General features: G+C 39.6%; 1 protein-coding gene across 1 annotated transcript; it reads left to right on the forward strand.

Annotated features, from left to right (window-relative positions):
* The first annotated feature begins 29,232 nt into the window (after nt 1-29,232).
* Nucleotides 29,233-103,215, forward strand: LOC140463222 (cadherin-like protein 26). The gene is made up of 16 exons (XM_072557011.1): nt 29,233-29,296; nt 44,152-44,280; nt 45,803-45,961; nt 48,056-48,203; nt 50,138-50,304; nt 53,568-53,699; nt 59,047-59,232; nt 62,172-62,443; nt 70,475-70,617; nt 80,174-80,407; nt 80,578-80,799; nt 83,918-84,033; nt 84,490-84,585; nt 85,635-85,745; nt 100,794-100,850; nt 102,301-103,215. Exons 1-16 carry the CDS (start codon nt 29,261-29,263, stop codon nt 102,499-102,501), a joined length of 2,409 nt encoding a protein of 802 aa, XP_072413112.1. The 5' UTR covers nt 29,233-29,260; the 3' UTR covers nt 102,502-103,215.
* Nucleotides 103,216-121,896: the final 18,681 nt, after the last annotated feature.

The raw sequence follows: 121,896 nt of genomic DNA on the forward strand, positions 1-121,896 counted from the left end.
CGAGGGGTCTGTTTCTATGCTGTACATCTCTATGACTCTAATTAAGGTACAGAGCCCAGACATCCTTTGTGTTACAGAATGTTTTACAATGCAAACTGTGAATGAGCAGCTCCTGTACCTTATACAGATATTAGGTATTTCGCAGGTGTTTGTAACTTTCACAATGTGAGTGAATCTTTCCAGGCAGCAATATATTGCTTGTGCTTCACAACCAGGATTGCTTCCTGATACTGCACTATGTAGTCAAGAGTGTCTAGGCCAGAATTTGTACTCCCCGCGGTAGGTGAATGCCTAAGGTTTAAATAAGCTCAGAGGTAATGGTCAGAGGTGTCTCTCACCAGTATTATGTGAGTGTCTGTTTAATGCTATTGGCCAATGAAGGGCCTCCCATCACTTGAAAGCAGCCTCCTCTCTCACAGAAGGAAACACTTACCCTGATTTCTCCACATGTATGGCAGCCATTTCCATTCCAATTGAGCATTTGCTTAATGCAGTGAGTCTCAGGCTCAGCCTCTTACCCTTGGTGAATCCCCAAATCTATACATTCCCTTTTTTGTAGCCATCCACATTCACCCTTTGACTTTGAACTTTCCTATATTCCCAACCAATCCATCGATCTAATGCTCATCTCTGTACTTTTCCCCCTGAGCCCTAGGCACATCAAGTCAATGTGCCATATATAATTGTGTACTGTCTCCCCATTGAAGTCAGGGTAGCTTGTTGACCATCAGTGATCCCCACTCCTTTCTAAGTTACTCCTTTCCCTCCCATGCTGTACTGTCTCCCCTCTATAAATGTTGAGCTACTACCTCTGCTTCTCAGAGGCTTCCTCCAATCATCACAATTCAGTTCCCCGGTTTCCTTTCCACACTTCTCTTGATGACTAGTCCCTTTAAAATTTGAGGCATGATCACTTGTTTGAAGCACATTGTGTGTTTGCTGCATAAACTGTTGACACATACAGCAGGTGTGACATGCATGTAGCACATTGCTGTACAGTAACATGTCTATACCCTTGAGCAATCTCTGCTGACAACCAAGTCAAGCTGCTTGGCTTTGTGTCTATGTGTTAAACAGCTTAGCAAAAGAGAAGTACTATGAACATTTAAGTTCTGGCAGAGGGAGCAAAGTGCAAAAAACAAGGGAAGGCATGGCTGCTGTGAATATCAAAGCAGGTACACATTGAAAGAGTGCTAAGAGAGCAATCAACAATTTGCGTGTCTGTTCTTGTGTACGAAGCACCCTGGTAGCAATGTTGTAATGAAAGGTACCAGTGCACTCCAATGTGTGGCATAAAAGTTCAGAACCATCTTGGAAGTGGGTTGGGAATATGTTACAAGGGTGTGGTGAGGTTTGTACACACTAAATGCCAACATCTATGGATGTGGCGTGCAGGCAGTCACTGCCCTTTGAGAAAATCCTGGGATTCGGTAACTAGTATCTGTGATGATGGTCCAGAAAAGCAAGTGGTAAACTGGATCATCTAGTAACTGCTCAGACTTCCATTCAGAATTGTCACCATTTCATCTCTATCCAGTGTATGGGAGAATTGAAAACTGCATTTAAATAAGGCACAATTGGGTGATAATGAGATTGTCATGTAGTAAACGGGCCTATAGCCGCTCACAGGAAAAATTCATCTCTTGTTCAAAGCTTGGTTGGGAGGTAGAACGTTTTGCTTGATGTTGAAAAAATTCTTGCTAGCCATCTCACATAATCTTCCTAGCCTACACACCAGTGCCCAGATTGTTCAGTCCCTGGGAAGATTTGACACATTGTGTTTAGTTCTTGGCACAACAGCTTAGAAATACAATGAAAATGGCTGATTTCATCATGAATTTCCAAAGCAAACTGGATAATTACCAGAAGAGAGGAAAAATGCCAGACAACAGGTTAAACAAACAGCAGTCAGTCTGGATAAGTTGTGTTTGCTGTGAGCTAGAATGAAGAACCTGGTGGACTGAATGGCCTCCAGCACTGTAACCATTCTTTGATTCTAATGGAGGGATACCCTAAATTTCAGCAATGTCTTCAGTAGCAAATCTATGAGAATTGCAAAGATGTACCCAATAGAGAAGCAGGATATCCATAAAACTAACTTCCAGATTGTGGGCTTTTGCCCGAAACGTCGACTTCGCTGCTCGTTGGATGCTGCCTGAACTGCTGTGCTCTTCCAGCACCACTAATCCACTATTTGGTTTTCAGCATCTGCAGTCATTGTTTTTACCTTCCAGAATGTTATGTTTAGTTCTGCATGTGCAAATGTCAAAGGTCTAGCCTGAATTACCCTGTTATAAATATTATATACACTGGGGAGCTCATTATTCTTCTTATCACAAAATCAGCATCATGATGTTTTATGAAAGGTTGGTATAAAACACAAACTCAGGATGATTGCAATATCCTTTGGTATGCCAACAGTTAAAAGGTCAAACAGCAATATTGCTGTTGGACCTTCAGTTACACAATAATGTTACTCTTGGAGTTCGATACTTTGCAAGTAGATAAAGGAAGTAAAATATCACCTGACCTTAAACCAGTATAAGTGATTTTCTGGTGTCTGAGTAAATTATATGCTGATCAAGTTGCTTTGCCAACCTTATTGCGTTAAAACCTAAGTAGGACTTGAGTAAAGTGCAATTGGTGATACAGTCATCGAAGAAAATGCTTAATCATCAGAAACATGATTCCCTACCTGCAAGTCACTGAAACCAGAAAGTCACCTAAATAAATCAATGTTTAAAATATTTAAATGAGGATGCGTGTGTAATGAAGTAGATTAGATTACCTACAGTGTGGAAACAGGCCCTTCAGCCCAACAAGTCCACACCGACCCTGCAAAGAGAAACCCATCCCCTATATTTATCCCTGACTAATCCACCTAACAATCAAGGCAATTTAGCATGGCTAATTCACTTAACCTGCACATCTTTGGACTGTGGGAAGAAACTGGAGCACTCGTAGTTGATGGACAGCTGAAGGTGCTGGAGATCAGAGTCGAGAATGTGGTGCTGGAAAAGCACAGCAGGTCAGGCAACATTTGAGGAACAGAGGAATCAATATTTTGGGCATAAGCCCTCCATCAGTCCTGATGGAGGGCTTAGCCTGAAATGATGATTCTCCTGCTCCTCAAATGCTGCCTGACCTGCTGTGCTTTTCCAGCACCACATTCTCGACTCTGATCTCCAGCACCTTCAGCTGTCCATCAACTACATACACAAACACAGGTAATAGGTTTAAGAAAGACAGAAGGAAAGATGGGGCAAAATTTGGCCACACAGTTTATAAGTTCATAGAATCTTTGATATCACCATTGTTTAATTGTTGCCTTATAGATAGAATACAGCATAATCTACAAATATCTTTGAGTTTCATTAAGTAGTTGTTTTCCCAAACATTTTTTTCCAGTGCTGTTTTTCAAGACAAGGGGGAACAGAGACAGAGAGAGACCACATTCCGCTGTTATAAATCTATAGGCTGAATTTTATCAAAAATTGGTAAATGTCTATTTCGAGGAATTTTATGAAAGTTTTCTCTCCATGATATCTACTATGTAATTTCATGCAATTCTCTACTGCTCACCCATTATCAATGCAACATACCTTTCAGGTGCTGCTCTGAGCTTTCGCGAACTCCTCAAGTATTGGAAGTACTCTACGCTGCTGGAACTTTTGGGATTTTCATGGCAGATGCCATAATTAAAGCCAGGCTGTGAACCAGGTTATTCACTGTCATCTATGAATAGCCATTCATAGTATATGTAGTCAGAGAAAACCAGAAAAACACAGTTTCTGAGGGAACTTGTGTGGCACAAGTGACACTACATTGGAAATAGAAGCTCATATTTGTGAGTGTATTGTTACTTTACGTTATCATCTGTCTGATTGGCTGTCGTTATAACTGCCGCTATAAGAATGAAGCTGGATTGGGTACCCATTCACGGCAACATATGAGTGTAGAATCCTGTCTAAGAGAGGTCTACTCTTTTCCTAATGCTGAGTGTATCATGACATCTTATCTTTGGTCAATGTTGAAAACAGATTCAAATGTTAACTGTTTTTGAACAACAGGAAAAAAGTGAAGGGAAAGGATCCACAAAAAGCTTTGTTTGTTTCTGAGATCAAACAGGAGCTGCTTGCCTTTTGGTAATAACAAATTTACAGTCAATAAATGATCACACAGCTCCCATCTGCAAATATTACAAACGCACTATATGTGCATCAAACAAATGACTGTGTTTCAACATCTCGGGAGTAGTCCTCAGTCAATTCATAGGAAGCACCCTTCAATTGCAGGGGGGTCCTGCCACAATAACTCAAGGGCATCATCACTGGTCAGTCCAGGGCTTGGACACCATCAACAGGTGGCTGAAAGTGGTCAAGGTCGGGGAATACGTACCACGACACTCTGGAGAATGGTCCACGGTCAGTCCTGCAGGTCCAGTTCAACCCATTTATTGCAAATTAAGCTATTAGGAAATCAGTTCTGTATCCTTGTGCAGCTTTTGGGATCTTGCATTATCTTTGTGGTTTGTGGCCCAGAGGTACCACTTTTAAGGTCACCTTAATCCAGTCTGCCTTATATCAATCTACAAAGACCAGTGATTTGAGGCTGAGTGTAAATACAATGCAGCTCTTCCTTCCATTAGAGCCTTCAAGGAGTAACTGCCACTTGGTTCCAGTAGATGTCAGCTGGGTGCAGTGATCACTCACAGTTGTATGTTTATTGGTGCTCGAAAAGTAAGCAGACCCTATCTGTTCCCAGAAGCAATGTAGATTTTGTCTGCTTTAGCTGTTGCTGAATACCCAGGTAATATTTTGAACATAAGTCAGTATAAAGAGTGAGATCAAGACCCATGGTGACACAGGACTTTAACGATTAGGCTTAAGAAGAAAAGGCACTCAATATAGCAGCATGTCTAGTAGAACATAAAAAGTGCAATGATGCACTAAAGGAAATTAGGAAAGCAAAGGGAGTGTAAAAGAAAACATTAGTGGGTAGAAAAAAGGAAAACCCAAAACAAGAAAATGACTCAGGAAAGAGTAGGAAACATGAAAGATCTTAGAATTAATCTGCATGTTGACCTGGAAGGCATGTGGACAATACTCAATGAATAAGCTACAATGGTCTTCACAATAGAAAAGGACAATTCAGGTACAGACATCATGTGGAGGATTGTAAAATACTTTTAAAAAATAACGGAGAGAGTGAGCTAGAGGAGAAACTAGAAGACCTTCTCTTCTTTCACATTGGCAATCTAATTTTACTGATTGTGTCATACTTTCTCAACTGGCTAGCCATTGCCTATGTAATTCAAGGGCTGGGAAAATTCTGTCCCATGTTCTTCTCTTTGCTCTATTTTTCAAAGTTCAGAAATTGAAATATAATTCAATGTGTATTCTGGTGTCTATCTCCACTTCCTTTGAAGCTGGCTAGCTGTCAAATGAGTCTCTCATCTCCAAATAATATGAGTTATTATACACATGTATGGAAAAGGAGATTCAAATTGCTTGACACACTCAATTATCTGGTTTCATTGAATTTGATACAAATCATAATTTCAACGCAGACAGCATTATTTATTCCATATGGGTGACCTGGAGATTGCCTCAATTTGTGTTCTGGTGACCTTGGCAGCTAGTTTAAATGGTCCACATTTCTTCCTCTTCTTAATGGAAACTTCTTAGTGTTTGAAAATTCTGAGATATGACAATCAGATGATGGAAGTTGAAATTTGATTGGCCACATTTATCACTGTTGTATAATGGATAAATGTAAAAATTGTGGGAAATATTTTAGAAAATATTTGGCTCAAAAAAAATCCAGTACCTGACACAAAAAGACAAAGGTTCCACTTTCGAAGTTCAGTAACAATAGACAACAAATGAGGTTAGAGAAGGTGTCAGCTAAAAGGCAAGTCTTACATCAAGGCACAGAAAGTTTGATATCTTGGAAGAGAGATACAAAGAACAAAATAATAAAAATAAAATAATTAGATGTAAACAGGAATATGGAGGATAAAACTTAATACGTCATTCACAGAATATAGGCATCACTGACTAGGCCCGCATTTATTGCCCATACCTAATTTTACAGAGAGTAATTAATAGTCACCCACATTGCTGTGAGCCTACAGTCACATGTAGGCCAGAGGAGGTAAAGATGTTAGATTTTCTTCTACAATGGACATTAGTGAACCAGTTTGCATTTTTCAAAAATGGTTTGATGTTCACCATTAAACCATTTATTGAATTCAAATACAACCATTTGCCATGGTGAGATTTGAATCCAGGTTTGAGTAAGAGTACAGTACTATTACCACTAGGAAACTGTGTCTCCTAAGGATAGCAAAGTCAACAACGTCAATTGTTAATACTTTGAGAATAGCAGTAAAGTGGATACTGACAAAATGGTAATGACTAATAAGAAAGAGCAGTTTTTAAAACAAATACTTACATTATAAAAAAATAGGCAAATTGGTAGCATTACAAAGTAGTAGCACTACAAATGAACTTGAAGTAAGTCATGGAGAGAAACTTAGCAAATTTAATGCAATATTTTAAATTACTAATGAAAAATATTCAGGACATCATGATTGTCATATTAGGATATTAAGGGCATGAGAAATTGAACATTATTAATCAAATTTTTGGAATTGAGAAACTGGAAATACAACTATATTATTTTTAAAAGAGTGAAAATACTGAATCACTCTGCCTGATTAACACCAAATGTAGGAAAGACACTGGAATCCATCAGCATAGGATAAACATAAACTGATCAAAGACAGCTACCTCTTATTTATTAAACATCGGTCTTTGATTAATGTCTTTGATTAAAATATAATGCAAGGGGTCATGTGTTCTGAATTCTGTCTGACAGCAAGCCCAGCTTGATTTTTAGAGATTAAATCGGGGCCCAGATTATTTTATTAGGAGGAAGGTGCAATATATTTGCCTGTGTGGTAGAAAAGTGTTGAGAATGTGTTTCAGGTTGCAAATAATGCTGCTTTAAGCTGCATCCCGGATACTTACTGAGCATTTAAATCTAAATCCAAGGTTTATATGATGCATGTTCCCACAGAGAATTGGCTTTGAGAGGGGATATGTCTAGGATAGAGTCATGCAGTACGAAAACAGAGCCTTCGGTCCAACCAGTCCATGCTGAGCATAATTCCAAACTAAACTAGTCTCACATGCCTGGTCCTGGCCCATATCCTTCCATGCCTTCCTTATTCATATAATGATATAAGTGTCTTTTAAATGGTGTGATTATGTCCGCATCCACCACTTCCTCAGGAAATTTATTCCACATGTGAATCACCCTCTGTGTAAAATATGTGCCCTTCATGTCTTTTTTAAACCCTCTCTCCTCCTACCTTAAACGTATGCCTCCTTGTCTTGAATTTCCCCTTCCTAAGGAAAAAAGACACCTCCTATTAACCCTACCTGTACCCCTCATGATTTTATAAATTTCTACAAGGTTACTTGTCACCCTCCTATACTGCAGTGAGAAAGGTCCCAGCCTATTCATCCTGTCTTTCCAACTCAAACCTTCCATACTTGGCAATATCCTGGTGAATCTCTACTGAACCCTCTCTAGCCTAATTATATCTCAAAACCTCACAAATGAGGGCTATCTTTCAGGATCCAGGAAAGGGACAGTGGTTACAGGTAGTAAGATATCATCCTTTGTCATTGGTTCGTGGATGGGAGCACACAATTGGATTGAAAAGACCGAATTTGTGAACCTTTATAACAAAGCTGAAACATTCATTTAACTTAGTCTGGAGCGAGAATTACCAGGAAAAATCTGCACCATGAAAGACAACTTTTAGTTCCACGCAGCGAAAGAAAAAGAACAGAAGTATCATTGGTAGCTAAAAATAATTTGGATTTGGTTCCAAGAAAAATGAATGTCTGCTTTTAGGACAGTATAGCATTTGTTTATGAAGTTTCTTTTTCCATTGTGATACAGGGGAATGTTCTGTTTGTAATCTAAAGTATAGGTTTCGTATAAATAATAAAAATAATTTTATATACTGTAATAATAGTCATTGGCAATTTTCATCTCTTGCAATCATAGTCTTCAAAAGTGGAATTTTGTTGGGTCAAGCTTACCAACTGGAAATTCTGATTCTTTCTTTAAAGTTATCAGTCGCAATGGAGAATGTAATATTAATCTTGTTGAATCTTTTGAGGTGGTCACGTGCATAACTAATAGGAGATTACCCATGTTCAAATTTGATAATTAGTAAAGAATGAAAGTACATAGAATTGGAAATAACTTTGATATGTGGTTTGGTAATTGATTGACAGATGAATGAGGCAAATGGATAAAGGGAGTCATATTTGGGATATGTTAATTGACGTTCCTAGTGATCTGTACTGGACCTTCACCATGCAGGTTAATGATAAATTATTTACAGATAACACTAAGGTAGAAGATGCAGTTAATTGTGTGGATGTGAGTAGAGAATTACAAAGAGACAGACAGAGTAATTAGTAGGTGGACAATATTATTACACTGAGATCAATTCAGGAAAATGTAAGTTTATTCATATAAGATACATTGGAAAATCAAGAATGAGACATCAGGAGCTGCAGAGGAACAACAGAATTTAGGTGGTTAAAAAGCTAGCTGACAGATGAAATAGATAATCAGAAAGACTAATGGAGTATTGGCCTTTATCTCAAATGGTTTGTAGTTAGAAGTGAGGAATAATATTTCATTTCTAGACTTAAGGTTATATCCCATCTGCTTATTGATCAGGTGATCTAACTGGTGCAACAGGTTTGAGGAACTGAATTCACTTCTGTTTGTGTATTTGAATACTCTGAGGCGATTATTGTATATTCAGAAGTCTTCTTTATTGTACACGTGCTTGGAAACTTTTCTCAGGCTTTGGGCTAAATGTATTGGACCGTACTTAGAAAGCTGCAAAACAAAGTGCAGCGCCACAACCCCACAATCTTAAGATACATTCTGCCATCTGCTGGTGAGTCTTAAACATGTCAATTATAGTTTCATATTTACTTGAGAATATGTTGTCTTAGTTTTCAGTTCACAGTTTTTCAGACACTATAACAGCAATACTTTAGTCGCTTAGTTTTTGACCACAAAATTTGGGGGAATGCTATTTTGAGCATTGATTCTTGAATCCAGCATCCATAAGAGCAAGTTGCTCCAGAAATAGGGACATAGTAACATAAAAAATAGGAGCAGATAGAGCCTAATCGACCCCTTGAGGATGCTACACCATTCATTATGATCATGGCTGATCATGAAGCTCAAAAATCGAATCCTGTCCCCCCTGAATCCCTTTAGCCACAGGAGCTATATCTACCTCCTTCTTGAAAGCACCTTATGTTTTGGCCTCAACAACGTTCTGTGGTAGTGAATTCCACAGGTTCACTACTCTCTGGATCAAGAAATGTCTTCTCATCTCCATCCTAAAAGATTTAACCCTCATCCTTAAACAATGCCCAGTGGTTCTGGACCCACCCAAACATCAGGAACTTCCTTCATGCATCTAGTCTGCCTGGTCCTGATAGAGTTTTAGAGGTTTTTATAAGAAGTCCACCCTCATTCTTCTAAACTCTCATGAATACAATTCTAACTGACTCAATCTCTCCTCTTGTCAGTTCTGCCATCCCAGGAATCAGTTTGGTAAACCTTTGCTGCATTCTCTCTATCATAACAACATCCTTCCTCAGCTGAGGAGACCAAAACTGCACGCAGTATTCCAGGTGTAGCCTCATCAGGACCCTGTACAATTGCAGCGAGACATCCTTGTTCCTGTACTTAAATCCTCTTGCTGAGAGGCCACCAAATACTTTGCCTTCCTTACTGTCTGCTGATCCTGCATGCCTACATGCAGGGGCTGGTGTACAAGGGCGCCTAGATATCATCGAACATTCCCCTCTCTCAATTCACAACTGTTCGAAAATTAATCCGCCTTCCTATTCTTGCTATCAAAGTTGATAACCTCACATTTATCCATATTATACCGCATCTATCTGGTGTTTGCCCACTCCCTCAGCCAAATGTTGCAATATTACATTTAACTTGCTCACCTATACCATTAACACATATTGGAAGATGATCACCAATGCATCCATTATTTTTAGAGCCATTTCCTTTAATACTTTGGGATGTAGATTACATTTATGAGTCTTCAATCCCATCAATTTCACCAACGCTATTTCTCCACTAATACAGATTTGCTTCAGTTCCCCCCACTTACGAAACCTTGTGTTATCATTTCTGGTAAGTTACTTATGTTGACCTTTCAGCAGGCAGAAGTGAAGTATAAATTTAGTTAGTCAGCTATTTCTTTGTTCTCCAATTTCTGACTGAAAGTGGCTTACATTAGTTTTCACCAATCATTTTTTCTTTAAACACCTGGAGAGATTTTTACAGTCAATTCTTACATTTTCTGCAAGCTTACTCTCCTTCTCTATTTTCCTCTCCAGAATCAATCCCTTGGTCCTTATTTGCTGATTCTAAACTATTCTCAATCCTCAGGTCTATTGCTGTTACTTGCTAATTTGAATGTCTTTTTTGCAATCCATATGATCTCTAACTTCGTTCATAAATCATGGTTTGGCCACTGTTCTCTTTGCATTCTTGCACCAGACATTCACTCTTTTAATGTTTGTCATTGCCTATTCAATTGTTCCTTTCAGTAACATTTCCTAATCCATCAGAACCAATTAATGCCTCATACTATTGTAGTTTCCCTCAAGACCCTGGTCTCAGACACTCTCGCTCTCCAGCATGATGAAGAATTCTATCATACTATAGTCACTCAAACCCCAAGAGGTCTCTCACAACTACGATAGCAATTATTCCTTTCTCACTGCATCATACCCAGTCGATGATGACCTGGTTCCTCAATGCATTGGTCCAGAAAACCGTTCTGTATACACTCTAGGAATTCTTCTTCTATGGTGTTGTGACTAACTTGATTCACCCAATCTATATGCAGAATGAGGTCACCCATAATTACACATATTTCTTTACGGCACGCATCTCTGATTTCCTGTTTAATACCATTCCCAACATCACCACAACAGTTTGGTGGTCTGTATAGCAGCAGATATAGGCCATTACATCCCCATGAGTGATTTTTGCCCTTTGATATTTCTCAATTCTACTTACACAGATTCTACATTTCCTGAGCTGATATCTTTCCTTGATATTCTGTTTATCGCCTTTTTAACCAGTAATGTAACTCCACCACCTTTTCCTTCTTTCTCTGCCCTTCATAAATACCGAATATACCTGGCTGTTCAGCACCCATCCCTGATCACTCTGCAGCTATGTCTTTGTAATCTCAGCCTATAGCATGCCTAATTATATCGATTTGCATGATTAATTCACCAACTTTATTTTGAATGCTCTATGCATTCAGGCACAAAGCCTTTAGGTTTGTCTTTATAATGTTCCTCGTCCTATTCCCACTATTTCTTAGAGTCATATAGTCATAGAGATGTACAACATGGAAACAGACCCTTTGGTCCAACCTGTCCATGCCGACCAGACATCTTAACCCAATCTAGTCCCACATGTCAGCACCCGGCCCATATCCCTCCAAACCTTTCCTATTCATATACCCATCCAAATGCCTCTTAAACATTGCAATTGTACCAGCCTCCACCACATCCTCTGGCAGCTCATTCCATACACGTAGCACCCTCAGTGTGAAAAAGTTGCCCCTTAGGTCTCTTTTATATTTTTCCCCTCTCACCCTAAACCTATGTCCTCTAGTTCTGGACTCCCCAAGCCCAGGGATAGAATTTGTTTATTTATCCTATCCATGCCCCTCATGCCCCTATAAGGTCACCCCTCAGCCTCCGACGCTCCAGGGAAAACAGCCCCAGACTGTTCGGCTCAAATCCTTCAACCCTGGCAACATCCTTGTAAATCTTTTCTGAACCCTTTCAAGTTTCACAACATCTTTCCAATAGGAAGGAGACCAGAATTGCATGCAATATTCCAACAGTGGCCTAACCAATGTCCTGTACAGCCACAACATGACCTCCCAACTCCTGTACCCAATACTCTGACCAATAAAGGAAAGCATACCAAACACCTTCTTCACTATCCTATCTACCTACGACTCCAGTTTCAAGGAGCTAGAAATCTGCACTCCAAGGTCTCTTTGTTCAGCAACACTCCCTAGGACCTTACCATTAAGTGTATAAGTTCTGCTAAGATTTGCTTTCCCAAAATGCAGCACCTTGCACTTATCTGAATTAAACTCCATCTGCCACTTCTCAGCCCATTGGCCCATCTGGTCCAGATCCTGTTGTAAGCTGAGGTAACCCTCTTCGCTGTCCACTACACCTCCAATTTTGGTGTCATCTGCAAACTTACTAACTGCACCTCTTATGCTCGCATCCAAATCATTTGTGTAAATGACAAAAAGTAAAGGACTCAGTGCCAATCTTTGTGGCACTCCACTGGTTACAGGCCTCCAGTCTGAAAAACAACCCTCCACCACCGCCCTCTGTCTTCTACCTTTGAGCCAGTTCTATATCCAAATGGCTAGTTCTCCCTTTATTCCATGAGATCTAACCTTGCTAATCAGTCTCCCATGGGGAACCTTGTCGAACGCCTTACTGAAGTCCATATAGATCATATCTACTGCTCTGCCCTCATCAATCTTCTTTGTTACTTCTTCAAAAAACTCAATCAAGTTTGTGAGACATGATTTCCCACGCACGAAGCCATGTTGACTATCCAGAATCAGTCCTTGCCTTTCCAAATACATGTACATCCTGTCCCTCAGGATTCCCTCCAACAACGTGCCCACCACCGAGGTCAGGCTCACCAGTCTATAGTTCCCTGGCTTGTCTTTACCGCCCTTCTTAAACAGTGGCACCACGTTTGCCAACCTCCAGTCTTCCAGCACCTCACCTGTGACTATCGATGATACAAATATCTCAGCAAGAGGCCCAGCAATCACTTTTCTAGCTTCCCACAGAGTTCTCGGGTACACCTGATCAGGTCCTGGGGATTTATCCACTTTTAACCATTTCAAGACATCCAGCACTTCCTCCTCTGTAATCTGGACATTTTGTAAGATGTCACCAACTATTTTCATACAGTCTATATCTTCCCTATCCTTTTCCACAGTAAATGCTGTTGCAAAGTATTAATTTAGTACCTCCCCCATTTTATGTGGCTCCACACAAAGGCCACTTTGAGGGGCCCTATTCTCTCCCTAGTTACCCTTTTGTCCTTAATATATTTGTAAAAATCCTTTGGATTCTCCTTAATTCTATTTGCCAATGCTATCTCATGTCCCCGTTTTTCCCTCCTGATTTCCCTCTTAAGTATACTCCTACTTTCTTTATACTCTTCTAAGGATTCACTCAATCTAACCTGACGTATGCTTCCTTCTTTTTCTTAACCAAACCCTCAAGTTCCTTAGTCTTACTGTGGGTCTGAATGATTCTAGCACTTGCTTCCTCTGATCACTTCTGTTATTACCTTTAATTTGTTCTTTCCCTTGATTCCTCTTCCTCTGACTCCTTGTATAGATCCCATTCTCTGTCAAGTTAGTTTAAACATTCACCTACCTCTCAACCTCTTAGGGCATCAGTCCAAGTCCTGCCCAGGTATAACCTGCCCAGTTTGTGCTCATCCTCCCTCTTCCAGAACCGGTCTCAATGCCCAGGAATCTGAAACTCTCCCCCTTACACCCTCTCTTTAGTCACATGTTCATTTGATATATCCCGCTTTTTCGACCCTGATGAGTATGTAGCACTGGTAGTAATCCTGAGTTCACTTTGTTTGCCGACCTACTTTTCAGTTTGTTTCCTACCTCCTTTTATTCTACTTTCAGTACCTTGTTCCTTTTTTCACCTACGTTGTTCATATCAATGTACACATGATCACAGGCTGTTCACCCTCTCCCTCCAGAATGTCCTGTAGCTGCACTGAGACATCTTTGACACTAGCATGAGCAAAGGCAACATATCATCCTGGTCTCCACCGGAAAAATAGAAATGCATATCTATTGCCCTACAATTGAAACTCCAATGACTATTGCATTTCCACACTTTTTTCTCCTCCCCTGTGCAGCAGAGCCAACTATAATGCCACTATTCCTGACTGTTGCCGTTTTCCCTGAGAGGCCATTCCCCTCAACAGCAGCCAAGGCAGGATATCTGTTTTTCATGGGAATGGTCCCATGGAGTTCCTGCGCTGCCTGCCTAGTCATCTTACTCTGCCTGAACTGGGTCAGAATGGCTGATATTCCCAATTTTTTGCTTCTTTAATTTTGATTAGATTAGATTAGATTACTTACAAAATGGAAACAGACTCTTCAGCCTAAAAAGTCCACACCGACCCTCAGAAGAGTAACCCACCCAGAACCATTCCTCTACATTTATCCCTTCACCTAGCACTACAGGCAATTTAGCGTGGCCACTTCACCTAACCTGCACATTTTTGGACTGTGGGAGGAAACCGGAGCACCCGGATGAAACCCAGGCAGACACGGGGAGAATGTACAAACTCCACACAGACAGTTGCCTGAGGCGGGAACTAAACCTGGGTGTCTGGCGCTGAGAGGCAGCAGTGCTAACCACTGTGCCACCTTAGAGAGTAGAATAAAAGGAGTTAGGAAGCAAGCTGAAAAGTAGGTCGGCAAACAAAGTGAACTCAGGATTACTACAGTGCTCATGCTCATCAGGGTCGAAAAAGCAGGATATATCAAATGAACACGTGACTAAAGAGAGGGTGTAAGAGGGAGAGTTTCAGATTCCTGGGCATTGAGACCGGTTCTGGAAGAGGGAGGATGAGTACAAACTGGGCAGGTTATACCTTCAAAGTTTGGGAGAAGATTTGTAGCTCGGGTGCTCGTTGTTGTGGTTCTGTTCGCCGAGCTGGGAATTTGTCTTGCAAACGTTTCGTCCCCTGTCTAGGTGACATCCTCAGTGCTTGGGAGCCTCCTGTGAAGCGCTCTGTGCTGTTTTCTCCGGCATTTATAGTGGCTTGTCTCTGCCGCTTCCGGTTGTCAGTTCGAGCTGTCCGCTGTAGTGGCCAGTATATTGGGTCCAGGTCGATGTGTTTGTTGATAGAGTCTGTGGATGAGTGCCATTATGGCCACTATCAACAAACACATCGACCTGGACCCAATATACCGGCCACTACAGCAGACAGCTCGAACTGACAACCGGAAGCGGCAGAGACAGGCCACTATAAATGCCGGAGGAAACAGCACAGAAGCGCTTCACAGGAGGCTCCCAAGCACTGAGGATGTCACCTAGACAGGGGACGAAACGTTTGCAAGACAAATTCCCAGCTCGACGAACAGAACCACAACAGGTTATACCTGGGCAGGACTTGGACTGATGCCCTAAGAGGTTGAGAGGTAGGTGAATGTTTATTCCCATAATCTATAATGCTGGACTATTTATTTCTTTATTTTAAAATTTTTTTTCTTTGTTTCCTAAGTATTTGATTATAAGTAACTGTACCTGGCTAACTCTGTACCTAAGATGTAATGCAGCGACTGTGGATTTTTCATTGTCCTCATTTGAGTACATGTGACAATAAAGCTAATTCAATTCATTGGTGGTTGCCCATTCCTTTATTTGCCTGTGGTGTCTTAAACTGCAGTGTGATCACCTCTCTGTATGTGCTATCCACACTGCTCTCAGCTTTGTAGATGGTCTACTGTGCCCCTAGGCATTGCGCCGTCTCTGAAACTGGGGCTTCCAGGAGCTCCAGTTGGACATATTTTCTGGACAAATGCTGCCCCTGAGCACCAGAAATATGTCCAGCCTCTGACATAAAGCAAGAGGAGTGTGAGATCGTAGCTTTGAGCTTTCCTGCCATAACTTGCCCCTTTCAGGTGATGCTTAATATCAAATAATATCAATTTCTTGAGGAGCCTTCATTCCTATTCCTTGATACTATAGAATAATGCCCTTAGAGACTATTAACCATAAAAAACTTTTACATTATTAGCAATAAAGGTTATAAATATTAATCTTTTGTTATCTAGTACTTACCAATCAACACTCTCCCTTAGAACATCTACTACTGAACTAAGGTTAAACCACTCCAATTTTCCTGTGAGACCACTCTCTGTACACACTTCCCAGAATGCTTCACTGTGACACCAACTGTGAGGACACTCTTCCCAGAGTGCTTCACTGTGATGCTGATTGCAAAAACACTTTTTCCAGAGAATGTAGATGGAGGCTGGTACAATTACAACATTACATCTGGATGCGTTCATGAATAGGAAGGGCTTAGAGGGATATGGGCCAAGAGCTGGCAAATGGGACTGGATTAATTTTAGGATATCTGGTTGGCATGGACGAGTTGGACTGAAGGGTCGGTTTCTGTGCTGTGCTTTTCTATGACTCTATAACTCTTTAAGAAATTTAGCATTGGAGTATAGCAACAATATTTTGGACTTAGTTTGGGGACTAACATGCAGAAAGATTTGCATTTTGTAAGAAATATTAATAATGTAAATCTCTTTATGGTATATATGAATCAGCGTGGTCATGATCCTTCTCTTTTTATTCTGTCACTTCCTCCTTTTTGAACAATCAACAGGTTCAGAAGTTCAATCAATGGGCAGCGAAGTTCAAGAAAGTGTTGTTTTGATACCAAGTTAAATGTTGAAGTTTTCTAGAGGTATTGGACAGAATGGCTCAGGTACTCACAAGGTGGTCATTGATGATAGAGTTAGCATGAAACCAGAGAGAAAAATCAGTCAAAGAAAAACAGCAATATTTGAAAATGAATGCGTTAGTCATACTGGAGCATTGTCCTGAGCTTTACAGAACAAGTCAGACAAGTATGAGTCATTCATAAATTTTACTGGATTTTCCTGCTGGGAGAATAATTTTGACAGGGTTGAAATAAGTCATTGTTTTGATTTTGATTTTCCTACTACGCATGGTCTCAGAGTCATAGAGATGTACAGCATGGAAACAGACCCCACGTTACAACTTGTCCATACCCCTCATGAGTTTATAAAACTTTGTAAGGTAACCCCTCAGCCTCACACTCTCAAGGGAAAATATTCCCAGCCTATTAAGCCTCTCCCTCTAGCTCAAACCCTCCAACCCTGGTTTGAGAAAATCTTTTCTGAATGCTTTCGAGTTTCACAGCATCAAACTTCGGAAATAGCCCAACCTTGCTTGTCTGAAATCAGAATGAACAATGTAGCCCTTATAGTTTGTGGGCTGCGCCCATTGCAGTTATATTAGCTTTGCAGCTATTGGAACATTTGAGTCCTCCAGTGCTAACACTGTTTTTATTAGCAGTTCATACATGGCCTGGCAAGTACCCATCACTAAGAATACATTTGATGCTCCATATCAACAATACAATGAATGTCTGACTGGCATTAGGGGAGGGACTGAAACTCCATTGCATCTCCATGAGGTACAATACATTCCATCCTCCCTTAACTCTCCCAATTCATTGAGAATGATACATACTATTAAAAACAAAGAAACATTATTGCTCTCATGTAGAGTCCAAGCTGCTTCCCTCTCAAGCACTGCTTAAATAAAGGACACTTCTTTTTCTTTCAAAAATATACTTTATTCATAAAAGTATTTTGATATCTGTACAATTGGTGATGCCATTCATATGTGTACATTGCATTTCTTTACACACAGAGATCAGACTGAATCGTTTGTATATACAAGTCTGTATGTTAGCCATCCAGGTGTTTAGCTGACATGTCAGTGGATCCCAGTTACTGACTGGGCCCCCTATTCTTCTTTGGCAGGCAGACGTTACACGGTGGTCTTTCCCTACTGTGCCTTGGTGTCACAGCTTCAACGTGTCCCTCAGCACAGAGTCCTGGACCTTGGAATGTGCCAGTCCGCAACACTCAGTTGGGGTCAACTCCTTCAGCTGGAAGATGAACAGGTTTTGGGCAGACCAAAGAATGTCTTTCACCGAGTTGATGATCCTCCAGGCACAGTTGATATTTGTCTCTGTATGCGTCCTGGGGAACAGACCGTAGAGCACGGAGTCCCACGTCACGGAGCTGCTCGGGACGAACCTCGACAAACACCACTGCATTCCTCTCCAGACTTCCTTTACGTAGGCACATTCCAGAAGGAGGTGTGTGACAGTCTTGTCCCCCCTGCAGCCGCTTCAAGGGCAGCGTGCCTTGCGGCAGAGAGTCCGGGCGTGCATAAAGGATCTCACCAGCAAAGCCCTTCTCACCACCAGCCAAGCCATGTCTTGGTGCTTGTTGGAAAGTTCTGGTGATGAGGCATTCTGCCAAATGACTTTGACAGTCTGCCCAGGGAACTGCTCAATAGGATCTGCCCTCTCCTTTTCCCGAAGGGTCTCAAGGACACTACGTGCTGACCACTTCCTGATGGACTTGTGGTCAAAGTTGTTTTTCTTTATAAATTTTTCCACGAAGGACAAGTGATACGGAATGATCCAACTACTTGGAGTGTTCCACGGCAGCCAGGCCAGGCCCAAACTTCGCAGCACCGGGGACAGGTAGAACCTCAGTACGCAATGACACTTGGTGTTTGCGTACTGGGGATTCATGCACAACTTGATGCAGCCACGCACAAAAGTGGCCATCAGGGTGAGGGTGTGTTTTTTCCCCCGTTGCCCAGATCTTTATACATTGTGTCCCTATCGGACCCGGTCCAACTTTGATCTCCACATGAAGTGGAAGATGGCCCGGGTGACTGCAGCGGCACAGGTTCTGGGAATAGGCCAGGCCTGTGCCACATATAACAACACTGAGAGTTGATTTCAATTTCTCTGGAGGAGTAATCTTTAACTCTAAGGAGTTTATTTTTCTTTTGACTCAAATAAATCCATTCTCAAGCAATTCCATGGCTCTTGTGATAATGAAAAGAGTAACAGTGGTTCCTTCAGGCTCGTAATTACTCACTGCAGAAGGTATGCAATTTGAAATTATTTTCCACACAATGAGTAATACCTGACCACCAGAATGATCATTGTGCCCTTTTGCATGAGACTTTTTTTTATTCTTAAATGACCTTGGTGAAGTTGTTGAATCTCAAACTGAACTCTTGGTGTGACTTGTCTCACGTAGAAGACTAATGAGTCATCAGTAATGGTTTGAGCTGTTCAAAATCTTGGCGGACTATTGGATCCTGTGTGTCTAGTCTGGTCATCCTTCTAGACAATGTTTCTGGATTTGAAAATATTCTTTATCCTCTTTTTGGACTTGCCTTCTCTTGCAACTTCCTCTTAGTAGCTGATAAGTGTGAAGTGACTAAGCATGCGAGCATTTCAACTTTCTTGATGAAGTCTAAGTCCTCCTGCTCAGTTTCACTTGATGGTATTCCTGATAGTGTGTTTGTTGTTGTGTAGTACTTATGTTTTACCAGTTTGGTGGAGTTATAGCTTGTGAATCTTAACCTGAATGAGGTTAAGATTGAGTGATGATTTGTGATCAGTTTCAATTTTGAATCGTAATGTTCTCATGTAACCTAAAAAATGTTAATATTCTCACATTACTGCCAAAACCTGTTTCTTTATCATTGTCTGGTGTTGTTCTGTGCTTTTTTACTGGTATAGATATGTAATAGTCTGGTCTGCACTTACTGTTTCACTGCTTTTGAAATACTATTGCCCCTGCTTCTGTAGGTGATACATCTGCAGTCACTACAGTTGTTAAGTGTGAGTGCAATTTGCTAAGATTTGTGAAGAGATTAGGAATTGTTTCAGAGTAGTTTGCTCGACCAAGTTCCAACACTATTATTAAGCTTGTCTCAAAGGCTGTCTCACTGACTTGTTGACCTCTGTCAAATTCATTGAAACTTGCCAATATGATTGATTAGACCAATGGGGAATTATACTTTTACTGTGCATTTAAAAATATTTGAATTTATGTTAAAACTTGGCTTATTCTACTTTATCTTCATTTCATTTGGTAAGTAACCTTCCGTTTTATTGTTAAAATAAAATCTGCGACATTGCATACACATGTTTCAGTAAGGGAACATTTCATTTAAACTGAAACAAACACAACATGATCTATCAAGCCAGGTTTCTGAATGGAATTTAAGTAGTCCATTAATAACATCAGCTGGGATCATAACAGTGAGGCAGCAGAAAGAAAGTGATGCCACTTGTCTTTGTGGAGCCTAGAAGGTCATTAATCTCTGGACAACATTGTTGAGCACCTGTCCAGACCACAGATATTGCACTGATCTGGGTGGCTGTCTCCAACCAATCTGGCAGAGTTTGGAGAGATGTGCTCTTCTAGAGATCTGAGGGCTTCTTCTCCATTGGGACCTCCAGGTCCCTGTTGGTGAAGTAGGGTGTTAACTTCACTCCTTCTTGCATCACCTCCTTCTGAAATGTGATATTGCAAATGATTTCCAGTGGTAGGTCCTGGCTTGCAATGCTTGAACAGTTGACTTTGTGAGCACAGGTTTCATTGAAAAGGTCACCATGGAGGCTGGTTGAATGATTGATTAGATGAGCCATGTATGATTGTGTGAGAAGTGTCACCAGGCTCACAAAAGGCGATCCTCCATAAAACTTCCTGAAATTGTCATTTAGTCAAATATCAGAAGGTGGAGCCCTATATCACTTCCCTCTTTTTGCATGACATATGAAATATAAATTAAGCTTAAAAATACTGTGGATGTTGTAATAAAAATATTTCTAATAGCATCATGACATATCTGTGCCAGCTCCCAGGCAATGCATGACATATGAAATATAAATTAAGCTTAAAAATACTGTGAATGTTGTAATAGAAATATTTCTAATAGCATCATGACATATCTGTGCCAGCTCCCAGGCAAACACATCATGCTGAATAGATGCTGCTACTTTCTGAAACCCAAACTCCCATTTCATTAACACCATTGTTACTATGAAACCCATTTATACAACCCATGAACATAAAGATATGCTAGGAATTGAGGTTAACACAATCTATTTTTGTCTAATCGTGGAACCGAGTTCACCAGTTAACTACAGTGTTAAATATTAACCCGTGGCCAGTCGCTTCTACAATTTTGAGATATGTTAGTCAGTCATGACATGGCAACACATTTCAGGAAAACAGTACCTGACTGTTTCTGCAGTTCTACCATTTCAGAATTGAGATACTGCCATTCTGAATTATCAATAGTCTTTTGAAGGTTTTATTAATTGAGCTGAATGTAAAGACTTTTTCCCTTCTGGCATGTTAACTTAAACATACTTGACCCAATGATGGAAATATTATTGAAGATTTCAGGCTGGTCAAATAGTTTAGGAAGTAAAACCACGGTACAAGCTCCATATTCAAAATAAATTTCAAATAACTGGAACACTTGTTTACCTTTTTATTTCATTTTGTTTGCTTGATAATGTTTTTTAAAAAAAAATTGATGCTTTTTTTGGCAACATGGTTGCATAGATAACTGAATCACACTGATTCTCAATTGTAAGATGTAATAACCTATTTCCTTGAATTTCATATAACTCATGCTGTCAGATGCTTTCTTGTTCAGACAGTGGTTTGAAAACATTGTAATCCTTGGCTTGATGTCAAGTCTAAGATATAATCTAAGATACCATCAAGATATGGTTGCAGTTAGTATTGAGATGGGGGATGATGTTGTTGGGGAGGCAAAATAATGAACGAATGTGCCAGAATGGCTCTCTGATGTTTTTCTGTCAATGGTCAAACTTCTCAATCGCTACCCAGAATGGGAATGGAAGCCCAGTGGATGATATCCTGTTGAGAGTGTTAACAGACTCTTTAACAATGATTCTGAGCAGTTCTAGGCATTCGCTTGAAGATACATATCTCCCATAAGGCTTAATAGGTCACTAGCTATCATGGAGGACAGCACCATGATTATTCCCAGAGGCAAAAGAAGTGGAGACGTCACCATCCAAAGCAGTCCTTCTGATATCATGCTTTTCCATTATTTTCCCACCTTACCACCCACCCCACCTCCTCAGCCCCACTGACTTCAACCCAACTTTGACCCAATCAAGGATGATGTCATAAATAATATCTTAGAAGTCACATCAAGTCAAAGATTGTCATGGTACCAATCTCAAGGGAACATAGCCTCAGCAAGAAAAGACCTGTCAACACCACTGTTTCTCAATTGTAAAATGCAAATAAAGTGAGTCACTCATTCCATCCAATAAAGATCACAGCTATCATTGGATGGAAGGACAATTTAAAGAAATTACAGCTGTGGTAACCAGTAACTGGGAAGGTCTTTTATTCCAGAATCTCTGTAGCAAAGTCAGTCAAGGGTTAAAAGGTACAAAGAGAGGTCTGTACCCTACATTCAGCAGCTGCCTTTCCCAGTCAGGAAGAGAATGAAAGCAGAGCAATGTCAGCAGCTGTGTGGTGCGAAGCTATGCCACTACACATATAACATGCAGGGAATAATCATGGGGGTGGGGGTGGGGGAGTGAGCACTAAGACAGGTGAATGCTCAAAGAAGGCACAGGGTATATAGATAATGGACAAACTGGTGACCAAAGTCTTGTTTGTGTGAGCAGCGCAGTATATAGGATTCTGGTCCAACAGTGCAAGTCAGGTCAGAGGGTCATCAGCTTTGCCATCATGGATGGATTCCCTCAGGTTTGAGGCTTATTGGCTGTGGCCATCTCGTCTCTCTCAGCAGCCAGATGTTTATATCCCTCTCTCAGTGTTCAGCTCATATGTAATTGCTGCAAATGGATCCTCTAAGTGTGTGCTAGGTCTCCTGGAAACTATCATGATATTTTCATTCTGAGACAGTCCTAGGCACCAGGATGGTTTATCCCAGCCGAAAGCCATGATGGACGGATCCTAGCTGAGGTAGAGTAATGAGTTTAACACCAGAAGCATGCGTAATGTCAATGTAATAATCATGTCAAAGTCACACAAGTACATAGAAAGTCTGGAAGGGAGAAGAAACTCTAACTTGGTGCAAAGATATAGTGTTTGTGTAACGGGCCCTTGGGACACAGTGAATGAGCTGGAAGGCCTGAGTGCTCCAGAGGTGTGTCATATCCCAATTCTGAACAGGCTGAATAAACATCTATAATGTTTGCATTGATCAAGTGATCTTGTATTTAAGACCAAGGACTTAAGCAGCATATTTTTCAGAAACCAAACATACCTGATCTTGGCTACACAGCAAACCAGGCAATGAGGGTTATCCACGGTTGACGTGGCAGCACACATTATTGTGGAGCCTCATCTCTGAGACACTTTTCACGGAAGAGGACATGATCTTAAAAGTGAGAGTCATTGTGCACTGCATGCAATTGGTAGACTCCTCAGTTGTTGCATGTTTGGGAGCAAACTCTAACAAATGTCCATACATTTCCCATTGCTTACTCTATACTTCCTTGCCTTGCTGATAAACGTTTCCACAACCATTACCCAGCCCAACTTAGCATCTACATGGAATTGAGCAGTCCTGGGCCTATCCTCAGTCCTCCAATAATGACTGCCTCCAGCTTGCAATATCTCCATCACCCTCTCCTGCACCAGTGTATGGCCTTGACCAATTTTCAGGGGCCAAATTTTTCTCTTACCTCAATGCTAAATATGGACTTTGGTCATTACATTGAGCCAGGGAATATTAAGCAGTCACCATTTTCAGAAGACCACTTGGAAGACTACTCTACAGTTAAACTGTTAGTCAATATCTAATCCAACAGTTTTTGGCAAGAATTACAAAAACATGTGTCTGCATGCATTGCCTTTGACTTTACAATAACGTGATGGCGGTAACTTGCTGTGAAAGGCATTATTTCAATAGCAGGAAGTGCCAGGTGAATATAAGTCAAACCAATTTCTTTGCTCCTACATATTTAGGTTGTGGATTCTGTCCCAACCTAGGAAATGTTGAAGACACAATACAAAGCAGCAATACTTTGGATTCTTTCATTTCTTAGCATCATACATTCTGAACGTTTCCTTAAGCTAAAGAAAGAAACCTCTCCTGCCTTTTGAAACTGGAGATTATTTATCTTGTTTGATTATAAAACTCCAGCGATTTATAAGACCCACGTTCCTGTCTCACCTCCTCAAAATGTGTGTCAAATGCCTGAACAGGCTGAGTAAAAATATCTACAAAACCCCATTAGTTCCAAAGCTAAGCCTCAAAGATTGTTTTAAAAGAAATCACCATGGTTGCTAAAATACTTGCATGTTAATGATTAAATTAGCAGCACGGTGGCTCAGTGATTAGCACTGCTGCCTCATAGCACCAGGGTCCGAGGTTTGATTCCAGCCTCGGGCAGCTGTCAATGTGGAGTTTGCACATTCTCCCTGTGTCTGCGTGAGTGTGCTCCAGTTTCCGCCCATGGTCCAAAGATGTGCAGGTTAGGTGAATTGGTCATGCTAAATTGCCTGAAGTGTTAGGTATATTAGTCAGGGGTAAAGGTAGGGGAATGGGTCTGGGTGGGTTGCTCTTCGGAGGGTCGGTGTGGACTTGTCGGGCCGAAGAGCCTGTTTCCACACTGTAGGGAATCTAATCTAAATTTAGGCCCACAGAAAACCTACTGATTAGTAACATTCCAGAAACCCAAACTTACAACATTAATACGAGAACAAATGAATCCCAGAGTTTACATTTCAAATTTATTACAGATAGATTACAATTCTTTATTTGCACTGCTTGGAGCTTTTTATTTAGAAGGCTATTTGAAGATGAACTCTCGGTCTTTATTTTTTTTCAGTTGAAGACTGTTTTAATCAGAAATCCTTTCAATTCCATAGTCACTTTTCATTAGAGATTTAAATGAGCACCTTTCTTCTGCTGAGTACCATAATCCCACTCCCTCCTGCATTACAATAACCTGGCGGAAATTCAAAGTTTACTGTACAAGAAATCATGGACATTAAGAACATACATTGCTACAAGTATTAGTGTGATAATACAATTATTTCATTATTTCAAAGGAGAGAAATTTTGAGGAGAAAGAAGTAAATTACTAGACAGCATATGGGAAAAGGAATATAGTACTTTAAATATGTACTACATTATTCATTATTAACTTTTTAATAGTTGGGAGTAATTTCTAAAAAAAAAATCAAATTGTACCAGTGTTAAGACTGTAAAATCCAGAACGAGGAAACATTAAATTGATCTTATGAAGTGTATGAAGCAACAATAATATATAAGTATTACATAAATCACTCCAGATTTGAACTTTAATTTATTTCCATGTAATTGACTATTTCTACAAACTTCTGTTCCATGTTGTCTGGAGTTATACAAATATTTGCACATTTTATAGTTAGCTAAGATAGCAGCTGTGAATTGTTGACCATACCTTGAGCACATTAAAAAAATACAGTGATGAAATGGAAGTTGCCAACTGTTTGTATGTATTATATTATAATTTCTAAAGTTGCTTTTGTTGTTTTGTTTATGATGTCTGTATGTTTGAACAGATTGCAGAACAAACAAATCTTTGTTACATGTTCTAAACTCTATGATGACTTTTTTTAAAAAAGCTCAGCTCACAGGTTGTATTGTTTAAGATTTTAAATAACTCCCATTATGAACATATTTAGTAGAATTGTTTGTATAAGGATAGGGTGCTGAAAGAGGTGACAAATGTTTCTGAGCAAACACACCTACATACATTTGAAGATTTTAAAGATTTTAAAGGAAATTTGATGCAATACTTTTCTCAGGTCTTTTAAAGTTCATGAATGAATGGATTTTATATGATCTCTAGAAGGATTGTCTAGATAGTTGTTTTACACACTTTTGAAATGTTCTGTTATATGACATGTACACACTTGTGAATTCTGCTTATTGATGAGATGTGTTATCCAAAATGTATATTAGCAGGAAAGATAAAAGTAGAGAAGTTTTAATGTAGTCAATCATAATCATAGAAGAAAAAAGCCATCATAGTTAGTGCTTATTTTGGGAAACTGCAATAGACAAAAATGATTGAAAAATCCTAAGACCAGGAGTTGAATGGGCCTAAGAAAAGCATGATGGCCATCTTTGTTGATCCATCCTGAAAATGTCTGCAGATTCATCACCGTGGTAGCCAAGGTTTCTGAAATTATTCTATTATGTTATTCATTATTCCACTTGGAAGTTCCTGTCTTAATACAAAATTGCAGTCAGAATTGTATGTCGCAGAAACAACAAATGAGTTCATACAAACCAAAATGACTTTAATCTCCTCACTGTCCCTGTTGTCTCTACAGAGGGAAGTAACCAGTCACAGGACAGTCTTCCAGTTGGTCACTTTGGCTCTGATAGGTGCTGGGATGTACCCAGGCAAAAGTGAGGGCTGCAGATGCTGGAGATCAGAGTCAAGATTAGAGTGGTGCTGGAAAAGCACAGCAGGTCAGGCAGCATCCAAGGAGCAGGAAAATCAACGTTTCTGGCAGGAGCCCTTATTGTGATGTACCCATCCACCTATTAACTATGTCAGAGCTTTGCTGGAGCGGCCTGTAGTTTCATCTTGTAACACGGTGGTAATTAACACAGATGTAGATGTAGAAATTTGTGGCAAGCTGGTTGCTAAAGGTTGGATATTTTCATATTGTGCAATGTATTGTAGTATGTCAATCTATAATATGCAAACTTTAATAATTAGATACAGAATGTTCCAATGTCAATCATTGTGTGAGACAGCTCTTAATTTCAGATTTGAACTTGTCTTTGATCTGTTTAAACGTCTGTCCTCTTGCACTATTTTTATGTTAGGATGGATTCTGAGTTGAGAACCCAAAAGTGGCTGGAGCAGATGCTTTGCCATTGGTGGCTAATTAAGAAGTTGCCTTTGGGAGCACCAAGTGGCTAGGTTACCCACTGTGGGCAGATTCATAGGTATCTTCACAATAAGGACAAAACTGAGTGCCACCAAGGGTGTTAGCTACACCCTGATGGCACGTTGATTGCTAAGAAACTGCCGTTGAAACTCAATAATCAGACCTAAGTTTCCACAAACCAACACAGTCGATGCTGGGGAAACTCAGCAAGTTTGGTAGCATCTGTGGAGAGTGGAAAACAAAATTAATATTTCAAGTCCAGTATGACTCTTCGTCAGAACTGAACAGGGTTGGAAAATTTTTTTTAATGCTTTTCACAGAGGTGGAGGTGGGGTGAGGTGAACAGTTGGCTTGGAAGCCCAGTGCAAAAAGTAAAAGTGGTATTAATTATGGTGAAAGAGAAATAGAGTTGTAAAATTAAGATATGGAAGGGGGAAAATATGTTCTTTCTGTTAACAACAGCGTAAACAACATACAAATAAGGACTGTAAGAGAAATGGAGATCATGTGGTCAAGCTCTGAAATTGTGAAATTCAATGTTGAGACTTTGAGGCTGCAAAGTGTCCTAGTGGAAAATGAGGTGTTGTCCCATGAGCTTGTGTTGTGCTTTGTTGGAATACTGCACCCTGCCCAGGACAGAAATATCAGCATGACAGCAAGGGGATTTATTGAAATAGCAAGCAGCTGGAAGGTCGGGATTATTACTATGGACAGAGTGGAGATTTTCCGCAAAGTGTTCACCCAGTTTGCTTTTGGCCTTGCCAATATAAAGGAAACCACATTATGAACAATGATTACAGTAAGGCAGTACTAATAAAAGCTTGTTTTCACTGTAAGGTGTGATTAGGACTTTGGACAATAAGGAAGGAGGAGGTGAATGTGTTTATTTTATGATTGCATGGGAAAATGCCACAGGGGAGTGAGAAAATGTTAGGAGTGATGGAGGTGTGGTCTAGGGTGTCACAGATGGAATAGTTCTTATGAAATACTGGAGGGGAGGGGATGGCAGAATCCCTTATCATTGTTCTGGGAAGGATGGAAGGTAATAAGGGCAGAGAAGTGGGAGATGGGTTGGACAAGGCTCAGGACCCTATCAATCACAGTCAGGCAGAATCTGCTTTTGATGAAATAGGAGGTCATGTTGGAATCAGCTCGGTGGAGTTGACATCATCAAAACAGATGTGATAGTGACAGAGAACCTGACAGAATAGAATAGAATCCTTCAAAGAAGCGCCATGAGGAAGTGTACTTGAGCTAAATGTCAGAGTCATAGATATGCCTCTCCAGACAACCAGCCAGACCAAATTGCCATAGTTCAGGCTAAGATTCTGTCATTTGCAGCTGGACATTCTAGGTCCAGAGATATGCATGCTATTTTCCACATGCATGATCTAAAGCAAATAGCCTTTAACCAGCCACACTAAAGTGACTGAGAAAGGATCTTGTGGAATCATTAGGACTGGCAAAGGTAACATTTATTTCTGCCTGAATCATGGAATTAATTTATAAAATTTTTTTTTGGATTGTCTGTTATTTTTGTGATGAGGCATCTTCGTTGATGTCATGGCTACTGACAAAGAAAAAGCAAATAATTTAGGACTATTAGTGAATGAGGAGTTAGCATTGATACCATGTTTCATAAATTATTTATTCACACACAATTTAGAGACAATGCAGCTTTCCAGGTTGCAGCCTCCCTTCCCCTTGTTTCTTCTGGCATCTTGTTTGAGCTCGCCAGTGCTCCGCACATTTGAAGGAGCAGAGATTAGCTTTGATCCCACCACAGCCCTACCCCACTTCACTGATACCACAGAATGATGCTCCCCAGAAGGAATTACTTTTTGGAAGAACAATGCATTCCATCTGTTGCTATTTTCCCATAGCCCTTCAAATTCCTCCTGCCAATTTTTACCTAATTAATTTTAAATGCTATTGTTGAATGCACTTCCACTATTCAAGCAATACTTTCTTACAACCAGGTGATGAATACATTTTAAAGTTTCAGAAGGCAGCTCACCACCATCTTTTCAAGGAAAACTAAGGAAAGGCAAAAATACCCAATAAAAAATGAAAAGAACTGCAGATGCTGTAATCCAGAAACATAGACTGAAGTTGCTGGAAAGGCCCAGCATGTCTGGCAGCACCTGTGAAGAGAAATCAGAGTTAAGGTTTCGGGTCTGATGACACTTCCTTAGAACTGCTGGTAACTAGGAAAATATCAGCTTGTATAAACTGATGATTTATGGTTAGCTTTTCTTAGAATTTTATAAGAGCATAGGTAAAGACTATATCAGAACCTTTGACCGATTGTCATTGATAAGCTATCAATAAAACAGTTAAATATTTGCAATCATTGCTAAAGTATGGTTTCCACCCATTTCTCTGTTAAAACATATTGAGACTTGTTGAACTGCATTTGTTTTGCAAATGAAGTCAAAACATCCTCTATAAAAATGTCTTAAGCTGAACTGCTTTTCATAATCCTGTTTGCATTCTTGCAGTATGGACATAACAATCTTGCTGGTTTTCCTTCTAACAGTAAGTAAAACATCATGATTTTGTATTACAATCTTAACAATGTGTTAGGAACAAGTGTAGAAGTAAATAGGTTCAATGCAAATATAGCAGAAATATCTTTTGTCATACTATTAGAATCTCCACTGTAGCTGAACTCCTGCTTGCTAGATCACCATTTTATTCATTGGTTTATGCCATTGGTTCTCCCATGGTACTGCTCTTGATGTGTCTGCAATAATTGTAATGCTGAAATGAAGCAGGATCAGTGATTATAGAAGTCAGCAGATATAATTCAGTCCTTGTTTTAATGTTATGCACCTTTGTTATCCTACACCTGCATTTAGTGGAAGCTATCCATGTAAATTTAACAGGCCATAAGATAGGTTTTCTGTTAGTAGCTGTGATTAAGCCTTCCATTTGAAGAAACAATGTAATTATACTGTGATGAGTTCAGAGCATTAGTTACTGCAATAAATGTTGATATAGGAACACATATTAGAAAATATTTTTTTAAAAAATCCATTCATACCTAAGCTTTCTCATATTTTAAATAGATAACATCATACCTTTCATTGTTTCCTGCTCTACTAGTTCTGTAGTATTTGCCTGGATGCATTAAAAAAAAACAATTGTAATTTAGCTGTTGGAACTAGGCTCTTAAATAACTCAGGTAGAAAACCTCAACATTAAATGGAAAAGCTTTTGTTGTTTCTTATGCATTTGGTTTCCAGTTACGTTTTCATATTTATTTCAGCTGTCCATTCCTAGTAACAACTGAACTGCACATTGTTTACACTTTTCAATTTCAGCTCTTATGCTTCAGATGCTAAATTATAAGAAGTGAATATAGAATGCTTCCAATATCACAGTATATGCCAAGAGCAATTAAAATGCTGAGTGGTTCTCCACTTAAGCAAGTTGCAGACTGACTGACATGTTTTTGTTTTGTCTGGTGACTGGTTAACAATTCAAATGTTTGGATAGAGCCATCAGAATTATTTCTCTCTCTTTTCAGGTTTGGTAGCACATTTGGTTGAATTAAATAATGGATCTCAGATTCTGCAACTTTTACTGTGCTTTCAACCAATGCATGTATCTCTGCTAGTTCAGCAGCCTGGTAACACATTTCCCTTATTAGTAACTTTATGTCCATGGTCAATTTGCTGAATTCCCTCCCTATCTTGCTACTTCCTGGCTTTGTTTTCTCTGTTTTAAAACTTTTATTTCATTTGTATTGTTGTGTTCTATCCATAATAGTTAAATTGCATTTGAAACTCAGAAACTCAATCCTTTACTTTTTAATATTTACTCAGGGGTCATTGGGCATATGTAGCTGGCCAGCATTCATTACCTGTCCCTAATTGCCCGTGAGAGCTTAGTTGTGATCTGCTTTCATGAACAGCAATAATCCACATGCTGTAGATAAGCCAACAATACTATTAGGGAGGGAATTTCAGGATATTGAAGGAACAGCAATATATGTTAAAGTCATGAGGGAGAGTGGCTTGGAGGTGCTCCCATGTATCTGCTGTCCCTGTCTTTTCAGATGTTAATGTTATGGTATTGGAAAGAGCTGTCTAAAAATATTTTTTGAATTTCTGCAGCATGTCTTGTAGATCATAGAATCCCTACAGTGCAGATAGATGCCATTTGGACCAGTGCATCTATATAATCCTTTGAAGAACATCCCACTCTATCCCTGTAACTCTACATTTGCCATAGTTAACCCACCTAGCCTACACATCCCTGAACACAATGCGACAATAAGCACAGTCAATCTACCTAAACCGTTCATCTTTGGACTATCTCACTCACTTTCTTGGATGTGAACAGCGTGAGTCTTGCAGCTACTCCTGAGATTGCAGGCTTATTTACACATTGGTTATGGTTTTATTGCAGTTATTATACTTCACTAATGCAGGATTTTTATCATTTTGTTTCTTTGAAATTCAAAAACACAAGTAAACTAAACAGAAACGATCACTTTTTTTACAAACTGACTTTTTTTGTTACGGGCTTATCAGAAGCCTATGATGAACAGCTGAAGTCTTTTTTCTAAATGTAGAAACATAAAATGACATGTTATTTTAAGGAAAGTGTTTTTTTAACAGCGGAAGAGTTTTCCTTTAAAAATGGAATTGTGTTTTTGTTTTGGAGAACCTGACAAATAGTTGGCTCCAGAGAAGATCTTTATTTAATAGCTGAGGAATTTATCGAATCCACTAAGTGGTTGATTTTATTTAAGATTTATATATTTGATTTCTTTTTCTTTTGCATTTTCACATTATTTTCTGTGTAATGAAAGGTGGTTTATTTTATTGAAAGTTGCTTTATTTTTAGGCTTACTGTTATTGAAGGCATAAAAGAGGCAAAGAGTGAGATGGCTAGTAGATTTAGAAAAGTGATAATGCAGCAGGGTCAGTTAGATAGATGGGTGACCACCAGGAAAGGTAAGAAGTTAGTTCAAAAGTACCCTGTGGCAAATCCTCTATCAAATAGATATTCGGTTTTGGTTATTGTTGAGATGGATAGTTTCTGAGGAAAATTCTGAGGGTGGTCAGTTATTGGACACAAGGAATGATTTTTATGTTAGGCAGCATTTGACAACATTTAAAAGAATAATTGTTATAGTAAATACTCCTGTCAGGAGCACAGATCGGAGATTCTGTGGAAGTGAGTGTAAGTTTAGGGTAGTATGTTGCTTTCCTAGGGTCAGGATTATGGACATCTCTAAATAATTCAAGCATATTTGAAATAACTCCAAGAAGGCAGGTATCCCATCACCAAGTCACCCTTTATTTACATGTGCACAGAACTTAGGCTCTGAACAGCCAGCTCAGATCCAGTCCCTAGAATTCAGAGACTCTCAATGGCTAAAGAGGTAGTGTATTGCTCAGGGATTCTGGTTTTTGGATAATTGGAATCTCTTCTGGGACAGAAAAGACCTGTTCCAAAAGGATGGGTTTAACTTGAACTGGAAAGGGACCATTACCTTAGCAGGGAGATTTGCCAGTTCCATTAAGGGAGACTTTACACTGCTGGTGGTGGTGGTGAAAATAACAAGTCAATTAGAAAAGAAAGGCAAGAGAAAGTCAGAGAACAAGGTAACTCTGAAGAATTAAATTGCACTTATTTCAATGCAAGGGATCTTACAGGTAAAAACTGATAGAATGGATTAGTCAGAGGGAAATGGGTCTGGGTGGGTTACTCTTCGGAGGGTTGGTGTGGACTGGTTGGGCCAAAGGGCCTGTTTTTACACTGTAGGGAATCAAATCTAATCAACTGCGGATGCTGTAAATCAGAAACAAAAATAGAAATTTCTGGAAAAGCTCAGCAGGTCTGGTAATATCCGTGGAAAGAAATCAGAGTTAATATTTTGGAAGTGACCCTTCCTCAGAATTGTTCTGATTTCTCTTGTGATGATGTTACCCCTTTAACAAGGTTATTTTGCCCTTGGAGTTTTTTTGAGGGGTCGTAAAGGCAGAAGCTTTGATATATCTGGAAATAGCTACTTGAATCAACTTTTAGCTTTTTTAAAAAAACACTTGTACAATGAAAGGGGAGTGGCCAGCTGTCCCAGTTCAGGGATTTTTGTTTTGGTTTCAGTTTGGTTTGATTTTTAGCAAGCAGCCTGTCTGAAGGTGCTGGTCAAAGAAAGCTGCTGTGGGAGTTCCTGATTCATCAGGGATTTTCTGGCTGACTCTCTGTAATTTCTCTCCTGTAAGAATCAAACTTACTTTTTGTCAAGAGGTGTGTTGTGGGATGTTGCAGGAAATTGGAACAGCTCTTTGTTTAGTTAAGTTTTCGTGTTAGGTGGATTTTCAAATAGTTCTGTTATTCTAAATTTGATTTTCTTTTGCTTATGTGTCAATAAATTCTGTTTGACTTCAGACTGAGTGGTTTGGCCAGCTGCATCACTCCTGGGACATCCATTCCACATCTTCTTAAAACAACTAGAAAAGTTAGGTTTTGGGCTACCTTCCTGAAATGTTTTGAGGGGGTCTTACAGGTAGGGCTGTTGAACTCAGGGCATGTTTTGGAACTTGGGAGTGGGGCATCATAGCAATTATAGATACTTGGCTGAGGCATATACAGGACTAGCAGCTCAATGCTCTGGGTTTTAGATTGTAATAATGGGAGATTTTAATTTTCCAAACATTGACTGGTGTTAAAGGTTTGGATGGTAAATTGCTTGTCAAACGTGTTCAATAAAATTTTCTTTATCAATATGTGGATCTTCCTACTAGAAATGGAGCAAAACTTGACCTTCTTTTGGACAATAAGGCAGGGCAGATGATTGAAGCGTAAATAGAGGAACACTTTGGGTCAAGTGATCACAATTCTATAAGTTTTAAAATGGTTATTGAAAAGAATAAGTCTTCCATGAAAGTTAAAGTTTTTAATTGGAGTAAGACAAGTTTTAATGGTATGAGACAAGAACTTCCAGAAGTTGATTGGAGGTAAAAGGTAAAATGATGTCTGACAAGTGGGAAGCCTTCAAGGTTTTGATCATGTGAGTTCAGAAGCATTTTGTTCCTATTATAGTGAGCGGTACGGCTGGTAAGATTAAAGAACAATGGATGAATAAAGATATTGAGGTTCGAGTCAAGAATAAAAGAGAATCTTATATCAGATACAAACAACTGGGTTCAAATTAATCTCTTAATCAATATAAAGAGTGCAGGGACATTCTTAAGAAAAAAATTTAGAAAAGCAAAGAGGGAACATGAGATAGCATTGGCAGATAAGGGTAATCCAAAGAGATTCTACAAGTACATTAAGAGTAAATAACTAGAGAGAGGGTAGGGCCCTTAAATGATCAAAGAGGTCATCTTTGCATTGAACCCTTGGAGATGGGAGAGATATTAAATTAATATTTCACATCAGTTTTTACTCAAAGTTTGGGAGAAGATTTGTAGCTCGGGTGCTTGTTGTTGTAGTTCTGTTCGCCGAGCTGGGAATTTGTCTTGCAAACGTTTCGTCCCCTGTCTAGGTGACATCCTCAGTGCTTGGGAGCCTCCTGTGAAGCGCTTCTGTGCTGTTTTCTCCAGTATTTATAGTGGCCTGTCTCTGCCGCTTCCGGTTGTCAATTCGAGCTGTCCGCTGTAGTGGCCGGTATATTGGGTCCACTACAGCGGACAGCTCGAACTGACAACCGGAAGCGGCAGAGACAGGCTACTATAAATGCCAGAGGAAACAGCACAGAAGCGCTTCACAGGAGGGTCCCAATCACTGAGGATGTCACCTAGACAGGGGATGAAACGTTTGCAAGACAAATTCCCAGCTCGGCGAACAGAACCACAACATCAGTTTTTACTGTGAAGAAAGAAATGGAAGCGAGAAAGCTCAGGGAAATAACTATTATTTTTTAAAAACAGTTCTTAGAGAATATATAAATAGATAAATCTCCAGGACCTGATCTCACATATTCCAGAATGCTATGGGAAGTAAGGGAGGAAATTGGAAAAGAAGAGAAAGAGAAAGAGCGAGAGAGAGGGTGGAGAGATTTATGGATGAAATAGCCAGCAGTAATGGAGCAGTTCAAATTGAACACGTTCCCGGAACATTGTGGGAAGTAAAGGAGGAAATTGAGAGACCCCTTGCAGAAATATTTGCATGATCTATAATTCTGGGTGAGGTGCCTGATGACTGGAGGATGGCTAATGTTGTGCTTTAGTTTAAGAACGGTCATAAGGAAAATCTGGGGAACTATAGACCTGTGAGTCTGACTTCAATTGTGGGTAATTTGTTGAAGGTGATTTTAAAAGATGGAATTTATAAACATTTAGAGAGGCAAAAATTGATTAAAGATAGTCAGCATGGTTTTCTGTGTGGAAAATCATGTCTCACAAACTTGACTGATTTTTTTGAGCAAGTTACCAAAAAGATTGATCAGGGCAGAGCAGTAGATGTTCTTTCCTTAAACTTCAATAAAGTATTTGACAAGATTCTGCATGGTAGTCTAATTAGTAACATTAGATCACATGGGATTCAGGGTGAGCTTGCCAAATAGATGCATAATTGGCTGAACAGCAGGAGACAGAGAGTAGTGGTGGAGGGTTATTTTTCGGACTGGAAGCCTGATATCAGCAGTGTTCCACAGGGATCGGTGCTGGGTTTGTCCTTTATATAAATGATTTGAATGAGAATATAGAAGGCATGGTTAGTAAGTTTGTGGATGACTCCAAAACTGGTGGCATAGTAGACAGTGAAGAAGGTTTCCCAAGATGACAAAAGGGTCTTGATCAAATGGGTCAGTGGGCTGATGAATGACAGATGGAGTTCAATTTAGATAAATGCGAGGTATTGGATTTTGGTACAACAACCAGGGGCAGAACACATAGTTAATGGTAAGGCCTAGGGTAGTGTTGTAGAACAGAGAGGCCTAGGGTTCAGGCACATAATTCTTTGAAGTTTGCGTCACATATAGACAAGGTGGTTAATAAGGTCAGCGGTGTAGAGGTCAGTGCACCAAACTATCACTAACCACAACAAGGACAGAACCACCCTAGTCCTCACCCTCTATCCCACCAACCTCTGCATAAACCGCATCATCTGCCAACATTTCTGCCACCTACATACAGACCCCACCACCAGGCATATATTTCCCTCCCCATCCCTATCTACTCTCCGCAAAGATCATTCCCTCCATGACTACCTGGTCAGGTCCACGGCCCCCAATAACCCACCCTCCCCTCCTGGCACCTTCCCATGCTACCGCAGGAATTGCAAAACCTGTGCCACATCTCCCCCTCACCTCCATCCAAGGCCTCAAAGAAGCCTTCCACATCCATCAAAGTTTCACCTGCACATCCACCAATGTCATTTATTGTATCTGTTGCTCCCAATGCGGTCTCCTTTACATTGGGGAGACTAGACGCCTCCTAGCAGAGCGCTTTAGGGAACATCTCTGGGACACCCGCACCAATCAACCGCACCACCCTGAAGCTGAAGATTTCAACTCTCCTGCCTACTCTGCAGAGGACATGCAGGTCCTGGGCCTCCTCCATCGCCACTCCCTCATCGCCCGATGCCTGGAGGAAGAATGCCTCATCTTCTGTGTCGGAACACTTCAACCCCAGGGCATCAAAGTGGACTTCACCAATTTCCTCATTTCCCCTCCCCCCACCTTACTCCAGTTCCAAGCTGAAGAGATAGCGGAGGCATTATGGTGACCTTTCAGGAATGACTAGAATTAGGGAGGGTACCAGAGGACTGGAAAATTGTAACACCCCTGTTTAAAAAGGGAGTAAAGCAAAAAGGCAGAAAATTACAGACTGATTAGCTCAACCTTGGTCATGGGTAAGATCCTGGAATCCATTGTGAGGGATGAGATTTCTGAATACTTGCAAGTGTGTGGTAAAATTGGGCAAAGTCAACATGGTTTCATCAAGGGGAAGTCATGCCTGACAAATCTGCTAGAATTCTTTGAGGAAGTAATGAGCAAATTAGACCAAGGAGAGCCAATGGATGTTATCTCCCTGGACTTCAAGAAGACCTTTGACAAGGTGCCACACAGGAGGCTACTGAGTGAGATAAGAGGCCATGGTATTAGAGGCAAAGTACTAGCATGGATAGAAGTTTGGCTATCTGGCAGAAAGCAGAGAGTGGGGATATAAGGAACCTTCTCAAGATGGCAGCTGGTGACAAATGGAGTTCTGAAAGGCTCAGTGTTGGGACCACAACTTTTCACTTTATACATTAACAATGTAGCTGAAGGAACCAAGGACATTCTGGCTACATTTGTAGTCAATACAAAGATAGGTAGATGGACAGGTAGCATTGAGGAGGCAGGGAGGCTGCAGAAGGATTTGGACAGGGGATCAAGGGTTACAGGGAAAAAGTGGGAGAATGGCGTTGAGAAATATATCAGCCATGATTGAATGATGATGCAGACTTGATGGGCTGAATAGCCTAATTTCCACTCCTGTGTTTTATGGTCTTATGATGTGTGGCGATCACTGGACTGGTTGCACTGACCTGTACAGCTAACTGTGGGCTCGAGTGCAGGGACTGGATTTTGAGCTGGATTTTGATTGGACCAAATACCAGACTGACTGTAAGCATCACCCTGGTCTGGTATTGGATGAGCTCCTTGATTGAATGTAACTGTACCTCCTGACCGCACTAAGGACTGCTGGCCTTCAACTTTCAGATGTGACCATTTTGAGTCAAAGAATCATAGAGATATACAACACTGAAACAGATCCTTCAGTCCAATTTGTCCATGATGACCAGATATTTCAAATAAATCTAGTCTCATTTGCCAGCATTTGGCCCATATCCCTCTAAACTCTTCCTGTTCAAATCCCCATCCAAATGCTTTTTAAATGTTGCAATTGTACCAGCCTCCTCACTTCCTCTGGCAGCTCATTCCATACATGCACCACCCTCTGTGTGAAAAAGTTGCTCTTTAGATCCATTTTAAATTTTTCCCCTCTTATCCTAACCCACCCTGGAGGAAAGACCTTGCCTATTTACTCTATCCATGTCCCTCAGTATTTTATAAACCTCTAACATGTCACCTCTCAGCCTCCAATGCTCCAGGGACAGCAGCCCAAGCCTATATGGCCTCTCCCTATAACTCAAATCCTCCAACCCTGGCAATATCCTTGTAAATCTTTTCATAACGTTTCTGGTTTCACAACAGTTTCCAGTTTCACATTTTGCTTGACGTACATGCAGTGTAAGTTGCTTGCTGCAGATCTGCTTTTGACATTGTCCTGTACAGTGCGTTGTGGATAAATCACAAGTTACCTTTAATTCAGCTTTTTGTTAAGAAATTTCACTGACAATCAAGTACTGAAACAATTATTTAAACTTTACTGCATGTAGCCACCAAGATAAGACCTCTCAAGTAAGCAAGTTATGCTTCACCATTGTTTTGGAGCAGAGCAGATCCCCTAAAAATATATGAAGTGGATAGTCTACGCCCTAACTTATCTTATTTTAAAGGCAAGTGCCAGACATTTTGTTTTGAATGTAATTTGATTGGTCAAGCTACCAGATTTGAAGCAAAACACACTTTATTCATACACTGTATGTGAAATACAACAAAAGAACAAGGACATTCGAATAACTTAACTCTATTAGAAAGATTAACAGAATAATAGATTATTTTACTACGAAACAGAAATGGTTCCAATATAGGAACATGTCATAAAGACACTCCCTGGCAAAGGCAAAATCAATAAATTAGAATGTCTCACATGCAATTCTAGCAGCTCAGGAGGAAAAATGTCAAGAGAAAACTCAGAGTGTAGCAAGGAGAGGTGTACTGCAGCTTTTTTAACCCTGTTATGACCCCAGGGACAATTCCTACTGAAAATCTCAAAAAACCTGAACATCCTGGTTCTGTGGATGCTTGACCACACCAATTCAGGCTGTTTCTATTGTTCCAACTTTAAAAAAAGACAAGGCCTCACAAGCCGTTTATGAGTTTTTAATTTTTTCTTCTTTCTCCTTAAAAATAGGTGACCCCCTAGTTGTGCAATCCCCCACTCTAGAGAAGAGACACTTGCCATTTACCTTATTGATAACACTCATGATTTTATAAACCTCTATAAGTTCAGCCTTCAGACTCCTATGCTCCAGTGAAAAAAGTTCCCAGCCTATTTAGCTTCTGCCCATAAATCAAACACTCCATTCCTGGTAACATCCTGGTAAATCTCTTCTGAACCTTTTCCAGCTTAATAATATCCTTGCTATAAGAGGCTGACCAGAACTGGACACAGGGCTCCAGATGAGTCCTCACCAATCAACATGACTTCCCAACTCTTATACTCAAAGTCTGAGCAATGATGCCAAGCATGCTAAATGTTTTCTTAACCATCCTGTCAATCTGTGACACAAATTTCGAAGAACTATGTAACTGAACCCCTTGGTCTCTCTGTTCTTCAACTTTCCCCAAGGCTCTACTTATAATCGTATAAGTCCTGCCTTTGTTTGTTTTACCAAAGTACAATACCTGACATTTATCCAAATTAAACTCCACCTGGCACACCTCAGACCATTGACCCAACTGATCAAGATCTCTTTGTAACCTTAGATAAACTCATCCACTGTCCACTATTTACAAGGATGTTGCCAGGGTTGGAGGATCTGAGCTACAGGGAGAGGCTGAACAGGCTGGGGCTGTTTTCCCTGGAGCGTCGGAGGCTGAGGGGTGACCTTATAGAGGTTTACGAAATTATGAGGGGCATGGACACGATAAATAGGCAAAGTATTTTCCCTGGGGTTGGGGAGTCCAGAACTAGAGGGCATAGGTTTAGGGTGAGAGGGGAAAGATATAAAAGAGACCTAAGGGGCAACTTTTTCACGCAGAGGGTGGTATGTGTATGGAATGAGCTGCCAGAGGATGTGGTGGAAGCTGGTACAATTGCAACATTTAAGAGGCATTTGGATAGGTATATGAATAGGAAGGGTTTGAAGGGATATGGGCCGGGTGATGGCAGGTGGGACTAGATTAGGTTGGGATATCTGGTCAGCATGGATGGGTTGGACCGAAGGGTCTGTTTCCATGCTGTACATCTCTATGACTCTATGACTCTATACCGCCAAATTAACTTGTTGAACTCTTCTGCAGGGCAATCCTTGTCCTTTGCAGCAATAAAGCATTCAGTTTATCAAGCAGATGTCAAAGTAGTAATCTTGGCTCCCAAATATGGCTAATTGCTTTCAATTACTGTATTGTTTATTCTTGTCTTTAATAGTTTAATACAGACAGAGTTATTGCTGTTTCTTTCCACGTACAACAGTTTATCTTTTATTAATTCATTCAATCCATGAACAGTTATTAAGGTTCTGAAGTCTATCATATCACAAGTGACAAGTTCACCCCCTTGACATTTAATTGCTCGCTACCTGCCCTTCCCCGGCACTATAATTAAACAACGTAGGCTGGCAGCTTCCAAGTAAATGCAAAGTGCTAAGAAAGCAAGGTAAAAGACACAAGATGAATTCTGTATCAATATGTCTGTCCCTGCAGGAAAACAATATGGCAGAAGCTTGCATGTGTAGGTAACCCTGAGCTCCAACATCAAGAATGTAATTTGGTTTGAGAGCCATTATGATAGTATGGAGAGGCTGATGACTTGATAATGTCAACTTGGACAAAAGTTCAAGGAGCATGTTCACATTGGAGCATGAAGTACCAGGGTGCCTACATTGACTTTCATGTTTAGCATTTGCACCAGTTAGTTTGTCATGGAAGAAGAGAAATGGAAGTGGCATTAAAAAAAAGACAGGCCAGGCTAATATGTGCTTCAAATGTGTGGAAATAAGGTAGTTACTTTTTAATAGCAAGGTTCTTAACTTGCTATTTAAAATCTGAGGAGAAAATCACAAATCTTCACAAGACAATCCTAATGCTTACTCACTGTATATCTTCAACAATCTGACCATTACTGAAGCCACACCAGGAAGGGCCATCATCTGTTCACCATCTCTGACTCTTTGTAAGTAACTTACACTTGAAGCTGCCTGTGTTTTTGTGTGCGCCGGTTCAGTAATCTCTTCCACTTCCAGACGTCACTGCTGCACATGGAGTTTTCAGAGGTCCGTACAGAGTGTGAGGATACGTGAGACTTTTGGCAGACAACTTGTTCTAACATTGGATAATGCTCAGTTTGGTTTACTTCATTACAAAGGTGTTTTGTTTGTACTTTTCTGACTCGAATGCTTAACTGACAGAAGGAAAATTGTTAATGAATTTGAAAAGTAATTAAAATTAGTACAGGCCATACTGAAGAGAATGTGGTGCTGGAAAAGCACAGCAGGTTAAGCAGCACCTGAGGAGCAGGAGAATTGATGTTTCGGGCATAAGCCCTTCATCAGGAAGAGTTTCATGATGAAGGGCTTATGCCCGAAACATCGATTCTCCTGCTACTTGGATGCTGCCTGACCTTCTGTACTTTTTCAGCACCACACTTTTGACTCTGATCACCAGCATCTGCAGTCCTAGGCCTTACAGAAGGCCCAACAGCCAAATTCTCTTTTTTCACTTGTGAATCTATTTGTAAAAATATGAATCTTTCTTGTTAGAACATAGAACAAAGAACATAGCACATTACAGCCCTTTGGCCTTCGATATTGCATTGACCTGTGGAACCAATCTGAAGCCCATCCAACCTACACTATTCCATTCTCATCCGTATGCCTATCCAATGACCATTTAAATGTCCTTAAAGTTGGCAAGTCTACTACTGTTGCAGGCAGTAAAGGAACTACCTCTGAGTAAAGAAATTACCTCTGATTTCTGTCCTTTATCTATCACCCCTCAATTTAAAGCTATGTTCCCTTGTGTTATCCATCATCATCTGAGGAAGAAGACTCTCCCTGTCCACCCTATCCAACCCTCTGATTATCTTATATGTCTCAATTAAGTCTCCTCTCAACCTTCTTCTCTCAAGTCCCTCAGCCTTTCCTGTAAGACCTTCCCTCCATACCAGGCAACATCCTAGTAAATCTCCTCTGAACTGTTTCCAAAGCTTCCACATCCTTATAATGCGGCGACCAAACTGTATTCAATACTCCAAATGTGGCCGCACCAGAGTTTTGTACAATTGGAGCATGATCTCATGGTTCTGAAACTCAATCCCTTTGCCAATAAAAGCTTACCATTATGCCTTTTTAACAACCCTATCAACTTGGATGGCAACTTTCAAGGACATATGTACCTGTTCATCTCTCTGCTCATCTACGCTACCAAGAATCTTACCATTAGCGCAGTACTCTGCATTCCTGTTACTCCTTCCAAAGTGAATCACCTCACACTTTTCTGCATTAAACTCCATTTGCCACCTCTCAGCCCAGCTCTGCAGCTTATCTGTGTCTTTCTGTAACATACAACATTCTTCGTCACAATCTACAACTCTACCAACCGGAGTGTCACCCGCAAATTTACTAACCCACTCTTCAATGCCCTCATCCAGGTCATTTATATAAAGGACAAACAACTGAGGACCCAAAACAAATCCTTGCAGAACCCCACTAGTAACTGAACTCCGGGATGAATATTTTCCATCAACCACCACCTTCTGTCTTCTTTCAGCTCACCATTTTCTGATCCAAACTGCTAAATCACCCTCAATCCATGCCTCTGTATTTTGTGCATTAGTCGATCATGGGGAACTTTATCAAAAGCCTTAATGAAATCAATATACACCACATCAACCACTTTACCCTCATCCACCTGTTTGGTCACCTTCTCAAAGAACTCAGCAAGGTTTGTGAGTCACGACCTACTCTTCCAGAATTGCTAACACCTCCTCCTTGTGCACCTCAATCCCATCTAATCTAGGAGCCTGTATCTCAGTATTCTACTCAGCCCCATTGAGTTTTCCTACTGTGAATATTGACAAAAAGTATTCATTTAGCGCTTCCCCTATTTCCTCTGACTCCACGCACAACTTCCCACTAATGTGCTTGATTGGCCCTGATCTTACTCTAGTCATTCTTTTATTCCTGATATACCTGTAGAAAGCCTCAGGGCTTTCCTTGATCCTATCCGCCAATGACTTCACATGTCCCTTCCTGGCTCTTCTTAGATCTCTGTTTAGGTCCTTCCTGGCTAACTTGTAACTCTCAAGCTCTCTAACTGAGCCATCACATCTCATCCTAACCTAAGCCTTCTTCTTCCGCTTGAAGAGAGATTCAGCTTCTTTAGTACACCATGGTTCCTAAAATAACAAGGTGAATTCACAGAAAATTACTGTGCTCGACCACTTCTTCCCTGCCTGACCGGTACATACTTATCAAGGACTTGCAGTAGCTGGTCTTTGAGTAAGCTCCACATTTCAATTGTGCCCATCCCCTGCAGTTTTCTTCCCTATCCTATGCATCTTAAATCTTGCCTAATCACATCATAATTGCCTTTCCCCCAGCTACAACTCTTGCCCTGCAGTATATACCTATCCCTTGCTATCACTAAAGTAAACATAACCGAATTGTGGTCATTACCACCAAAGTGCTCACCTATCTCCAAATCTAACACCTGGCCAGGTTCATTACCCAATACCAAATGTAATGTTCTCCTTTTATTTCCTCAAGTTATTATCAAAGAGAATTTTCACCTCTCAGATCACTGTATTTGTCTGTCCATTACACACTGCAGCCATTCCGTGGTGTCCCACAAGCTTGCCAATGTATGCATACTGAATCCGACTGCATGACTATGTAGGTATAACAACATTTGATTCCTGGTCCATTAGTAAAGACTAACCACATAATTATTCCCTTCCAATAAAGTTACTGTGTGAGGATATATCTTTGAGACCACGGTGATTTGTGTTTTTATAGCCTAAGTAACTTCTCAAGAATTTCATTTTATCCATTATAATATCATTTGTTTTACTCTAAAGCTCCATGAATTAATTTTCTCTTGGATATATTTCTCTTTTCAGCAAAACAAAATGCCTTGCATTGGGTATTCTGTCTTTCAAAATCTCAGTTGCCTGAAAATGTGGTACAGCCAACAATGGACTTTAAAGTGTTTTAAAGTTTTAATGTAGAAAACAATTACAAGTTATTATCAAAATGTCTGTCATTTCTCTTCATAATCGGCAAATTAACATACAATTCCTTTTCCTGAACAAAGCAGGAACACCTAGAGTCAATTTTCCCTCATCTTAAATACCTTACTTGCACATTGACAGTTGGTCTTTTATTTCAAATGTTAAAGGAGCTATCTCATAACTTATCAAGAAAAATGCCATAGTAAAGATGCTATTTGATTACAAATTCCAAAGGATTGTGATTGCTCTCCTAGTTTGCATTCCTTTTATTTTGTTCTAAAATAACAAGGTGAATTCACAGAAAATTATAATAGCCAATATTAATTATGAATAACAGTTAAATAACAAGGTGATTTATTTCAGAATTTTGGTTCTCAAGAAGCTGAAGAAGTAGAGCCGATTGTATTGCACCGCCAGAAGAGAATGTGGGTTTTAGGTACTATCAATGTTGTGGAAGAAGATGAAGGACCTTTTCCTAAATTTGCTGTGCGAGTAAGTCACTGTTTTCCACAAATTTCTTTTTGGTTGATAGGTAGAGCTAAATGTAAAAGAATGCAGTCACCTTATGTAATGTAGCTATGTGTGAAGATAAATTATTGGTATGCTTAAATATTTTTTATAATATTTTTGTGGTGTTTTTAAAATATACTTCAACCTGTAACTATGCTATTTCTGTAACTAAAATGGTTGGTCAAATTCAATAATTGTGGAGACAGGTAACATATCTGTGGCTTGAAGAATTGATTGGCTTGTAGATAATGAATTGTATCTGCTCAAACTTTTGTTGACACCCAACACAGTTGAGACGGCATAGCATGAAATGGCGTTAAAAAGAAGGATCTGCTTACCATTTGAGATTATCTTCCTGATTGAACGATGTTGCAAAACATTTGGAAAGAGATGGGAAAAGAGAGAAGAGAATTTAACTAATTTACACAAAGTTAAATTGGACCAGGGGACGTAGAGCTGACTGTTAAAGCTGTTGAGAGTACCAATACCAGACATGTTGGTTCCAGTTGTTCTTGCACAGCTCCACATTCATCTTTCTGCCTCTCCAAACCTTCTCACTGGTACATCCAAACTACTCCTGGAGAATATTTTATGTAATGCAAAGACTCAATTTGAGAATTGAAAACCATGGTCAACCATGATCAGATAAGAGTCAGCATGAAATTAAAATAAAATTAAAAATAAAAGTATGTTTATTTTTAAACCTTGGCTGGATAGAATAACAACTCTGTCTCCTCCTAATGTTGTTCCTTCAATTCTCAATCATGAATATATGTTTCTTTTAATTCATTGCCTCAGTGTCTTCCTGTGTATATTTGACCAGCCTGTGGTTCAACTTTTGCAGCTCCACTCTTTCACCTTTCTCCTTTGTTTCCCTTACACTTTAATCGAGATGAAAACCAACTTAATTAATATGCAACAAGTTATTGAATTGTGTAAAGATTATGATCCCACCATCTAAATCCTCTTGATCATTGCCCTCATTCTGAGATTGAAGAGCCAAAGGCTGTGTATTGTGATCAAATGACCCTCTTATCTGTACCTCACATAATATGATCAAATAACATTTAGTTTACTGTTACTTCAGACAAAATCGATTCTGCCATCGCTGTCACCTAAAACTTACACTATCATGATATTGAGTCCTCTGAAACATTACAATTGTTTGCTTGCTCCAGGCTGCCTTGTTAAATGTGGGTCCATACTTTAAACTTCTTCTTTACACTACTCTTGGAATCAAACTTAATATCAAAGTCTAAATTGTTCATGTTTACTATGTATTTTATCATTAACTTATACATGTTATTGCTGTTTTTGATAATTGAATATTAATTACATAATTATACAAAATGATACAAAACACGAGTTAATATAAAATGACCTGAAATCTACTGCGTTTTAACCAGTTTCTACCCATTAGCTTTGAGACCAGACTGATCATTTGGTATTGTATGATAGCAAAACAATGAGTTTAATTTATAGCAGTTTTGTTTTGTTTTCACAGATCAATAATGACAAGACAGTTACGGATAATATTGTATTCAGACTGAGTGGCAGTGGAGTTGATATGCCACCGGAGATGGGCTTGTTTTATTTAAACAGAAGCTTGGGATCAATAATGATTACTCGCAAAGTTGACCGTGAGAAAACACCACTGTTTGCAGTACGGTTCAATATTTTTATAACTTTTCAGGATTCCCAAATCCACATCATAAAATTGTTGCCATAACCAAATATTTAAATGAATAATGTGGGTTAAGATTGTGGGTTAAGATTATGGGATGACTATGCCTGCAACATTTCACCTGAACAATGAAGTCTTCATGTAATGTTTTTATTATTGGATGGGTTTTCAATTCATCATGATTGGAAAATTCCTCTTTGATATTATTCAGACAGTGTTTATTACCATATTGTCTTAGCTTTCAGTGTATTATCACATTTTCTGATTTCTTAATTACAAATCTTCCTCAGTGTTTCTTGAACTCATCAAACGTTTGCACACTCAGTCTATTCTAAGACCAGATGCTAATTCTTCAATGAATGGTGCTCAGTGCATCTTCCATGGTTGCATGTTAAAAGGTTTATGTTTTAGAAAGACAGCAGTTGGAAATATTATGAGGATGAATGAAGAAATAATTTTTTTCTCAGACAGTCTACCATCAGTTATTTCTTTCTATCCTCTAATTACCTTTAAAAGTAATCTACATTTAGATGGTAAACTTCACATCCTCAGGCAACTGAAGTGTTTTAAAGCTAATTGATTTGAAGTGTTGTTGTGTCAGTAAACATGACAGTTCATTCAAGCAAAACATCGCACTGTATTGTTCAAATCAATGAATTTAGTTTGCTGATTTTGAGCAAAGCCGGCCTGAACAATATGGGAAATCTCTTTCTTCAGGTGTGATGTTTTAAATCCACTTGGTCAGTTGGATGTGTTCTCAGTTTAAAAATTCACCTGAGAAGATCGTCTTCAGTAGCATTCTTGGCATCCTACACAGTCCATCTTTATTAAATACAAAGCATGGAAGTGGGTCTTGGATTTGTAACATTGCATCTCAGAATTAATGATCTTGCCTTACCTTGACGCTCTTCATTAAGTTGTAAAATCTTTACACTTCTCTTCAGCTTTTCACAGTATTTATTGTAAAATTTACACAGATTATTGATTGAGTCTTGCAACATTATATTCAAAACATTACATTGAAATATGCTTTTGGGCCATCCTAAATGAAAGCTGTGCATTAATTCTTTAATTTGCAGACAAAAGAGACTTGGTAGCCCCAAACAGCACAATGGGCTTTGTAAATTCTTCATGGAATTGACTTGGAAAATTCATTGCACTCCACTCCTGCATTCCCAAATTTAGAGTCATAGTCATAGAGGTCTGCAGAACAGCAAAAGACCCTTTGGCCCATCGAGTGTGGCCAGTCAAAAACAACCACCCAACTATTCTAAATCCCATTTTCCAATGCTTAGAAACATTTTAACACTTCTTCAATATTATGAGGCTTTCTGCACCCACCATTCTTACAGACAGTGAGATCAAGATTTCCACCACCCTCTGAGTTAGAAACAATTTCCTCACATCACCTGTAATCCTTTTACCCCACACCTGAAATCTATGTCTCCTGGTCATCAATCCTCCATTAAGGGAGAAAGCTTCTTCCTGTCTATCCTAACTGCGCTGCTCATAATTGTATCGATCTCAATCATGTACTCCATCGTTCCCTACTTCTCCAAGAAAAACAGCTCCAGTCTATCCCGTCTTTTTCATAATTTGTCATCATTTATGTTGGTTAGATTGCTTGTTACTTCCTTCTGAACCGGTGAAATATCAGTAGTTACAAATGTGTGCACACTTCTCAAGTAGCTGATCTCAAACCTAATTAGTAATGAAATGGTGTGCTCTGAAATTACCATAGCAAAATTGTACAGTCTTATCATTTTGCTCGGATGTTGTAAAAGTCTATGAAAAATGTAGTTGTTAATTTTCTGATAAAGCCTGGAAGTAGATTTCTAGGCTACAATGTACAGTATAGAAGACTTGGCTCAGGATAGTTTTACAACCTTCAAGAAGACCGTTCTATGTTCCAACATTGCAACCAATTAAAACAGAAATTTGATCCAAAGTGTTGTGGTATAGGAACGAAAATATTAACTCATTAAATTCATTATTCAAGAAGATATTTCATAATATTTACACCAACTGTGTGCTAATATATGTTTCTTCACCCCAATTTATATTTTTATTTAGTTGAATGTTGATGCTTTGAATGCAAAAACCTTAAAGGAAGTGGATCAAACCTTGAAGTATAGGATTAAAGTGAAAGATATCAATGACAATGCACCAATATTCAGTCATTCAGAATATGAAGTAAATGTACCTGAAAATACTGCAGAAGGTAAGATGTTACTTTGTGGTGATCCTTTCAAATATATAATTAAAATCAAATAAGCAAAGGTTTCAGTATACTGGAACTTTTAGTGTAAAATAATGTGGCTTAATAGTCACCAAACACATTGTCTGGTTTTTTGCAGTTGGTCGCAATCCTGATATTAACCCAATTTTACACTAGGAATTCAGAAGTAGCTGTGGTAGGACATTGCTTGTGAACTTTCCGATAAAGCTAGTTCAAAAGTTGTGCCTGAGCACACAGTCCAAACTCCACACAGAAAGTTGCCTGAGGCGGGAATTGAACCCAAGCCTCTGGCATTGTGAGGCAGCAGTGCTAACCACTGTGCCACTGTGCCGCAATGAGGGAACTTCAAAGTGGAGGCGCTATCTGTAAAATGTTAAAACTTGATGCTGGGGAACAATTCCACAGGATGGCCTGTGGATGATCTGAGATGGGTGATAGCGAAGAAAGATTGATAGCTACCTGGCCTCCTAAATGACAGATTTGGCTTCAACAGGTAACTGACCACCATTTGAAAGACTAAAGCAGCAGCAGCATCTTGCCCCCACTTGGCCCAATGATGAGTATAACTGACTACTTGTTGCTGCTTGGTGGGTAGCTTCTGTCATTGTCACTTCATGTTTGATAAAATGCTGGGAAGGAAGAACCTGGTGGATGGCTAACCCAGTGTGTTCCTTTCTCATTTTGCTACTGGTACAGGCCCCTAACTGTGAATCTTTCAGCCCACTGACCAGGTTCACAAATATGGAATAGCCAACACAACATACAAGAAGATACCAATGAAATTTGGGAGCTGACTTGGTTTACTGCCCTCTTTTCTTCCTAAATCATGGCCAGGCTAAAGCCTGGGTGCGGGAGGGGTGGGGTGGGGGGGGCAAGTGGGGACATAGAGAAACAAGTTTTCTCTCATCAGCCTTCTTATTAATCTGCGGTGTTCAAAAACATTCAACTCAGTTTTGAACCACATAGAGTTACAGGCCAAACCCAAACTAATAGGAGGAAATGAGGACTGCAGATGCTGGAGATCAGAGCTGAAAAATGTGTTGCTGGAAAAGCGCAGCAGGTCAGGCAGCATCCAAGGAACAGGAGAATCGTCAATTCTCCTGCTCCTTGGATGCTGCCTGACCTGCTGCGCTTTTCCAGCAACACATTTTTCAAGCCCAAGATAAATTTGATCAAGGAATTTAATGTTAATAATATTTTAGAATAATTTAAATTACATCAGCTAGATGCTGTCCTGTCAAAACTGTGTCACAAATCTTAAGCTAGACATATAGTTACAGTATCGGTTTAAACTACTTCTGCATTGACTTCAATGGTATAAGTGTTAAGGATATAAATAATAAGGTGCAAAATCCTTCATAGAATTGACACAATAAGCACAGAAAATATTTTAGTGCTGTTTAATCATAAAGACAGGAAAGCATGGATCTGGAATAGTGAAGAACAGGTTTAGACATCAAGAAGAGCTTATTTAAACAAAGGGTAATCAAGGGTTGGATAGGTTGAAAGGAATAATTTTGGAAGCTAGGGTACTCATTTCAAACAGTTGATAGTCATGAAAGATGCCAGATTTGGCAATTATAGAAGCATGAAATCAATTGGATTAAAAATGTCTACCTTACGCAAATATATCTTGTGATCATTAAAATCAGTATTGTCCCTTGATATCCATATCATTTTCATACACAGTGAAGAGTGATATAGGGAAGTTCTGAGACCTAGAACAATCAGTAATTGTTTAAATAAACATAAATCTACTGCAATGAGGTTTCATGGATGTGTGAAAGTAAATATTGACATCAAAAAGCCTCTAGTATATTCTTGAAATGCTCAACGTAACATACTGTTATTAATGATAAGTATGACTAAATTTCATACCAGCAACTGTTTTATAAAATCAATTGTGCTTTGTTTAGGCAAAGAAGTTTTCAGGGTTAGTGCCACAGATGCGGATGAGAAAGATAATGACAATTCACTTATTTCATATTCACTGATTTCTCAGAAACCCTCAAAAGATCTCAGTCATTTTCATGTCAATAATACAAATGGAGCAATAAGTTTTACTGGATGCCTGAATTATGAGGTATGCTAATATTAAGTGACTAATAAATGATTATTAAGTGAGGAAATGACATTCTTTAATATACTGTAATCTTGGTGAAGAGTATCCACATGATAGATCTACATGATTTTAGAAAGATTGAGAAGAGTAAAGAAGATACAGCAATTTGGATTATATTCATCTTGGGGTTTAGGAGCTTGAAGATTGCGTTGCTTGGGGGAGCTAAGGAATGCTTAACATTTCATTATGGGCAAGGCAAGTAAAGAGCTGCTTGAAATTACATGGACAAACAGATAAAAATGCTCTTAAAAAGTGTAATCCAGACAAGAAAATGTCAGCATTTTGGATTTTGACATACTATATCAGCAGATCTATATGAGCTGCTGCAAACAGAACAGGACAGAAGGAATTACACATGCAAAAGAGAGATTATTCTTAATGTCGGCATCACAGAAAAAGAAAAGATCTAATGAGATATGGTATAAAAGTTACAATATTCCTGTGGCATCTTTGACCTACTCAGAAAGTTTATGATTCAGAGGTTCAGGCATCCTACACTTTGATGCCAACGGTCACAGGTCTAATCATAAGGAACAGCAAAATTATATTTTTGTATAACATATTGCAAATTCCTCAATTGGTAACTCTTGGGAAAGAAAATATTTGCAAAAGACATCAAAATAGGACTGAAAACCTTTTATTTTAATACATTTACATGGAAGGTCAATATACAATTGCCTTCCTAACTTCTTATTATGTCTGCATATTAACTTTTATCAGTATATCCAAGCCCCTCTGAAGGTCAGCATTTAGAAGTTTGACACCTTAAAAAAAGTTCTGCTTTTCTGTTTGTACTATTAAAGTAAATAACCACACCGCCCCATATCATACACTACCTGCTGTCTGTCGTTCACTATCAAACTTAATCTTGTTAATGTCTTTATGTAGCTGCTTTGTGTTCTCCTCACAGCTGATATTCCCACCTATCTTTACATTAAAAATTGGATCATTATTTTCCAACTCTTTGTCTTGGTCTTTAATATTAATTGTAAATAGCCAAGGCCTCAGCTCTGATCTTTGTAATAAACCATTAGTTTATCCTGCCAAATTGCATTGCTCATTCCTAGTTGTTACTTCCTGTCCATTCACTAATCTCCAACTGTGAACCTTTATCTTGTATATTAACATGATTTATGGCCCCATATTGAATGACTTTTGGAAATCCAAATATGCTCCATCTATTGGTTCCTATTTATCCACCTTATTGGTTGCATTCTCAAATCTAATACATACGAACATCAAAACATAAGGCGTATGTAATAAATTTGTCAAGCATTGTCTCCCTTTCATCTTTGTCCGATTATGCCATAATTTTTAAAATGCATTGATAAAATGTGCTTAATGATAGTTTCTGGAATTTTCCTGAAGACTGCTGCACGAGAACAGTGTGCATGCAACTCAGTCCATCAGCACATGTGTTTTCTTTAGCCATCATTGCTGATTTGTTCATCTGTTTACTTACAACTGTCAGCTAACTCTTCGCCATATCATTGTATCATCCCTGTGCAGACCTTCCCCAGCCCCTCCTGTGTTGGTCATTTGGCACACTGGGTGGCCATTGAGGTCATGAGATATTGAGTCGGGGTGAAGAGGGTTGGGAGGAGTACAGGAGCAGTTCAGGAAATGGACAAAAAGAGGTCAGGGTGACAGTGATAACTGAGAGGTATGAATTAAGGGAAGGTATGGAGAGAGCTTGGGATGCGATGTCCAGGGCTCAGGAGGATAGTTTGGAAAGCTGAGGAGAGGGTGATGAGGGATTGGGAGATGAATGGGTTAGGCTTGGGAGTCAGATTGGTGTGGGGCAAGAGAATGGGAGAGCATGATGAGCATTCAGGAGAGAAGCAGTAAGGCATTAGGAGAAAGAGTTACTGGGGGCACAAGGGCTCAGAAAGGGATTGTGTAGGGCATGGGAAGGTATCAGAGAGGGGTAGGGGGAGTATGAACTAGGATCTGGGAGGGGGTGGTTGGAGTTCAGAAGAAGGCAGCAGGGCTTCAAAGAGGGCTGGCAATGGGACACAAGGGTTTGGAAAGGAGATAGTGAATTCTTAGAAGTGGAGCAGTGAAGGGTCAGCCGAGGGACAGTGAGTCAAAGGAGGTGAATGGTGACAAACACACAGTAATATCATTCCAGTGGAGAAACCATGCATGTGCTGATGACCAGATGAGTGCCAGCTAAACTGTTGCAATGAGGCAGCTGTTAATGTTCATGACTAACAATGCGAACACTTGCAAACTTCCAATGCATTCTAGAATCCAGGGAAATCACAACCAGTATTTTCAATAATATCTGTGCAAATTGCAACCCTCTTAGTGAAGTAACTTCACCTGACTTCATTCCTCAATGGCTAACCCTTATCCTGACAATATTATCCCTAATTGTAAAATCTCACCAGGGGAAATGACCTCTTGCTATACATCCAATAAGACTCTATGAGAATTTTATTCATTTTAACAAGATCATCCTGCTTCCTTCAAAACTCCAGAAAATGTAGGCTTGTTGTGCTCACTCACTCCTAATCGGATAATATTCTCATCTCAGACACAAAGTCAGAAATTACTGGAAAAGCTCAGTAAGTCTGGCAGCATCTGTGGAGAAAAATCAGAGTTAATGTTTTGGGTTGAGTGACCCTTCCTCAGAACACTCACACCTCAGCAATTAGTGCAATGGTTATTCATTGCAACCCCTCTAAGGCAAGTATATCCATCCTTAGATTAGGAGGCCAAAACCATATGCAATTCTACCTATGCTGCATGGCTGTGAATTCATTCAGAACCCTTTCCATGCTCAGGTCATCTTCAAGTTACTCCAACATGTGCAGTCATGCAAAAGCCTTGAAGGACCCACACACTTAACTAAACTGGCTGCAGACTACAAAACAAAAGGATATATTGCATGTCATCAAAGGGCTATGTATTTTGTATTTGTACTCATTCTATTTTCAATTCTGTGGATTTGTGGTTTGTCTTTTGATTGTGAATTAATCTTTTTTGAACAGGGGTATGTGAAAACATTTTTCAAAATATAAAACAAACACTGAGAATGCTGAAGAAACTTGAAGCATCATCATACTGGATTAGTTTCTCTCTCCACAGTTTCTGCCAATCCTGCTGAGTTTCTCAAGCATTCTCAGTGTTTGTTTCAAATTTCTAGTATCTGCAGTATTTTATTCTTATTCAAAATATAAAACATTCTTTTGATTATTTGTATAACTTCTCTCTTTTAGAGGCTTAAATCCTACACTCTGACTGTTAAAGCAAGAGACAATGGCGTGAACATTCTCAGCAGCACTGCAATCGTGAGGATTAGTGTCACTGATGCTAATAGCTATCTCCCTGCTTTTATCAAAACGGGCAAAGTAAGTAAAGTTTGTCAAAAAGTGTGGCACTGGAAAACCACAGCAGGTCAGGCAGCATCCGCGGAGCAGGAGAATCGACCTTTCAGGCATAAGCCCTTCATCAGGAATGTAGTGGAGGGGAGGGTGGAGTGGATAGGTGGGAAGGAAGATGGACAGGTGGGACAGATCATGAGGGCGGTGTCAAGTTGGAGGGCCTGGATCTAAGATGAAGTGAGGGGAGGGGAGATGAGGAAATTGGTGAAATTGACATTGATGTCGTGTGGTTGGAGTGTCCCAAGGCCGAAGAAGAGGTGTTCTCATCTCCCACATCTTCCCTCCCCCCACCTTATCCTAGATTTAACCCTCTAATTCAGCACCACCCTCTCGAACTGTCCTAACAGTCCATCTTCCTTCCCATCTATCTGCTCCACGCTTCCCTCCGACCTTCATCATCACCCCTCACCTGCATCCAACTATCGCCTTCCCAGCTCTTCCCCCAGCCCCACCCTACCCTCCTATTTATCTTGCAGCCCTCTGCTTCACCACCCCCCCCCCCCCCCCCCACACACACACACACATTCCTGATGAAGGGTTTATGCTCAAAATGTTAATTCTCCTGCTCCTCGGATGCTGCCTGACCTGCTGTGGTTTTCCAGCACCACACCTTTTGACTCTGATCTCCAGCATCTGCAGTCATCCCTTTCTCCTAGGTAAAGTTTGTGTCAAACGTGCAGTTATGACTTTGTCAGGATGTTTAATTAATGTTAGCATTTTTTATGATTAATTGATTAAAGAGAAATTATATGTTGAAATGATTTAATTGAACCAGGTGAGAGCTGATTTTTGTTCCCCTCCTTTTCCTAAGTACATATCAAATTGCACCAAAATAATTTCCACTTGATCTGATCCTAGTCTGCTTGTATTTCTGGACTCAGGCCAATACCATGCCCATTCCTCCATGGTAAGTTCACATGTTGTCAGGAAAAGGAGCAAAAATCACTGAAGGCCAAATGGCAATGTCACTGCACTATAAATTGTATCTGTCATGTTCAGTCTTGAGAATGATTCAGCCAAGTTTCTTTGGTCAAATCATGTCTTACATGTCTTACAAACTTGATTGAGATTTTTGAGGAAGTAACCAAGGAGATTGATGAGGGCAGAGCAGTAGACATTGTTTACTTTAACAAGGTTCCAAATAGTAGACTGAAGTTAGATCACATGGGATTCAGAGTGAGCTTGCAATTGGATACAAAATTGGCTTAACGCAGGAGACAGAGATTGATGGTAGAGGATTGTTTTCCAGATCAGAGACCTATGACCCGCAGTGTTTCATAGGGCTTGGTTATAAAGATTGAATCATGAGGGGTACAGGTAAGGTGAAAGCAAGTGTCTTTTCCCTAGGGTGGGGGATTTCAAGAATTGGGAGCATATTTTTAAGGTGAAAAGACAAAGATTTAAAAAAGATAAAGGGCAATTTTTTTTTACACACCGTGGTTCTTGTGTGGCATAAACTTCCAAAGGAAGTGGTGATTGCAGATAGAGTTACAACATTTAAAAGACATTTAGATAAGCACATGAATAAGAAATGTTTGGAGGGATATGAGCCAACCGAGGGAAGGTGGGGCTAGTTTAGTTTGGGATTGTAGTTTGTTTCTGTGCTGTGTGGCTCTATGATTACCACAAAATGATCGACTCAAACAAAAATGCAATGATTATTGATGAAAATTTGGATTATGTAAAATAAAATAAAACTAACATGGATAGAAACAGATGTGTCTGAGTAAAAATCAAACATTAAAACTCTGTAGATTGTTGACTTTAAAGTACTTTAATGAATTAACAGTTATTCTCATGAAAAAGAAACTATAAGTCATGGATTGCCCCAAATGGCAATCTAATCCTGGAGGTGTACTGTGTACACAAGCTGCTGGTACTGGGTTACCTTCCAAGAACAGTTGCAGCTAACAAAATTCCCTTGACTGGAAACTATGAAATTTCAATACATCACCTCCAGGAATATTCCATAAGTGGTGAAGATGACTTCAGGAGTGTTTTCAGCTCTCACATTTTGCTGAGAACGGTTACAAAAAAAGACAAAGGGAGTATTGGGCTGTTGCTCTTCAGGTTAAATTCTCTTTCACTGAGTTCAAAAATTTAAGACTCTTATTCCAAAAACTAGACCATGTGACCACTCTCTGAAACTCTTCCAAATTATATGACTCCATATCAGCTTTTTGATGCTTGCAGGTATAATGTTGTTGCAATTGATGTTTTGTTCAGTACATCAAGTACACCTTTAAGTGACATGCACATGATATCATTGTGATACAATAACAGTCATAGAGTCATGGAGATGTGCAACACAGAAACAGATCAATTGCTCCAACTTGTTCATGCCATCCAGATAACCTAAATTAATCTCGTCCCATTTGCCAGCATTTGGCCCATATCCCTCTAAACCCTTCTATTTATATACCCATCCAGATGCCTTTTGAATGTTGCAATTGCACTAGCCTCCACCACTTCCTCCGGCAGCTCATTCCATACACGTACCACCCACTGTATAAAAAAGTTGCCCCTTAGGTCCCTTTTAAATCTTTTCCGTCTCCCCCTAAACCTATGCCCTCTAGTTCTGGACTGCCCCAACCCAGGGAAAAGACCTTGTCTATTTACCCTATCTATCACACCTCATGATTTTATAAAACTCTGTGATGTCACCCTTTAGCGTCTGATGCTCCAGGGAAAACAGCCCCAGCCTATTCAGCCTCTCCTTATAACTCAAATCCTCTAACCCTGGCAACATCCTTGTAAATCTTTTCTGAACCTTTATAAATTTCACAACATCATTCCAATAGGAGGGAGACCAGAATTGTATGCAATATTCCAAAAATGGCTAAACTAATGTCCTGTAAAGCTGTAACATGACCTCCCAACTCCTGTACACAACACTCTGACCAATAAAGGAAAGCATACTAAATGCCTTCTTCACTATCCTACCTATCTGTGATACCACTTTCAAGGAGCTATGAACCTGTACTCCAAGGTCTCTTTGTTCAGCAACACTCCCTAGGACCTAACCATTAAGTGTAGAAGTTCTGCCCTGATTTGCCTTTCCAAAATGCAGCACCTCACATTTATCTAAATTAATCTCCATCTGCCACTCCTCAACACATTGGCCCATCTGATCAAGATCCCATTGTACTCTGAGGCAACCTTCTTTGCTGTCCACACCACCTCCAATTTTGGTGTCATCTGCAAACTTACTAACTATACCTCCTATGTTCACACCCAAATCATTCATATAAACAATGAAAAATAGTGGATCAAGCACCGTTCCTTGCGACACTCCACTGGTCGCAGAAGGCAACCCTCCAATACCACCCTCTGATTTCTCCCTTTGAGTCAGTTCTGTATTCAAATAGCTAGCTTTAACTGTATTCCATGTGATAATGCGTGACCTGTGGATATAAAAGTCTCATATGACATCTTACAGGACTTTTAGTATGCACAAATCTTGGTATGGTTGCTAGTCATGAACATGTTGCAATTGAATTAGTTTATGATGTCCAATAATAAAACCTATCCTCACAAAGACCACATATCCTTTTTGATTTACATGCTGATGATATTGATTGTGAGGCTGAATATATTCTCAAGGTTGATCTGTTACACTTTGGCCAAAATCCGTTTGAACAGTTTCAATCTGGAATTGTCAAAGATGAGCAACTGCAAGATTTGCAAAAGATCTGGGGATGACCTAACTGTTTTAAAGAACTACCAGGGAAGATTTGTTCATTTTGGGCATACATAGATAGGGGCTATATATCACAGATAGTCATTTACAATAGAAAAGAAGTTCTAATACTAAGATACCATATACTGTACACCAGGGACACATGAGTATTGAATGCATAAGACTACTGGCACGTGAAACTGTGTACTGACCAGGGGTGAATCAGGATTTTAAACAATTCATGTTTGCATATGAGACATGCCAAATGTACCAACCCTAGAAACAAAGGAAGCCGCTACGTTTACATGATATTCTCATTGGATGGGCGTAGCAACAGATCTATTCATAGTACATGGAGAAAATTATATCCTTATAACAAATTACTTCTTTAAATTTTACATAGTTCACTGATTTAGCAACACAAAGAGTAAAACCATTACCTGTTCAGAATCCAGTTTAGGTAGTTTCTGACAATAGACTGTAGTACGGTGGTAAATGGTTTCAAAAAATCTGTATTAAGCGGGAAGTGACCAATATTACATCATCACCCCACAATCCTTGTTGAAATCATTTAACAGAATGTATAGTTTGCAATGACAAATGAATGCTCTTTCAGTGTCAAGGAGCAAAACAAGATTTTCATATTGTATTGCTACATTTTTGTGAAATTTTAAGCAAGAAGAGATTTCCATCCACTGCATAATTTATGCTTGGAAGGCCATTCTGAATATTCTTGTCCCACAGCAGGAATGGGTGACCAAGAAATGTAATGTTTGTATAATGCTAGCTGGAATAAATGTTTATGGATTCTTCAAAATTATAATATCTAATTCAAGTTTCTTATTTTATGAGGATAACAGTCATTTCTACAAATGGTAAAATACGCTGCTGGAGGTAAAACTACATCAGTTGTATCCAGTGCCTTTTCCTTAGCAGTGACCTTTGTTTGAATACACAGGGCTTATACATGTGAGTCCATATCGACATTAAAATAAATAATATTGGAACCATGTCATTTTGTAATAGAACAATAACGATGCTAACAGACTCTCTGATGCTATTACTGGGAATTGTTAATATCTAGCCAGCTTTTATGCTGGAAAATCCTTCAGAAGCATTGTAAACATGGTAAATGGATCATGCTGTTAGAAAGAACACATGAGATGAACTTGTGCCCATGTTGTCTACTTGGCTATCCTAATCAAAATATTATCAAATATATTCACTTCTACATTTACAAGCCAATGATTTGGGGGTCAGTTTTCTCTACATCAGCAGAAAGGCACAAAGTGGTGAATGCTTTAACTCTTACAAAGTTTTCTGAATTTTTGAGCCCTATTAGAATGCACATTAAAAATTGTTGCCTGCTTAAATTTCACTCGAATGTTACCTTTACTCTGTCACTATATATCACCAGACACATCAAAAAATAACACCAGATACTTCTGTGTTTACACCTGGAATGATGCAAATAGTTTTCTGTTTGAAAATTGAGTAGTAGTTTTTTTGAGAGTTGCAGTTAATATTCACATTTGAATATCAAAACTGTGTTGAATAGACTCAGGTCTGAAGAGAAAAATTGGATGCATAAATCTGATGTACAAATATTTGACAATTGTTTATTGCAATCTTCAGCTTTCAGGTAAAGTTAATGAAAATGATGAACAAGTAGATATACTTAGAGTAAGTGTCACTGACAAAGATGTTCCCTATACACCAGCCTGGAGAGCAAAGTATAAAATCGTAGAAGGGAATGAACGTGGGAACTACAAGATAGAAACGGACCCTGAAACAAACGATGGAATTCTGTCTCTTGTTAAGGTAAACAATTAACATTATTTAACAGCGATGATATTTGCTAATGTCTATTATCAATGCTCGCCTCAACTGGGAATGGTTAAGGCTGGGCAAACAATGACCCTGGCCTCACTAAATTGCTTTGGAGCCCTCAGTCAGATCTTCGACCTGGAGTTTTGCTCTGAACAAGAGCACAAGCTAGGGATGTTTGCTGACTTTGCAAACTTGGGTCAGGGAAAAGTTGCCAGGAAGTTGGATTTTTGTTCTGGAGTGCTCGGGTTCCCTAGGAATCTGGCTGAACAATGCTGAAACAAGAATGGAAAATGCTGGGCGCAGGAGAAGGCTGAATGCCTGTCTATGTGCGCGGGCACTTATTGCATTTCTTTAAAAAAAAGAGAATAAGACAAAAAAAAGCTCCAACATTCATTCCTCATGTACTTGATGTTCTCCATGCCCAATAAAAACCAGCATACACCACTTTATGTCCCCATCTATCACAACCCCTCATACATTCAACACCAACCTATGCTCCTATACTCATCTCACATTTAATCCCGATGCCAATAGACACTCATTTACTCAACTTCCATGGCCCTTAAGAGACCTATGTTAAATTAGTGCCAGGTCATGCCACCCACACATCTGTGTTCCCTCGAACATTTTTCTCCTCTGTGGAATTCTGAAATCTGTCTGCAGCAGTGACATCCAAAACCTGGCGCACTGATTGATGTGTGTGGACCCTCAGAATGGGCTCATAGCTTAAGGGAAATGTTGTCACCCATGCCTCTTTGTCCTTACATTTGCCAAGGCAGGTATGAAATAAGTTATTAGCGACTATTGCAGACTTCACTATATTGAAAAAAAAGCTCATTCATAAAACAAATTTAACACATTTTTACTATTTGCTTTCCCTCAACTACATAATGCCTTAGGACAACAAAAACGTCAGGTTCATACTCCTCAATAACACCAGTTATTGGCATTCATAACCCACTTTAAGAAGCTTTAAACTACTTGTTACTGTCAATATAAACTGAAATGTCAGGCATCTATTGTGACAAAGGATGGAGTTATGGAGCATTAATCAAATCATAACACCTCACAAACCTATTCGCAACACACAAATGAAATATCAAACAATGTTTTTTATTAAAAATGACCTTGTGATATTTATTTCAAAGATTTAAAGGGAGGGATTTTTAAATGTCTTGACAACTTTGACAGCTCCTTTTGATATTTTGACAATTCTAATGAGCATCACAGTTCTTTTGGCAATTCTAATGAGCATCACTGTTCTTTGAGTTTATGCACTTTTCACACATTTATGGCATCTTTTAACAATTCTAAAGAGCACTGATCTTCCCCAAAGGTGTTCTGGGACAATATCCAAAGGGATACCTTACCTCTCCAACAAAATACCTTGGCTATCCAAACAAATCCACTAAGTTCAGACCTCTACTGTCTAGTGACTAAATTTCAGATACCAAAAATTGAGCCAGCTGCTAATTCCTATGGGTGGCTGCCTCTATGAAACACACTCGTGCAAATTTTGACCTGCTCCCATGAATATGGTAGGTACCTTGCTTGAGGGTTGGTCCAATATTTAGAATTGGCCACCAATTTCTCCAGAAATTTCAGGCACAAGTCTTCAAGTTGCTTTGTGTGAAAAGTTCTTTTGATTCCTCTTTCCTCCAGAACATAGCTGTCCAAATTCACTTCATAACCCATTAATCATTTTAAAAATTTAATCAGTTATCATATTGTAGAGAAAGTGACAGCTAAAGTTTGCATAACAAGGCCCCGCAAACTTGAATCTGAAAGTGAGCAGAACATCTGGATTTAGATGCTAATTCAGTTATAAATTTTGGCCAGAATTTCCCCTATTCCTCTTGAAAGTAATGCCAGAGAAATTTATATGTCTACCAGTTGCAAGTTAACTTATCATCCCATCAGAAAAATGGGACCACAAGAAATGTAGCATTCTCTTATTAATACCTGGGATATGCATGTGAGTTACAGGCTTGGATCTACAACCTTCTGGCTAAGATGTGAGAGAGCTCAGTTTTTTTTATTCATTCACAAGATGAGGGTGCCACTGGCTAGGCATTTTATGTTTCCTAATTGCCCAGAGGGGCAGTTAAGAGGCAACCATATTTCTGTGGTCTGGAGTCACAAGCAGTTCAGAGCAGGTGAGAATGGCAGGTTCCTCCTTCAAGGACCTCAGTGAACCAGATGGGTTTTTTCCTGGCAGTCAACAATGGATTCATGGTCATCATTAGAATCTTTGAGTTGATTTTATTGAATTCAAATTCCACCATCTGCCATGGTAGGATTTAATCCTGGGTCCCCAGAACATTATCTGGGTCTCTGGATTAATAGTCCAGTGATAATACCACTACACCATGACTTCCTTTAACTAGCAGACATAGGGAGGCAGTATTGTAATGGTAAAGTTACTGGACTAGCCAACCAGAACCGCAGTTAATGTTCTGGAGACAAGTGTGTGAATCCTACCATAGAAGTTGGTGAAATCTGAATTAAATAATGCCCTTTAAATAATGCTTTTTAAGGAAATAAATATCCTTTAAAAGGCCCTTTAAAGCCCTTTCCAAAACTGGCACATATATGATGGGCCAAATGGCTGCCGAGCATGCCATACCCAGTCAATGAGTCTATGATTATAAACTTCATTTGACATGGTTAATTATCCTTACCTTCAGTTTGAAGCCTGGTGCTGTACAATCTGAAATATTATTTGTTGTATGAGGAACAAGACCAACACCCAACATTTCAGTTTATCTCGTTGGCTAAATACATACTCTGCTGCCACAACAAGAAATCTGAGAAATCTTATAGTGCCTAATATTCACATTAGATGCTACACTCAAATTTCTTCATGTGCAGATATCTTAGAGTTACTTGAACAGATATTGTTTAGTGAATTTGTTACCTTATGTTTACAGCATTTGGATTATGAAAGGGGTTCAAAGAATCGGTTGAAAATTCTTGTTGAAAATGAAGAACCATTTTTTACCTGTAAAGACATGACTGACAAACAGACAGCTGAGGCACTGGACAGTGTATACGTTGTTATCAATGTTCATGATACGAATGATGCACCTGTGATTGACCCTTCAGAAGTAACTGTTCATCTTTTAGAAGGTCAAAAGGCAAATGTTATATTGGTGAAATTCAATGCTACTGATCCTGATAAGTACAACATAAATAATATCAGGTAAGAAGGAACTAAATCTAAGCTATACAATATGACAAAGTTAACATTTGAGAAGTAAATATTTTACCTTTTTTTTTAGTGTTTTATCTCATTTTTTTTCCCATTCCTTCCTTGTTAAACTTACCACAGCTGCCAATTCTTCCATCTGAATCAGAACCCAAGTTCCTGTACTACTTGTTTTTAAATGTAATTAATCAATCACAGGTCAGTGAACAAAATTATTGGTTATCCTATAGGTAATCATATATGAAAAATAATGCATTCCCATAGAAATGTAGAGAGGGTTTGCTTCAGTTATACAAGACACTGGTGGGACCACACCTGGAGCACAGTGTACAGCATTGGTGTCCTATTTAAGGAAGGATATAAGTGAATTAGCAGCTGTGAAGAGTTTTACTAGACAAATACCTAGAATGTGCAGATTGTCTTATGAGGAAAAGTTGTATATAGTGGATACATATCACAGGAGTTTAGAAATGTAAAAGGCAATGTGGTACTTTGACAGGGCGAATGTGGAAAGGATATTTCTTCTTCTGAAGAAGTTAAGAACTAGGGCTCTCAATTAAAAATAAGGGTATTATCCAATTAAGACAGAGATAATTATTTTCTCTGATGTTGGAATTCTGTTCTTCAATAGGCAGTGGAAACAGAGGATTTGAATATTTTGGAGGCAGGGCTAGATAGATTCTTGATCAGCGAGCAGGTGGAAGGCTGTTGGGGTATGTGGTAATGTGGAGTAATCAGATAAACCAAGATGTTATTGAATGGTGGAGTAGGCTGTACCTCCTGCTGCTAATTTGTACGTTAGTAATTGGCTGCACAATATATGTTTTTTGAGTGCTAAATTATTTTATCAGACTGCAATATGTTGGGGCAAGAAATATGTGCATATTTCTGGCCAGAAGTATACATCCCTTCACAAATTAGGGTATGATAGGGGCACAAATCAGGAATATTTTTAACACAAAATAATTTGGACAGCAAAGCAATTATGAATTTATGCATACCCAAGTGCTTCATTCCCTGAGGCCCATGATCTTTACCCATCCTGTGGAGATTGCAGAGGTACAGAAATTTTCGACCATGAGAGCTGACATATTTTCCCATACACAATGCACAACTGCTCTGGATTTTCCGATGCAGTTCAATACTTCACTGATCTGCAGACGAGTGTACTTCCTGAGCACACTGTACCAAATGTAGCTCCAATCTAATTATACTTCTAGCCTGTTCAAGTTCAGTCAATGACTTGTAAGAAATTCCTGCACTAGTAATTGCCACCATATCATTCAATGTGTTTTGAAAGCTCTCTGATAGGTAGCTCAATATTTTCAGAAATTACAATTGAGAACAGAACTCACCCTTTTATTTAAATATTGGGTCATGATGTTTCTAACTCTGCTGTGTTCAATGGGATATGAACTGGATTTCCGCTGTGTTTTTCCTTTGGTCTTTCTTAACACCCATGTTTAGTGAATTGTCATTATGCTAAATTATATGGGTGACAATTTCTGTGTTGGTACTCAGCATAGTCAATATGAATAATGATGCATCACGTATTAGACTTTAATTTTCACTTTGTTAAGTATCTAGTTTGTCTAGCAGACATCAAAAGTGGTAGAAGGTGAAATAATTAAGTTGTGATGTCACTGCCAATTCAACGGTTTGCATGGGGTTGTTCTGTTCAGGAGATGATTGAGAATCAAGCAGCAACAGAGAAGATAGGAACAAACACACCAAATACTGATTTCTACAAAACTGAGTGCCCTGTCTCTGCCAAATGTCACTGTAGAATGAGAGTCCAATTAACTGTACTAGTTGTCTCCCTCCTTTGTGTGCTGCCTTCTCCTGCAAAACAATTTGAAGTTGTTAAATGTGTGCTCTGAACAAGGGCATTTTCCTTGCAGCACATAAACTAGCCTATCATCAAGTACATGTTGCCAGAAAAAGGCAGCCAAATGGGAGACACATTTATGAATGGAGTATCGGCTTTCATAAGTTGAAGAAAGGTGATATGAAGTTTTCCCAGTTAATATATTGACAATCAAGGAAGTAGAGAAAGAAAGGATGAATATGCAGTGACTAAGGTGTGTTCAATGGGGTTCAACAGACTAAGTAAGAAATGTGAAGAAATATATTACATTGTTTGCCTTGGTGAGACTATTCAATTTCTTCCTGCAGCAAGGTACTAATGTATATATTGATCCCGTTCACATGTTGTAACATTTCTTGGCAGACCCATGTACCAATCATGTTGCAACTTGCTGAGGGAGACAAAATACCTTATTCGCTCGTGAAATTGCTCCATAAGCATCTCCGAAATTCAAAAACTCATGGAATGCATAGAATCATAGAAAAGATATAAAGCAAAAGAAACCATTTGGCCTATCAAATCTGTTCTGTCTTTCTGCAAGAACAACACACCAAATCCAACACTTCCCCTTTTCAATCAATCCCTGTAAATTTCTTCATTCTTTAACGGGATGAGGACATCACTGGCTATGCAGCATTTATTGGCCATCCCTAATTCCCAGGGGCAGTTGAGAGTCAACCACTTTTCTGTAGGTCTGGAGTAACATGTAGGCCAGTCCAGGTAAGGATGGCAGTTACCTTCCCTAAATTGCGTTAGTAAACCAAATGAGTTTTTCTGACAATTGGCAGTAGATTTATAGTAATCATTAGACCACTATAATGTATTCTCTTAAGATTTTAATCCAGTTTTCTGTTAAAATGAATGACTCGATCTACATTCATCAGATACTAAATCAGTACATTGCAGATCCTAACGCAATGTAAAAACAATTTTCTTCATTTTGTCATTGCTTCTTTTTGGCAATCATTTTAATTCAGCGCCCACTGATTCTCAACCTTTCTGCCTGTCAGTGGGAACAGTTTTTTTTGTCTGCATTCTGTCCAGTTTCATGAGACATCATCCTGCAGCAGCGAAATGTCCTCCCTCCCCACACTTTGATCAGAAAACATGGACTTTACCTTTGTATTGCTGTAGGTCTCTAAGGCTCTGCACTGACACTTAATTTACCATTCTTAATTGGTGAATTTGGAGGAGCTTGTGTTTTGGCTTGACAAATAGGCAAGGTCTGACTTCATTTACCAGCATTAAATTTGCTTATTCTTCCTTGAGAGAGTAAAATCAGATCCTAAGTTTCTTTGCATGCGTAGTCTTCCCCAGCTATCATGTTGGACATGGGTAGCACGTACTTACTGTTTTAATGGTAGATACAATCAGCTCAACATTGTGTCTGTTAATACATTCTACCTTGATAGGGGAGGGGAGATGAAACAGAGGAAATTGCAAAACTTTGATTATATAATTCACGATTTCATAATTCAGGACATCATAATTCATTTGATTCTGTCAATGGTTTTTCGTTCCCTTGCTTGCAAGAATCTTTTTTTGTCTGCTTTACAATTGTAAATGTAAATAACGGTTTTATAAGAATGCAAAAACAAGAATGTATCTATTGCATTTGATCCACTCTATCCCCAAATCAGTGAGCTGTCTGCAGTATTCATATTGCTGAAAATATTTGATGGAGGCCTAATTATACATGGTAATCAAGCTTCACACTAACTCCACGGGGGCTCACAATTCCTTCTACACATCAAAGTAGTTCATAAAAATTTATTGTCTTAAATTGCTTTAGGAAAACAATCCTCACTAATTGGCGAATTCGCCGTGCCAAAATTTACCAACCAGAGTTCACTGGGCAACCATTCAACACACCCCTTTTATGCAGTATGAGTGTTGGTTTTCTCTGCTATTTGATATTTTTGTGAATTGTCCTGAGGAGTGTAAGCCAAAAGGCTTTGACATAGAGTCAAACAGCATGGAAACACTTCAGTCCAACCAGTCCATGTTGAACATAATTCCAACTTAAACTAGTTTCACCTGCCTGGTCCTGGCCCATATCCCTCCAAACATTTCCTATTCATGTACCTATCCAAATGTAAACAAAAATGAATAAAAATCCTATATTAGTGGAATATCATAACTGCAATAACTGTAGTAAAACTATAATAAATCTTTAACTAAGCTTGCAATCCCAGGAACAGCTGCAAGATCCACATAATGTCTCTTATCAGTAATACTTACACTCTATGCTACTAGAACATAGAACATAGAACATAGAACAGTACAGCACAGTACAGGCCCTTCATCCCCTGATGTTGTGCTGGCCTTCTATCCCTCTAAGATCAGACTAACCTGCATTCTTATCAATTTACTATCATCTATGTGCCTATCTAAGAGTCACTTAAATGTCCCTAATGTATTTGACTCTATGACCACCGCTGGAAGTGCATTCCACACACCTACCACTCTCTGTGTAAAGAACCGACCTCTGACATCTCCCCTAAACCTTCTTTCAATTACCTTAAAATTATGCCCCCTTGTGATAGCCATTTCTGCCCTGGAAAAAGTCTCCAAATATTCACTCTATCTATGCCTCTCGATATCTTGCACACTTCTATCAAGTTGCCTCTCATCCTTCTTTGCTCCAATGAGAAAAGCCTTACCTCTCTCAATCTGCCTTCATAAGACATGCTGTCCAGTCCAGGCAGCATCCTGGTAAATCTCTTCTGTCCCCTCTCTAAAGTTTCCACATCTTTCCTGGAATGAGGCGACCAGAACTGAACGCAATATTCCAAGTGTGGTCTAACCTAGGCTCTATAGAGCTGCAACATAACTCTGCGGCTCATACACTCAATCCCTCTTGAACCCAATCCTACTAATTCACATTAATATGTAATTTATATTTTAAAAATTAAAGGCTATAGTTTCATTGGCATTTTTGATTTCACCTTTGAATTAACAAGTATAACAAGAAGCATATACAAGAAGGAAGAGAGCACAAGTGCAGAAAGTATTCGTCTAAATTTCATAGAGAATTTCCATGGAGAATAACCCCTTTCCAGAATGAAGCAAAATTTAAAAATCTATAAGATTTTATCTCTAATTTTTGTTTAGTAAATAATGTAACCACTATTTATTGATGAATAAACATAATACTCTTCTCTTCGGCAAAATAAGTTGTAGCCGACATTATTTTCCAAACTGAATGGCTGTGCCTCAGATTTTTTAGATTTAGGTTTAGATTTATTGTCATACACATAAAAAGTACAGTGAAAAGTGTTTTTTTATGTGGTATATACAAAATATTGCCAAGCTCCAATGCCGTCTTAAAACACTGAATATAATGAATTGTTTTATTATAATTGAGTTTATCTTTCTCTCTTTTTCTTGTCCCTCCTCTGCCGACCCTCCAGTTGCTGCTTGACATCAGCTGGTGTCTCTGAAATGGGCTCCTGAGTTTCTGTAACAGACTCTGGGTTTTTGGTTATGGGCCTCTGCTGCCGACACAGTCAGGATTGCTCAGCCCAATCTGGATCCTTGACCCAGGGGATGCATGGGTTCCATACTGATAGCTATCAATGTGTGTCACCTGGGTGCCATGTAATTACAGTGTCAAGTTAGCTAACATTTCAGATAGCATTTTAAGCTAACAAGACATAGGAGAGAGCTGGTGAAAATAGCTTAAGGTTGAAGATAGTATGAGTTGAGTATGAGTTGATAATGAGTGATCGGATTAATATAGTTCACATTTGTGTTCACCCTAGAGAATGAGGGTGAAGGTATGGAACCCAAGGGCATAGACTGGAAGATGTTTGAGCAAACTGACACAGGGAAGGACAAGGTATTGGAGGTGCTGGTATGCTTTAAAATGGACAAATGTCCGACACTGGATGAATTGTATCCTAAGAGGCAAGGGAGGAGATTGCAGGGGAAATGATCCAAATTTTTAATACCTCTCTACCCAGGGGGGATGATCCAGAGGACTGGAGTACAGCTAATGTGGTTCTGATATTTAACAATGCTTGTACAGATAAGCCAGAGAACTACAGACCAGTGAGTAGGGAAACTATTGAAGAAAATCCTGAAGGAGAGCATCTGTCTCCACTTGCTGAAGCAAGCATTTATCAGAGATAGTCAACATGGCTTCATCAAATTTGATAGAACTTGACTGAATTTTTTGAGATGGTGACCAGTTGTGTTTGACGAGGGTAATGGATTTATGTCATTTATATGGATTTCAGCAAAGCCTTTGACAAGATCCCACATAAGAGATATATCAAGAATGCAATACATGGGGGCATTGGATAATTTGATAAAGTGGATTCAAAATTGACTCTGGTATGGAAAACAGGGTGATGACAGAAGACTGCTTTACTGACTGGAAGCGAGTGCCAAGTGGCATAACACAAGGATCAGTGCTGGGTCTCCTATTTATCATCATTTATATAAGTGACATAGATGATTGTGTTGGGATTGGATTAGTAATGAGTGGACTGCAAGAATATTTCAACAGGATGGTCAAATTTGCAAATAAGTACCAGATGGAATTTAACCTTGAAAAGTGTGAGGTGGTACTCTTTGAAAAGAGTAAATTGACAATGAAGTTTTCAATGAATGGCATATCATGGGGAGTTCTGTAGAACAAAGTGACCTTGGAGTGTTTGTCATAGAGTCATACAGTCATAGAGATGTACAGCATGGAAACAGACCCTTCAGTCCAACTCGTCCATGCCGACCAGATATCCCGACCCAATCTAGTCCCACCTGCCAGCACCTGGCCCATATTCCTCCAAATACTTCATATTCATATACCCATCCAAATGTCTCTTAAATGTTGCAATTGGACCAGCCTCCACCACTTCCTCTGGCAGCTCATTCCATACAAGTATTACCTTCTGTGTGAAAAAGTTGTCCCTTAGGTCTCATTTATATCTTTCCCCTCTCACCCTAAACCTATGCCCTCTAGTTCTGGACTCCCCGATGGATCTCTGAAGGTCAAAGGGCATGTTAGTAGGGAGGTGAGAAAGGCATATGGAATATTTGCTTTATCAATCAAAGCAGAGATTACAAAAGCAGGTAAGTCATGTCAGAGTTCTTTAGAACTTTGGTGACACGACAGTTAGAGTCCTGTGTGCAGTTCTAGTTGCCACATTACAGGAAGAATGTGATTGCATTGGAGAGGGTGCAGAGGAAGTTCACCAGGATGCTGTCTGGGATTTAAAAATTAAATTATGAAGAAAGGTTGGATAGGCTTGGGTTGCTTTCATTGGAGCAGAGAAGACTGAAGGCTGATCTGATTGAGGTGTACAAGATTATAAGGGGCATGGGCAAAGCATAAGGAGCAGCTATTCCCCTTAGTCAGTGACAAGGAGACATAGGTGAAAGTGAGGACTGCAGATGCTGGAGATCAGAGTCAGTATTAGAGTGGAGCTGGAAAAGCACAGCAGGTCAGGCAGCTTCCGAGGAGCAGGAAAATTGACGTTTCAGGCAAAAGCCCTTTATCAGGAATGAGGTTGGGAGCCTCCGGGGTGGAGAGATAAATGGGAGGGGAGTAGGGCTGGGGAGAAGGTAGCTAAGAGTGCAATAGGTGGATGGAGATGGGGTAAAGGTGATAGGTCGGAGAGGAGGGTGGAGTGGATAGGTGGGAAGGAAGATTAGCAGGTAGGACAGGTCATGAGGATTGGTGCTGAGCTGGCCTGATGAAGAGCTTTTGCCCAAAACATCGATTTTCCTGCTCCTCGGATGCTGCCTGACCTGCTGTGCTTTTCCAGCACCACTCTAATCCTGACTTTGATCTCCAGCATCTGCAGTCCTGACTTTCACCTAGTCAGAAATTGAATTCTATTCACATGCAATGATTGCTTGCAATTTCGAGGCAATTGGAACATAGATTACCTTTACCACTTAACTCAAATAGCTGAAAATTCTGAGAAAGTAATCAAAAGAAATGTGCTGATCCTTCAGTTCATGGTCTTTCAAGCTTTCATGTATTCCAATTTTCCATGAATAATTGCAGTCTTAGGAATAACATAAAATTTCACTGCTGGAGAAAGAATATTTCACTCTTCCTTACAGTCAAGGAAATCAAATCTGAGGATCAATGTATTTTAATGCTGCAGTATTGAAGAATTCATTCTGTTCACACTTTTGTCTAAAAGGTTTGTCAAGGCATATGATCCAGAAGGTTGGGTTACAGTAAATGAGGAAACTGGTGTCGTTACAACTGTCCATGAATTAGATCGTGAATCTCCTTATGTGAAAGAGAACATTTATAAAGTTATTGTTCATGCCATTGATGATGGTAAGTCTGTAATTACCAAATGTCCTGCAATATGTGTTACAATATTTAATCCTGTCTTTCATCTTTCACTGCAGAAAAGTCTCTGCCCATTTCTGTGAAGATGGCCATTATTACATTTAACTTTCCACAATTGTGTTAGTTTATATTACTAGGTGTATCATGTGGTCATTACTGTGTGAGATGTCAGCAATAAGGATCAGATGGCTTTTATATTATCACGGTCTTATTTTCTCAGCAACATTGGTTATCCTTAATAGTAGTTCTGACTCTGCCAGTGTGACCTTATTTTTCATTGCATTTTGTTGTTCTCTGGGATCTCAGTTTCTGCAGAATGGTTGGCAATTTGAACAGTTGAATTTTATTAATTGATATTTATTATTGATATTTACGAGGCCTTACCTAATTTGATGTAAATCAATACAATTTTATCCCACCTGAAGTCCATATATCTTCCCAATCAACATTCTTTTATCTTCCCCATTTTTTAGATTAGATTACTTACTTATACTTACTTACAGTGTGGAAACAGGCCCTTCGGCCCAACAAGTCCACACCGCCCCGCCGAAGCGCAACCCACCCATACCCTTACCTACACTACGGGCAATTTAGGATGGCCAATTCACCTGACCTGCACATCTTTGGACTGTGGGAGGAAACTGGAGCACCCGGAGGAAACCCACGCAGACACGGGGAGAACGTGCAAACTCCACACAGTCAGTCGCCTGAGGCGGGAATTGAACCCGGGTTTCTGGCGCTGTGAGGCAGCAGTGCTAACCACTGTGCCACCGTGCCGCCCACATTTCTACCTTAAGAATTACACCTTAAACTTTGGAGTTTATTTATTATAGGTTGAAATGTGGTGTGACGATGCTGTGTTTCAAGAAGTTATTTTGAGCTGGTTTTTTAAGAAGAGAGATTGAATAAGAGGTTTCGAGCAGTCTATAAGAAAGCAAATAGCTTGTGAGACCTTGGGTTTATTTTGAGTTGTAACAATAGAAGCAGCCTGAATGGGCGTGGTCAAGCTCTCACAAAACCAGGGTTTTTAGTTTAGATTTCAGCACTTACTGTTAGGGTCTGGAAGAAGTGAAAGCTATTTTTTCCCTCTCTTGGTGACAGCCAAAGGTAGGGAATTCTCTGCTGGCTACAGGACTTGCATGTGAGACAATGTTTTCTGAAGAGGCCTTTTGCCAAGGATGAGTTCATGTTACTATATTAGAACAGTTAATTAGTAATAGTTACTGTATCTATTATTCTGTTAAGTTTTCCAATAGTGTTAAATTATTCCAATTTTGTCCTTTGTTTTGTTTATTAACGATAGTCAATGAAGAAAGCGTGTTTTGCTTTAAATCCAGTAATTTGACCTATTGAATTGCATCTGGATGAAATGCCTTATATTTACCTCTCAAATAAGAAAAGGTTAGGGTCCAGATTATCTTTGGAATATTTTGAGAAGGTTATGTCTGATCCATAACAGTGGGTTATTTTCTTTATTTTTAGATCTGCCATTAGATAACAACATTTTTAGTGCTCAGATTTAGCTTCTTGCAATGGTTTTTTTTTCTCCATTCCTATTATGTTTGACACTTGGAGTCATGATGTGTATTTCTCATTTTATGTCAGCATAGGGAATCATGGGGATTTATTAGTGGATTCTAGTTTTAGATGTAGAAAATAATGTTTCTATAGTGGGATAATACAGGCAGTGGGATTATAGCTGAGACACTTGTCACTGACATTCTATTCACTCTTGACCAGAGGTTTCACACCAAGGAATAAATTCCTGAGTGCATCTGGAGAAACCTCTACATTTCAACAGGACCAATATTTGTCTTTAAACCTGGCCCGTGGATAGATTTTGCTGTAGAAAAGTCTCTGCCCAATGCTGTGAACGTGGCCATAATTACATTTCACTTTTCCACTATTTCCCTCCAAATCAAGACCAGGAACACCTGCTGAATCAATCAGTCATTTACATTATGTACATCAAAAAGTGATGGAGCCAGCAAGTAGCAATGGCAGGGCATCTCAAAAGAAGTTGTCCTATTGTACAGGCACAGAATGGGTTCATGAAGGGCAGGTTATGCTTTACAAATCTTTTGGAATTCTATGAAGACCTTTCAAGTCAGGTGGACAATAGGGACCCAGAGGATGTGTTGTACCTAGATTTTGAAAAAGCCTTTGACAAAGTGCCGCACATGAGGCTACTGCATAAGGTAAGGATGCATGATATTAGGGGTAGAGTATAGGATTGGTTGACTGACAGGAAGCAAACAGGGGGGACATATGAGTGCTTTTCTGGCTGGCAATCAGTGACTAGTGGTGTGCCCCAGGGATCGGTGTTGGGACCACAATTATTTACAATTTATATAGATGACTTGGAGTTGGGGATCACATGTACAGTGTCAAAATTTGCCCGATGAGATGAAGATGAATGGCAGAGCAAAGTGTACAGATGACTATCAAACTTTTCAGAGGAACATCGATACATTTAGTGAGTGGGCAAAGGTCTGGCAGATGGAATGCAATATTAGAAAATGTGAAGTCATACATTTTAGTCGGAGAAACAGCAAAATTGATTATTACTTGAATGGTAACAAGTTGCAGCATGCTGATTTACAGAGGGATCTGGGTGTCCTTGTGCATGAATCGCAAATGGTTGGTCTGCAGGTACAACAAAGTAATTAGGAAGGCAAATGGAATTTTGAACTTGTTGCTAAAGGGGTTGAGTGTAAAAACAGAGAGGTAATGTTACAGCTGTACAAGGTGCTGGTGAGGCCACAACTGGAGTACTGTGTGCAGATTTGATCTCCTTACTTAAGAAAGGATATATTGGCACTGTAGGGGGTGCAGCGGAGGTTCACTAGGTTGATTCTGGAGTTGAGGGGTTGGATTATGAGGAGAGGCTGAGTAGATTGGGCTTATATTAGTGGAATTCAGAAGAATGAGGGGCGATCGTATAGAAACATATAAAATTATGAAGGGAATCGATAAAATAGAAATAGTTAGTATGTTTCCACTGGTAGGTGAGACGAGGAGAAGAGGGCGTGGCCTCAAGATTCGAGGAAGTAGGTTTAGAACTGAACTGAGAAGGAGCTTGTTCACTCAGAGAGTTGTTAATCTGTGGAATTCCATGCCCAAGGATGTTGTTGACACTACTTCAGTAATCACTTTTAAAGCTAAGGTAGATATCTTTTTGAAAAATAAAATGAATTAAAGGATATGGTGAAAATGCGGGTCAGTGGAACAGAGTCCATGAAAAGATTAGCCATGATCTTATTAGTTCCAGAACAGGCTTGAAGGGCTGGACGGCCTGCTCCTGCTCCGAGTTCTTATGTTCTTACGTTCAAATGCATTGCTACCTCACTGAAAAGTGGCAACAGGGTTAGAGAGCCTGGACCATCTGGAATATTTCCTGAATTCTGATCCACATTGATTGCATAAATGATCACCTTGAACTGCATAAAGAGGATATAAGTTGTGTTTTTTTATGATGTATAGTATTGCAGCCAACTGAGCCAAAGTTGACAACAACCCTATCATCACTTACTGGGATTGTTCGGTATTTCCAGTCTATCAGTAATATATTAATGATACTGTAGACATGGATAGGACAGTTCTGCAGTTTTGGAATTTGAGTAGTGTCATCTAATACTGGAAACATGAAACTTCAACATGACATTGGCTGAGGTTTTCTAGCTCCATTCTGACAGGTATAAAGGTGAGGGCACAACAAAATTCGAAGCGAGTATCGATGGGTTGACTTTCCAACACAATCCTGTCACCTGAGAAGTATTGGCCACTTCACGTATGGAAGTGTGATGCCTAATTATGTATGTCAAGCCCAATTTGGGGTAATGTTGCACCATTGTTATCAGTTTGCCAGTGTTGGAGTGTGCCTTTGCCAGATTGGGAAGCCATGATGTGGAGGTGCTGGTGTTAAACTGGAGTAGATGAGTCAGGCGTCACATGATACCAAGTTATAGTCCAACAGGTGTATTTGAAATCACAAGCTTTTTGGAGCACTGCCCCTCCATCAGGTGAAGTGAAGGGAAATACACAAGCACAGAATTTATAGGCAGAGAGATGGAAAGATAGCACAAATAGTGTAAGTGAAGAGTCAACAGGCTGAATAACAAGTCTCTGCAGGTAATCAAAAGTGTCAGGTGGTGACTCATATCTATCATGATATTCCAGCCATTTGGTTTGTCTCCAGCACCACCTTATTTTTAATTCTTTGTAATTATCACCCTGCCTCAATTAATTAGATCACCGGTCTTCCCTTCACTTGCTATTTAGTTGTTGACACTTTACTTACACTGTGTCACTTTTGGAGGTGTAGTGGACAGTGAAGAAGGTTACCTCAAAGTACAATGGGACTTTGATCAGATGGGCTAATGGACTGAGGAGTGGCAGGTGGAGTTTAATTTAGATAAATGTGAGGTGCCGCATGTTGGTAAGGCAAAATAGGACTTATACACTGAATGGTAAGATTTTGGAGAATGTTGCTGAACAGAAACATTGGAGTGCAGGTTCATAATTCCTTGAAAGTGGAGTCACAGGTAGACAGGATAGTGAAGAAGGCATTTGGTATGCTTGCCTTTATTGGTCAGTGCATTGAGTGTAAGAGTTGGGAGGTTATGTTGCAGCTGTACAGGACATTGGGGGATTAGGCCAGTTTTGGAATACGGCGTTCAAGTCTGGTCTCCCTGCTATAGGAAGGATGTTGCGAAAGTTGAAAGGATTCAGAAAAGATTGACAAGGATGTTGCCAGGGTTGGAGGGTTTGAGCTATTAGGAGATACTGAATAGGCTGGGGCAGTTTTCTCTGGAGCATCGGAGGCTGAGTAGTGTCCTTTTGGGGTTTTACAAAATTATGAGGGACATAGATAGGGTAAATTGATAAGGTCTTTTCCCCAGGGTGGGGAAGTCTAAAACTAGAGGCCATACATTTAGTGTGAGAGGGGTGTTATGAAGTTGAAGGCATGTACTGTAACTTTAAGAAAGAGTGAAGGCTGTTTTGCACGGAGAACCTGCAGGCGCCTGTCATGTGACTGACTAGCAGTTTCAGAGTGTACTGGAAAATTGAAAATATGTTACATTTGGCTGTGAAACAAATACCTGAGTTTTTGTTGTTATGTTTTTCCAACATTGCACATTTAATCAATCTGTTTAAATTATGCCCCAAGATATTAAAACCCAATCAAATTTGAATTTATTGTTTTGGACAACATCAAACCAATGAGATGATCCAATGTTTGGGGTATAAAGAAGCTGGCATTTTGAGTGTTAGTCAGAGAGCGTGACCAACTGCCATCATCAGAGAAGCTGCTAGCAAAACACTCTGTCAAAGGTACCTTTTCATATGAAATATCCTTGCAGCAAAAGACTGAAGATGACCCAGGAAGATCTATAGCTGAGGAAGACAGACACCAGAGATGACAGCTGCTGTGTATTTTTGAAAATTAAGTGGATGTAATTTTAATCAGGCATTTATTGGAACAGTACATTGTTACAGGGTTGAAGGCAGATAACAAGCAACTAGGAGAAATGAGGCCTAGAGTTGTAAATAGCTGTTGTTTAATGTTCACTTTTAGAGTTAAACAATACATTGATATTTTTTTCTTTCAATAGTGGAAATTGGGAGTTCTCTGTCACTCATACTTTAACAGATTGCAAGGTGAGGTGAGCCTTTCTGGGTGCTTGCTTTAATTAACAGAAGGGTTTACCACCGTGTTGTAACAGGGGAAAAATTTAAGGGGCAACTTTTTCACACAAAGGGTGGTGTGTGTATGGAGTGAGATATCAGAGGCATTGGTGGAAGCTGGTACAATTATAACATTTAAAAGGCATCCTGATGACTATATGAATAGGAGGTGTTTAGAGGGATGGGGCAAAATGCTGGCAAATGGGACAAGATTAATTCAGGATATCTGGTCAGCATGGACGAGTTGGACCAAAAGGTTTATTTGCATGCTGTACATCTCTATGACTCCATGACTCTATATTCATTACCCCATTTCAGGTGGCTCAGTGGTTAGCACTGCTGCCTTACAGCACCAGGGAACAATGGGGAATCCAGCTTATCAATGTTAAAGATAAGACCAAAGCATTTGTAACAACATTCAGCCAGCAGTACCAAACAAATAATCCACCTTGGCTTCCAACTCCTGTCTCCAGCATCATATATATCACTCTTCAACCAAATTCATTCAATCCATACAAAATCAAGAAATGTTTGGAGGCACTGGATCTGTAAAGCCTATACTTCTGACAGTATTCCACTAGTATTATGGGTGGCACAGTGGCTCAGTGCTTAGCAGTGCTGCCTCAGAGCACCAGGGTCCCAGGTTTGATTCCAGCCTCGGGTGACTGTCTGTGTGGAGTTTGCACAATCTCCCAGTGTCTGCATGAGTTTCGTCCAGGTGTTCTGGTTTTCCTTCCACAGTCCAAAGATGTGCAGGTCAGGTGAATTGGCCATGCTAAATTGCCCATAGTGTTAGGTTCATTAGTCAGAGGGAAATGGGTCTGGGTGGGTTACTCTTCGGAGGGTTGGTGTGGACTGGTTGGGCCGAAGGGCCTGTTTCGACACCGTCAGGAATCTAATCAGAATAGTACTAAAGACATATGCTTCAGAAATTGCCACACCACTAGCCAAGCTGTTCCAGTACAGTTAACAACACTGGCTTTCTTCTGCCAATGTGGAGAATTGACCAAGTATATCCTGTTGACTAAAAGCAGGACAAATCCAACCCGACCAATTACCACCCCATCAGTTTACTCTCGATGATCAGTAAAGTGGTGGAAGTTGTCATCAATAGTGCTATCAAGCAACATCTACTCAGCAATAACCTGCTCAGTGAAGCTCAGGTAGGACCACTCAGCTCCTACCCCCATTACAGACTTGGTTCAAACATGGACAAAACAGCTGTATTCCAGAGGTGAGGTGAGAGTGAGTGCCCTTGACATCAAGACTGCAATTGACCTGAGTGTAGTATCAAGAAGGCAAAACAAAATTGGAGCCAAGAGGTACTGGAGGAATCAGCTGTTTGAAGTCATACTTGGCACAAAGGAAAATGGTTGTAATAGATGGTGGTCAGTCATCTCAGTGCATAGAGTCATAGAGATGTACAGCATGGCAACAGTCCAACCCGTCCATGCCGACCAGATATCCCAACTCAATCTAGTCCCACCTGCCAGCACATTCCATATACATACCACCCTCTGTGTGAAAACGTTGCCCTGTAGGTCTCTTTTATATCTTTCCCCTCTCACCCTCAACCTATGCCCTCTAGTTCTGGACTCCTCAGCCCCAGGAAAAAGACTTTGCCCATTTACCCTATCCATGCCCCTCATAATTTTGTAAACCTCTATAAGGTGACCCCTCAACCTCCGACACCCCAGGTAAAACAGCCCCAGCCTGTTTTCTGATTAGCCTGTCCCTATAGCTCAAATCCTCCAACACTCGCAACATCTTTGTAAATCTTTTCTGAACCCTTTCAAGTTTCACAACATCTTTCCGATAGGAAGGAGACCAGAATTGCATGCAATATTCTAGCAGTGGCCTAACCAATGTCCTGTACAGCCGCAACATGACCTCCCAACTCCTGTACTCAATATTCTGATCAGGAAAGGAAAGCATACCAAACACCTTCTTCACTATCCTATCTACCTGCGACTCCACTTTTCAAGGAGCTATGAACCTGCACTCCAAGGTCTCTTTGTTCAGCAACACTCCCTAGGATCTTACATTAAGTGTATAAGTCCTGCTAAGATTTGCTTTCTCAGAATGCAGCACCTCGCATTTATCTGAATTAAACTCCATCTGCCACTTCTCTGCCCATTTGCCCATCTGGTCAAGATCCTTTTGTAATCTGAGGTAACTCTCTTCACTGTCCACTACTCCTCCAATTTTGGTGTCTTCTGAAAATTTACTACCTGTACCTCTTATGCTCGCATCCGAATCATTTTTGTAAATGACAAAAAGTAGTGCACCCAGCACTGATCCTTGTGGCACTCCACTGGTCACAGGCCTCCAGTCTGAGAAACAACCCTCCACCACCACCCTCTGTCTTCTACCTTTGAGCCAGTTCTGAATCTAAATGGCTAGTTCTCCCTGTATTCCGTGTGATCTAACCTTGCTAATCAGTCTCCCGTGGGGAACCTTGTCGAACGCCTTACTGAAGTCCATATAGATCACATTTACCGCTCTGCCCTCATCAATTCTCTTTGTTACTTCTTCAAAAAGCACAATCAAGTTTTGAGACATGATTTCCCACGCACGTAGCCATGCTGACTATATCTAATCAGTCCTTGCCTTTTCAAATATATGTACATCCTGTCCCTCAGGATCTCCTCAATAACTTGCCCACCACCGACATCAGACCCACTGGTCTATAGTTCCCTGTCTTGTCCTTACCACCCTTCTTAAAGAGTGGCACCACGTTAGCCAACCTCCAGTCTTCCGGCACCTCACCTGTGACTGTCGATGATACAAATATCTCAGCAAGAAGGATTTTCTAGGGTAATGTCCTTGGCTCAACAATCTTCAGCTGCTTCATCAATGACCCTCCCTCCATCATAAGGTCAGAAGTGCAGTGCTTTATTGATGATTACAGAAGGTTGAGCACAACTTCTCAGATATCGAGGCAGTCCGTGTCCAAATGCAGAAAGACCTAGATAATATCCAGGTTTGAGATGACAAGTGGTACGTAACATTTGTTCTAAAGAGTGACCATCTCTAACAAGAGAGAATTGAACCGCTTCCCCTAGATATTCAATGGCATTGCTATCATTACTCTGAATGTCACCATTCACCAGAACTGAACAACGTAATCCATAAAAATGCTAAGGATAGAAGAACAGGTCAGGAGGTAGGAATTCTGCAGTGAGTTACTCATTTCTTGACATTTTGTAATTCATTCATAGGACATCGGCATGCTGGCTGGGCCAACATTTAAACCTACCCCAAGTTGTCTTTGAGAAAAGTGGTGGTGAACTGCTTATTTGAACCATGCAAATCTATGTGCTGTAGACTTCCCAAAGTCTGTCCATCATCAACAAAACTTAAGTCAGGAATACGATAGAATACCCCCCGCTTGCCTGGATGAGTACAGCTCCAACATCACTCAGCAAACTAGACATCATCCAAAGCAAAGCAGCCAGCTTGTTTGGCACTATATCCATAAACATTCACTCCCTCCACTGCTGGCTGAACTGATGATGCCCATGCCTCATATATGAATAAATGAATTGTGAAAATTGATTTCCTTAGCATTACTTCTAGTCAGACATGCCTGCTTGGTACATTTTCCTTTAATTTGAACGTGACCAAGAGGGAAGATTTCCCAGAACATGTGTCTAATGTTAAAAAGAATGAGGAGGAAATTCAGATGAATACTGACACAATATTTAATTTTCAGCATTCAGTTTTCTGCATTCCAGTTGGTGATGCTATATTCTTGTTGGTTAAAATATGAAGAGTCAAAGATGTGACCGACTATTAGCTGCACACTTATTGCAAACACAATTTGTTGTTTACATATTTTTCTTTTCTTTAGGGATACCCCCTCAAACAGGAAGTAGTACTTTAAATATTGTGTTGAGTGATATTAATGACAGTGAGCCATATTTGGTTTCTACGTATGAAGAAATGTGTGACGATGGAGGTATTCAGCACATCACTCTTACAGCAAAAGATGATGATATGAATCCATTTGGTGGCCCGTTTCACTTTGAACTTCTAGACAATGAAGAAAATATAAATGAAAAGTGGAAATTAGAACAAAAAAATGGTAGGTGGTGAATTCAAGTCTATTAACATGGGTGCAGTACATACCTTTTACTTCAGAAATTTTGTGAGAAATTGATTTTTGTCAACTAGTAATGGTAAGTAATTTGCTACATTCAGAGAATTTATTGTAATTTGTATAAACATTAATATAGTTTGGTGACTTTATGGCAGGTTATTCTGTTAAACTTGAAAGAACAAAGAAAATTCCTGTTGGAAACTATACCATACCTGTGCTTATAAGAGATAGACAAGGTGTATCGACAAAGAATATGTTGCATCTATGGATCTGTCATTGTCAAGATGGAAATACCTGCCCTATATCAAGTCCACCACTAGCTACCTTAGCTGCATCTGCAATTGGTCTTCTCTTTGGAGCATTACTGCTGCTGTTGTGTAAGTAAGCATAAGCTCACATGTAATACAACAAAAGCAGAGTAGTGCAACTTTATGCAATTCATTTTAAAACTTGACTGAAAAAGAAAAAAATCTTTACTTTTCTGATATAACTTAAACCGTTGAAATTTTGAGTTTAGTGCTACATGCTTTAAAATTTGTTAGATATATTTAGCAAAATTTACTGATCTCTAAAACTGATTCTTTTATCTACACTTTCATTGACCAAGGTTCCATGTCCAGAAAATGAGCTTGCAAAATTTACTCTTTTACATTTTGAGGAGGTTCATATTGGGGTTTCACAAAGATGATCCTTCTATAGACACCTTCTAAAACAGCATTCAAATGCCTCTTGAAAGATTGTAGATTTTTTCCTAGAACTACATTTGCTGATTTTTTTTCAGTAATCAATGATACTGCAAAGAAGAATTCTTCCTGAAATCTGTCTTAAAAGTTATAGTAATTTAAGGGGTTTGTTAGAATAATAGAGGCTGTTGCCTCATTTAGAAAGATGGCTAGCAACAGGGGCTTGATTCCCATTCCAGCTAATGTAGACTTGACACCTCCTTCCTCATATTACCCTTGAGAGTGAAAAGTAATGGCAAACCACCACTGACAAAACAGCGAAGTAAGACATTTCAGGAAGAAGCATCAGCAGACAATATTTTTTAAATTATTTAATGAGATCTAAGCATTGCTGGCATATTTGCTTCATTTCACTTCAGCTAAGTGGTTTGATAGACTACTTCAAATGGCAATTAAGAATCAACCACATTGCTGAGAATCAGGAGTCATGTGTAGGCCAGACCAAGTAAGATTGCAGATTTCTATCCGAAAGGACAATAATGTATTAGATTGGTGTTAACAACAAGAATCAACAATGATTTCATGACCACCATCACTCAAACTGATTTTAAATTGCAGATTTTATTATTTTAATTTACATTTTAACAGCTGCCAATTGAATCCACTTCCCCAGAGTATTAACTTATAGCTCTAGATTACTAGCTTTGACAAAGGTCAGTTAGACTCGAAACGTCAGCTCTTGTCTCTCCTTACAGATGCTGCCAGAACTGCTGAGATTTTCCAGCATTTTCTCTTTTGGTCTCTAGATTAATAGTCAGGTGACAACACCACAGCCAAGGGCCTACCTTCAGAAAAAAACGCACAAAATTACGATCAGAAAATTAAATATTTTTTAGTTAATTTTTTTGTAGCAAAAACCAAAAATGCTTCTTTAAGAGGATATTTAATTATATGTATTGTCCTCTTGCAGATAGTTTTTTTGTTACAGCGTGGAGGTCAACCCCTCTGTTAATTAAACTAAACTTTCAGAAAAGCTCACCTTGCCTCATAATCTGTTAAAATAAGAGTGACAGAAAACTCCCAATTTATTTAAAGAAAATAACATCAACTTTTTAACTCAAAAAGTGAAAATTGAACTATTCACAACTCTAAGCCTTCCTTTCTCTTAACTGCTTATTACCTGTCTCCAACTCGATAACAATATGCTGCTCCGATAAGGCACTTATTAAAATTACATCAACTTAATTTCAAACCCACACAGCCATTGTCAACTTCTGTGTCTTTCTTTTTCCAGCTGAAGATCTCTCTGGATTGTCTTCTTCCTTTTTACTGTGAATATGTTTCATATAGCATAAGAGGTATATTTAGTAAGTTTGCAGATAACACCAAAACTGGAGGCATAGTGGACAGCGAAGAAGGTTACCTCAGATTACAATGGGATCTTGATCAAATGGGCCAAGGGGCTGAGAAGTGGCAGATGCAGTTTAATTTAGATAAATGTGAGGTGCTGCACTTTGGGAAAGCAAATCTTAGCAGGACTTATATACTTAATGGTAAGGTCCTCGGGAGTTTTGCTGAACAAAGAGATCTGGAGTGCAGGTTCAGGTCTCCTTGAAAGTGGAGTCGCAGGCAGATAGGATAGTGAAGAAGGCATTTGGTATGCTTTCCTTTATTGGTCAGAGTATTGAGTACAGGAGTTGGGAGGTCATGTTGCGCAGTGGTTAGGCCACCATTGGAATATTGTGAGCAATTCTGGTCTCCTTCCTATCGGAAGAATGTTTTGAAACTTGAAAAGGTTCAGAAAAGATTTACAAGGATATTGCCAGGGTTGGAGGATTTGAGCTATAGGGAGAGGTTGAATAGCCTGGGGCTGTTTTCCCTGGAGTGTCGGAGGTTGAGGAGTGACGTTATAGAGATTTATAAACTCAAGGGGGGCATGGATAGATAAATAGACAAAGTCTCTTCCCTGGGGCCGGGGAGTCCACAACTAGAGGGCATAGGTTTAGAGTGAGAGAGGAAAGATATAAAAGAGAACTAAGGGGCAACATTTTCTTGCAGCGGAAGATACATGTATGGAATGAGCTGCCAGAGGAAGTGGTGGAGGCTGGTACAATTGCAATGTTTAAGAGGCATTGGGGGGGGGGGTAAATGAATCAGAAGGGTTTGGAGGGATATGGACCAGGTGCTGGCAGGTGAGACTAGATTGAGTTGGGATATCTGGTCAGCATGGATGAATTGGACTGCAGGGTCTGTTTCCATGCTGAACATTCTATGACTCTATGACAACATAACTCTATATGAAAAGGTACCTTCGATAAAGAGTATTTCCTAATTTCTTGGAGAGCAAGATGTTAGCGCTGTCTCAATGACAGTTGTTCTCCGACCAATTTTCAAAAGGTCTGCATATTATAGCCCCCACCAACTTTGGATCATCTCATTGGTTCGATGTTGGCAAAATGATAAATTCAAACTTGATTGGTTTTAGTATACTGGAGTATAGTTTAAGCTGATTGGTTAAATTTGAATTGTTGTCAAAACAGCAACCAAAGCTCAGGTATCTATTTCACAGCCAAATGTTACATGCTTTCAATTTTCACGTATACTCTGGGACTGCCATCTAGTCATATTCACAGGTGCTTGTAATCTCTCATTTCAGAACAGCATTCACTCTAAGTTAAAGGGATGGTACACACCTTCAACTTCCTAACATTACCATGAGTGACCCATACATTTGTATAAGTATTTTATGTAAAGTTTGCTATTGCAGTCTTAGACAAAGACTAATTCTGTTTTGCCTTGCTTTTTTTTATAGTTGGCTTTTGTCTGATTTTATTTCTGACACAGCAACATTTTCAGATTTTACCTTTTGAGAATTCCAAAGGAACACTGATAATGTACAATCAAGAACGGCCTTGTATAGAAATGAAAGTAGGTAAAATCTTATTATAGCTTGAATCTTTTGTGAATGAACATCTGAATTGGCAGACCTATTAAAATGTTTGATAACAAATAATTTTTGTGGAAGAGAAAAGCTATTGTCCTGTCCTTGTTTTCCCATTTGTGGATTAGGCAGCAACTGATTCACTTGTCATTTGTTCTCTTCAACTTTATTAACTAAAAGATCTTACAGATTCTAAATACAACTATTTTTCTGATAAATTTAATTATAAATACAATTTAGTCGTGCATCATTAAAAGAACTAAGCCAGAAAAATATTGTATCTGTAGCATGATAATTGTTAGGACGTACTTTAGTTTGGATTTGTCTAAGCTTTATGACTTTTCAATGACAAAAAATATAATTATACCTCCAACTACTAAGTATGGACTATAGAGCATTTCCTTAAAATAACATCAGGATTAATTATTCTTTCTTACTTTCAGGATATTCCAGAGAAAGTATGTATTGTAAAACAACTAGCTTGTGGCAGTGGAACAAATGGTTCCTTCAGTAACTTAAATTCTGATAATCAGTTCAACGTAAGTCAAATAAGTAAATTCTTTCCTTCAAAGAAATAACAAGATAGTCATAAATGGAAGAGAAAGATATTTCTATATAAATGTATCTTTTAAGTTTGATCAGTTAGTACTGGAAAATCATGAGACAAATGCATTATTACTGCTCACTTTTAAAGACCAAAAACTTTTGGCTCTGCTTATTATGAGGTTGACTTTGTTAAACTGCACCAAATAGTATGACATGCAGCATACTTTTATGGTTGTTATAAAGGGCAATTTCCTATATGTAGCCTTCACAACGCTCTGGATTCTGTGAAAGCAGAGGCCACCCAATTTTTTTATGCCCCTCTCCAACCCCTGGTAACAAACCCACCAACTGGGATCCATAAAATTCTCATGAAATTCCTAACCCATCCAACTTCCACCCCACCACCTCAGCCATGTAACATCCTACTCCTCACTCACTTCCCATTGTACCATCCTTGCCCACCTTCCACCTTACTCATCCTCATCCACTTCCCATTCTACCCATTCACCAAAATACTTGCCTTCTTACTCCTTCACCCACCTGTCACCTAAACCACCTCAAACACCTGCCACCCCACCCCTTCACCCAACTTCCATTCTCCCCCTCACCCACTTACTTGGCACACTGTCCGCTCACCCACCTACCTTCTCTTGACACTTTGAAATTTATTGCAATGTACGCAACACAACCCACACTGCATTTTAATTAGGATTTGGGACCTTTAAACTCTTTATGTACCAAATCATAGCAGAAAGAGCTGTAAAAGTAGGGTGTTGTTTGGCTCTCCCAGATGATCATACACTATTAGGATTAAGCTTGGCTGAAACTAAGCCACATATTTTTGGAAACTCTGGCATTGGAGTCCAGAGCCAGAAATGTGGTGTGCAGATGCAGGAGAAGAAAGCATGCCTGAGAGCAGTAATTTGATGGTGATTGTTGCCCTTGGATGTTTGAACCATTGTTCTGGCAGTAATGCATAATTATGTAAATTATGTATGTTGTGAGCCCATACTCACTCCTTCACTTGATATCTTTTTTTTAGAAGATTGGAACAAAGTCCATAACTTCAAGGACACAAAGAAGCAAGCTGGGTGTTGAAACAGATGTGTCAGTTGGCAGTTTCCAAAATATGTCTGGAACTTGGAAAGAAAATGTAAGTATAACCACTTGGAACTTTGCCTTCTCTTTTACATAAATAAATGATGGAAATTAAATAAAAGAGTTTTGCATTTGTCTGAATGCACTACAGTAGTTTCAAAACTTCTGCTTTCATTTTTGTAAGTGGACAACAGCTCGATTGGCTTAGTCTTTCCTTGCTTTAGCCCATTTTGGATTTTTATGTTTATCATACCTCAAAAGCATTACATTTAGTTTTGCCTCATGGAGTGACAGGAATGAAACCAGGGCAGTTGTTTTATTTGTCATTTGAATTATTAATCATAGAAAACATTACAGCTTAGATGCAATGACATTGTTTCTTTAATGCAAGTAACTATGGATTTGGAACAAGGGAACGATTTCTTGGGTGGGACAGTCAAAACTATTTAAAACCTCAAAATGGATTGGTTTCCTGTCAGTAGATAGCTATTCTGAAGGAATTGAACAATGTCTGGTATGTCGTGTGTGTTATGATTCTCGATTGATTGTAATAAAGGAAAAGTGAGATTCCAAGGTGGAACTAAGCGTTATAAACCACAAAGTTTTATTTTTCTTTTTGTTTTCCATGGTGATCAGTTACTGACAATATTCTCAAGAGGCTGCCAAAGTATTTTTAAATAACGTTATCATACTGAAAAGGGGGAAACAAACATAACCACTTTACAACATAGAAGAAGTGGTTGAAATACAAATTCAATCCTTTTACTCTCAATGATAAATTTACAGACACTCAAGCCTCAGGGAAGCATTACCCTGTCTCCATTTTAAAGTTCCTTGTTCAGCTGGCATGGCTGTAATCAGTCTGTGCAATGTTCTTCTTACTGACTTCTAAACAATTTCAGAGCTAGCACATAGCCTTTCCATATCATCAGCCACAAGTGATTTTCTTCTTCTGGATTTAAGTGATTTGCTTGACACCAATTTTTGGACATTACCTAACCAGTATACCACATTTTGTCTTAATGAAACTGCACACATTACCTGGCCTACTGGATATTTGAGTATGGGTGATACTAAATTCCTGATGTTAGGCAATATCAGTTTGTTTTCACTCCCACCCTAGTTGCTAATAGAATAAATTACTCACCTCAGGGTTTTTAAATGACTTCGGTAACCATAACAGAACTCACAGAACTCAAAAATGAAACTATAATTATGTTCTCCCCTTCTTACTACTCACAATATAAGAAAACAAATCAAAGGTTAGGGGAGTCTAAAACTAGAGGGCATTGGTTTTGGATGAGAGGGGAGAGATTTAAATGACACCTGGGGGCAACCTTTTCATGCAAAGGGTAGTGCATGTGTGGAATAAGCTGCCAGAAGAAGTGATGGGGGTGGATACAATTACAACATTTACAAGGCAACCTGGATGGACAAATGAATAGATGGGTTTAGAGGGATATAGACCAAATGCTGGCAAGTGGAACTATATTAATTTAGGATATCTGGTCAGCATGGACGAGTTGAACCAAAGGGTCTGTTTCTGTGCTTTACATCTCTATGACTCCATGACTCTATAATTAATGCATTGTTCTTCCACGTTAGAATGGCTTTCCAAATAATATGTTATTAATCTTCATTGTAGTTACTCTTAGTTTAATGGTGATGTCCCAGTTTTAGAGATCCAATCCCCTTTCTGTCTTTCTCTCTGTATCTTCTGTAAGTCTTGCTCCAAGAGGTGACACAATTCTGTGATGGTGTCCTGGGACATTTTTGCTCTTCATTGGCATTGGGTCTTACTTATCTGGAGGAAATGGCATTGAGGCTGTTAGATGTTGAGTCTCGAGTACCTCCATATCCTGAGGGGACCTTTAGCTGTGATTCCTTCATGTGAAAGCTGTTCAGCAGCCACTGGAGTTTGCTGGTCATCTTGGACGCACTGATGTTTTGGTTCCTTCTCAACCTCTCTGTGCCTTCATTGTATTGAGGCCAAAACTGTCATGGTGTCATGGTGTCCATTGATCATGGTTCCAGTGGATGTGTATGAGGAATATCAAACACAAAACAGTTTCTTCATAATATAAGCAGTCAGCATTTACATATCTCACAAATGGCAGTTTACCTAGTCCTGGATATAGTGGGACATGGTGGACTCTGATAAAGAGGGCCATAGAGTGCTCGTCTACATATATTTGACACATTGGAATTTATTGCAATGTATGCAACACAAAACACACTTCACAAATACAGTGGGAGATTGCTGATGTAGTAGGACTATTGAAACACTGTTCTGATCACCCATCACCTATCCCTCACAACACTTTAGAAAGGAGAATTTCATGCAGGAGAATATTGCCAAATATTTACAGAGGAAATAAATTCTGTCCCCTTATGCAGTCTGAGATCTTGGATTATCTTTCTGAATTATGGCTGACAGATGACACTTTTCACATCATGTGTAATTACTTCTGCTTAGCAGGGATGGCTCTGGTCAACGTTTAATGACCAATGATGTGCTCAAGATTGCTTATGACCAGGATTTGTATCCCATTTAATTGGTCACTATATGCGGTTCACATGCAGAGTTCAATGATTACAGATGTCTTTAAGCTATACTATGTGAAGGCCTGATAAATGCAATTGACTTTTGAAGGGCACCACATTGCTGACAAACAGAGTTCACTTCCTCAGAGTGGAAAATAAAGACTTTCTCTGTCCAGTCAGAGTGTAGTTGCAGCTAGTTTTCATTTCTTTTGAGCAATTCAGATCAGGATAGAAAACTACAAATGTAGCACTTTGCAGAGAAAGCTGGAGGCTCTGTCTGTCAAGCTAGGGGACACTCCCCTCACCTGTTCCCCGAAAAGACTTTTAATTTTTTTAAAACCATTCATGGGATGCTTTTTGCTGGCTGGCCAGTATTCATTACCTGTCCCTAATTGCCCTTGAGAAGATGGAGATAAACTACCTTCTTGAATCACTACAGTACATGTGCTGTGAATTGACCCACAATGTCCTTAGGAAGGGAATTCCAGGATTTTAACTCCAGAGACAGTGAAAGAACGGTAATATATTTCCGGTTCAAGATAGTGAATGGCTTGGAGGGGAATTCGCAGGCGGTTGTGTTCCCATGTATTTGCTGCTCTTGTCCTTCTCAATGGAAGTGTTCATGAGCTTGGAAAATGCTATCTAAGAGTCTTTAGTTGATTTCTGCTGGGAATCTTGTAACATGGAGGAATTCAGTGATAGTAACACCATTGAATGTCAATGAGAGATGGCAATATTGTCTCTTATTGGTGATGGACATTGCCTGGCACTTGTGTAGTGCAAATGTTACTCGCCATTTGTCAGCTCAAGCCAGGATATTGCCCAGATCCTGATGTATTTGAATGTGGACTGCTTCAATATCTGAGGAGCTGCAAATGATGCTGAACCTTGTGCAATCTTCCATTAGTGAGGCTGGGGATATTTGTGGAGTCTCCTCCTCCAGTGAGCTGTTTAATTGAATACCACCATTCACTACTGGATGTGAAAGGGCTGAAGAGCTTAGATCTGATTCTTTGGTTGTGTGATCGCTTAGCTCTATCTATTGCTTCCTGCTTATGCTAGTTGACATACAAGTTGTCCTGTATGGGAGCTTCACCAGGTTGACGCTAATATTCCTTTTACATGTTTCCAGCTAACACTTTCATTTAAGTATTCATCACTCTATATTAACCCTTGGGTCCCATGTTCATAGCTTACTTATGCAAACCAATGAGGTTCACTGTCCTAATGTCAACGCAATAGTCATGGTTACATTTGGTGTCCCACTTCCAGTAGTAACTTCTGCCTTCCCATGCTTTACTGTCTGCCATCCTTACATTTTTAGTTGCCCCTTCACAATTATTGTGGCACTGGAAAAGCACAGTCGGTCAGGCAGCATCCAAGGAGCAGGAGAGTCAGGAAGATGAAGAGCTCATTCTTGATGAAGAGCTCATGCTTGAAACGTTGACTCTCCTGTTCCTCAGATGCTGCCTGACCAGCTGTGCTTTTCAAAGAATAGATCATAGAATCCCTACAGTGTGGAAACTTTAGCCCAACAAGTCCACGCCAACTCTTCAAAGAGTATCCCACCCAGACCCATTCCCCTACCCTATTAGTCTACATTTCCCCTGATTAGTGAACTTTACCTACACATCCCTGAACACAATAGGCAATTTAGCATGGCCAATTCACCTGACCTACACATCTTTGGACTGTGGGAGGAAACCGGAACACTTGGAGGAAACCCACACAGACGTGGGGGGAATGTGCAAACTCCACACAGACAGTTGTCCCAAGGCTAGAATCGAACCCAGGTCCCTGGCACAAGGAAGAAGCAGTTTGAGATTGAGCAATAGTGTGGGAAATTCTGCTGGACCCAGAGATGCAGGTCCAGGCTGATACTCTATCACTGACATCTCTGCTGTAAGACCCTGTCTGATTTCAGCTTTTGTGGCAAGGGATGTTTATGGGAATTGTTGCAAGTATTAGGAAAGCATCATTAAGTGGGGATAATCTGTTGGGTTTTTGGTTAGGTTAAATTATTCTGTATTCTGTTCTCTTTTGTTTGTGCTTCATTTGGTAATCTTGTAAATAAATTCTGTTTTATTTAAAACTAAGTGGCTTGACTAGCTGCATCCCCCCTGGGATATCCGTGTTACACCTGATTAAAACAGCAGCAAAGTTCGGCTCTTGGTAACTTTCTTAAAATGTTTTGAGGGTCCATAACAATATGGCTACTCTGCCATTGCATTGGCAGTGGATTGCTTTTGCTTGTCCATGTGCACAGAAGCCACTCAAAGATGGTGTGGGCGGGAGGGGTGCTGCTCTTTCGGCAGATATCTAGTAAGTGCTGAATTATTTCAAGAACAATGCCTGATAAGATAGGATTGGTAGGGTAGTAACTTAATGCGGTGAATTTGCTAAGATATAACAATTGATCATATCAGGCTGGGTGACAAGAAGACCTCCAAAAAATAGATTCACCATTTAACCAAAACAGTGTAAGGTTCAGTCCTTTTTAAATATATATACAACATGACTTCATAAAAAGCAGAAGTTAAAACACAAACAACTGTGCCTTAGTTGTTAGGAATGAATGGTGGCACAACAATAAGTATCAGTGTTTCTATTGGCAGTTGAGATGGACAATATAATGAGGTGCTTTTCGAGAGAAGAATGAAGGGAGTTATATGGTGCAATGGTCTGTGAAATTTTCTGCGGGAGATTGAGGAAATCTCAAATTTTATCAATCGTGCTTCATTCAAGTTGTCAATCTTGTTATATGAGGTTGGATGGTGCTTGTTGCTTGTCTAGGTAGAAAAGCAAAAGAATCCAGTCATGTTTAAACCTGAAATCCATTTCAACGTAGTTTACTGATAGGGACTAATGATTGGTTTTCCTCCTGCTATCATAGTATGACAATTATTGTAAATTACTGTATATACACATGGAAAAGTCAAATTTTTAAAATTACTTTTTAAGGTTAAATTTATGGGGTCAACTATTACATGAAGGGTTAAAATTCATGCTACAGCCCAAAGTACCACATCATTAGCAGAAACCCAACTGATATTAAACAAATAAAAAAAAGAGTTACGGTAATTACTGGATAAAGACAATAGAAACAAAAATGAATTATTAAGCTTTTATTTATACATACAAAAAGTGAAGTAGAAATATAATACGGCTTTAAATTATATTAAATGTTACGTCCTAACTTAAAATTGCTGATTTCTGATTACAAACTAGTAAAACTGCAATATCTTACCATCTAGTTCAGCACGCAGCTTTTGTGCAATCTGAGTTCTCTGCCGAAGCACTAAGCCATACATTTTCATGAATCTTGTGCACCACCCAGCACTTGCTTTAAAATCCGAAATTCCATCCTTCTTTGATTTGTTTTGTGTATGGATTCAGATGGCTTCATGACTAACACATTTTCCATTTTGATGATTCTCAAGTACCCATTCAGCAACGTTTTTCTCCAATTGTGGCCACTTGCTAGGTTTACCTCTGTTGGCACACTTTCATTTTAGCATTGTCTGAATTTGGTTTGATATTTTTCTCCAGTCTCTCATAAGTTTCTCTGAAACATAAAGTTCTCGCTGCTAAACAGTTATTTGTTTTCTCTGCAACTCCAATAACTTCCGGTTTAAATGCTGTTGCATATTTTTTGTTTTTTTCTGGAAGGCATTTTTACACAAAATGATGAAGAAATTTCAAAACCTCAGCAGGGTATACAACTGTATTCCATGAGTGCTACAGGGGAACTGAGCTCAGCTGAGCTGCACACAAACAGAGATTGTCACTTAACTCTGATCTGATGTGTTTTAAACTTTTGCGCTAAATTAGTGTGAATTGTACATCAAAACACATAACAACACAAAAAGATTCATTTCCTTATTGTAACATTTATGTACAGGATAATACTTTGACTCACAAATGTTGATCTGGTATCTGTGAAGAACTCGGGTCGACTTTTTCATGAGCTATATGGAAAATTCCAGATCTTTCGGCCAAAAATAAGGGGTTGACCTTTACATGAGATCAACTTCTACTCGAGTATATTATATGTTAGTTAATTCAAGACTAATTGAAAATCAAATCTTCGGCACCTCTGGTGTAGCAACAGTCTTAAAATAAACAAATAGATGTAATTAATGAAGAGTAAATGAATGATGTGAATTGGTCATGGTGCACATTTCTTTTTGTGAGCAAAACGCAACTGTCCTAAAAAAAAGGCTACCATGATTATGTCTGATATAAGAGTCCTCATCAGCTTGGATGAAGGGGCAATGCAGTTTGCAGACCAGCAAGAGAAAGGCCCTGTGCTGAAGATGTGGTTAGATATGTCCAGCCATCCAGTCATAAATCTTTCAACAACTAAAACCAGTTGCCCATCAGTCAAATATGTCTTAATAAACATGAAGATCCCTCAGAGGCCAACTACCACACCCTCCACTAAGTCAGAGGCAATCACTTCAGTGGCTAATGTGCCGAGAGTGTGCTTGAGGTCACATTCTGGCTGACATTAACCTGCAACCTGAGGTGGAATAAACAGCTAAGCACTCTGACATTCAGGGGACGTGATAGAATAAGCGCTTGCTAAGGTAAGTATAGCTAATGAGACTCTGGACTAGTCATCAATGACATGTTGGAGGTGCATAGGCAAGCAGGGAGATATCTGCCAGATCATCTGCAGACTGTAGAGAGTGCAGGAGAGGCTGCCCAAGTTCTATCTGATGATCTGGCTTTGGCATGTGACTTCATAGCTGTTTCATGAACTGGGCAGAGGCTACTTGGTGACACAGGTGTATGGCATCATAGAACAATCCATATTTGCCGGATATGCATTTAACTGAAAGAACTCCATATGAATGAGATTTCTCATGAGTTTCTTGAACAGGTGAGACTTCAGTCCTTATACTGAAAGTATTTACACAAAGAAGTATTCTGTTCATAAAGGAAGTAGTTTAGAGCAGTGTGTACTCACCAGAGTTTAAAAGAAGCAATCCAGCCTGTCAGGGACGTGCCTCATACCATTAGATTTCTGAACATGTATGCTTTTTGGTTTTGGCTAACAGAATTGTGCCCGTGATCATAACTCCAGTAGCTGGGGTATTAATAGGTATTTGTGACATGCTAATTAATACAAAATAGATTGACAATATACGGTCAGGAAACTGAACCACCCTGAAAGACTCTGAGAACTTAATAGCAAAACTTTAACATACTGTCTGAAAATGAATTTTTGCATCCCATTCAATTAAATCCCCTGTTTGCCATTCTAAAACTCTGCCCATTGTGCTTGTAGATCAAACTGTACATAAAGAGTTCTTGCAGAAAATTCCATGGACTTCAACACCTTTATTTAGGCAGCAAACACATAATTAAACAGAAGAGAAATGAGTCCAACCCCAAGAAAGTGGATTCAGTGTCACAAATAGTTCAATGATCTGACATGAATGGTCACAGTCAGTGCATGTAAATGCCCAACCCATAATCTGCATGACTGCTTTGAGTCATTCACTAACCAAATCTATCAGCCAGTGTTCACACCTGACATTCAAGTATTTCACCACTCCCTCCTACAGTTAGGAAAAGATAAAATAGCACCTCTGTGGCTCGCAGCTTGCAAATATGGGCAACTATTCAATAATAACGATCACAGTACTATCAGCACAATCTCTGACAGGTTCTGTCCTGAAAGAAATGTTGATACATGAAAAGGGGCAGGAGAAGATGGTACACTGGAGTACCGATAACTGAGACTGGGACGAGCACTGGTCTGAAATATTGAAGGTGACAGTGTCATCACATTTAAGTCCAATTATTACAGCTTATTTCCCCTCCCATCCTGCATTTTCTGACTTACAAGCTGCAAATGATATAAGTGGATACTTTAGCATAATTCTGGTCTTGTGTGAATCCAAGGAAAGCGATGGGACCAGACAGAGTACCAGGCCGTGCACTCAGAGCATGCGCAGATCAACTAGCAGAGGTCTTCTCGGACATCTTCAACCTCTCTCTGGAGCAGGCCACTGTCCCTGCCTGTTTCAAGAAGGCCAACATCATCCCTGTGCCTAAGAAGGCCCATGTAGCACGTCTCAATGACTACCACCCAGTGGCCCTAACTTCAGTGGTCATGAAGTGCTTTGAAAGGCTGGTCATGGCATTAATCAATTCCAGCCTCCCCACTACTCTTGACCCATTCCAATTTGCCTATTGGACTAACAGATCCAGGTCAGATGCCATATCTCTTGCCCTTCATTCCTCCCTAAAACATCTTGACATCAAAAACAGCTACGTAAGAATCCTACTCATTGACTATAGTTCAGCCTTCAACACTATTATCCCCTCCAGACTGATTACTAAATTTAGTAATCTCGGACTAAGATCCACTCTCTGCAAATGGATCCTTAGTTTCCTGACCCACAGGCCACAATCAGTGAAGATTGGGGACAATATTTCATCCTCACTAACATTCAACACTGGAGACCCCCAGGGGTGTATACTCAGCCCCCTACTGTACTCACTGTATACCCATGATTGCATCGCCAAATACCAGACTAATGCCATTTACAAGTTCACTGATTACACCACCATAGTTGGTCAAATCGCAGATGGCGATGAATAGACTACAGATGGGAGGTGGAAGATCTGGAAAAATGGTGCACTGAGAACAACCTAGCTCTCAATGCCGGCAATACCAAGGAACTCATTATTGACTTTCAGCAGGATGTTACTCATGACCCCCTACAATTAACAGTTCAGAGGTGGAACGAGTGGAGAGTGTCAAGTTTCTGGGAGTGGTCATTCACAACAAGTTTTCTTGGACTCTTCAAGTGGATGCATAGGTTACAAAGGCTTGACAACGTCTCTTCTTTCTCAGGCAGTTGAGGAAATTTGGCATGACAGTGAAAACCTTTGCCAGGTTGTATGGGTGTGCCATTGAGAGCATTCTGTCTGGATGTATCACGACCTGGTATGGCAACTGTACCATTCAAGATCAGAGATGGTTACAGAGAGTGGTGAACTCGGCCCAGACAATCACAGGGGCCAACCTCCCATCTATAGAATCCATCTATCAGGCCCGTTGTCAAGGAAAGGCCGTCAGCATTCTTAAAGATCCATCCCACTCTGGCAATGTTTTTCTGCAACCTCTACCATTGAGGAGAAGGTACAAAAGTCTGAGCAAACACACACACACACACACACAAGTTTCACAACAGTTTCAACCCTACTGTTGATAGAATACTGAATGGACTCACAAACTCTTACCTTTTGGCTGTACCTGTGCTTTTGTTTTAGCCGCTGTTTACTTACTCTTTTACTATCTATGATCTATCTATGATCTGCCTGTATTGCTCACAAGACAAAGCCTTTCACTGTGCCTCGGCACATATGTCAATAAATTCAACTCAATCCAATTTGATTCAATTCAATTCAATTCAATTCACTTCAATACTCCTTTCTCCAAGAACTGTAACACAGTGGATTTGCAAGAGCAGAAAGGGACCAGGACTGAAACACTTTTATTATATCTCACACTGACAGCAGCCAGCTCTGAATCTGACACTGCTGCAATTTAACAAATAGTGTAGAGGTGAGATCTGCACCTGACGAGACATCAGGCAGAGGTGTGCTGCAGCTAGACCCAGGGTTCAAGTGCCCAAGTATGATCTCATCAAAAGAAGGAAATTACAAGAGTTGTGTTGTAAAAGTAGGGTCAGCCGTTCAATAGTTGGGTTACAAGAAGAAAGCTAATGGTCACACAACCAGAGATGCGTGGCACATTGGAAAGCTGCTGAAATCCTGTTGTTGCTGTTGAGGAGCATTTAGAATCTGGCACCAACCTGGCACAGGATTTTATGCAGAGATTGGAAACCATCTGTATGTGGCCAACATCATCAGAACCACAATGTCATGTGTGATAGTTGATAGATCTACTTTTATAATATAGAACACACAGGGAATTTCTCAGATTCTGAGTGCAGTAATGGAATGTCTGAAGTCAAGAAAGATCAACTTTATGCCATGGCTGGCTCTCACGGATATGCAAAGTGTTGCTGCTTTTGTTCCTGGTATCAGTGTTAAAAAAATGAATTTGCATGGTCTCAAAGCAGTCTCGCAATCTCCACTCAACAGATTACCAGTTTTGCTAAAGTACAATCACAGGGATGTGGCAGTGGCCACAAATTACAAATCTGTAATGCTCTCCTAAGAATATAGTTATAATCCTCTCACCAGTTAAATTCATCTAGTGCCCTTACTGTTGCTTGTCAGCTTACCTAGAAAGCTGCTAATCATACCAAGATAGTGCAGTCCATTTGCACTGTTTCAGTTTCCAATAAAAAATGATTACATAAATCAGCTGCAGTTAGAAGTATATTTATTTCTGCACATGTTCTTTAATGAAGAATACAGCAAAATGGAGAATCCAAAGGGATTTTACACATACATTAAGGACAAAAGGGTAACTAGGGAGAGAATAGGGCTCCTCAAAGATCAGCAAGACAGCCTTTGTGTGGAGCCGCAGGAGATGGGGGAGATACTAAATGAGTATCTTGCATCAGTACTTATTGTGGAAAAGGAAATAGAAGATACAGAATGTAGGGAAATGGATGGTGACATCATGAAAAATATCCATATTACAGAGGAGGAAGTGCTGGATGTCTTGAAACGTGTAAAATTGGATAAATCCCCAGGACCTGATCAGGTGTAACCCAGAGCTCTGTGAGAAGCTAAGGAAGTGATTGCTAGGCCTCTTACTGAGATATTTGTATCATCGATAGTCACAGGTGAGGTGCCGGAAGACTGGAGGTTGGCTAACGCGGTGTCATGGTTTAAGAAAGGTGGTCAGGACAAGCCACGGAACTATAGACCGGTGAGCCTGATGTTGGTGGGGGGCAAGTTGTTGGAGAGAATCCTGAGGGACCAGATGTACATGTATTTGGAAAGGCAAGGACTGATTAAGGATAGTCAACATGGCGTTGTGTGTGGGAAATCATGTCTCACAAATTGATTGAGTTTTTTGAAGAAATAACAAAGAGAATTCATGAAGGCAGAGCAGTGGATGTGATCTATATGGACTTCAGTAAGGCATTCAACAAGGTTCCCAATGAGAGACTGGTTAACAATGTTAGATCTCATGGAGTACAGAGTCAACTAGCCATTTGGATACAGAACTAGCTCAAAGGTAGAAGACAGAGGGTGATGGTGGAGGGTAGTTTTTCAGACTGGAGGCCTGTGACCAGTGGACTGCCACAAGGATCGGTGTTGGGTCCTCTACTTTTCATAATTTATATAAATGATTTGAATGCAAGCATAAGAGATACAGTTAGTAACTTTGCAGATGACACCAGAATTGGAGGTGTAGTGGACGCGAAGAAGATTGCCTCAGATTACAACAAGATCTTGACCAGATGGGCCAATGGGCTGAGGAGTGGCAGATGGTGTTTAATTTAGATAAATGTGAGGTGCTGCATTTTAGGAAAGCAAATCTTAGCAGGACTTCTACACTTTATTGTAAGGTCCTCGGGAGTTTTGCTGAAGAAAGAGATCTTGGAGTGAAGGTTCACAGCTCCTTGAAAGAGGAGTCGCAGGTCGATAGGATAGTAAAGAAGGCATTTGGTATGTTTTCTTTTATTGGTCAGAGTATTGAGTACAAGAGTTGAGAGGTCATTTTGTACAGGACATTGGTTAGGCCACTGTTGGAATATTGCGTGCAATTCTGGTCTCCTACCTATCAGAAAGATGTTGTGAAACTTGAAAGAATTCAGAAAAATAAACAAGGATGTTGCCAGGGTTGGAGGATCTGACCTACAGGGAGAGGCTGAACAGGCTGGGGCTGTTTTCCCTGGAGCGTCAGGGGCTGAGGGGTGACCTTGTAGACGTTTATAAAAATCATGAGGGATATGGATAACATAAATAGACAAAGTCTTTTCCCTGGGGTTGGGGAGTCCAGAACTGGAGGGCATAGGTTTAGGGTGAGAGAGGAAAGATATAAAAAAGAACTAAGGGGTAACTTTTTCACGCAGAAGTTTGTACTCGTATGGAATGAGCTGCCAGAGGAAGTGGTGGAGGCTGGTACAATTGCAACATTTAAAAGGCATCTGGATGGGTCTATGAATAGGAAGGATTTGGAGGGATATGGGCCAGGTGCTGGCAGGTGGGATTAGTTTGGGTTGGGATATCAGGTCGGCATGAATGAGTTGGACCGAAGGGTCTGTTTCCATGCTGTACATCTCCATGACTCTATGACTCTAATACCTTTCTCTTTGAAGTGTTTTCTTAATTTTTTTTGTAGCAGTTCTAAGTTGGATAATACAAGTTGGATAATACATGATGAATTATAATTTAGTATGCACTGTATTTTGTCATTTTCTCAAAAATAATTTGCATTTAGAAATCATTTCCCTTCTAGTGAAAGCAGTACAACAACAGCCATTGTGTAGAGTCTATACTGTTTACACAAGTTTTTTGGTTATCACTTGTATGAATTTAATCCATTCATACTTATTTCACTTCTACAAACCTATGTGATGGATATTGTAAATCACGTTTGGCTCTTATTGGCTGGGTTTTCACAGCAGGAGAGACCAAACTTTGAAAATACTTTAGGGATCTGAGGAAATTGATTGTTCTCATTCTCAAATTATTTTCATTATGTTATATAATGTTATATTATGTATTTCATAAAATACTCCAGCTTATAACTCTAAACCTTCTACCAATCAAGTTACTAAGAGCTTGAATTATTCAGGTCAAATATTGGTCGAAAATTGGTGGGACTACACTTTCAGAGAATTATCTGCGGTTCCTGTCAGTACAGAATAAACACCTTATTATAACTATTGAAGGATTTCAGATGACAACAGATATAACTCGGTGAAAGTGAGGACTGCAGATGTTGGAGATTAGAGTCAGGTTTAGAATGGTGCTGGAAAAGCACAGCAGTTCAGGCAACATCCGAGGAGCAGGAAAATCGACGTTTTGGGCAAATGAGGGCTTTTGCCTGAAATGTCGACTTTCCTGCTCCTTGGATGCTGCCTGAACTGCTGTGCTTTTCCAGCACCACACTCTTGACTCAACAACTATAACGAATTGATGGAGGAATAGAATATTTAAGGTAGTTTATGTGAATGTGTTCAGACTATAAAAAAGAAGATTCAATGTAAAATGTTTGCTCATTTTGGTGCTTTAGATGGATTAGATACTGCAAACCTATTTCGGGCTATTTCACCTCATCCAGAACAGTGGGACAAAAGGACTTGGGCTCTACTAGAATTTTAAATGGAAGGTGTACAGAAATGGAAATGGGTTTGGATGTTGGCAGAGGACTCACGTGATGTCAGGTCATCAACTGAGATGTTTCCACTCATTTCCCAATTTAACCCAGGAGTGTTTGCAGGTCAATGGGAAATCCCCAAGGAACTGTCAGGCTAGTGATTAAAAGTTTAAATCCCCAGTTAACTCAGGATTTTACCAGCAATACTGCATTTAACATCGAGGGCACAGATTTCCTGAACTGTGTGGAAATAACCTTGGTCAACCAATAGGAGCATAGCAAGGAGTTTTGTTCAGTGAAACTGATGGGTTATGAGGTCTAGAAGGAATTAAACTGAATGCCTAGATGGTAATTGGTTTCTATTGTCTACAATGAGAAAATCTGTACATAGTAGTTATTGTAATATTACAGGACTTAATTAATGTGAACTCTGGTTATGCAACCCTGGATTAGATGCTGTGATTCTGAAGGAGTAATTCTGATCATAGGGAAGGTGTAGTCTTTTTACTGTGGTATCTGGTGATGCTGAACGCAAAGGATTCTTGAAAAAAATCATCACATCTATGTTCATACCATCTCCCTGGGACAGGAGGGAAAACAGTCATTTATAATTAATTCTGGAATCCCTTGTCAAAGTTTGTTTTTTGACCACAGAATGTGGTCAGTCAAGTTCCAAGGAAACACATATCTATCAATGACGTTCCTAAAATTCTTTCTCTTGTCTTCTGCAAATGCTGCATTTGCTCTTTTCCACATGTGAAGGTCATAATTAAATTATAATAGAAGAGTAGAATCATTTTTTTAAGTCAATTACAAACAATCAAATCATATCTTGTGAGTATTAACTTTAATCTGAGAACATATTGGAATCATGAATTGTATGACAAATAACATGTAACTTCCTTTTACAATACGAGTGACATCACTGTAAATTGTTAAATTCCTGAAGAAGGGCTGATGCCCGAAACGTCGATTCTCCTGTTCCTTGGATGCTGCCTGACCTGCTGCGCTTTTCCAGCAACACATTTTCAGCTCTGACCTCCAGCATCTGCAGTCCTCACTTTCTCCTCATCTGGTTCCTAATAATCATGCCTTTTTGAAGCACTAGGAGAACATGTACCACATAAAATATGGTCTGTAGTCTATCTAAATTAGTAACTTGGCCGATTCTTGGAAGATATGATCTAGGGTAGGAGATGGTTAAATTAAGTTAGATTTCAGCATATCTTTTGGGAGAACACTAGTTATATGGAATGAGATGATTAAATTATTTTGAAATGTATATTTCAGGATAACTTAAATCGTTGTGATACTTTTAAGGCAAGATTTGAAGAGCTTCTGTATCAGGTAAGGGAACAGAAAAAAGAACTATTGGCTCTTTATGAGAAATGGCGATATTTTCAAAGTTCCACAGCACTGAACCATTGGTATATCAAAACATACTTTTATAATAAGCAAGTTGTATCTAACAAATTAAGTTCAATGCTTTCAACATATTACACTAAACCATTTTACTCAGTTTGTTTAAGCATTTTATATATTAAAGATTGTGGTGGTAATGTTATGGACTAGTAATCTAGAAATCCAGGCTTAGGTTTTGGAGACATGAGTTTGAATACAACTATTGCAGATAGTGAAATTGTTTTTTTAAATCTGGAATTTAAAGTTAGCCTAATGACAACCATGTAACCACTGTTGATTGTTGTAGAAATGCTCTAATTCACTAGTATTCTTTAGGAAATAAAATCTGCCACCCTTACTTGATTTGGCATACATGTGACTTCAGATCTATAGCAGAGTGGTTGTCTCTGAACTGCCATCTGGGCAGTTTGGGATGGGCAATGAATACTGGCCTGGCCAGTGACACCCACATCCCTTAAAAATAAAACGAAGGCTTTACCTTCCTGAAATATGACACTTTTCATCATTGCTGACAACAACATGCCATTTAACTCATTACAAACAACATTCAAGGATATCAGTAACAATATATGTTGCAATAATTTATACACCTTCATCTTTTCACATCATTTGAGTTTTTAAATTTACTTTTTAGCCAATTCTGAAATCCTCCAGCAAAGTGATTTAGCAATTTGTTGCGTTGCTTGAATGTAAGCAAATGTTTCTAATCACGCGTCATTGCCTTCCCATGTATTGGCTGCAGATTCTTTTACAGTATCTATACATGCCTGTGTCTGTTGAGTCACTCCTCTCCCAGCAGCACCATTGATTCGAACCTGGGATTGTCCAACTGATGACATCAGGGAGGGAAATGAAGTAAATGGTGGCACTTTCCAATGGTGAAATGTTAAGGCAAGCAGTGCCTTAAAGATCAGGAAGTCCTCAACTATAATTGAAGTTGCATTAGTGAATATGGCAACTTTAAGTGAAGCATTTAACTCCCAAAGGAATCAACATAAAAATTCAGAATTCTGACATTAAAAACCATAACGTAAACAACACATGATCTGTTCATTTTGCCATTATTGAGAAAATGTACGTTTTGGATCATAGACTTGAAGTTCCTTATCAGATTATTTGTTAATATTTTGCTTCTCAGAGTTGTTTTGATTTGGCGGTTTATTTTTATGTAGCAGAAACCATAATGTTACTGATTGAATATATTATAATCCTACTGTTTAGAATTCTGTCCACCCAGCATAAACCATTGCTGTTTGAGAGGTGTGAAGAGAGCTTAACATAACATATACACATTTTGAATAGCAAAATAATCATAGATGTTCAATGATTAAAATGTATTATTTTACTTCAAGTTTTTATTTGCTTTATTTGTCAGAAACTGAATGATTACAATGCCAGGGAATTACAAGAACATTATCAGCCCCATGTTTATCAGTATGACGGTGGTGAAAGCATAACATCATCTCTTGATTCTATTGTTATGACTGAAAATGATGCTGGATTCGTCTACCTGGATAACTTGGAAAATTGTTTCATTCCACTAGCCAAAATTTGTCAACAAAAAAATTTAAAATGAATTACTGCTAATCTTTCTCCAAATTAAATTTCATTCAACTCAGCAAATACCATATTACTTCATATCACTGTGAACATTTGTAAAGTAAAAGCCTTAAAAAATGAAGTCTAGGTATGTCATCCTTTCTGCTACATTTTTAAAGTGATTATTCTTTACAAAGATCAGAACATGACAAAAAGAATCCGCAGCTTATTTTAATTGGAGTACAAGTTAAATATTGGTGAGAAGAAGGTCATATTGCAGAATCACTAACACAATCCAAACAAAATGTTTGCTGTTGGATGTGATTCCCTAGCACTTGCTAAACAATCCTGTGTGTGCTAATAGATAGCTATCAGTTAAGTTAATTAGTCAAGTTTGAAATGTGGATCATTTTCACTTGATGGAAATGATGCAGAGACCATTCTCTGTAAGTAAAAATAACTCTTGCTTTTTTAAAAATTATCTAATAACATGGAGAGTCTATTATTTCCTATTGTTTTCTCGATGTCAGTGCTTCGGCTAATAAGAGGGTGATGTACTACCTAACCGTTTGTCTCTTGTGGTATAAGTTTTGATGACCTGAAATTTCACATTCTTACATTTGTCCTGCTAAGTCCAAGACCAAAAGCTTCTGTACTGTGTCTCTATTTTCGGTAAGAATGAAGGGAAGCCCCAAGGAAATATAGTTCTTAAAAGGCCTTCATTACTTTAATGTTTTAAATATTTCTTATGTCGTGGCGTTTGTTAGCTTTACTCTGTATTTCTACAATTTTTATTATTAAATGTTAAAGAATTTTTTTTTGAAATTTTGGTTTAGTTTTAGGCAATTTTCTCATGGCTGTGTTGATTAAAGGTGAATCAGGCATATCAAGCAAGTCACAAGCTATTCTTACAGAGCTTGACACACCTGCATATGAATGACCTTAGCTTACTGTACCAGATAATAGACTGTTACTAACCATAACAATGTGGTCTCCCCTACACTGGGGAGACAGGACGCCAACTCGCATATTGTTTCAGAGAACATCTCTGGGTCACACGCATCAAACAACCCCACCCACTTGTGGATGACAATTTGACTCCCCCTTCTGCTCTGCCAAGGGCTTCCTCCATCGCCAAATCCTAGCCACCTGACCCCTGGACAAAGAATGCCTCATCTTCCACCTTGGCACCCTCCAACCATAAGGTATCAAAGTCAATTTCACCAGTTTCCTCATCTCCCCTCCCCCCACCTCAATGCAGATCTAACCCTCCAACTTGCCACCGCCCTCTTGACCTGTCCTAGCTGTCCATCTTCCTTTCTAGCTATCCGCTCCAGCCTCCGCTCCAACCTATCACTACCATCATCCCACCTGCATTCCCTTTTACCTTCCCAGCTACCTTTGCCCCCAACCTCACACCCCTCCCCTCCTATTTTTCTCTCAGCCGTCTTCCTCCCCCCACATTTCTGATGAAGTGCTTATGCCCAAAATGTCAATTCTCCTACTCCTCGGATACTGCCTGACCTGCTGTGCTTTTCCAGCGCCACACTTTTTGACTTTGATCTCAGCATCTGCAGTCCTCACATCCTCCCTGTTACTAACATAGCCAATTTGCAACATCGAGGCAATATTACCAGGAGATACCAAAGGTCATTACATTCCGAATTCAATGGTTGTATATATTTCTGTCTAACTTTACAATGTCACTTACTGTGTTGCTCAGATACAGTTTAAATGCATGACCAATGAGACAAGCATTTTCACTTACTGATTGTGTAGCATAATTACTCAGCTTCATCATAGACAGTTGGTTTGCACCTCACTGAAAGCCCTGCAAAACTCATATAGTTTATTGTGTGCTATTAAACTGTTTATGCGGCATCCAATAAAGCCAGCAAGTTAGTTTGCTGGTATAGAAGTTAGGATTGTGCAACACTACTGTCTGTCTTTTTGCTGGAATTCACTGATATGGTTTTCTATAGTGTAATGTGTAATGTGTATGGATGAAAATAATTTATGAAATAAAAAGTACCTAGTAAGATAACACGTTATTCCATGTCAGTATATATTCAATTCCTGATGACATAGTACTACCAGGTTTTAGTGCATGTCAGTAACTGCCTATATCATTGCCACTGACTAGGTAGACTTTATGGGGAAAAGTTTATATTTCCAACTTCACTGAACAAAATGCTGCATTGGAATTTTGACATTTTTAATTACAATTTTAAAAGCAATTTGCAAAAGGTATAGAGATTTTATGTTGAATATTGATTCAACTTTTTTGCATTTGCTAAGTCATATAAATTTATATAGTAATAGTTCAGCCAGGATGAGCATTGTCCTTACTTGAATTGAAGAATTGTAAAATCATAGAGTCGTACAGCATGGAAACAGACTCTTAGGTCCAACAGGTCTGTGCCAACCATGTTCCCAAACTAAACTAGTCCCACCTGCCTGCGCTTGGCTCACATCCCTCCATACCTTACTATTCATTAATTTATCTAAATATCTTAAATTTTGTAACTATACCTGAATCCACATTTTCTGGCAGTTCATTCCACATATGAACCGGTCTCTGTGTAAACAAAGTTGCCGTTCATGTCCTTTTTAAATCTTTCTCCTGTCACCTTAAAAACATGCCCCTCTCATTTTGGACTCTCCCACCCTAGTGAAAAGACTTTTCTCATTTATCTTATCTGTGCCCCGAATAATTTTATAGACCTCGATAAGGTCACCCCTCAACCTCCTACTCTCCAGTGAAAAAAAGTCTCAGTCTTTCCAGTCTATTTTTATATCTCAAACTCCACATTCCTGGAAACATACTGGTAAATCTCCTCTGAATGTTCTCCAGTTTAATAATATCCTTCCTATAACAGGGCACCAGAACTACACTTGGTACTCCAGAAGGGGCCTCACCAGTGTCCTCACCAGGCTGGAACAATGAAGACAAGTGTATTAAAAGCCTTCTTAACCACCCTGTCTATCTGTGATGCAAATTTCAAAGAATTATGTACCGGAACCAGTAGATCTGTCTGTTCTAAAACACTATCCAGGGTCCTACCATTAATTGTACAAGTCCTGCGCTTGTCTGTATTACCAAAATGCAATACCTCATATTTATCCAAATTAAATTCCATCTGGCACTCCTTAGTTCATTGATCCAATTGATCAAGGTCTTTTTGTAATCTTAGATAACCTGTTTCACTGTCCACTATACCTGTCACACCATAACTCTGGTGTTCTAAGGTGAGCTCAGGAAAGACAGAAACCTCCCATGGAGAAGAAGGGCAAAAACTCGCTTGATTTTAATTTTCAGTATGAGTATAAATTGTGAAAGCAGAGCTTCATGATCTTTCTGACCTTTGGGTTTTAAGCAGGACATGTCAGAAAAGTTACCAGAGGGATAACTGACTTGAGGAGGCCAGTTTTATTTTGATCCTTCATTGCTCCCATCAAAGGCCATGATGCATGCCTTGTTGTGACCCCCTTTTAAAGATTTCCCACTGGGGGAAGCAATTCACTTTCGGAAGTGAGTGAGTGCAGGCTTGGTCCATTTGTGATGCAGTCCCACCAGGGGAAATGTCCCAGATTCAGCCAGATCTTCATCTTAAATGGGAGACCTCTTATTTTTAAACTGTGTCCACTAATTATTGTCTCCCTTACAAGGGCAAGCATCGAACAACATCCACTCTGGTAGGTCCCCTTGTAATCTTATATGTTTCAAAAAGATGGAGTTTTGTAATCTTTCAGCATGTAAATAAGATATTGGTTTTCCATTTTTCCTGACAAAGTCGTGATGTTCACATTTTTCCACATTACACTCTAACTATTTTTTTTCTTACTCATTACCTTATCTAATTCTGGAAATACTCAGCAAGTGAAGCAGAATCTGTGGAGACAGAAACAACGACTGAAGTGAGAAACAGCTGCAGCTATTTATGCATGTTATACTCAAAATCATCCAAATAGGTCATTTTGCATTTTGGTTTTACATGGATTGTAAAATGATTATTTACATAGGTGCCAATTTTTAGTTCTGATGTGATTCCAAATACATGCAATTGTATACTCTTATTGAATTATTGCATGGATTTTTCTTTTTCGTTATTAATGATGTTGATTGAGTTTCAATTAAGTTGATCGATGTCAGCCTAGGCTCATTATATCAAGTTAATTCCTAACTCAGAAAATTGTAAGTGTCAGCTCCAAATCACAGCATTAAAATGTTTGAACCACATACTCTTAAAAAAGGCAAAATAAAAGGAAAGACAAGCAAAAAAAAGAAAAAGAAAAGGTGAGAGAAGCAAACTCAGTTAAAAAAAATCAACAAACATTCCACTATTCTCTAGCGACATCGAGTCGTACAACTAAATATACTGTTTAGTTCATTCATCCATACCAACCAGATATCCCAAACGCAACTAGTCCCATTTGCCTGCATTTGTTCCATATCCCTCTAACCCTTTCCTATTCATTTACCTATCCAAATGTCTTTTAAATATTGTAATTTTAAGAAAACACAAAGACCTGCAAAAAGAAATAGAAGGCAAACACTTAATTATGGATTGGCTCGCATTAGACAATCTGTCAGAATTATAGATGGCTATCTGCAACAGCTCAAGAATATCATCATCAGTGGATGGCTTGAATGCATTCAACAGCTCCCCAAGCTGGTCTGTTCATTCTGATCATTCAGAAATGAATTCAGACTCTCAAAGAGTGTAAGCGTCAAATACAAACAAATGATAATTTCCCCAGTGTCACATGAAGACATACTTGAAGATATAAATCTAGATAACATTGACAAGGAGAATAAGTGAAGAGATGGCAAAGACTGATGTATAAATCGACATATGACTGAGCATTATGGATATCGGACAGCTAACCAAGTTCTGTGAAACCTGTTGATTCTGCAAACTCAACAATCAAGAGAATCTCTCTTTCCACACTAAAGTCCTTCTTAGCCATGATGTATAATTGTGACTTTTTTAAAAATGTCCAAATGCATGATTATATTTTGGTAATTACTACATCACCAATTTTTCTTATGTGCAACATCTAGGTAGTTCTCATATAATGCACAATTTGGCTGTAACGCGATTTGTGAATTGTGGAGCATTTCTTTCATAAAGCGAACTCCCATTCATTGTTACGTGATTCCATCCCCTGTATTCCCAGCTGACTGCAATTTATTCTGCTGGTGCATCTACTGCAGCAGGTTGTCATCTGTGTATGTGTATTTTTTGCTTCTGTCTGCAACTAAGGTAGGGGAAACGAACATTGGAATATTTTGCTGGAATGCTTATTGGGACCATGCACGAAGTTGCGGGAGGTGGGGGCCAAGGAGCAGGAAGAGGAAGAGAGAGAGAGAGAGAGAGAGAGAGAGAGAGTGAGATAAGGAGTGAAAGAAGGTGCAAATACAATGATGTCCAGTAAGTGTTGGAGAGTAAGCAGGGCCTTTAACTATGCAGAGATTCAGTTGCTGGCTACCTGAAGCTTCAATACACAGCGACTTTATAAGAGAGGGTGCATGTGTTTGGAAGGAAGGAAGTGTGAAACTAAGGATGGACCATTGGTGGCCTTCATCTCTTCCCACTCCACCCATCCCTAAGTTATGGCAGATCTACATTTACCCAGTCTCTGTTTAAAGGGGGGGAGGGGGAAGGATCTGCAAGTTTCAACCCCTCATTCACTCTGAAACCTGAGAACCATCAAAACCTCCAGCCATTCAGAAATTCCCAGCCCTTTACACACTCCCTCAAAAAAAAGATATTACCCATGCCAAAAAAAGTCTTCCAGAAGTTTCACAAAGTTTAATGCCAGATTCAGAATTAACTCCATTTCACAAGGAGCTGGGGATACAACAATACAGTGGGAAATTTTGCTTGTAACAACATGACATTTCTGTAACTGAACAGAAATGGACAGGGTCATTAAACTGATAGAAGATGGGAAAAATTTCTGGCTGTAACAGGCTGCTCTTTTTTTGAGGTATTCCAGGTTTTGGGGGTAATTTCCTCAATTCCAGGAGCAGAAATTAGTGTTTTATATGCTGTTGCATTGTTTTGGAACTTTGGAAAAAAGAAGTCAAAACAATGGCACTTTTAAAAGGGAGAGGAACAGACAAAGGCAGCACATGGTGAGGTCTGTGCAGGAGAAACAGAGGGAAAGACACCCACACTGCTAACGGACGCAGTAGTGAACCAGCGCCGTTTCTGACTTTGCTGTTTGAATTCATGTATCGCTGGACATCAGAGTGCATCTAGGAAAATTAACAAACAGCAAAATTAACAACTAATCTTGGAGGAACCTGTGTGGGAGACGTCACAGCACAGAAACAGATAAGCAAATAGTTTTAAGTATAGCCTTGCTATAAATCTATAATAGTAGAGAGGGTTCTTTCTTGATTATATGTTTAATTGAGATATGTCTCTTAAGTCATAAGTATTTAATTAGTCTGGAGCATTATTTTGTAAATGAATAAGATGGTGCTACTTTCTAGGTTTGTCGATTGAAAGAAGCAAAAATGGCCTTTAGTCGAGGGATATGGTCTTCTTGTCAGATGTGGGAATTTAGGAAGAGTTTACTGAGGATTACATCTGCTATAAATGCCATTGGTTGTGAATCCTATCAGATAGAATGGATGGGTTGCAGTGACAGTTAGAGGTAATGAGGAATTTACAACAGCAAGGTGGTGTGATGGATGGTAGTTATAGGAAAGGAGAAAAGCTACAGATGCAGTTAGATAGTTGGGTTAACTCCAAGAAAGGTAGGGGGATTAGGCAGGTAGTGTAGGAGTTCCCTGTGGCTATCCCCAACTCAAACAAGGATGCTGTTTTTGGAAAATGTAAGGAGTGATGGACTCTCTGGGGAATTTAGGTTAGATTAGATTAGATTACTTACAGTGAATCACCTCACACTTACCCACATTGAACTCCTTTCTGCCCAGCTCTGCAGCTTATCTATATCCCGCTGTAACCTGCCACATCCTTCCTCACTGTCAACAACTCCACCAACTTTCGTATCATCCACAAATTTGCTCACCCAACCTTCTAGCCCCCCCTCCAGGTCATTTATAAAAATGACAAACAGCAATGGTCCCAAAACAGATCCTTGCGGAACACCGCTAGTAACTGTACTCCAAGATGAACCTTTACCATCAACTACTACCCTCTGTCTTCTTCCAGCCAGCCAATTCCTAATCCAAACCTCCAACTCACCCTCAATGCCATACCTCCGTATTTTTTGCAGTAGCCTACCATGGGGAACCTTATCAAATGCCTTACTAAAATCCATATACACCACATCAACCGCTTTACCCTCGTCCACCTCCTTAGTCACCTTCTCAAAGAATTCAATAAGATTCGTGAGGCACGATCTGCCCTTCACAAAACCATGCTGACTATCCTTGATCACATTATTATTGCTATCCAGATGTTCATAAATCCTATCCCTTACAATTCTCTCTAAGACTTTGCCCACAACAGAAGTGAGGTTTACTGACCTATAGTTACTAGGATTATCCCTACTCCCCCTCTTGAACAAGGGAACCACATTTGCTATCCTCCAGTCTTCTGGCACTATTCCTGTAGACAACGAGGATTTAAAAATCAAGGCCAATGGCTCTGCAATCTCCTCCCTTGCTTCCCAGAGAATCCTAGGATAAATGCCATCAGGCCTAGGGGACTTATCTATTTTCACCCTTTCTAGAATTTCCAACACCTCTTCCCTACATACCTCAAAGCCGTCCATTCTAATTAATTGTGACTCAGTATTCACATCGGCAACAATGTCCTGTTCCTGAGTGAATACTGACGAAAAGTATTCATAGAACATAGAACATAGAAAAATACAGCACAGTACAGACCCTTTGGCCCTCGATGTTGCGCCGATCCAAGCCCACCTAATCTACACTAGCCCACTATCCTCCATTCATTCAGTGTCTCCCCAATCTCTTCAGCCTCCACACGTAACTTGCCACTACTATCCTTGATTGGACCTATTCCTACCCTAGTCATTCTTTTATTCCTGACATACTTATAGAAAGCCTTTGGGTTTTCCCTAATCCTACCAACTAAGGACTTTTCGTGTCCCCTCTTCTTTGCTGTCCACTACATCTCCTATTTTGGTGTCATCTGCAAACTTACTAACTGTACCTCTTATGCTCGCATCCAAATCATTTATGTAAATTACAAAAAGTAGAGGACCCAGCACCGATTCATGTGGTACTCCACTGGTCACAGGGCTCCAGTCTGAAAAACAACCCTCCACCACCACCCTATTTCTTCTACCTTTGAGCCAGTTCTGTATCCAAATGGCAAGTTCTCCCTGTGTTCCATGAGATGTAACCTTGCTAATCAGTCTCCCATGGGGAACATTGTCGAACACCTTACTGAAGTCCATATAGATCACATCTACTACTCGGCCCTCATCCATCCTCTTTGTTACTTCTTCAAAAAACTCAATCAAGTTTGTGAGACATGATTTCCCAGGCACAAAGCCATGTTGGCAATCCCTAATCAGTCCTTGCCTTTCCAAATACATGTACATCCTGTCCCTCAGGATTCCGTCCAACAACTTGCCCACCACCAACATCAGGCTCACTGGTATATAGTTCCCTGGCTTGTCCTTTCCACCTTTCTTAAACAGTGGCACCACGTTAGCCAACCTCCAGTCTTCTGGCACCTCACCTGTGACAATTGTTGATACAAATATCTCAGCAAGAGGCCCAGCAATCACTTCTCTAGCTTCCCACAGAGTTCTAGGTCCTGGGGATTTATCAACCTTTAACCATTTCAAGACATCTAGCACTTCCTCCTCTGTAATATGGACATTTTTCACTTTTAAAAATGTTTTGTGATTTACATATGAAAGAAGTCAAACTAACATAGTCATTCTAACAGATGAGAGAATTAACAAAAAATCAAGGTTTTTTCAGTGTATAATTTCAGTTAAATCACACTGTAAACTTTTGCTATAAATTCAGTGTCTTACAACTGTGTACTCCAAAACCACCTGATGAAGGAGCAGTGCTCCGAAAGCTAGTGCTTCCAAATAAACCTGTTGGACTATAACCTGGTGTCATGTGATTTTTAACTATGTTATAGGAGAACTATCTGTATCAGAGATACAACTAATGCAATGGTTGTTGACTATCTTATTCAGTATTTTCTGTGTACTTCAACAATATACTTGTGCACCCTTTTGAAATGTGCAAAAATAGAGTTTTCAACATATTCTTCTTCTCCTTACTACCATCAGTTGAACTGTCTTATAGAATACATTATTTGTTCCATAAAATCACTGATTGTTAAACGTCGAGTGACTTGCCAAATTTTTCAGATGGCTAAGTTAAATCTGCATGTTACTCCTCTAGGAAATGGTGTACCTTCAATAATGACTTTCATGTTTCAGAGACAGATCCACACTCCTTATTCCTTCTGTACACTCACCATCCAACCATAACAGTATGGTACATTGTTGAGAAAAAGGGAGAAACTGGTACAAAAACATGATCAATGAGCATGTAGACAGTTATTTGAACTTGACCCAGAATAAAATATACGAGTATAAGATTTCTCTCAAACTCATAGATTTATCAAAGATATTACATCTTTCGATCCAGTCGCCATTATATGAAAAAATAATGAACAATAGTCAAGTCTTTCAAAGAAATAATCAATACATCTGAACTGGATAACATCAAGTACACATTACACAGGATGATGACTTGGATATTAATAATATCATGCCAAAGAACAACTGCTCATCTTTGACAAATGATAAATGTCTTTCTGTGATGGTAGACAACACATTACAGAGTGAAGCTACACTGCCAAGTTATGATAATGGTACAAAGAGCTGTTCTGGTTATTATAAATGTTAACTAAGGTATTATTTGAATGTATAAAGAATGCTATGAATATAACTGTGTATCTATTTTGGTTCCTTTTATCAGAAAAAGATTTCCATGTTTTAAAGAAAAAATGGGTGTTGTACACTGGCACAAATTCAAGATCACACAGGAACTATATTTTGAAGAGTATCTTGTGATTCTTTTTCACTTGTCAGCCATGGGTATTGCTATCAGGCCAGTATTTATTGCCTGTTCCTAGTTGCCCTTGAGAATATGGTGGTGAGCTGCCTTCTTAACCACCGCAGTCCACATGCTGTTGGTAGACCACAGTGCTTTTCAGAAGAAATTCCAGCATTTTGACCCTGTAAGAGTGAAGGAACAGTAAAATATTTCCAAGTCAGGATGGTGACTGGCTTGGAGGGAAACTTGAAGGTGGTGGTATTCCCATGTATCTTCTGTCCTTGTCCTTCTCAATGCCATTGTCGTGAGTTTGGAATGTGCTGTCGAAGCATCTTTGGTGAATTTCTGCAGTGCATCTTGTAGATGGCACATAATGCGGCTACTGAGAATTTGTGGTGCAGGGAATGGATGTTTTGGATGTGGTGTCAATCAAGCAGAATGCTTTGTCCTGAATGGTGTCAAGCTTTTTGAGTGTTGTTTGAGCTGGACCCATCCAGGCAAGTGGAGAGTATTCCATTAGACTCCTGACTTGTGCTTGTTGGTGGTGGACAGTCTCAGAGCCGTCGGGAAGTGAGTTACTCACTGCAGTATTCCTAGTCTTGACCTGCTTCTATAACCACTATGTTTATATGGTTCACCTGGTTGAGTTTTTGGTCAATGGTAACCTCAACTGTTATTTAGTAATGGTAAAGCCATTGAATATCAAGGGAAGATAGGTAGATCGTCTCTTCTTAGAGGTGGTCATTACCTAGTGCACATGTTACTTGTGACATTCTAGGACAGAGGTACTTTCACTTTCACTCACTGTCTGGGTAATGGAGTCACTGTAATCAGTTATGGAATTCCTGATGAAGGGCTTTTGCCTGAAACATTGATTTTACTGCTCCTCAGATGCTGCCTGAACTGCTGTGCTCTTCCGGCACCACTAATCCAGAATCTGGTTTCCAGCATCTGCAGTCATTGTTTTTACCTATTTGTGTATAATGCATAGTAACATCAATTAGAGCAGAACCAGTCTGTGTGTAAGGCTGTGATACCATAGCCTTTTAAACAGTTTGTGTTGTAAATAAACTTCTACATACCTGATTTAAAAAGAACCTAAGTTTCATGGTTTATGTTTCATCAGTTAATAAAAAGTAAACTACAAGTGGAATTACTAAATATTACATCATTATCTAGTAAACAGGATATTTAGGCCTATATAAAACACTAAAAGCAAAGATCTACGGTTGCTGAAAATCTGAAACAAACTCAAAAATTGCTGGAGAAACTCAGCAGGTCTGGCAGCATCAGTAGTGAGAAAGCAGGATCAATGTTTTGGGTCCAGTGGATGTTGCCAGGGTTGGAGGATTTGAGCTATAGGGAGAGGCTGAACAAGCTGCGGCTTTTTTCCGTAGAGCGTCGGAGGCTGAGGGGTGACCTTATAGAGGTTTACAAAATTATGAGGGACATGGATAGGATAAGTAGACAAAGTGTTTCCCCTGGGGTTGGGGAGTCCAGAACTAGAGGGCATAGGCTTAGGGTGAGAGGGGAAAAATATAAAAGAGACCTAAGGGGCAACTTGTATGGAATGAGCTGCCAGAAAAAGTGGTGGAGGCTGGTACAATTGCACAATTTAAAAGGTATTTGGATGGGTACATGAATAGGAAGGGTTTGGAGGGATATGGGCCGGGTGCTGGCAAGTGGGACTAGATTGGGTTGGGATATCTGGTCGGCATGGACGGGTTGGACCGAAGGGTCTGTTTCCATGCTGTATATCTCTATGACACTGGCTCTTATAAGTGTGACTGGATCCGAAAGTTTGAATCTGCTTTCTCTCTCTACATGCTGCCAGACCTGCTGAGCTTCTCCAGCAATTTCTGTTTTTGTTAAGCCCACATCAGTTCAACAGTTTATATTACCTTGGCAATCTGCTGCAAAGGAAAACATCAATCAATATTTTGAGAAGCTGAGAGAGCATTAAGATTCACTGCATCTATGAAAAGAAAACTTTTCACTTGCTTTTCTATGGGTTAGGCATACAAGATTGAGTTATTATTGTCAACAGGTTGTCCAGCTGCCTTCATGAACCCATTTTGGTTTTTATTACTATGATTATGAGGAAACAAAGCTACAAAGTTGTCAGGAAGCAGGGAGTAGCAAGCTGATTGGTGTACAAGTCAAACACATCCACACTGAAAATTCTGGCAAAATGCAAGTTCATAATTTCAGAAGGTTTAACTTGAACCTAACTTCAGACTTCATGCAGAGCTTGTTGTACATCTTTTCCAATATTGTTCTGTGTCATAAGGCTACAGCTTTACCTGTACCGTCTCTTTATTAAAGTACTTGTAAGATGGCTCCTATAGAGAGAGAGAGAGAGAGAGAGAGAGAGTGTGTGTGTGCGTGCATGCGCGCACACAAGCACGCCTTATGGGATAGGGCACATAACTATGCAGAACATGAAGGACATTTACGTGATGGTATTACAATTTAAAAATCTCCCTTTTCACATCAAACAAAAGAAAGCAACTTTACACACATTATTTATAACTGTGAGTTCACCAAATTGCATACAAAACAAACAATGGTTTGTAGAGTCCCTCTTAAAACATGATATATTCAAACTAGTTCATACATAACCTGTTGCCAGTTTCAAAAGTTATCACATGCATTATTAACTTGTTACTATTGAGCAACATGTACAATCTTCTGTTTCGAAGATATCAAGGGTTAGAGTATAGTGTAAGGCTCAAACATTTCTATCTTTAAACCACACCATTAAGGGCTAATTATGAAGGTATAATTGGACATGACAATGAATAATTGAAGTAAAGTGGAAAAATACATGTGAAACAGGCCTAATTAAAAAAAAAAATCGGGAGATCTACCTGACCGTGAGGGCTAGTGGAAACTGTCCACTTGTGTGGTTTACATGGGGCCATGGACTTTTCCCATTCGGCCAGGTTCATGAGATCAGTGCCGTGGAACCTGAGGTAGAACTATGAGTGCCAGCTGTTACCCAGGACTCCAGGATGGGCAGAAGGCAGTGACATTTGCTTGTTGAACATGTCTAAAGTAGTTTAAACTAATAGATTCACTCATTAGTTTGACGCACACATGTCTCCATGAATTAACTTTGTTCAGATGTTAAAGAACCCATTCGGCACTTTCAACTGAACAATACACGATTCTCATGCACTAACTGTCTGTACTACCTAGACCCACTTTGGTCTGCTTTTTACACACATGATCTTGAAAGTGATGGTATGGGTGGGAGTTGTCAGCTTTTTCTCCAGTGAATGAAATGCATTTTAGTTCAGTTCCGATATCTTCTCAGCTGACACAGCTAATTTATGCCTTTGCCCGAGATACCGCTTTCCTTCAGTTGCCCTCACTGTGTGCAACAAAACAATCTTTTCACTCTTTTGATTTCAGTGTTAAATATCTTTTGGATTTCTATATTTTGACGCATTTCGTCCTTGTGCTGTTTGTGCTGACACGACCTGCTGAACAGTCTTCATGGCTATTCGTTCAAGTTTTTGACTTGCTTCTCCTGAGACAAATGGCTTCAGCAATATGATTTCGGCTTGGACTTCCAGATCTTTGGGCTTGCCATTGAATTGGGTTCTCAGACTAACTTACCCTCTCAGACTGGGCATTGTTCCATCACAGGGCCTCAATTTTGCCTTTGAGAATTCAACCTTTGGATCTAGTGTAACTTTATGCATGTCTGTAAAGCTCATAATATTGGAAGAAATCTACCTTGCATTTCATATTCGTTGATCATTTTCTGCTCTTTTCATCACAATGGTTAGAAATCATTTCTCTCCTTTAGCCTTAACATTGCCAATGTATTCTAATGTGTAAATTGCATTGTCCAAATTATTGTCCAATGTTTTTCTGGCACCAATGCTTGAGATTTTAGAATAGATATCCAACACCTCTTTAACATTCATCTCGAGAGGCCTTGTTGGCTTACTTATCTGCTTCTTGGCTAAAAACTTGCATGCAAAGCAGTTTAGCTTCTTGCAGTTAAGACTTTTATTTTCTCAGACTGGATGTGTTTTCTTTTACATGATGACCTTAGCAATAATTGCAACATGTTCTACAGCCTTGATCATCTAGCTGTACTTCTGTAGATACCCTTTGCTTTTCTCAATGTGCTGCACTTGAAAGATCTAGTCTGCATTTCAACACAGTGGACAGAGCTATTTATCAAATCAATGTACAGGTATGGGCTGCTTCTCTCCATTATGGATAAACTCCTCTGTTCTCCTGTGCGTGATTGCTTGTTAACTTGCAAGCTCTGAGCTTCTGCTCATGCTTATAACTTCTTTGAGAGTCAAATTCTTTTCCCTTAGTAGTTGCACTGACATGTAGAATATCTTACGCATAAGTTAATTCTATCTTCAATGATCGTACTGATGCCTGAATTCACAGGCTCACTTTTACTTTCAGCTTTAACAATGAACATCTACTATTCATAGGTTACATTCACTTAGATTTCCAAAACTGCCTCAAAGCTTTCAAAGTCTTTGAAGTTAGTCTTGTTTTCATTCTTCAGAAAGATTTAGGGTGGAATATACTTTGGAACAGTCTCTCTCCAACAGTGATAAGATCATAGCCACTCTGGTTTCTTAATTAACACTGACACACAATCTTGCATTTATGGTTGGCTTGCTTCTATGTTCCTTTCTTGTTTATTTCAGTGATTTTTAGCAGCTTTCACAATTCTGAACTTTAATTCCTGTCTCAGAAGCTGTGTTTCTATGCAGCTCTTCAATAGTCAATCGGACCTTCCACTCCTAACACCATGATATGTTCTCATGGAATTCCAGCCTTGTGATTACGATGTCTTTGCTAAAAAGATCAACAGACCAGGAAAGATATTTTCATTGATTGCATTTTAATCCAAACGCACACAGACATTTCAATCAGCATACCTGTAGAATCCACTATGTTATAGCATTTGATGACCATTGTCTCAGCTTCCATTGTAGGACAAAGATCTGTCTGTGACACTGGAATTGCAGACTGCTGCCTTGTAAGTTCTGCTGATATCATTATGGCTCCAGATAGCAATGTTCAAAGGGACTTTTAGGGTGTCGAAACAATCCATCTGTCTGTTCTCTGGCAAATGAGTAGAATGCTGAAGCCTAGGCGAATGGCTCCATGAACCAGAAGTCTGCACTGTGGTTCAGTCTTTACCACTGCTGCCTCACAATGCCAGGGACCCGGTTCAATTCTGTCCATGTGGAGTTTGCACATTGTCCTTGTGTCTGTTTGGCTTTTCTCCGCGCATGTTCTGATTCCCTCCCACAGTCCAACGATGTGCAGGTTAGGTGGATTAGCCATGCTAAGTTGCCTGTAGTGTTCAGGGATGTGAAGGCTAAGTGGATTAGCCATGGTAAATGCAGGATTACAGGGATGGGATCGATCTGGGCTCTTCAGAAAATTGGGGTGGACTTGATGGGCTGAAAGGCCTATTTTCACACTGTAGGCATTGTATAATGTTACCTGAGGATTACAGCATTCCTGGTCCTACACTGCCAGTATTTGGGTTCTGAAGAAGAGTCATATTGAACTCGAAATATTAACTCTGTTTCTCTCTACACAGATGCTTACAAACCTATTAAGTTTCTCAAGCACTTTGTGCTTTTATTTTAGATGTCTATCATCTGCCCTACTTTGCATTCATTTGAAAGGTTACTTCACTGCAACTTCTCTTTTAGGTATGCCTATGAAGAAGTTCTGCTGTTCCATTGTGATCTACAATTGAATATTTCAGCTCGTTCATCCTCATTGGTTTTGATTTCCCTCTTAAAGTTTGCTAAAGCATTGATCAAAACTGTTCACAATCACATTTCCTTATTCTGAATCCATTCAGAATATAAGAATCTATGAGACATACAATGCTCCTCAGACAGCTGTTCTCACTTCACTCTGAGATCCAAGCATGGTGCCATTGTCCACCATGCACACTCTTGACCTCTCTCTCTCTGTCTCACTCTCTCTCCATCAGTACCATGCCATACTATCTCTAAGCTATCCTGGTACTTAGTTTCATGTCATTCTTTGTTAACTTCAGAAGAAACTTTTTCTCTTCCTTTCAGATGTTAAGGAACTCAAGTTCCTTTAACTCATAGATATTGGCATCCTTTCCAATCCCATCCCTTCTTATCACACCTCTCATTGTGCAGTCATTATATTCTTTGATGTTCTGCTGCAATGCTAAATCGTTTGTGCTTAACAAAGGACTCAGATACATCTCTTTGCATACACATCTCAATGAATTACAAGCAAAATATAAAGTTGAATTCTTTTTCTATTGCCTTCACTCTGTGAACCACTTCACCTGTCTTCAATACTCTCTCTTCATCAAGACACTTCCTTCTGGTGTCTCATCTGTCCTTTATCTTGTAGTCCTAAACTGCTGATGTGATGTTGGAATCCATAATTTCTCTGCTCCCTTTTCCTCCTTTAACTTATCAACTTCTGAAATTGCTGCACTCAATCTCTTCTGTTTAACAGATCTTTGTTATGAAATGAATTCTGAAGAAGAGTCTTTGTGAATTTGAAACATTAGCGCCTCTGCATAAATGCAGTCAGAACCCCTGAGTTTCTCCTGTGTTTCTTGTGTTTGCTTCACTTTGCCAATGCTCTAGCTGCTGCTGGTCAGCGCAGATAACTGAAGCTGAGCCCTCCCAGCTCATAAGCTGCTTACATGGCTCTCCAAGACCTTCTGCAATCTCCTCAATGGAAAACAATCAGCTACCCATCCCCTCGATTGTTACACCCAGTGGGAAACACTCACAGCAGCATGACATTCCAAAGAACGTGGATGAAGAAGCAACTCAAAATTGCACAATGATGACCATTTTCAACATTTGCCATTATTTAATAAGTTGATTTTGATTTTGTTTGATTTGATTTACTATTGTCAAATTTACCAAGATACCATGAAAAGTATTGTTTGTGTGCTAACTAGACAGATCATATCTTTCAGAAATACATCAGGGTAATAGAACAGAATGCAGAATATAATGGTACAGCTATATAGACAAGGTGCAGAGAAAGATCAACTCCAATATATAAGAGATCTGTTCATAGGACTGATAACAGTGGGCAAGAAACAGTTCTTTACTGTATTGGTAAATGTTTTCAAACTTTTGTATCTTCTGCTGAATGATTCTGAAAGAGTTAGGGCAGCATTTCCCATTTTCCCTTCAAGTATTTTCTCTTGTGATAATCATAGCACCCATCTGTCATGGCTCAGAGTGATATTTTTAACTTAGCCTTTTGCTTTTCACCTCATTAATGATGAGTCTGGTCTCTTCAATGGATTCTCATGGATTCATGCAGTAGGAGAAGTGAAAGTGCTTACAGCTGCTGGCACTTTGAGATTTTTATAGTGCTTGAGCATATTTAAAGATCAACTGCACACCACATTAGACATTGCAAGCCAAAAACTACCTGTCACATTGTGGTGTTCTTACCAGGGACATGACTCAAAAAGGGAAGTTTCATGGACAGGCACCTGAGGTCATATTACTGGAAAACCCAGACAGGACAGTACTATGTCTCTGGTTAAAAATAACACCCTGCAGGCAGGAAGAAGGTCAATGATTTCTCTTACTCTGTAGGGCAACTGCCACTATCTGCTCTCACAGCACAATTACCATTAACTGCATAGGCCTCTCATCAAGTAATATGATCTCCTGCAGTGGTTAGCTGGATAAAGGACTTTTCCACCACTTCATTGACCAGCACCCAAGGTGCCTGGCCTGAAACCTCCCTTTTTGAGTCATGCCTCTGGTAAGAAAACCACAATGTGTGAGGTAGTTGTTGGCTAGCAATGTCTAATGTGGTGTGCAGTTGATCTTTAAATATGGCCTCAAGCACTATAAAAATCTCAAAGTGCTAGCAGTGGTAAGCTCTTCCACTTCTCCTACTGCATGAATCATGGACTACAACTCTCACTAGTTTGAATGCATCATGTCTACTTAACTTGCCCATCTCATCCTGCTACATTACTGACTCTTACAAACTTCTGCTTTTCCACTCAACGGGGCCACATAACCACGTCTCTTGGTCCTGCATTACCTTTAGCCACTCTCCCATTGACTTGCATCATATTCAAACCCTTCCTTACTTTCCCTTCAAAGCAGAAAACATGGACTTACAACTGCACTGAGGAGGCCAAGATCATGAGTGGAATTGGTGGTGGATGTTAGGATCCTTACCCATTTTAAGGAGAAAATTTTAAAATTGGCTGGATATGAGCACAGCTCCTATGTGGGGATAGGAAGACTGTAATGTGCAACTAACCTCGTTAACTTCATTGTGTGTACTGCTCTTCTTTGCCATTACTGTCAGTGCAAGCTTGATCTTAACCCACATAAGCTTCCATCCTTCCTGCACGGGATCCCTCTCTTCTCTTATGCAGGCATGAGCGGCATCTAACAAACCTTCTCCTGGAGATGGCCTGAGTCAGAGATCCTCAGCTCCACCTCCACCTCTGAGGAGCATGCAACTGACCGTCAGGGGCTGAAACAGCAAGGTTTCTGCCTGTAGCCTCTACCGGCTCAGTGATTGTTAACTCACTGATTTCTCTGCCCAAATTAGTTTTGGGAGCACAGTCTGGTGAGTACATCACTGACATATCACTGCACTTGATCAAAGAAGAAATATCTCGAGTGTCTGAAATTCAAATGACTGTCAGAGAACAGGCCCCTCCTTCGCCATAGGCAGAGTGGCTGCGATATCAGCCACTAATGATTTTGTCAAAATACACTGACAGACTTTAAGAACATCTGGTGCATCCTGTGTAGTGTGTGTGTCCTAGTGCGCAAAGCTATCTGCCAAAAGCATACAATCTGAGGTGTTGCTGAACTCCAAAGTAAAATTCTGAAGGGCTGATGTGGTGCAAACATTGACCTGAGAGCAGGCATAGATGATGTTGTGCAGCTGGTAGTTTGCCATTGCTGACTTGTGCAGATGAAGAGTCCATGAGGATGGTGTCCATGGAGCATGCAGGGATAATGTGCTGAAAACACAATTGGATGATGGCCGGTCCAAGCATTCTGCCAGTAGCAGCCGCCACATACAAGCTTTGACTTACCTGTCTGAAATTTGCTCCACCCACTTTCTCAGTGAAGGAGAGGAGAATTGGAAGTGGTGCATAAATAAGGTGAGCTGTGGTATGATTAAGATGAAGTGCATGAAAATAAGGCCGTTGCAGTTCAATAGCAAGATTCCAAAATTGTGGTTTAATGCTCAAGGGCAAAATTGCAACATTTTGTTTGAAATTGAGACAAGATTATTAAACATTAGATTCAGTAAAAAATTGAGACTGTAAACTAACAACATGCCTTTAAAGTCAATGAGTAGAATGGGAAATAAACAGATGCA

This window comes from Chiloscyllium punctatum, chromosome 37, assembly GCF_047496795.1.
Source record: "Chiloscyllium punctatum isolate Juve2018m chromosome 37, sChiPun1.3, whole genome shotgun sequence".
Taxonomy (NCBI): Eukaryota; Metazoa; Chordata; class Chondrichthyes; order Orectolobiformes; family Hemiscylliidae; genus Chiloscyllium; species Chiloscyllium punctatum.

What these genes read in the sequence shown, in the direction of transcription:
- LOC140463222 (XM_072557011.1), top strand. Translation starts at nt 29,261, where the DNA reads ATGGACATAACAATCTTGCTGGTTTTCCTTCTAACA. An exon ending in GAATTCTGTCTCTTGTTAAG is followed by an intron (nt 59,233 to 62,171) that starts GTAAACAATTAA and finishes TTATGTTTACAG; the next exon opens with CATTTGGATTATGAAAGGGG. An exon ending in TGTTCATGCCATTGATGATG is followed by an intron (nt 70,618 to 80,173) that starts GTAAGTCTGTAA and finishes TCTTTTCTTTAG; the next exon opens with GGATACCCCCTCAAACAGGA.